The 105,367-nt window shown below is 37.4% G+C and overlaps 2 protein-coding genes across 23 annotated transcripts; one reads left to right on the top strand and one right to left on the bottom strand.

Moving 5' to 3' along the window:
* Window positions 1-5,869: 5,869 nt before the first annotated feature.
* CUL2 (cullin 2) lies at window positions 5,870-58,792 on the bottom strand. Of its 8 annotated transcripts, none has more exons than XM_074867710.1 (22): window positions 58,627-58,792; window positions 55,075-55,213; window positions 48,558-48,660; window positions 46,406-46,500; window positions 39,044-39,149; window positions 34,171-34,253; window positions 31,347-31,433; window positions 28,305-28,401; window positions 28,102-28,212; window positions 27,002-27,164; window positions 25,742-25,866; window positions 24,020-24,127; window positions 21,705-21,764; window positions 21,180-21,308; window positions 20,988-21,074; window positions 20,327-20,479; window positions 19,863-19,940; window positions 16,288-16,354; window positions 14,907-15,109; window positions 12,252-12,353; window positions 11,398-11,514; window positions 5,870-6,680 (listed from the first exon to the last, which is right to left on the bottom strand). In XM_074867710.1, exons 2-22 carry the CDS (start codon window positions 55,191-55,193, stop codon window positions 6,549-6,551), a joined length of 2,325 nt encoding a protein of 774 aa, XP_074723811.1. In that variant the 5' UTR covers window positions 55,194-55,213; window positions 58,627-58,792; the 3' UTR covers window positions 5,870-6,548. The 8 variants fall into 8 exon arrangements, with proteins under 8 accessions (XP_074723811.1, XP_074723821.1, XP_074723802.1 ...); XM_074867720.1 differs by having other exon boundaries at window positions 58,623-58,792; XM_074867701.1 differs by lacking the exon at window positions 58,627-58,792 and adding an exon at window positions 58,400-58,544.
* Window positions 58,793-72,555: 13,763 nt separating this feature from the next.
* Window positions 72,556-104,389, top strand: CREM (cAMP responsive element modulator). 15 transcript variants are annotated; one of them, XM_074867825.1, is made up of 8 exons: window positions 72,556-72,698; window positions 78,459-78,582; window positions 85,621-85,767; window positions 89,577-89,668; window positions 89,813-89,958; window positions 94,069-94,257; window positions 101,416-101,572; window positions 103,672-104,389. In XM_074867825.1, the coding sequence occupies exons 2-8, from the start codon at window positions 78,463-78,465 to the stop codon at window positions 103,814-103,816; spliced, it is 996 nt and encodes a 331-aa protein (XP_074723926.1). In that variant the 5' UTR covers window positions 72,556-72,698; window positions 78,459-78,462; the 3' UTR covers window positions 103,817-104,389. The 15 variants fall into 15 exon arrangements, with proteins under 15 accessions (XP_074723926.1, XP_074723937.1, XP_074723902.1 ...); XM_074867836.1 differs by having other exon boundaries at window positions 101,645-103,892; XM_074867801.1 differs by having other exon boundaries at window positions 103,271-103,892.
* Window positions 104,390-105,367: the final 978 nt, after the last annotated feature.

Raw genomic sequence — 105,367 nt, forward strand, 5'->3', positions numbered from 1 at the left:
TGATTGGTATTAATTTGTGGGGTCTCCTCTATTGATAGAGGCTTCTTAAGGCTACAGTCTTTTTTCACACGGATGGAAGGTTTCCTTAGTCCCAAAATAAGACTACTGTTGTTCTCAACAGGAATGTTACATCTTTCCAAATCTCCTTCACCAGCTGCAACGGGCACATCTCTGATTCACAGCCGTGACTCAGACTTTAAGCAGTGCACACTTTCTGGGTGTAGATCTATTCCCTTCAATTTGTGGCTACAGTAAGGCTTAGATACAACATTACCAGTACACTAAAACATGTGGCAGCAGACACCCACTTGGGGAAAGGGAGAGAGAATTTCACCTGGAATCACTAAGGCCAGGCTACAGGTGAGATTCACATGATTCATTTTCATGGCTTCAGATGGCAGTTAGGCAGAACATATGTGCAAATCCAAAAAGGTAGTTCTGAAAGCCTAATTTCCAAGTCTTTCTGAGTCCCCAGATGGTGAGATGGTCTCTAAACTTTCACATACTCATTCATCACTGGTAATTAGATTACTAGCTATCACTTAAGTCTTGTATGGACATCAACAAACACAGAGAATGAAGTTTGCATACAGAATTCTGGCCCCTGCTGCTTTCCTTCTGCACTGAGAAGCAGATGGCTCATCTTTAGCATACCAACCCACTGACTGGAACCCATACGCACACCCCACAGCCCCAGCTCCCACAGGAATACCTTCATGACTAAGCTACAGATCCCTTGTCCCAATTATTGGGTTTTCGTCCCTTGAATACTGCTATGAAAAATACACAAAAAGCCTTGGGAAGCAGGTAAGAGTTCACCTCTTTTGACTGCTTTACCTTCAAGCCAATTTAAGTTTGTACACATGCAAGAGAGGTAATAGGCCTTTCTTGCCTTACTGGTTAAGACTGAGGCACTCTCCTGGTAAAGGAAAGAATGAAAGACAGACTCATCAAAAAGGTCGGGGCTCCTGTTTCTTGAATGCCCACTGGCATCAAGTGCTTATGCCCTCTCTTTAAAACAGAAGAAAACCCTGAAGAGAATGAGTGATGTGCTAGATCCTGTGCACAGCGACACACTAGATCAACTTCCAAAGCACAAGAGTCAGCACACTGTTCATACCCTTCCACTGACAGATTCCTCTTGATTAATTCCAGGCAGCAGCACCTCACACCATGTATCTCACCACTCTGAAGGAGTCAAATGCCTGGCATCGCTTAAAACAAATCCCATAAAACATTCTGAACTGGCTTCAAATATTCAGATGAATACATAATATCATGAGTTTCAGATATATTTTTTTATTCTCTCAAACTCAAGTTTTGATGACCATGAATTCTATTAAGCTGGTGGCTGGAAAGAAGGAAGGAAAATGGACCCATGAGTAGAATTTTTAAGGAAATAGCCCAAGTACATCTTATGAAATGGAACTGAAACTGTTCAACATGATATGAAAAACTATCTGAGAAGTGTCACACTTTTTATTATATATTCCTAGTAAGTTATAGATGACATAACCAACACTAAAAGACAGGCAACAGTGACCTGCCACATTTCAAAACTGTCCTCAAACCATTCCTCTTTAATAACTGCTGGCAACTACACTGCTACTGTTCACAGCTGCTGGAAAAAGGTAGTTTGATACACATCAGAACCACCAGCTTCCACCAAAAGGTGATAATTAGTGTTTACCATTCAATGATTATGCTAAGAACAAGGCCTCTTTCAGATGAAAACACACCTAACAATCTCCTTATGTATCCACTGCTCCTGTAAACACTAATATGTCAAACATTTGGTTGGGTGTCAAAGAACTGGTGCGTTGGCTATACAGACATTGGCAAGTGTTTCATCCATCCTACTTTTACTTTCTGTAGTCCCAAAATACATGATTTTCTGTTCCTGGTATATCACACTATATCAGAGAAGATTAGCAGAGCAATATTTACAGAAACAGCAGTGTATGATTTTGTTTGCCTCAGTGGAAGAGGGGAAGGAAGGATACACAAAGTTAGTACAGCCCTCCTCAGTATAAAATACCAGAGGAGACTTCTGGCTCGTCCAGAAGCTCTAGAAAGGGTTCATATACAGCAAGGTCACCAGCTGGCACCAGATTTAACTTAATATTGTTAATAGACTAGTAACGCACGCACCCATTACTTTCCCCAGCTGAGCAGGAGGAACTTACTACAGTGTTAACGCAAGCCGTTTGTTACTCCAGTCAAAGCAACCAGGCAAGTGAGCATTTCGGTTTTAAGTCACCATTGATAGCTTTCAGTCACAAGGGTCATACAGAGGGTGTGGACATGAATGGTGGAAGTAATTCCCTAAGCTAATAGAACTGTTTCAGAAGTAACTGGCAATACCTTTTGACTCACTTCATCCTACTGCTCAGGCTTGGAAGAGTCCTTTACTTCTCAGATGCATATGCAAGACTGGACTTACTGGGGAGACTGAGGAAGCTTTCAAGTCTTGTGCTGTGTGCCCCTGGGACAGCTGATGGGAGCAGCACCAACACACAGCTATGTCACGCATTGCTTCTTTGAATATTCTAGCACACTTCTTCCTCAAACGTGTGACAAGTAATCATCAATACTGAACTAAATAGTAATCTTGTTAATTAACATGTGCATGTTTAAACTATTCAAAGATAAAGAACACAAAAATACAACTGCAGTACTTCTCAAAGGGAGGCGAACTGGCCAGCCTCTTCATCTACCTCTTTACTTTTGCTGGCTGTTATTTTCTTCCCTTATTGATGCAATTGCAAATTCAACAGAATGGAGACAGTAGGAAACGCACATCCAAGCTACACGTGTCTGGTTACTTTTACCAGACACATTTGTTCACCCTCCCTCTTTAAAACCACACACACACTTCCGTTTACTAAAGCCTTGCATTGTTTTAAAATTATTATACCCAAGCAATTTTTTGATCCTTCCTCTTCTTTTGCCTGACAACTTGCAAAAACTTGGTTTTGTTATCACCTAGGAAGTGCAGTACAACTTACCATAAGCAAGTAAGGATAACTTCAGATTTGTAGTAAGAGAAAATACTCAGTGCGAGAACAATTCCTTCTGGAGAATATGTTTTCATAGATTGTAATACCTTAATTAACTCTAGGTACTTACCATCTTTGTAAAGAATGGACAGTCCTAACATATTTGCCCTAGGGTACAAAGAATTTATTCTGTTCAAGAATCAATACTATGTTGTAAGACTTGCTTTTAAAATAACTTTTTCAATGATAAGAAATGGCTTTCTAAGCACAGCTGAAATACCAGCTTATATAAAATGTATTTCTCCTTTGACCAGTTTCTGTACTCGGCTCCTTATTTGGGAAAGTGATGTACTCATTAAAAGGTTCCTTAAAAAGTAACAATACTCTCTGCTTTGAAAACTGTTTCTCATGTTATGGTGATTTAAATACCTTTCATAGCTCCAGTATCCCTGTATGTATGAACACACTGAAATACAGGTACACGTTTTTCTTTCCTATACTAAGATAATCAATCTGAAGGCAAATTAAAACATCACAGAAATACATTTTCAGAAAGCATAAGAATTATCAATAACACTCAATATTAGAGGTAAAATGCATTTTGATATTAGAAATGTATGAGATATATGAAATCATTATGTTTCCAGACTCAGCTGTGTGGCTCCAAATAAACTAGCTGGTCATACATGTTAATAGGCTTACAACAAATTTAAAAAATCTGTACAACTATACCAGTTTCTTCTAGTGAAAACTTAAAAATGCATGGCATTTTTGTATGTCTTCGCTTTTTATGATTTGCCCCTCCTGTTAATACCCATTAGTACTTTGTATTTTGAAGGTACACTTGCCAGATGTATGGAGTTGCCAGGCTGTAGCACTACACTGTAAGCTGCACCACTGTGCCAGCAATGACTTCAGTGAGAGGGCTGAATCTTTGTGCTGCTTTTTTCCTTAGGGGGAACATGTGAGTTACAGAGCAGAATTCAAAATGTTTCCCAGCTCTAGCCATGTTTACCAAGACACACCAAAAAGACTGAGTTTGTGTGTAATTATGAAAGACATTGTCTGGGGATGCCAACTGCGCTGAAATATATGAATGTTTTAACTCACTAAACATGTCTCAACTCAGCAGCATGCTTATCTGAAAAACAAAATGCTACTTTTGATGGTTTAGGTATGCAAAAATTCAGAGATAAGGTAATGCTAAAACCTTACACGTTTGGGCTAGAGCAGTAAAGTTTTTGTTTTGCCTCTGAAGTGATTCTGAAAATAAATTTGTTAAGGCTTTTTCAAACTCAGTCTTAAAATTTTGCTACTGCAATCTATATTTAAATAAAGCTTTTATTAACCCTTTTATGAAGAAACAAGAGTAAAATCTGTTGACTCATACACAAGTTACAAGATAAAACACATTTGTTTCCAGAAGCTTTGGTGTCACCATTAGTTTGTTTTCTGGAGAAAGGATCCTATGATTCAATGGTCAGGCAATATTTTTTCTATTTTTTCAATTGAGTCATAGAATATTCCCTCTATTCAATTTTTTGTCATAAGAATTATTGAATTACTTTTTATAAAGCACAGAAAAATTTCACACTGGAAGAGATTAAAAGTCACTCCAGTCAAAATCTATGCTAATGTGTCTCCTGTTTCTACCCTTAGTGACACTATAAGCACCTTTGCTGTCTCCCAACACACACATACAACTCTGAACTACCACTTTAGACAATGACTTACTGCACCACATTCAGATCAGTTAAAAAACTCACTTCTTTAAGACATAAATCCATTTAAAAAATCTAAAGCTTAGTGTAGTGGGATAAAATACCATAAATACAGAAGAAATGTTTAGTGCCCTTCATTGTTTATTGCCCTTTATTTGCTCTCAGCAAAATCCACATAAGGAAAACATATTACCACTTCTTGATGCACTTCCTAGTTAACTATAGAAAGTTTACTATACCCTCCAGATAAAATCTGAATGCAATGCCACTTAAGAAATAAGAGACAGCAACAATCTGAGAGTCAGAGAGAAAACTTTCATACAGAAAGAACTAGAAAAAGAAAAAGGAAGGAAAAAGCTTCCCCCAAAGGGTTTTTCCTTTAAAATTAATTATTGATCTGTGGACTTTTAGTAGGTAATGAAATATCACACAATCTAAAAAAATATTGCAAATAATATACATCTACATATATATTTTTATATGCACACACGTAAAATTTGGCAAAAATAGAACATTTAAAGTTAACTTAATATTTATCCCGTCAATGATAATTGCAGGCATAGCCATGAGGAAGTTCTTTTCTGCAGCTGGCATTCAGTGTGTTCACACTCTTCATGCTCTTAAACTCCAAATGCTTCCAGTGGTAGAGTTAGTACCTTTTAAAACTATACTTTGCTTATGTGAGAGTGAAGATTCACCATGCTACCCCTGATGAATAACGCAGGACATGAAATAGCCTATGGATTTCTTGTCCTGACCAAATAGCTAGAAATCTAATTGGGGCAGAAGAAAATATGAGTCAGGAGGGAAAACAAGAAAAAAAACCAGTATGGGCTTATGTGAAAACAAACATAGATACCTACTCGTGTAGTGTTTCTACCCAATACATTAGTGAAACAACATTTTTCAATTACCAGTCTACTATATTCTTTCCCATTAACAGGGTGGTTTCACAAGCCACTGAACTATATCTCTGATGTTCATGATAACCATTCCTAACTCTTTGTGAACTACACTACTCAAATCCCCTCAAACGTCTGTTTATTTTCTCTTGTAACATATTCCTACAGTGTGAGATTAACAGACACAGAGTAGGTCTTCAGGCACTAAGAATGTAAATGAGCCTAATCTCAAGAAAACAAGGTGTGCACATAACCATAAATATTTTTTTATAATCACATCAAACATAACATACCTGCTATTCAGTTTTATATAAATTAGTTGTTACATCAGATCTACTTCTGAGGTTATCCAAAGCCCAAACACATAACATTATTTTTACTCTTTCAGGTCTGAATAATATTTACAGACTTTCGAGACACATTATATAACTTTATTTTTTTATTTGACAAGCAGCAGTATCATGTCTGTCATTTTTTTTACATTTTAATGTAGATACAATTATTAGGTTATCTGTCATATTACAATATTTAGGTTGGTTTTTTTTGTTTTTTGGTCTTTTTTTATTTTTTGTTGGTTTTTTTTTTTTTTAACTTTGTCTTAAGATACATTAAAAAACATCAACTGCAAACGTGAAAGGGGAAGAAAAAAAAAAAGCATGGTACCCAACCAATTTTCCACATTTCAGCAATACTTCACTCGTTCTTTTAGTAAAGTTTTAAGAAATGTCATAATGACATGAGCTTGAAATATCTATAGGCATTTTCATTGACGCTCATGACATGGCACTGGTGATGTTGTAAACAGCAGAAAAACAGGGGCTGCCAAGTGACCAATTATGGAGGCACAGGCCTGCCTCTTCCCACAGGAACACACCAAACAGTGACAGCAATGATCTCCTTACAATCATACCTGCAGGATAGCAACATCATGCTACATAACTGTATTCATCTGCAGAGGCCTGGCTTCGCTCTATGTACTGTTTGTCTATCAGAACTTCAATACACTTCTTAATCATGCTGATACTTGGATTAAATCTAGCTCTTGATTGGCTAATTACCTGCAAAAGACAGACATGGGTTTTGTGTTATGTTTATTTACAACAGTTATAAATGCTATACAAATATTCACTAAGTGTTTTAAGACAAACCTAGGACATTTTTCTTTTTAAAGACAGGATTAAATAAACTTGGAATAGTTCATTTATAACAACCAACAAAGCATCTCCATACATTAGTGCCAGGATACTTAAACTGACTGCTCAGGCTCAATGGTTCAGTTCGCCTTGAATGCTAACCAGATCTTTTCAGTCCTCTTGCTTGCTTAATTTGTCATGGTACAAATGAAGAGAAATATTCAGGTTAAATATTAATCTAATATTAACACATTTCTTCACCATTATCACAGTTTAAGCAAAGTGAAAATTTAGTAAAACCACGTGCCTTTCCATGCTGGCTTTGCTAACTGACTTCTCTTCCTAAACTAGGTCCCTTTTACTTCTGTTTATATAATTTCATTGTTCTGAAATATTTAATTTATGGACTCGCAAATTTTGTTTGAGTTATGGCAGTCTTACTCAGAAATTAAATGCCCGAAGAATGTGTTAATCTTATTTTTGTTAATAGCTTATGCAATTTTGAATGCTTAAATTTCATTCGAGTGTATTTTTCAAAACTACCTCTAAAGTTGAACTCAATTTTCTTTTCATCCATCACCACTTTGGTTATCATAAAAAGATAGAGAAGACATTTTCATTTAATAAAGATTTGTGAAACCTGTATTTTCTTTATAGCATTAAAAAGACATGTTGCAAATTACCAAAAAATCTGACTATAATGCTGTAAGACCTTATTCATTCTTGAATAGCACAGTTTAAATATATTAAAAATGCAGCCTACCCTCAGAGATTGTACTGCACTAGACAATCAAATTTGTAAGAAAAAAATAACACTTCTTTTTTGGGAAATTTGCTGAAAAGCCCTAGATGACATTTTCCATCACAAAAGACACAGCCCAACTAGTCATCATCTTGTAAGGTTACACTACTTTATTGCTGTTGCAGCTGCCAGGATATGAGATGTGAGCTGGTTTTGTCGTGTTTTGTCTAAGTTCCAGCCCATGTAGTGCTGTATACCCAGTCCTGGAAGGCACTCCAACTGCTCAGCTGCCTGGAAGGTGTAAGTGGAGTCCCCCTACCGCTGACCTCCTTTCCTATACAATTTGAGACAATCAGGATTAACCTCTCTTTCTTCAGTCACTGCATAGACCTACAATTTGGCAAGTTCCATCTGGCTACAATGAAACTTCGTAATACATACAATACAAAATTATTTATTGTAAAAACAAATCTATATATGCATTGTGGAAGAAACTGCCACTGCAGGAAAAACTTCAGATGTCTCTTAGCAGTTCTCAGTTTTGCCCATTCTCTTGTAGAGAAGAGGAGGAAATGGTGTGTAGTAACAGAATATGCATACCTATTAACTTGGAAAATTTTTCAAACAAAAGATCTTCCTACTCAAGTGTCACAATACATTTTGCCTGCAGTTGCTCATTTGTTCTGTAAAGAAAGTGATTTTTATTTCAGCTGGATTTCCTGTTTTCTTTACAACTTTTCATGGCTGGCTCTGTCCCAGCTCTAGAGCTTGCTGGAGCCCTTTGTGAGCCAACAGAACTCACCAGGTAGAACTCACCCAGCAAAGCAAACAAAAAGCTCAAAAGAGTGAGTTTTGTTGGGCTAGCAGCCAAGGGTCTGGTATGTTCCACAGCAGTACAAATGAGAAGAAACTTGGTGCTAACAAGCTAATATATCTGCTCAGATTTCACCTAACTTCACAGCCCTACACTCAAACTGATGGTTATCATCATACTTCATGTATTTACTTAGACAGAGAGAAGAAAAAATAGAATTTTGTATTGCTAAGGTTTTTTTGGTTTTGGTTTTGTTTTATCAAAGATAATACAATCAAGAAGGATGGATAAGAATACTTGATAGAATAAAAAATTTTCTGCTAATGACTGCATTGACCTTTCCCTTCCACTACTCCCACTGACTTTTACTCATTTTAAGGGAAAAGCTACCTCATTCTGCAAGCAACTGCAGTGTGGAGCTGAAAGTAAAACTATCAGGGCATATCTAACACAATTAACAATTCAGCAAAGACTACACTCTGACATATACAGGTCTACCAAGAGTATTGAGTATTTTCTTGGACACCTCACCGTAAATGAAATGTGTGGTGCTGCAGTCTGTTAGAATCAGACCTAACTATGTTAAGACTAGGAGTCTTTCAATCATATCTCTAATAACAGCATAATCCTACCCTTATATCTCAGAAAAAAATATTAATGAGGTGAGAAAATATTAACCATTCATAGTAAACAGACTTCCTTTCAAAAGATTCATTCTTAATCCTCAAGAAGTCAGACTAGAAATTTTAAGTGAATACATTACATATAAGTATATAAACATCATGATAAAAGTAACATTAGTAAATATCATAAACTCATGTTTTAAGAAATAAAAAGGCTTTTGACAGTAAATCAAATCTTACTACAAGGTTAACAGAGAAAAAAAGAAGTCAGACAGACAAGAAGTTAGTTATGCATACTCTAAAAGTTTAATAGAAGTGATGGTTATTAATTTTATAATAAATGTCAGTCTAGTGAGAAAGCTGAGCGTGTTCAACTTAGAACCACCTGGCAGTTTGGCCTTATTCATACAACATGAAGCAAAACAAGTTACTGAGCTCAATGCAGACATAACTAGGTAAAATTTCCACTTAACACGAGATTTTCATCTTCATGTTTATTAACTATACAAAAACATGTCTCCTCACAATTTGCTCTAAGACCTGGCAATAATTTCTCAAGTGCCTAAGGGTACATCTATAGCACAGACTGTAGAGAAGACACCCAACATTTTAAAGAATAAAGCTCAGGTCCCAGTAACAGCTCAACTGAGGCAGCATGGAGATTGGCACAAATTAATTCAGAGTGCAAAAGAAGGAAAAATTAACCCTAGTGGAGTTTTGTACTGCTTCACCTTATTGTTTGAGGTTTCACAGCTGCTCATCTAAGGCTACATCAGGTCCCCACACTATACTGCAGCAAAGGTATCAATTATTTAGAAGCCTAGCCTTTTAAGTGCTCTAATCCATCTGGGATTTAAATAGTATTCAAAATTGAGAACTAAAGACTAGATGATAAAGGATATGATTTTCAAAAGTGTCATAAACTTAGTTAAAAGCTGAGGTGAAAAAACAATACAGGGTGGATGTGGCTGGTGATAGATGAATGGAGCACCATCTTTGCTCTCTATTTAGTTTGTAACTGAGTAACAATCAAAATAGCCACCTTTCTTGCAAAGCATGAAAAAGCTTGTGATGTTAATAGACCATACTCTTCTGCAAGAGTACTGCAAGAGCAAAACGCAGCAGAGGCACATTGTACAGTGCTCCCTGAGTTAAATACAGGAAGAAGCCATCAGAAAGGATTTTTTGTTTCCAAAAGATGAACATTTGTAATCTATTCCACTTTATAAACTGGTCTCAAGCAAAGTACACTTCGAAAACTTTTTCTAGGAAATTGAGTAGGGAGAAAGAAGTATTTTTAAAGATGAAACAGGGTTTGCCTACCATTTTCTAGTTTTAGCTGTAAATTCTTACAGGATTTCATCATAACTGCATGGATGATTTAAGTAACCAAATAACCGAAGCTTTAGAGAATAATCAGGACCTACACTGCTGCATCTTTTAGATATTCAAAATCAGATTTCTTAAATTAAGCTTGTTTTCAGAGAGTAGTTGTGTACAAGCACTACTTCAACATCCAAAACCTTTAAGATGTCTCACATCGCCAGTTCTAGGCTTACAAGCCCTCTGTAGCTGCTTATTAATTTTAGGAAATAAAAATTGAGTGGTGGATGTGGTAAACTTTCCTCCATCACCACAAGACAGAAAGCACACAGCATATCTCAAATGACTGAATGCTTCTCCACCTCCATGCTCAAAATGGTTGAATAAAGCAGGAATCTTTATTTCCTCTCCCACCAGTCCACTCTGAGGCTATCCAGCAAGACTTAGGAGACACAAGAATGAATTAGACTGAAGAATACTTTGGAAGGCTGAAAAAATTTGAACTGGGAACTGGTTGGTAGGAGGAAAGGCTAGGCTGGAATAAGAAATACAATTAGGCAGGCAACTAGCACAAATGGGAAAGTGGGAGAAAACCAAAAGAAACAGCACTTCCTTCCCAGCCAGTCTGTGATAGTTCACAGATCATTAATGCAGAACCTAAAAAATCTAGACAACTGTACCGTTTCATGGGAAAGGGAGATTAAGAAATACATGTCTACATACTCAGACAACTTTAATAATTTAAGTCATGAATTAGAATAAAATCACCATTAGAGCTCAAAATTGGTTAGGTGCTTCTGTGGAAATTCCATACCTAGAATATCCTTACTCAGGTTTTCAACTGAACCTATAGGTCTGGCAATGATTCTTACAGGATACAACATCTGTCGGCATAGAACCAACCAACAGGAAAAAGCAAGCACAGAGGCACTTAATGCTTTAGTGCTAAGACACATTTACAAGATTGAGAGATCACAGCTAGTGCTCCAGTACTGCAGTTCAAAGTAGACTCCAGTGAAATTCTCACTAATTTCACTGAGGTATTAGTTCTGACATGGGAGAGTTTTGTGGTCAGATGTTTTACCCAACTATGCTGAAGATTTTCATCAAATCATGCTTAAGAAGAGGATTTTATCTTACCTCCTGAATAAGAGCATTATGTCGCAACACTTTACGTGCTTTCATGATACGGACTATAGCAGCTTGAAGATACATTTTTCTGTCTTCATCTACAGCACTTCTGGTCTGCTCCATCTCCTGCAATACAGGAAGAACAGTAATGCTTAAAATATATTAAGATCAATAAAGACTTCATAAAAGTATCTTGAATCTATATTTTTACTTTATTAGAAGTGGTCAATTAATACAAAAATCTAGGTGAAGTTCAACTCCAGGCAAAGTACTTCCATAAATGAAGAATACCAGGTTTCATGAAAGTCAGCAGGAAGGTAGGGAAGAGACGTCCAAACCAGCATTTTTGCTAGGGAGAAAGGCAGGCAGAATTTACTATAATGTATTGAGTTTGGCAGCACATACGTCTCTTGTACAAAATCCTGTGTTTTAGGAGATACAGAGGAAACACAGATTATCAACACTGGAGTTAATTTTAGTTGCCAAAGGACACAAAATCATAGGAAAGTAGAGTTGATTGGTTCTGCTGTTCCTGGAATAAGTTGCTTTTACAAACACCACCAACAAAAAAGTCTCATTAGATAAGACAAGTTAAATGCCAATCACACTTGGTACAAGAGGAATAGCTCTTGTTTATCTTTTTCTTCTACTTTCTTATTCCCTATTCCATCTTCTTCTGCCTATATTTTAAGTACAAAAAAATTTGCAGTGCTTAAGCTTTAAACTTAAATAATTTCTTTACGGTGTTGTAATCTTACACAGGGACTCTTACATCTGCTTACATCAAACTAATACAATAAATTTGGTTTTAGAAAAATAAGCTTCTGAAGCTGTTCAAGCTAGAAGCACCGAAGAATACTTGCCTGTGGCGTGTCTTTCTGCATTGACGTAGTAATTTTAAATTTTGTTCGTTTACTGCTGAAGTTCATATTTAATGAAAATGTAGACTCTACCTCTATATCTTCCTGCAATAAAGAAACTTTTTAAAAAATCAGAAATGGAACCAGAAAATAATAACAATTTACTTCGAAAAAATCACAGTTAGGGGCTTGCATACATACAAAAAAGTTAAGATTTGTAGCTGGAAATTCTAAAATGCCACTTGAACGAGGTCAACCTTTTAAGCTACAGTTTAACTAACCTAGAAATCAAGTCTATTTTAGAAAACACTATAAAGAATTCTGAAATACATGAATTTTGTTAACAAATCAATATGATTAAAGTAATTTCTGTTTTAATACTTCAACAGCTCATCTTAGTTGCAAGCACTCTCCATTTAAACTGATTTTATCCCTACGAAGAAAGTAGGATTTGCATTTATATATGTCAGAACCTCAAAGAGAGCGAGCTGCTGCTTTCACAACTATTACTAATGTTGCCTTCCAGAACTTAAAGAAAACCATCTAAGCATTTTTTCTTATGTTACAGCAGAAACTGTTGACAAGCTGCAACTTCTACAGTTCCATATCTATCTGTACATTTCTAATTTTTTCCTGTCAGAATCTCAATTCTTTTCCACATGTAAAAGTCCATTTCTTTCAATAAATGGTAACTAGTCCCTGCAGTCCAAACATCTTTATATTCAACTAAAAGGATGACCTGACCAATCTTTGCAGTTTCCAGGCAAGACTCTGTACAAATATTACCAATTTCCAGCAGAATGAAGTTACTGGACTTCTTAGACTTTGAAATCTTGCCAAATTATGGTTGCCTCAAGCGCAAATACTTTAGTAAACACAGTCAATATTTATTTAAATATATACTCAAAACAGTATTAATTCTATTTTTTTTTCTGCAACAACTATACTTTATTATAACATTTTATAATATCCAGGCATAGTATAGAAAATTTAACATGAAAGGGCAAAGACTGACAGCTTTAAAAAATATAAGCTAACATTAAATTTTAGCATTATTCTGCTTACATGGTTGAGTATAAACCAAAATAAATTGTGTTGTGCATGAACTCAAAAGGCATTATTCCAATAAACCAATAAAGATTTTGCCAAAAGATTTTATTTTCCCTCTTTCAAAAAAACCCAAACAAACAAAAGTAAACTACAACATTTAATACGATGTACTTTTCTGTGTAGCTCAGATACAGGTTAAGAGAAGTTACTGTATTTAATTTCATTGCTTAAGTCACAAAAGTTCACTGGCTTATTCAGTAAGTAAGCTGATAGACTGTCTACAGATCTGCTTTCACACTGCTGGATGGAGTGCAAAGAAAACAGAATTAGCAGAGATGTTTCAATACATAGCCTGGAAGTTAAAGAACCAGAAATGCAGTGGTAAACATTAAAAGGTAAAAGGGTTGGAAAGCTATCATTCACTCTTCAATGACATATGCTTAAAGAAACTGGGAAACCTTATACAGCAGACACAAATAAATCTAAATCCTTTAAATAATGGGCAACTTTCTATGATTATGAAAAACTTCACTGCTTTCTGTAATAGCTCCCAGGGTTATATTTCACCCGTGGCTTAACAGACATCTTCCCAGCCACTGTTCCAACCTGAGCTCATTTCTAGATATGGGAAGCAAGTCCTATGCTTCAGTCAACATCAGACTCTCCTTGTGATCTCACTTACCATTTTCTAATATTTTCCTGGTTAAAAAAAAAAAAAAGCAGCTATCAGAGCAGCTTTGGATTTCATCTCATAAATGAAGCGAACAGCCTATCTCAAGTTTCTTCTACCTGATACTGTCTGAATAACAGGCTTTTTGGGCTAGCTGGAAGCACATGCTAAAGTTTGTATGGTACACACAGGCACTTCTGTAGTGTTTCTTACACAGCAGATATCTGTGCCCTTCGCTGTACAGGGAAAAATGGTAACTGGTTTCATATAGGTTGTACAGAAGCATGAGGCAGAGTCAGGAACAGAACCTGTATCAACCATTGCCTTAACCACAAACAAAGCTCAGGTATCACTGGAATTCCATGAAACTCATGGAAGGATAGTTTGGCAAATCGCAGCAAAAATCCTCTCACACAAGCCCTCCTTGCTCTCTTTCCTCCTCCTCCCTTCTCCTGCAATCCATTAGCAAGGAAGAACATGGTTGCTGTTGCTTTCAGTCTCTTAATTCCACAGTTGTTTTTTTTAGGATCTCTGTAAACTCTTTGGTTTACTACTCAGGCTCCTTCCCATGATTCAGTACAACTTTTAAAGTGGTGTATTTAAAGAACATTCCCCTCCAAAGGCAGTGAATCTAAAGCCATGTCGATGAAATGCAACAGAAACAATAAACAGTCCTAGCATTATTACCTTCTCAACATACCATGCTGTAACAGGCATGGAGAGCCTATATGACACAGATAGTCTACTTCCTCCCATCTCTTCCCTCATAAATACAGGTTTATAACTGTTCACAAGGGTCAATAATACAGTTTAGAAAAAAAAAAGTGGATTCTATTATATTAAAAAAGCCCTATTGTAGTATATTAAAAAAAGCCCTCAACAAATATTAGAATCACAAGACTGACAACATGAAACAGTTTAATATCATTACTGCATACCTTGTCTGAATCATGGTTGATCATTTTGACATCAAGTAAGGATTTGATGGTTTTTGTCAGTTCCTTCTCATTCATTTGTGTACTATCCTGAAGCTCCTTGTAACTGACAGTTTCACTGTTGTTGAAGGCAAGCAAGACTGCCATTTGGTATGTTGTGACCATGGCTACATAAGGTTTGCACAAATAATTCATTTTTACTTCACCTGTAATGATAGAAGCAGTATTTTATAAACTGATGGAATGTGCTGAAAAGTCATCTGAAGCCTAACTACTAGAGCTCCTCGTACATTTCCAGACATTCAACTCACACCTAAGTATGCATTTAACACTTGGAATAGGAAGATGAAAACTGGTGGTGTGAATTTACACATATAGAATGAGGTGTGCAACAAAACTCCCTCTGATTAACTATGAATACTACAACAATACTGTTTTCAATAAAAAAGGAAACCTAGAGTGTCGAATTTAAATAAAAAAAGGAAATTCCAAATAGCCTCAATGCATTGCAATGCATAAACTTCAAATAGTAATAGCTTACACAGAATCACAGAATAGTGATTACAGGAAAGTGTTTCCAAGGAAGGACTTAAAAACAAAATAAAAGACTTGTCCACTAAAAATTTTTCACAATATTTTTATATTCTTTAAATTCCCCTGAAATTTAAAAAAAAAAAAAAAAGCACTGAAGAAATCTGCCCGAAAGCAAATTTAGATTTTCTGTGTGAAGGTGAGAATGAGTTAATGGCAACCTTCTACTACCAGAACTAAATTTTCATCATATTATACCGTATGCTAGTCTGGTTTTCACCTCCATGTAATACGTTGTGGTGCTCAGTCATTAAAGCCTGATACTGAAAGCACTTGAAATAAAATACGATTGACTGCTACGTACTAAACTAAGTTACAATTTTATCTCTTCTAAGATGTTTTTTAACGTATATTTCTATATAGTAAATACAAACATAAGTAAATATATATATGTATTTACAGAGATACTTACATATCCGAGTAAAATAATTTTAGGAATGCATATTATACTATTTCATATTCAGCTAGGGGGTATCTGATACTGCAGAAACAATTCCAGGCAATTGTTAGTAACTTCAGCAGTTCTGCAGTGCTGTTTTGTAGTTAAGAATGTACAACTCTAGTTTTACTTGGATTTAAATAAATCACAGATAACACATGCAAATTTACAAAACATGAATTTTTTAAACACTAAGCAGCAAATATTAAATTAATTTAAAATGCAAAGTAAGTCAGCTGACTTTCAATGCAACATAATGTTCCAACTCCAAAGTCTGTTGCCATTTGAAAAGGACTTTTCACAAGTAATTGTCAGTTGTATAAAGCATAAGTTTAGCAAAGCACTTATTTTTACCTGTACAAAGATAATGTAACCAAGTAAGCTTCCTTCCACTAAAATGCTGACTGTAAAATAATTCAAACTGCAAAACAAAATGAACTTCAATTAGTCACACATATAACTACTCACAATAGTTTATTATCACACTACCACCCCAGTGAAGAAATACTGGTTTTAGATTCACCATACTGGACACAAACATTGCAGACCAATTCATGACTGCATTTTCCTTTAGAAGATGGGTGATGACTGAACATCAGTCATTTACTGAACTACTTGAACATATTAACATATCACTTGATGACTAAGCCAAAAAGACCGTTGACACATTCATACTCTCAAAGCATAAAATACTGTAGTTAAAGAGTGTTCCGAACAAGTATCAACTCTACTGAATTTAAAAGAATTTCTAGGAGGTTTTAGCTATCAATCTTGTTAGGTTTTACTATTTTGTTCCTTCCAATTCCATATAAAAACATGTCTATTTTTATTTTTTCACCTTGATGAAACCATTCTATATTCTATGGCTTTGATGTCCTATTTAAAATCAATTCAGAAAATCCATTTTACTGATTGTTTTTTAACAACATCCTTCAAAAAACATAAACTTTTACTTAACAGGTATTTCACACATTGATTTTCATGACAAATCTCATCTTACATTCCTGAACATATTTCTAGGAGCAATCCCAAACCAGCATGCTTGAAAATGGGCACAGTTTTTACCACCTTCCAGTATGGGTTTCATGCTAGACACAACTACACAGTTTGCAAACATCTCAGAATCAAGAAGTGAGTACAGATCCTCGAATTTCTGTTGAAACCTTCCAAAACCTATTTTCACAAAGAATTATGATTTAGTTTGATTTTTACATTAATTTCTTGTCATTATGAGAAGTGCTACATCAATCATTCTGGAAAAGTATTTTTTCCTGATATTTAAATTATACAAAGACACAAATATATAGCAGAACAGGAATACAAAAAAAACCCCCAAAACCTCTAAACAAGAAAAGGCCTTAAAAGCAACTTAAAAATTCCTCTCTTCTTTTGGTTTTGTGCAAGTGAAAATTAGCTATGCAGTTTGAAATCAGGCACTAAATTGCACAAGTCTGGCTACTGTAAATGAGACCACTTTCCAGAGGACTCTAGGAATGCAATTCCTAGAAGATTCTTTCAAAGCTATATTTATGTACATTTAAATGTTAATTTCACCAACAGAGAATAAGAGAAGGAAGAGCATAAATGACCTGTGGACTGTGATAAGAAAAATCAAATTTACAGAGAAGCAGCAAAATCATCTTATTTTCATATTATATATGAAAATATATCATCAATCCTGCCATTCCTGGAAACTTGCAAGCAATGGAAAGAGAATAAGAAAAAGCCCTAGGAAACAAAAGGAAGCACTGGATTTTGAAGAACAATTAAAAGTATTCCAGAATATTTAAAAAACCTTTTGAAGACATGGCTTCTAGCTTGCTTATTCTGTGGGCTAAACTGATACAGAAAAGTTAATCTGACAGGAAGGAAAAGAAGAATTTCTGCAAAGACTAAAGTGAAGTTTATGGCAAGGCTTGTAAAAATCAATATTTTATTTTAACATATGTAATATCAGACTATGATCATTGTGCTTGTAAGGAGGACTACAAAAATGGGGATTTTTAGTAGAATTTTAGTAGCTACAGCATCCTCTTGGATGTCCTCTGAAAATAACTGAAATTTGGCTGAAAAGCCAACAGAAAAATTAAAATATAAATCTGACCTTAATCCCCTATAGCCAAGAGGAACAAATCAGACTGCACGTACTGGCAAGTGCCTGCTAAACCTTCATTACCTTAGTTTTAGTATTTAAGCTTCTTTTTGAAAAAAAAAAGAAAAAAATCAGAAATTTTGCTCTCATACTTCTTATCTGGAATAATCACGAAAGCGTGACTTGCAGACCAATCCTAATTTGAGGTCTAACTACTTTCTGGGAATGAGAAAAACTTAAGCAAATTCAAAAAACCTTTCCTTAAAATGGGATCAAACCTCCCTAAACCCCACGTAGCCACACTGTGTACACATCAATCTGGCTTACTCTGATTTGGTCTGGCAACTCTGATTAACATCAAAGGAAAATACAAAAAGGGGGACTTTTGACCTCTTTAAGAATCAGGTGTTTCTCCACCCACAAGATTACATAGTATGAAAACCAGTATTTGTATTCCATTCAAATAAATACACATTTATAGGAAGCTCCATCAGTCTTTGAGCCTGAAAAGCTGCTAAACAGCTTGCCCAGTTACAGAGGTATTCCCATACTTTGGAGTGCAACTGCAAAATGCTTTTTTTCCTTCTAAATCCCAGCCAGAATCCTGAGAGAACTCTCTCTTCATGGGTCAAATGATCAAACTTGATAGTAGAGACAGACATTGCCAATTTTTCAAAGACTCCCCAAGGTCATGTTCTGTTTCCTCAGGGAATTATGAGTATAATTTAGAGCATTAATTCTAGCTAGGTGACACATGAATAAGTTTGCTCCTTGAAACTGGCAAAACAGTGAGGTTAGGCAAGCAACCCAGACTCTGAGCTGCTTCTGATACACAACTCCATAACAATTTTCCAATGAGGCACAATTGACAATACTCCTATTTTAAGCCCATAAAACCCAGCAAAATGTCAACAATCACCTTCTGTGGTTCCACAGGATGGGTTGGAAACTATTACATTGTTAAAATCAAGTGCCACTTAATACAGTGGAAATAAAAGCAGAGTAAATTGTTCTAATATTTAGTAGTAATACATGAAAATTCTTCCTTCACTGCAGGAACAGACATTTGCCATTGTAATTTACATCAGATAGCAATTTAAGGTATAAGCCTGCTTAAAAAAAATCTGTTGTGTCCAGTAATATGAAATTTTTATTGCCTAAAATGTACTTCACCATTAAATACACTTTAGCAGAGATCGACACATATATTCTGTATTTTAACACAAACATTGTACAGGTAATATTTAGAACACAGTAATATAATCAAATATAGTAATATAGTCAATATTATAGTCAATATAATCAAAAGTAATAAAATATTCCACCTCTACAAAGCAGAAATAATAACATAATTTACTCGCCAAAGTAAAACCTTTACTGCTTTGAGAATTCATAAAAAGAAGTTTCCACAAAGCCTGATTTTGAATGGCTCCTATGAAACATGGGACAAGAAACCTGTGTCTGCATTCTAATCTGCTATTAAATCTGTTCAGATCTAGTCTTAGAAACAAAATCTTCTTTTCTCTAAATATCAGGAATTGGTTTTAAAGCTAAGAATCAATGCAGTTCATCTGATTGTATTTATTAGTATCTCCCTCATTAATCACGAAGTGTGGAAGAGAGATGTGAAAAATAAAGAAAAGCTATGCAATACATACATAAATTCAGTATGTCATTTGGGTGACCCTTCCAAATCTCATATGGACTGGAAACAAGATAGCCATGATTTACAAGCAAAATGAAGCAGCTCAGGTTTTTCTCTGTTAGAGTGATGATCTTTTATTTGGAGTTATTTTACATTTTCCACATGTTTACAAGAAGCCCCCTACTAACCTACCATCTGTACACTTTTTTCCAGTTCCTGAGGAATTGCAAATGTAGAAGAAGGAGCCTGAGTTAGAGGCCATGCACCAGCCTAAAGGTATTGGGAAAAATAAAAGCATTAACATTTTCATTACATTAAGAAAAAATAACACTATTAAACAGATCTATAGTGTATATTATGTTGTAAGACATTCAATTTATACCAGAAGTTTTACTGCTCAGTTTTTACTGCTCGTTATGCACGCCCCACTAAAGTATTAATTCAAGACAAGAACAAGGCATTTTACATCACTGTTGTTTAGTGTGCTAGCAGGTTAATTTTAACAAGAAATGCTAGGAAAATAAATTATTTCACAATGATCACAAGGTGTCCGTTTCCATATGAGAAGTATTCATAGTCAGAAAAATTGTTCACTTGTTATTGAAACATAAAAATTAAGTACAAATAACTCAATAGTAATAAACATACATTAGTACCTGTAGAACATATATCTGAAAGCTAATTCCCAAATCTATAATCGTGTCCTGGTTTTTGATAAAGTTGTTGAATTTATTGTTGAGATCAGCACTAACACTCATGTCTGTATACATTCGATGGAGCTTGCTGGTAAATTCATAACCACAGGCTTGCTGTGAAGAAATATTGTAACAGGTTTCACAGTGAAAACAGTACTTATAAATCATGCATATTCACTACTAAAATATGAAAATGTAGTCAGAATATGTGTTATAACATTTACGGAGAACACTAGCTACAATAGAAAACAAACATTACAAAAGAAAATTATGATTTTTATCTTAGTTTCACTTTCTATACATTGATTTATATGAACAGTGCTGTTTTATAAAATTGAAAGATAGAGCTAGTTTTTGAAAGTCCTTGGTACTTTTATAATGTAATTATGAATTATTTGAACACACTTAATAAAACTACCAAAAACCTCATAAAAATCTCAAATGCCTAGGTGATGCTTGGCCATATGTCTTTCACAGACTACCAAGAAATTAGTTTTTCCCTTCAGCTATTAGAAACAAGATCTACTGACTGCTAAGTTATCTCTGACACCCTCTGCTGCTCCCTCTCAACATTACATACTCCTATGTTTGTTTATTCCGCATCAGAAGAATATTACATTACCTTTAGTTTATTAATCATGGCCTCTTCAGAATCCATAGACATAGACAAACCATGAATTAATCTTTTTGCCAACATTCTGGCATAGAACTGCATTAAAAAAAATCAGATATGAGGATTTTTAAAAGCATAAGCACATTCTTCAAGTATACTTTAAATGTAACATTTTAACATTTATTGAATATCAAAAGTTACCTTTTGGAACACATCTTTGTCATCAATGTATTTGAAAACAGTAATGAAACTTGTAAGTTTGTCTTCTACTTCATTCTCTGTCATTCCTTTTGCTGATTTCTTCAACAAGTTGTCACAGTACTTGGCCAGCTCAAGTTAAAAAAAGAAAAAACAAGCCCAAACCTACTCGTCAAGCTTGAGAACAAATGTATGCCAAGGTATTCCAAACTTCTACACAAAAGTTAAAGCATGAAATAAGTCACAGCCTACACTCTCACGTTCTATTACAAGGGCTGCATTCACAGGTGAACAATACATACTACATCCACAGAAAATATAAATTCTGCATCAAAAGTTACAACTGCACCAATTTTGCACAACCACAAAATGCGTGTGCAGGTTACGTTATTTACTACTACTGAAATACACACCTGAGGCTGACTCAGTGTGAGAAATGGATAGTCATGTGATGAACCCTATGCCAATTCATTTGACAATTATAAAAAAGTATTACTACTTTCTACAGTAATAAAATATATCACTTACCAACTCAGGTGCTTTGCAGATTGACTTGGGCTCCCTATAGTTAACTACTGATGTCAAAGCCTACATAAGAACACAGAGCAAAGAGAAAAAATGTAAATGACTTAAAACTTTTTCTTTCATGAAATTTGAAGAAATAAAAAACACGTTCAGGGCAAAGACCATCCGAGACCCTGTAAAACTGAACTACACAAAAAGGGATCAAAAAAGAAACAATGAGTAAAAGAGTTTGAATTACTGCTTTGTGAGAACTTGTGTGTTGAACATTTTTGTTGAGATTTAAGTAAAAGTAGAAAGGGTAGAGGAACAGAAGTTAACTGCAGAAAGAAGGAGAAAAATAAAGTTCTAATTAGAAACTTAAATGTAAAAGTATGAAGATTTTGGTATACAGCAATATGTATGGTCCAAAAGTATGGATGGAAAGAAACTGATGAATAATTGCAGATAAAGTAGATTTGAGCAGCAGCACATCAACAGCATGTATCTTGAGCTGAAAAACATACATGGTGTGCTCACAACAGTAAGAAAGGAAAGATCTTTTCACTGTTGGATTTTTTGATAAAGAGGAAAAAAAATATTGTTGAAAGTGGAAATTCGAAGCAGAGCTGTACAGAAAACATAGAGCAGCCAAAGAAAACCTGAACATGATGAAAAAGAAAAGGAAAGAGATAACGCCAGTTTAGAATTGGAAATAAAAGTAAATTTTAAAAAACATTAAAAGTAAATTTAAAGTAAAAAGTGAATTTAAAAAAAGGTAAATTGTCAACAAACATATCAGAATCGTCAAGATTAGTTTCTAAACTACATACCACATTCAAATGAACAATTTAAACTAATACTGAACCACAAATATTGCATGACTGTAGTTCCTAGGAATTATATTTCCTTCTACGGAAGGAAAACATTATTATTGTTATTATCATAAAGAAAAACTGACAAGAAACTCTTTTGTACAATGCTTCAACATTCCAATATTTGATAATAGGTCCCTAGAATCCCTGTAAGAAAGGAATGCATGACTACAAAACTCTTTGAAGCTTAGAACACTCTTTTGCAATAATACTGGAGGCAACAATAGTAATTTTAATATCCACCATGAAAAACTGACAGCAGATTAAGATTCTAAATATTTATTATAATAAAGATCATTGAAGTGAAGAATTGATGTATTTAAGGAAAAAGTACATTGCCTATGTGCCAGCAAATGTAGTTGTCAATCTCATATTACTCCACCTTCTGGTACATGACATTAATTGCAATTGAGACAGAAATGTATTAGGGTACTGAAATAAGTATTTGTTTTAAAATACTAAGTAATTATTTTCTCAATATCACAAATACAGATGGATAACTACAATTGATATTATCACTGGTATCTTCATCACTATGTCTTACCAGATTAACCTTGGCTAAAAATTATCAAGTCTTAGACTATGACCCTAACAACAAACTGCGATTACTGTAAACACCACAAAAGAGCAATGAAATGTATACATGCATCCTGTGACAGGAAATTATGGATAGGAAAGTAGTAAGTGCACTCCCTAGGAAAAAGATACAAGGAGATACGGGAAAGAGTGGGAAATTAACAGACTAGATAAAATGTACTTCTTTTTTGAGGAGAAGCCACTCAATCCCTCAAGAGCCCAAGCATGTTTTACACAATTTAATAATAATAACAACAAGAACAATAAGGTTAGTCACTAACAATAATAAAAATTATAACAATTAGAACTGTTATACCTTCATGGCTATGCATTTCAGAGAAAAGAACAGCAAGCCTCTTTCCCTGAACAGGCTTATTTAAGTGCAGTTTTCTCCTGGAAAAAGTTAGCTATTGTGACAGTGATTGAAGTATATGTAAGTTTTCAGATATTCTTTGTAGTCAACTTGAAAAATCTAAGCAAAGCTTCTGTGTAAGTAATACTATCAGCATGCAGAATTTAAACATTATGACAGCAAGCACATTCAAGTTCAAATGCATGTAAGAGTTAACAAACTTCCCAAAACCCACAATTTTTCTAGTTATTATCTGCACTTAAATTTACATTAAATGGGTCAGCTCTATTTTTGTCTTTTGAATTCTGATGAAAAGGTCTTTTTTTCCAAAAACAGTTAAGTATTAAAGTTGTTTCCTTTGTACATATATTTTCCCCTAACACTGAATTGCCTTTTGTTCCATTGCATTCCTAAACTAGAAAAACTGCATAAGAACTCTATCTTTGAACATATGTTGATGTCCTGAAGAATTCTGGTGAGCCTGAAACAGGGTCCCACATTTTGTTTTCCAATGCTTTTTTCACTTAAGTAAAAGTTACCTTGTCAAGTGCACTCATAAAGTGTTGATCACCATTCAAAACAGTGTTGATGAGTTGAACGAATTTACTATGTACTTCCAAAACTGACTCCACAAACTGAGTTGGCATCTAAAAAAGGCAGATAAAACAGAAAGCAAGTTAAGGAGGAAAGTAGTATTATCTACACAAAAACATATCTCCATTAGTTGTGCTTGTTTTCCTAATTATTCTGTTTGATAAAAGTCAAAATCATAGTGATTAAGTCTTTGAAAGTATGGATTCTGCAGTGTTGTACTCTTACACTACTGTGCTTGAGCACGTTTCAGAAATAAAAAGTCTACGGCTACATATACAGTCCTGCTACCAAACACAGATTTGAGTCTATACTGCTCTCATGCTGTCTAACGTTTTTCCATCACACCCTAAAATCCTTTACTAGTCCTTTCAAAAATCATTAATGCTAACACGTAAATACAGCAATCAAGCTGAAAAGCTACTGAAATAAGTAAACTGCTGCTTTTCCTACACAATGACTTCACAGACAGAAAACCTTATTGAACCATTTGAATTTTCCTACACAGGACAGTTACCGATCAAATTAAGTGTGCCACATTTCAGCAGAACATTTTGTATAGAAATGACTGATATGAATTACAGGAGTCCCTATGCAGACAAGCTGGCAGGCAGCAATGCAACAGTGTGAAATGCACTGGCTGCATCATGGGACTCCCCAAGTGCATTCTCAGGTCACACATTAAAAATGTTTTGATGACGAAGTACTTAATCTACACAGCGGAGCAAGTATTTCACATTTTGAATTTATCTACATAAGGTTGTGAATTTTCAGCACCCTCATGGCTCTGCATTCATTTCCCTGTGTAGACACTATTAGTTTGAAAGAACAAGCTCAATAAACCTAAAAATATTTTGAAAGCAAACTATACTACTAAAGACTTCAACCCATTTTCAGTATGCACACAGGAGTTACGGAAGAGTAAGCGCTCCCATGCAGTCAATAAAAGAGTGAATGTACAACAGTTTGTATCTATGTATTGTTCTAGACAGATACACTGGGTGGCTAAAGTCACCATCCTGAAGTGAGCACAGATCTAGACAGCAAGATGTATACATGTACAAATATAATGCCAAACAAAAGTTTGTTTGTTTCTGAACAGCAATGCTCTTAGAGGAACAAAAATGGAATTGAGTCATTTCAATACGTATGAACTGAAAAAAGTTTAACACACTTTAGTAAAATAATTAAGCTACACTATTTTCAGAAATTACATGAAAATATGAGACTACAAAGCTATTAGTGAAAAACACCACAATGAAATCAGGACAGAATGTCAGGCCTTTACAAATAACACTTAATTAAACTAAAAGGAACCACTAGTTCCTAACGTACCAGAATGGCAAATGCCACTGACTTAGAGAAATTCAGAAAAAAAGATACATACATGGAACAAAAGGACCTACTTGCCATGACAGCATTAAACAAACAACAATGAGAAATATCTAGCTGTAGTTGTTTCTGGTTAGATCACAACAATCAACTCTCAGGATAGATATGTGTTGCACAGCTAAGCGTGCTGATTAGAAGTTACAATTTATCCATAATGTTCCAAACCAATTTCATATAGACAAAATTAAAAAAAACAGAATAGACTAAAAAGAAAAGGGTAAACATTTAATCAGGAATGTTAATCAAATAGGTAATTTCAGCTGCCTGAGGAAACTCACATTTTCCTGAGAAAGATTGCTGGTTGCTCTAAGGCCCTCATCATGGATATGGTTTTGTAGTTCCTGAATCATATGAGGTAAACCACTTGACACAGCACGAAGTAGAGTATACATATTTGCCATGTCTGAAACAGAGATACATTTTTATAGAATATGCTTAGAAACACTAAGAAATCAACACTTAATATAGTATCATAATCTCACACAGAACTTTTCAAAGACTGAAACAAGACCAACTGTTTTGAAAAAAAAAAAATTAACATACACTGGATCACTGACAAAAGAAAAAAAAGGAAAGAATAGGGCTAATATCAGTATTTACTGAGTACTGCCATTGTGACTACCTCGCTCTTCCAATACTGCTTATTTAGGAGAGATTCCAAGAGTAGAAGTGGCCTAGAATGGAAAAGTGTTGTGCCAGTTTATTTTAATCCTTGGCCTCCCTAAATCTCCCTTAGCTGCAACCGACTAAAATCAGTTTAGATATCTTCTTGACTTTTTATTTTCCTCCAGCGGTGGCTTAAAATTTTTCTCAGGTTAGAAAAGCTGTAAATAAGCAACTGATATTTTTATGACTTTTTTTTCAAAAAAAGGATCCAAGCTGATCAAATTTGCAAAACTCTGGAAACCGAATTAGAAACAATTTGACTGTGAAAAATAATTTGTTTCACATAATAAATACCATCTTCCATGCAAGAACAAGCATTTTTTCAAGAGCCATGTAGTCATCAGGAAGCATAATTTTTTTAGTCAGGCAGGGAATATAACTATAAGAGCATCTGCTTCTGTAAAAAGGATTTCAGAAGAGAGGTCACAAAAGATTCAGGACAATAAAAAGTGGCTATGAAAAGAAGCCAAAATATTTTATAATCCTGACCTGTCAAATGATGATGAAGTCTGTAATGACAGAACCATTGGTTTACAAATGAAAACACAAGCATAAAATATGATCAATTCTACAGGACACAGGACTTCAGTGTGTTTTTAAGCTAAGACAAAGAAAGAGAAAGAGTACTGGCCGAAAGAAGGGTTGTTAACAGTAAAAAGAAGGTTTTGACTATATATTTGGAAGAATGAATATGAATTACATGGTAAAAGAAAAAAGTCATTCAGGGTTTAATTGAGCTTCCTAGATAAGTAACATGTATTAGTTGAAAATGCTTAAGCGCATAGAAGGTCACTGAATAAAGATAATAAGTTGCAATGCTGAATGAATAAACCAAAAACCACTTCACGCTTTTTGTGACCATTGAGACTTACCACTTCTTTTCTCTTGTCTGATAATATTGTGACATTCTGCATGTAGAAACTGCAAGTGATCAGCTACCATTCTCTGCTGGCATTCATGAATCACTTTGCCATATGAGCTGGGATGCAAGTATTTCCGACACCGCATTTCTTCATCTTTTAATCTACCTAAAACCTACAGACAAGTTGTCAGCTGATTGCTAATGAAATACTAACAACCAATATAAAACCATGAATATACAACAGTGTACGTATGTAGAATGAGAGACACAAATAAGTAACACACTTAAAAAATAACTTGTCTGGGATGCTGAAAAACTGAATTTGCTCTTCTGAATCAGGCTATTGCTGAATTAATACAATCTTCTACTCTGAGTACTGACTAAGCTCAATCACTACTAGATGTTTAACAGCACTCAGCAGTTCTCAAAACTTCATCTTCCCTTCAACTTTGTGTCCAGTCTTCCCCAACTTCTCATACCACATTTCTTATTCCTTCTAAGTTTTACCACAATACCTAATTATGTAAGAATCACTTTACTGTTCCAAACTCATCGGCTCGTACGCAAACATCTGTTCAAAAGGTACAGGAGTACATCTGAGCTATTAATAAAAACTCTCTTTATAACTTCAATGAAGGAAATAAGCATTATCATAAAATAAGTCATATGAATACTGACATAAAAGTACTTCTATCCAGTGAACATGAGGGGAGCCTAGGGAGGGTAGTGCAGCTACAGCCTGCTAATGGTAGACAAAACAAACCTGCATTTCTTTTGGTTTAATTGAAGCCTTAGCCTGTTCCTGAATTTCACCTCAGGTGTGTGACCATTTGCTTATGCTTCTTATGGTTAAAAGCAATCTCACAGCCTTCTCCTCAACTCCTCTATCTTGTTAGTGCAAACAGTATAGCATCAAGGACTGACTCCCAGTCTTGTATAGGCAAGGTTTGTAGTTTATGTTCAGACTACCCATGCCACTAAAAAGTACAATCTAAACTGCATGAAAGCATACAAGAAAGAATAACTATGGGAACTGTACAGGAAAACATGTATCATCAGTAAATTAAAATTAGATTTTAGTTATTGCAGGTGTACAGAAGAATCTCTTACCTTCTCCATGTATTGTGAGCAATTTGACTCTTGCAATAAATTTGAAGCTTCTTGTTTATAATACTCCCCTGTTTCATTCAGAAAAGGACACTCAAAAATTTCCTGATAAAACTAAAAGGGAGAATTTTTTTTAAAAGGACAAATAATGCATATACCAAATTAACATTCAAAATTAAAAACATAAATCAGAAATGTGTATCTACCTTTAGGGGGAATTTTTTCTTATACTGTTCAACATGAACAAAGGAGTTAATAACCCCATGGATTACTTTCTGGTTTGGGTCTTCTCCACAGCGATCACTGAAATAGGCAAAGCAAACATTCATGAGAATGTAGGTATCTAGTGTAACTCATCTGATAACTGAATGAAATAAAATTGGATGAAAACATTTTCCAGTAAATTCCTTCGCTTAAATTGGCAAAATTGAAGGACATTAATCTCAAAATAAAAAATGTACTCTTCTTTCTCTCCTATACATTTAAATTGTTGAGATAGCAATTCATAAACTGTTCAAAAGCATTTGCAGGTCATGAAATTTCCAAGCGTTTGCTAAGGATCTATGTATTCCAAATTACATACTCTAAGTAAGTACATTAAAGGTTACATAAGTTCCATCTTGTATTTGTAGCCTTTATTAAATAGAATACCTTCATACTCCTGCCTCTGCCAAAAAAAAATTTTTGCCAGTGTTACGCTAAGAAGCATGCTATTTTATTTTCTGAATATCTACTGTTCAAAATGTAGATGTCACGTGGAACAAATAACATACTTGATGCATCATCACAACTTTTAATCATACACTGGAAAAGGAAAACCTTATGTTTTCCATTCGAATCTTAGCTTCAAATGAGCGAGTTCAAGTAAAGAAAATACTACCTTTAGTCCCATTCAGTTGAAAACAAAAGTAATTAAAACAAGTGTTTTGCATGCTAAAAACATTAGTGTTCACTCCTTTGCAAAGACTGGAAATAACAGACCCACACTCAGAGCAGCAGAGACTTTCTTAAAACATGAGTTGTACTAAAACAGACCACCTTTCACATACGCTTTACAAAGTAGTAAACAATACTCCTTAACTCCTAAGGTGTTAAATAGGACTAAAATATTATTTTTAAAAGGTATATTTACACTTAAGCATCAGCCATTGCAATTTCAAAGGTCTTCCTTTTTTAAATACATATGTACACATATATGTATGTATATAGAATAAAAACTCTTACTTTACCCAGACTTCACTAAAAAAATAAAGCCAGCAAAAATACTTCAAACTCAAACATTACCACATACTCATCTAGGGTGGGGTGGAATGGGGAAGAAATAATTTTGCTGATTTCATTCATTTTGGTTTTGATAAAAACTACAGAGGATGCCCATGAGCTCGGAAGGTTTACCAGGACAGCCACACGAGAAGTCGTTGTATTACATACACCAGGCAATAGTTATATGTTCACAACACTGTTGATTATGTTTGGGTTTTTTTTAAATACTACTGTGTCCTAAGATTTGAAAACTTAAGCTCATGATGGATGGAAAAAACTAGCTTTCTAACAGCTTACGAGCAGTCACTGTATGGTTTATGCTTGGTCACCCGTTACAAATGAGCTGACCTAACTGGTAACTGCTCCAGCAGCGATGGTCTGATTTTTTTTCCCCCTAGCAGACAGGAAGGTTTCCCCTGGCTCCAGTAGTTGAACCAACAGACTAAATCTGGGTTTGGGTACATCTAATTACACCCTGCATTCCTGCCAACACCCCTCTGCTGGGTCTGGTTATAGGACAGCAGAGGCAGCAGCATGTCCCAGAAGGGAAGAAGTGTAACACCAGCCCAGGGCCTGGACCCAGCTCTACCCCAGAGGGGCCCACGGGCAGGGTAAGCTGCAGGATGCATGCAGCCTGGGAACACAGCACCATGTCAGTGAATGCAGGAAGATGTGTAACTACAAGTTAAGCATATTACAAGGCAGGGCTCTGTCAAGTGACAGTCCAGTCTGCCTCTAGCATGCTGGGTTCTGGACCTGCAAAGATACTGGTGACACAAACACGGGAAGCATTACTGCAATAACAGATGAAGATCCAGCTCCCCTCTGCTCTGGGCACAGGCCACTTCACAAACCTCAACCCAGGCAGATGCGGGAGGAGAGGGAGCTGCAAAGGTCAGGCCCAGGGGATTTGAAGGTCAATGTATCATTAGGTAAAAGCTGTAAAAGTAGAGGAGGCAGACGCTCCATGGAAGAGCTGCAAGGGAGGATATAGGCTTTCGAAGCACAGCTCGGACGGCATGAAGGCGACAGACGAAAAGGAACACAGCATGTAACGGGCCCTGCCTGCTTTGGAAGTATCTTCAGGTTTTTATATACACCAATGGCACTCTGCTCCCACGAATTTTTAACGCAAATGGCTAGTTTCAAGAAAATTTGACGGCAGTTCCAAGGCTGATTTTTGTGAAAGTTGTAGTAACGAGAACATCAGCCAAACTAAAATGAGAGAAATTGGTGACCCCACCAAGGTGAAAGTCTATTAAGTGTATATTTTTCTTCTTGGCAGTAGTCAGGAAGCAATATGGATGCATACAGCTACAGAGCAGCTGCCACACAGTTTGAAGCAGGGATGTCACAGGACATCTTGGGAGGGTAGAAGGGAATGATGATGTTTGGTGGGGAATCTGGACAAAAAAATAAAGCACTAGAAACCCAAGTCCCACTAATTCAGATGATGATGAGTTTCTTCTTTCAAAAAAATTGGAGAAAGTTACAAAACACAAGCTCAAGGAAGTTGGGTTGTTTTATATTCACTCTATCTTGTTCCTATCTTAAGACAAAAGCTAACAGTGGAAGTTTAACATGTATTGTACAGTGTATTACTATAACCCCTTAGAATAAAACTTTAAGGTACAATAGTAAATACTGTATTTATTTTTAAAAAATTCCATCATTCAAAAGAGGTGTTCTGCCATGTCAGACCAATAGCCTATTGAGACCAAGTAACTACAGAATTCACTGTGAACTAGAAGAGCTTGTTTCGAATACTTTTTAAATAACAACTCCCAATAGCTCTCCTTTCAAAACAAATGGTATAATGTATCAGCTTAGACAGGAATAGGTTCAGTTAGTTAGAAAGTGTTAGTTATCTTTAGTAGAGAAGCCTCTCCTGGTTAGTCTGTACTAATCACACTGTCATTTGAGATAGCACCTGAAAAATTTCCAAATTATTTCTGTTTAAGAATTTCATAGATGAATTTTCTCACAATTCGAGATCTTGTCGGCTTCCTGTTGTGTTGAAACAAAAATGCGTAAGTTGATATTCAGCTTGCCTTGTAGGAGGAGTGCTTGGGCTAGAGGGAGGGGGAAGAAAGTGTGTTATATTCAGAACTCTATATAAAGAGGAGTGCAGTCAGACAAGACAGGCTTAAGTGATTTAACAATTCTCCGCAGCTCAAGGTGACTAATCCTGCTCCCTTTTGCTCAGTCACAGGCCTCTATCTCTCTTGCACTGCTTTGGCACTCATCTAATTCTTTGCTGAACTGACTCATCATGCCAATCTGGAGAAACATTAGCCAAGATGGTTTGCTGTCATTTTAGCAGTTGAGCTGGTTCACTAAGGGACTAGATGAGCACCAAATTCAGCACAAGAAAGGTCACAGAGCACAGCCTGCTCCTTTCTGGCATCAGCAAACTCCTAGATCAGTTTAGCCATCTTGTTCAGCTGAATCACAAGTCACTACTTGTACTTCTTTATTTTCATGTACCAAAAAAGTTTATTGTTAATGTACAGTGTATTGCAGAAGTTTATAGCTTCTAAAAAGTTGATGTGCTTGAGATTTTAGTCAGAAGTATTTTTAAAATTCCAGTTAAATACACTGATAAAATCTGAAAGCAAAATTTGTGGCTCTGCTCCCCCTACCTTTTCCATTACAGCAATAAACATACTTTTATATGCAAGCAGTTGACTACAATGTTGATTATCAACTCCGCATATCATTGTATACTATGCAAAATCTTCTCGTTATAAGAAGTTCCCCTGTCCCATCTATTTAATTTTTTTTGTAAAACATTTTAATAAATTGAACCATGCAGACACCTAAGTACTACACTTAAGAAGGCATCCAACTGAGAAGTTTCTAAGTATATACATGTATTAGTAAGTTTATTAAATTTTTAGGTAATAATCTTCCCATGCATACTCTTGCACCTCTGATAAATGTAACTTATTGATACCAATTTCCTCAAAAACCTTGTTTAATCTCTGAATAGCTGAACTCAATGCTAAAAGACTTCAACAGTCGTTTGCAGCAATGTCTCTAAAATTGCTTCTTATAAACTGTACTGACCACTGGAAACATATCAAAGAGCAACAAGTCTATAGTTACATGCGAAGGCCATCCTCAGAATATCCATAGGAAGCCCTACATTTCATGATACCAGGAAGAACAGTTATAGTAAGAAGTTCTCTCATATAGTTCATTACATGATTTGCATATCACAAAGTGGCTATAACAAACTTAATACAAATTATTAGATGTATATTTTGAGAAACAGAGTTGAATTAACTTGAGATCACACAGAAAAATCCTTAATAATGGGGTGGTGGGGTGGTAAATCCAGACCCAACCATTAGAGACAATGATTCAAGTTTTATTTAAAACTTTCCAAATAATTTAATAACAAATAACGTCAACTTATTACAGTCTCAAGATCTAACGCCCCACAGAGTCAGTAACAGACTCTAAATACCCTTGCAAGGTCTGCAGTCAGTCTCAAAAGTAATGGTATGTATTTACCTGAAGAGGCATCAGACAAAAAATGTTTTAACACAGATTTCTACTCCCACCCACCAGTGGCATATACAGATTGACTAAAATGAGTCTTCAGTGTTACTGTGCTTGAAGTAACAAAGCAGAATTTTCTTCATCATGAATTAGGGAATCTTCATTTAGTAAAAATAAATTGTTATAGTAAACATACAGATAAAGCAGTATTAGCACTTGTTACAAAGGAAACATGGTTCAACAGCTGAAAGCAAATAAACACTTCCTGGCTTCAGAAATACCATCCGAGAGAGACATCATGTTAGTTAGTCATCAAAAATTCAATTCCAGAAGGAAAAATAAAATATAATATTAATTTTTGTCTTTATTACCTTATAAATACAGCTTTTTTCTCACCAACTGCACATCCAAGGAACCTCAATCAGCCAATTCACTTCATTCTCTCAGTTTACCTACACTAGCCTGGTCACCTGAGTCAGGCACGCAATCACTTAAAAAAACCCCAGGCATTAGGCAACTCCAGAGCTACCCTAAACAGTAGTAAAAGTGTAGAAACTGATGGAACTTACAACTACACACAAGGTCTCTAGTATATTTCAAAATTTCTGTTTATTCATAAATAAAAAGATCCTTTAGGAGTTAAATAGTATAAAGGTTTTAAATCAAAACCTAAAAAGCTCCAAGCCCTGTAACTACCAGGGTCTTTGTTTAAAAGTAACAAAAGTACTCAGAAATAAAATAGTAAATTCCCTCAAAGCACAAAACGGTAATTATTTCTATTTCATTCAAGTAAAGTACCAAGAATGTTAAGTGAAGTCACTCATCTGAACAACAGAAACCCAGATGCTTAGTCTTCCTGGCAGATAAGCAAGAATTGTTCTGGGTCCCATGCAAAGCAACATAGCTTTTCTGGCTTCAGCAAATCTTTGCATAAGTCCTGGTCCTTAAGTTTACTGACAGCACAGAAGCCATAAACAGTCAGCATCAGGTGGAGAAAAAGGCAAAAGGCACCCTATGAGACCTGGAGAATTATTCCAACTACTCCCCGGTCCCACTGGTAAGAAGGGTTGCTGAAACAGGAAAGATCACTACCCTCAGGTTACAGTGAATTAACTAATTTATTTTCAGAGTTTTTCTACACATGCAAACCACAAATATGTAGCTACAATGACAAAAACTGATAGAACATCATTAGGTAAGAAGCTATTTAAAAAAAAAAATTTGGTCAAGTCCCCAGACATTTCAAAGTAAAAGTGCAATACCCCCACATTGTGTAAAAGCAAAAAATAATCAAGCACTCACTTCTTTATTTCTCGGAGGAGCATACGAATAAGGATGGTCTGCAGTGGCTCAATCATTAATTTTCTCCACATATCAAGAGCTAGCTGTCAGGACATAACACAAGTTTACAGCAATTAAAAAAAAAAATACAAAAAACACCGCCAAAACAATACCAAAGATGATGCAATTCCCCACTCAGGATTTTAAAAATTAAATTGCTAGATACCCTCTTCTTTCTCCTTTTAAACTGTTTACCTCCCAGACACACACAATTTGTCAATATGTTAACATATTATCTTAGCATTTTTCTTCTAGAACATCTGACTGCATTTGGACGAAGATCATACAGGTCTGTACACTAGCAGTGTCACACACAGAATTTCTAGTCAGGCAGTTTCTGAGTGCGTGCTTCCCAGTCTGCATTCTTCCTACACATCTAATAGGACTGATTTATTCCTTGGTTCCACACTATCAAGGATTCTCAAATGCATCTAAGGGCCCTAAATAAGTTGGTTATGAGAGCAGGTTTTGAGTGTACATATAACAAAACATCTGCACAGTAATACGTAAGTAACATGCCTTTCTACCTGAAGTGTTTGAATGTATACAGACACAGGTATTTCTAAAAATGATAGCAAAATAACCCTCAGCTGACAAGCAGAATGTCTCTTGGCCAATTTGTCAGAGGTCAGAGTCAAAGATAGAGAACCCTTATACCCAACACACAGAGAGCATCTCCAAACCAAGATTCACATAGCTTAAGCAAAGTCACTAGCAAGCTAATATTTGCCTTAAATGGAATTCAAATCACCTTCCTATTAGGGATAGGTCACCCTGTTCCTAATATATCATTAGGAGGATCAGTCAAAGGGACTCAAATATCTCAAATTCTTGTGGGTGAAGTAATTGCTCCCAAACCATACCATTTTTAAAAACACAACTGCAATCATTCAGAGGAGTTTTTACACTTAAGTCAAAATCAGATTTAAAGCCCAGAGGGTATGTGATCCCGCATATGGGCAAATACCCCCACACATCCGAGATGTCTAAAAACACCTACCAGTGAGCAGTAGACTGGGGAAGTGAAATTACCAAAATCAGTGAGGACAGAGGGAATATTGCTGCTAAGAAAGCTTTCACATAGTTAACAGGTCCTCAGCTGTAAAAATTAAATACTGATCAGGTATGTCTTAACTGAAAGCAGGCATCTAGCTATCAACTAGGTATCCAATCTGACCCACTTTGTGAAATAAATCTTCCTTTTAAAGAGCAGACAAAGGAATTTGCTCTATCACAGCTATCCAGCACCCACTGTGTTATACAGGGTACAGAAGTCTGAGGGGCAAAGCTGACCCTGCTGCATCATAAGCAGGTTCAAAGATGAGGTAATGGTTTGCTTATAAATCAAAAGACAGATAACGTTTTGAAATCAAAGTTGTATTAGGAGTGATTTTCACTGTCTTGCCTTGTGAAGAGTAGTAGCAGAACAGTTAGAGGAGAAGTTTCCCTAAGACATCAGGAACTCATCCAGCACAGAATGCTGAAAGAAGCTAGTTCTGGAGAAAAAGGCAAGACTAACATGTTTTGTGACTAAAAAGTGAAGGGGACAACCTCAAGTAACTATTCTGCAGTGTGGTCTCTAGCATGGTCCTTCTCACATCTGATTTAACAATTTGAAACAGCTTCAACTTGCCTATTGGAATTTTCTTGTCAAGTAAACTAGATGCAGGTCAATCTAGCAATTTCATGTATTGGTTCAAGAGACTTTCTTCTCTTTGAAGAGAGGGACTGATCTCACTTCTCCACCTAAACAGACAATACAGAACATGGCAGTTTCCTCTGTTTCCCAGAATCTGTTGCCCCATGATGGGGTAAAAAAAAAAATAGAAGGCACATCTTAATTACCTTCTAGCTCAGGGCTCCCATCGAGTCATTGAAAACTCAGATGTCTGAAATTGGTGTTGGAGCTCAACTCCCAAAAGCAGTATCCTTCACCATGCATTCATAACATACGGACAGAAAAAATCTCTTGCAAGCACTAACAAACTATTTTCAACAACTGATCTCATCCTGTATTTTTCCTAGTACAACAATTACTAATGTCTGGAACATTTATCAGGATGATAAACTGTTTGAAGCCATGCCCATAAACATTACATATGCACCTCCAGTATCTTGTACTGTTACACACTCCAGAAGAGCTAAGCAAGCATGTACTCGTTTAAGATTACTGAAAAGCTCCCAAAGTTTCATTAGCACACTGAGACAGAAACTTCAGTACATAAAGAGTACAGTTCTGCTTCCACAAATACTTGGTATTATTTCTGTAACTTCATGCTGCAACTGAGGAGAACTATATATAAAATAAGCATGTTTGCTCTTGGGTAGATAAAGGACAGATCATCTCAGTCATCTAGCAAGGGATAAATGATAATTCCTTCCATTCTAAAGCAATGAACAACTGAAATAAAGACTTTTGTCAAAGCCTCTAGTACAATCCAAAGAATAAAAGAGAATCCTAAACAGGAAGTATAATGAAAGAGAAAATGCTTTCAGAACAAAGACTTGATAAACTTCACGAGTGTCTTAGGTCAAGAAATGCGAACTACTTTTATTTCTGGGGCAATGAATTCACCAAAAACAGTGCTGCAATTTAATGCATTAAACTACTTGACTCAAGTCTCCATTTCTTTTCAGGGCAAAGGAGCAACTGCCATAAACCTAATTCTACAGCAGTAATGAACTTTACTGCCTCAAGATCCAAGATTTACCTCCCACTACGACAGATTGCAAAGACAGTATTTGATAAAGAGAAATGGAAGGAGTCTTGGGGAGTGAGATGATGAAAAACTCATTAGTAGAATTCCAGACATCATCATCTGAACATCTTCATCAAAAACCAAAGGCTGCCAGCTACAGTTTAAGAATCTCAACCCTCCCCCTAATCTGCCCAAATGCTGAGCTAGGGGTGTACCATCCTAGGAACAACTGCTGAGAAGACTGAAGAAAAGTGTGCGTCATTGTCCTTCTGCCTTGCTTATGATTCCACAAACACAAGGAAAATGGAATACTCAAAAAAAGCTGAATTATCAGGTCTGCTGTTTGCTCTAGTTTGGTAAACACATCCTAGGGCAGAAAGTTATGGACAGAAGTTGCCACTATCCTTTGGATGATATCTCAGAATGGAGTAGCACACTGAAATGGAGGGAGAATTCATTAATACATCAGCAACACCCAGCCCCAAGAACAAGCCCAGACCTATTCCCAGCCCCATTCCCAGCCCCCAAAGCAGCTGAACTCACAGTCATTCACACAGAGCTAAGGACTACCTCCAACAATCATGGGAACAGAGTCAGCTACATCTCAGTCTGAGGAAATAAGGAATAACACTTATGCCATTTTGAAGATACCACAAACAGTGCAGCAATATGCACTTCCAAGCTCTGATAATCCTTTACAGATGTCACCGATTAGCAAGCCTTGGTGACAGCAGAGGCAGACAAGAGAAGAATTTCCTTCTCTAAATTGCCTTGACTTAAAGTATATAATGCTTCTGGTGGTTTTTTCAGCCCACACCCAACCTGTCAGAGGATTAGCAATTTCAACTGGCAGTACAGTCTTCATCAGCTGGGTAGCTGGGTCAGAAGCACAAAGGATGCTTCTTCATGCATCACAATCTCTCCTTACTCTTAACTAAAGGCAGCAGAGATCTCCTACTTAAAACAATGAAATCAAAGGGCTAGAACAGTAATCATTGACAGGTCAAGTTCTGATCAAGAGAAAAAAAAAAAGCATTTTCTCTAGCTTTCCAAACCAGAAGAGACGTGTTCTCTTCTCTTTTAGAGAAAAAGGCAAATGTAGAGGAAAGGAAAAAAATCAATACGCCCCTACAGATGATGACAGAATAAATTTCATTCTACAGCTAGCAGACAGAAAGCAAACAGATACACAGACAAGCATTCAAAAGAAAAGTTTATACCCAACTGTATTCAAAATTTCAGTTCTGATTCAGACTGAAAAGGTGTTTTCAAAAATCTTTAAAAGACATACTGAAAGTTTGTTTCAAAAAAATGTAAAGATTTTTTAATGGTAAATGTAAATGTAAATTTTTTTTAATGGTAAAATTGTCTTTTTGTTTTATTTTCTTGTATTTCATGGTAAGAGTAGCCATGAAGTGACAGAAATTATATATACTTCACTTCTGCATAGCTGAAGTGCACAGGGTGGTATTTCAGAAGGTAGTCCTACTGATGACAATTTTTTTCATTTTATAGGCATTTAAAAATTACTCTCAGCCTCTCCAACTTACATTAGTAACTGTGTCAAAACCCTTGTGCTTGTCCTGAATTACCTTTTCTTTAAAGATAAGCCCTTCCTACATCATATTTTTGTGTACAGAATGGTTACTTTTTCTTTCAAAATGCCTATCCAAGCTGCTACAGTAGAAGTAGGAAACAGCTTGCATTAGAAAACAAGATGTACAGAAGACTACTCTCAAAAAAAGCTATTACACTTTGTGACATTAAGAAATAGAAGCCTAAAAGTAATATTTCAAGTGTTTTGAAAACCAAATTTTCATTCTTCAAAATATTTTCTAGATAGTAGTGTCACTTAATAAAGCAAGGTTGTTTTACAAAGCAGTATCTATTATCGCATTTTAAACTGAAGTTCTCCAATAGTTTTCATATTTGCTTTTTTCCCCCCTAGGTCACTATACTTTTCTACATCAAAACTGTAATCTCATTTTACAAGGGATTCAGTGCTCACATCTTCTACCATATTTAACTGCTCAGATTCTGTGACACCAAAATGTCAAAATTTTAAAAGGACAAAGCTGAACTTGCAGCACTTCTGAATATAGTTTATATCCACTCTTACTTTCAGAGATACCTACCTCTCCTATTTCCATCAATGGTTCATTCATATCCACCCCTCCATAACCATACTGAAGATCAGCTTCGGTCAATTTGTTCTTCTTAATAAACTGTGTGTTGAGGTACCTATAGAAATAAAGATATTCTAATCAAAACAGGCAAAAGTTAAGCTTTTTTTTTTAAAATAAATTTGGAATTGTGGAATGTCTTCCACATCACAAAACCTCTTTTAACCAATGCCATTGCTATCTGTAGGAAATTATTAAAATATAAATGACTGCAATTTAAAAGACTTTACATCCTATTAAAACAGTAGTGTTAGTAACCAAGATATTAAACAGCAGCCTGATATACTGTCAGTATTTTCTTGGTGTGCAATATACTTGTGTAAGAATCCAACCTTTCAACAAACACTGCCCTATTACTCATAAATGTAGATGCAAAATAACTGCCTAAATTCTGAGCAGTTGACTAGCATTAGAGTGATAGTTTATTTCTAATGACCTAAAAACATTCCTGAGTATCAGATATTTTTTAAGTAAAATGTACTTTCCTCTATCTGTACTGTTTATTATTTTGCATTTCTCTCAAACCAAAACACAAAAACAGTGTCAACTTTTATGGGGCCAATTTTTGTCAGTTATGATCCCTTACTCAGGTCATGATAACTAGCAAACAGCTGTATTACAAATTTCAAAGATAAGAAGAATTTGCAGAAATTATTTTAATTAACACTTATGAAGAAGAAATGTCATATATACTTTTTTTAGTATTTACTATTTTATGCATAGTTTTTATAAAGAACAGAAAATGGTTTCTGCACAAGACCTGATAATTCTCTTAATTCTCAGTATTCCCTTTAAAGAATGCAATAACATTTTTAAACTGAACCATTCTCCTTCTCTTTCCCAGATAACTGGGAAAAAAACCTAATATCTTTCATAACTACACTTATTTGTTAGTGCTTAAATGAGGTAACCAAGTTTGGGGGTTTTTTAAAAAATTCTGATCCAACTAGCAGTTTTGAGACGCCCAGTTTCAGACACTGAAGAGAGACAGATTACTGAAGCACTTAAAGAGACTCAAGCTTCTGGGGCTGCACCAGACAAATGATGTCTGAAGACTTTGTGCAAGAAGGCAAATGACAAGCAAAGAAGAGAAACACACTATGGAAACCTGTGAACTTGAAAGATTTAGGACAACACAGAGTCCAAAGAAGGAAGGCTTGTGGTAGTGCAGTGGTGACAAACTGGAATACTGGCCTAAACTACTTTCATACTCCAGGGTCTTATACAGTACTGTAAACTGCTCTGCTACCATCAATAATCATCATAAATTGCAAATGCAAGTCTGTGTAGAAGGCTACAGGCCCGCCATTTCATATAAAACTTGTGTAGACATCCAGAATAGTTGGAACCCAAGCCTTAAGCAGGCATGCTCCTTGATGATATTTCCCACCCCCTGTCATGTGAACAAAGCCAGCAGCTGTCATTCTGCTTTTTCCTGTTAAGCTTGCTAAAAAGGAAAGCCCTATGCTCTCCTCATTCACACCCTCTCTCTTCCATCAGTACATGCCTTCTCAACAAACCCAGACTGGGTAACTGATCCATCTTAAAACTAATGGAGTCACAAGTAAATAAACAAGTTTAACCTAGATCAGGTACCAGTGCAAAGACCTACCTGACTCAAGCAAAAAGGAGGTGGCAAGAAGCGGGCAGGCAGAACCACTCATGGCAAGAGTGTCACCACACTCTGCCTCAAAACCAAAGCCAAATTTGCACGCATTTCCTCTCCCCTTCACCTACTTCTACCATCAACTTCCAGAATCAAGCAGAAGCAAATAACTGCAAAGTATGTGCAAATAGTATAATCTCAAATCAACTTCTCCACTGATGTCATAAACCATTTTTCACCTTAAGTGCTTCGTCTCTATTTCTTACTTTTAGAAGACAGTCCATAAGGTTCACCTGTAACTTACTGTGGAGATAAGGTCTGGGCATGAATTGATAATACCAGAAATTACCCATAGACTCTTGCTACTGTTGAGATAAAACTTACAGGTGAAAATTTGAAATACCTGATCACACAGCTCAGGCCCAATTACTTGAGAGTGCGCCTGTGCAGGCTCACGCTTTACTATCTGATGAGGAAAATGGCAAACAAGATGAGAAAATTGAGGTTTGTTTCCTTTCATGGTATTAGTAAAGCAATATACCTTTTGGTACCCAAACCTCAAAAACACACCTATCAAGCTTCTACTCCATAAAGAAATTTAGAAGTTTGGAATTTAGAGGAATGTTACAAGGATTACTCAAAAGAAATATCTGCTTTAGAGTGGAATACTGAAAGACAGTGTCCCATCTAAATTAACAGTATCAGGAAAATGTCTGGTACATGAATATTTTGGTGGGTAATTTTTTTCAGATATAAAGGATTTGTTAATTCAGCAAAATAAAAGGATAAGTTCTTTTACAAGGAATTTAGCAAAAAAACCCCAAACCTGCAATAACTAATTTAACAATTAGATGAGTAGATAATTACTGGGAGAGGTTACCTGGTAACTTTCATGTTATTTGGTACTTTTAGATCAACCAAGGACAATACTCTAACCACAGATTACTATTCTAGACACAGTGACCATATTCCCAAAGCAATCTCAGTGTCCTTGAGGACAAACTTTGCAATGCTTTGTCATATTAGATGTATGTTTTTTTCTCTTAAAGTTTTATTTGGTTTTAGTAGTTTGAATTACGTACTTCTGGATAAGAAACAAATATTAGCATTGGCAAAATAGACATTGTGAAATTTAGCTTGAATGTAATAAACCTAAGAGCATACCTGTCTCAAGTCAGCTCTCAGTTATTTTCTTATGTCCTCCATGATAAACCCAAAAGAATTTACCTTCTTTAAGTCTTTGTCGATTCACAATGAGACCACAAAATACCACATCGGATTATATGCATTTCTGAAAGTACCATACTTTATTAAGCAAAATGGGTAGACACCTTCTATTCAGATGTTTTTCCTCCTCTAAAAGGTCTCCAAACTAAGAAACTTCCGAGTAACCACTCTTTCTCCACCGCCCTCAAAATGGCATCCAAGTCTAGCAGAATAGTATACAGGAATAAACCTGACCACGTGCTGAGGAAATTGTTTTCAGAAGTTTGCACCAAGAGAACCCTGTGAATGATTTTTACAGGCCACTGCAAGTGCTCATGGGCAGAGAAATGGATAAAGACCCTATGCGGCAATACCATTCACTGTTCTGATGTATAGGAGGCAATTAAAAAAAAATAACTAATTAGCTAGGACTAATTATTACAGTTAGTTTTCAGAAGCATTTAGCTTGTTTTTCAAGATTTTCTTCAACCTAACACTCGCACAATTAAATTGCTTTGCAAGCAACAATGCATACGCAACCACATGACAAAGTTATAAATGGGTACATTACTGTATAACAGGAATTAGCAATTGTATTAATGTTTTCAGTGATTTCCATGTGCATTCATATGGTTAGCAGTGTTAAATCTGTACAGGGACCAGTTATGAACAGAGTTCCTCATGGGTGCATACTAAGTCAGCAGTTGTCTTGTGGAGCTGACAGTGAACCAACCACCTCCTTGGCTGCATTAGTGAGAGTGTACCAGCAAGTGGAGGGAGGTGATTGTTCCCTCAGCACTTGTGAGGACATACCTGAAATATTATGACCACTTTTGAGTACCCAAATACAACAAATCTGAGCAAATGTGTACAAAAAGAGTACAGAGAAAGCTCACTGAAATAGCTAGGGTGCAGAGCATGAGACATGTAAGATCAACTCTTCTCAGAGGAGCACAGAGAAAAGACAAGAAGCAATAGGACACAAGTTGTAGCATGACAAATTCCAAAAAGACATACAGGAAAATTTTTTAGAATGAGTAATCAAGCACTAAAATAGGTTGCTCATAAAGGCAGCAAAATCTCTGTCCTTGAAGGAGCTCAGAATGTGACTCAAAAAAAGTCTTAAGCAAGCTGGTTTAACCTTGAAGCTAGCCTCTACTCTGAGCATAAGGTTGAAATGGATCACCTTCAGAAGTTAGTTCACACCTACTTTTTTTTTTTTTTAAATGTTTTAATGAAAACATGACTTCTCAAGAGCTATACTAAAAGCAGTAGAACCACTGTGCTTTACACAAGCATAATGCTCTAATGTGTCTAGTACTGTACACATAAAAGTGCTCAGCACTGGAAATTTTCATAATCCAGTATCTGTTCTGATTCACTTTTAAGCACAGATGAAGTACTCACTGGTTCACAGATCTGTAAAATAGGGTTAAAGTCATCTACCACAATTTGAGAATTAGCTAATAAATAAAAGCCATTTCATTATGACAAAGCACTGCAGATGCTAAAATATGAATCCAACAGCCATATCAAAATGATAAGACCAATAATAAATATCTGATGCAGAAGTAAACCTTCCAGGTCTACCAAATTCTATGGACTAAAATGAAGGCAGTTCCTTCAGTGGAAGAAGTTTCAATAGAAAAATATTATTAATGTTAGGTTTCAAATGTTGATGGGACTTATTTGTTTAAATCTTCCCCATATTACGTTACATAATGATTAAGCAAGATTAAGAACAACAGCTTCTTAATTCTGAAAAAAATTAGAAGGGGACTGGGACTAATATCAGTTTGAACTGTGTTATAGGTTACTATGATATTATGCTTAGAATCAGAATACAAATTATTCCTATCGTGACAAAACTGGCTGAAATTTAATCCTGGAAGGGATGGAAGATGTCTCACAAAAGTACAAAGAGAACTAAGATTAGCCTAAAGAACTAAAAATTACTATAGATTAATAAACTGGTATTATTACAAGCGTTTAAAAAAGAAAAGACAAAACAGAACAAAGCAAAAGCTGTACTACGTGTGTTTAGTTTTCAGGATTTTATTAAGAGCAGATTTTAAAACTCTAGCTGTGTTTGAAATTAATTGAAATTACTAATTTTTTTCATTTGCTGGATAAGTAAACCCTCGTTACCTGAAATAAAGGTACACAAAACAGATATACTTTTTTTTTTTACAAGTACAATTACCTATGAAAAGTTACAGCACCAAGACACTGATAAGCCCCAATGTCCTGCATCGTTTTTGTTTTCATCTATTATGTTTATCACTAGAACTAACAAAAACAACTGAAGAAATTTATTTAACATGAATTGTTCCTTATTCCATCAGTTTTATCAGCTTGGTTTAGTCAAGCATGTATGGGATTTTAGTTTTCAAACTGAATCCAAATTTATTTTCCTAGCAAAATGCACCCAGGGGGTTGGGTGAAAAAAACAAAATAAAACCAACATTAAAGAAAGAAAACATTTGACTACGTTGCCAGTCACATGATTGGTCTCGCATTTTATGAATTTTGCTCAAAAGTCAAGGGTCTCACATTTTAGTAGTATTTCAAGAAGCAGAGGTGCGAACCTATTGAAATTTTAAAGGAATCCATTTTAAAATAACATTTCCAGCTGCAAAGATTAATTGGTTTTCATTGCTGGAAGAATTATACAAATTAGATCATGGGATACAACAGAGTCAACTAATTTATAATACTACTTTTGAGACCAGGTGTGCAAGTAAGAAAAGAACTCCAACTGCTTTATAAAAACCAGAGTATCTTCTTATGGACTTCATAAGTACTTCCACCCAAAATGTTCTCTTAAAAAACCAAAACAGTAACATAACACTTAATGAAGTATTTCTAGTGCATAAAAGTCATGACTCTACTAATCAAGCACTGAATTATTTCTTGCCTTCATGCGAGAGGGTCTTTTAGTTCCCATTACAATGTATGTTTTATTATTGAAGAGAAATCATACTTTCATAAAGTCATACCCTTTAGAGACTTTTACAAGACAGTATATGACAAAATTCAGAATTTCTACACAGAGTAGATAACTTTGAGGTAAAATTGTTTCCAACAGAACATCTAAAAAGTACATTTTCTGGACCAAAACACCATATGCAAAGCAGGAAGAAGAGTTAGAATGGGCAGAGCTGGCGTGAAATAAATAACTTCATAGTTTAAGAACTTGCCTTCACCGATACATGAATACCACTCTACTGAGCTTATATATATGACAGGTTGGTTCCTGTGCATAACAACTGTCTGGAAAGAAAATGCCCTAGCTTGTTTAAAAGTAAAACAGAAAAATCACGTTCAGACCGCTAAAGAAGTATTTTTTTGTTGGTTTAGGACCAGAAGCACTCCAGCATTCAGAAAAACTGTTACACAAAGCAGAATCAGTGAGATTCATACACATTAAATAGGATTCCCACCCCCCCATATCAACTCTCCAGTTAAGTCAGTAACACGTTCTGGAACTAAAGTTTGCAAGCCCAAGATAGACTCCATCACATTTGTTCCCAGTCTGCTAGAGGTAATTTATTAGATTCTACAAGATCACATGTACATCTCCTAACATAATAGCAAAGGTCTTGAAATGCTTTGTAAATCCTCATATCATACCATCAAGTAAGTATAATATTAACAATGCCTCATAACTTATATTTATCTGCATAATGGACACTAGAACGTTCAACCTACAGTCAGAGTGGAATGAAAATCCAAATCCTCGTAAATCCAAAGCCATCTCAATACAATTGTAATTCTAGCAACTCATGAATGCGTGAGTTTTAATGCTTAAGCTATCACTAGTAGCAACAAAACACACTTGCAATTCAGGAAACAGTAGAAGTACAAAAATATCAGGGGTTAGTTGCGTTTTTATTTGTAGACTTGGCTGTAATCTACTGAAAAAAAAAGGTAAAATTGGTTGCCTGTCTACAGTCTATTAGTTTCTGAAGTTCTCAGAAAAGAAACAAGGCAGAATTTTCACTCTCTCCAATCCCTGCAGCTCAAGCATTCACCTGAAAAGAAAAGACACAAAGAGTACACAGCCTTGTCTGAAAAGCTATTCTAGAAGAGACAGCTGTGTTTTTGCCAAGGTATGTGACTAAGCTCTGAAATAAGCCATTCTGCTTCAAACCATACACTTCAGTACAATGCCATTCTTGTAGAAGAACACCTAAAATCATGAGCTATGTCACTGCAGGGTTCATTAGCACCAACATATTTGGCACTGCAACATCAGAAACAACAGAGGTAGAATATATTACTATGAAAGAGTAGTAGGAATCATCTTAGGCAACTACTTCAGTGGCAACCTGTTGAAGCATTATTCCTTTTTTCTCACGTTCTGCTACCATAACTATATTCTCTCCAAAACTGACCTGGAGCATATTCAGCAACGGGTCTCCTTAAGCAACATTCTTGGACTTAAACTGCAGATCACTGTAATAATTTCAAAAGTTTAACAACTCATTTGCAAAGCTTACCTGTATAAACAGTCCATATAGTCTGCCCCTTTGCTATACTCTTCCCAGTATCTGTGATACATAACCAGTACTTGTTCTTCAGCTTCCAGAACTCTCTGTGAAGGAAGACACCCCCCCACCCCACCCCCCCAGCTAAAATCAGTATGAAAAGAGAACACATAGAAAGTTGTAACAGGCTTCTAATTTTGGAACAACAATCACAGATTCAAAATTAAGACCACACCTAAAACTTTAACCAGTCTAAAAATAACATTGTTGCAATGACCAGAAAACTAACAAATATTCATTCCAGGAAGTTTTGGTAAACCAGCTACAACACTTGAAGTTGTTTTATTTTGCATTTAAAAAGAACAGTCTCTATGATGTATTCTTTTCTATTCATCTTTACAGAAGTATTTGCTTGAATAAGCATGGTTCATATTCTGACATCATACTGGTGGGATAACTCACATAACTATTCCCCCACTGACACAGATCAATTTTAAGTTCATGCAGCCACACGTACACTGGAGGAGTTGCCTAACTGTAACTGTTTAAAATCAGTATGCCTTACTGGTTAGACAAGCCCTTATACTTACCAAGAATCCTGGAATAAAACAAGCTTAACAAAGCGTAGATATGTGCAAACTTAAACACGTCTTAAATTTTGTAAATCTAGACAATCTAGATGCAAATCTTTTGAATTTAAGCAAATTATCATCCAAGAAGTTGCTGATGTACTGAATTGTGCAAACTTAAACATGTCTTAAGTTTTGTAAATCTAGACGCAAATCTTTTGGAATTTAAGCAAACTATCATCTAAGAAGTTGCTGATGAACTGAATTTCTCAAAATATATTCAATACTTCAAAGGAGTAAGTTCAACAATTTAAACAAATTAGTATGATTTGTGAAGGAGGATGAGATCCTAGGAATTCAACTATAATTCTCTCTACAGTATGTAATTCTAAACTTTGGCTCAAGCAGCAAAGAAGCCTATGCAAAAATAATGTAAAAGAGGAAAGCTAGCAGACAAAACAGAATTGAAAGTGCTTTCCTCTGCAGTATGAATTTTGTGAAGGTTTTCCAACATTATTTCAAAGACAAATGGTGGATAGCCTATTTAAAAAAACGGATGTACGCTTTCTGCTACTTCCCACAGCTTCTACTGTGCTGGCACCTGCCTGATTATCTTAAGTGAGCTCATTCAGCTCACTAAATAAATGAGGAAGAACTTTTTTGGCTGAGTTGTCTGCCAGTTTAGCAAACTGATTTAGTCTACCAAAGTGTCAGAGGTACCCTCTCTGCAACCAGTGGAACTACCCATTAAGATACCCCATCTATCTTGTCAAATACACAGGTATCTCAGCTCAAAAAAATAGCATCAAGCTATTTAGCAGTACTATCCAGAATTTGCAATTCTTCATTTCCTATGCAGACACCAAAGGCAGGCGGACATCTTTAAATCTACTTCTCTTTTTACTGAAATACAAGGAGACGCTGTTCACTATCTTATATATTGGACATGATCAATCATGATTCTGTTGAAATAAGGCATCTTAGCTGATAAGACAGAAGTTAATTCACAGCTATATAGGTATACAAGTATTGTTATTTGTCATAATAAATAATGTAATTACTTCCTCCCCTCCCAAGCATTTATGTAATTTTATTTCCCACATATTTTCAAAGTTTTTAGTAGGGTATATAAAATCAGTTTCCAAAACAGTAATAGACAAAAACTAGGCAAAAAGTAGGCAAAAAGTGGACACTTCTATGCTGTGACAGAAGACTAATAACAAACTATAGCACATTTGGAAAATGAAGACATTTCTGTAACTTGATTATAAGCATTCAACAGAAAAGAGCTTACTTTTCAAGCCAACAATTAATATTTTATATAAACCATAGTTGTTGGCTTAAAAAGAAAGTTCTTTCTTTTGTGTTGCATATAGACAGATATCTATACAGCTGTCCACACTGTGCTGCGTGATATACATGTTACCTAGATACATATATATATATATATATGTTCTGTCTCTGGAACTCTGTCCTCTGTGATTCAGCCTCACAAAATCTGCATACCTTCATACACACAAACCAACAAAACCCCTCCTTAAAGTAAAAAAAGGATAAACAACACCTACATGTATATCAGTAACTGTATAGGTTACCTTGTGCAAATGGCGTACATGATTTTCCAAAAAAATTTTAGTCTCAGTATAAAGTCTCTCTCCAAGAGGTTCAGGATAGGCCACACACAAAGCGTAAATGTCTCTGGACTCAGAGTCAAGGTTTGTATCTGATTAAAGGGTGAAAGCGTATCAACAAAATTTAAGATTTACAGAACCTTTTTTTCTCCCACACATGCATTTTAGATTGATTTTTTGTTTTGGTTTTTACAGTTGAGCACAAAAGATAAAATAGATCATTTTTTGAAATTAGTGTAAAGGTTTGTGAAGAATCTGTTTTCTATGTCAATAATAAACTTAAAGTGGTGGAAGGTGAGGGAATGTTAAAACTGAGATCCTGGAATTTCTGGTAGCCCCATGTTGACATGGCTTCTACCACTTAGTTGACTTCTATGAATAATCTCAAAGTGAAAAATCAGCTTTCATCCAAAATTCTTCCTCCAGTATCTGCAGACAGTGTGAAATTGAGACTCTTTTCTAGTAACAGAAAGAAACACTAATTCGGTTAAGAATGTGATTAACCAAGTATAGAGCAGAGCAAAGATGAGGTGAAGCCGACTTCAAGTTTTCCTCCCCAAGATCCAAAACAATTTACTGCCCCTGCATATTCCCCCCAACTCCACAGGTAAAACAATTTTGTGGAACACTGGAAATTAAGTCATCACAATGGTGGTGTGGATCCAAAAACCTTTGTTTTATTTTTAACCATTATATCATTTCAGTAATCCTGTTTAGATCACAGTCACACACAAGCTCACTTAAATGGGCAGCAGCACACAATTAAACCCCTTAAGGTGGTTTTGTCCCTGAAGTATCTTGCACAGCTACACCTTTGGTTTGTAAGGTTTGTATCAAGTTTAAAAAAAGTCACTTCATACTTTGTCAGGAAAAGAATTTATGATTAAGAACTTTGCTTTCAGAAAAGTCAAGTGAGGATTAAGTCAAGCTTCAGGTGAACAACTGTGGGAAATAAACTAGTTCTGCAAAAATTATTTAAGAACATCGTGCTTCTCCACTAAGTCTAGGCATTTTATAAAACCAGCCATGGTAGAAATAATGATTCAGTATAGGTTACTTTTTAAGATAAACTCTTTAAGAGAAGACAAGAGATCCGCTTTCCTCTAGTCTACACATTCCTGTGTAAGGGGAGGTAGAAGATGTAAGGACAACTGACAGGTCACCTGCTTAGTCTACAGAACAGCATCAAGCTTTCATCACACAGTTTTTCCCAAAAGCATGTTTCGTTTTTTGTATAGAAGTAGTCCTCAAAACAGAGAAGTTACTGATGTAGGACAATTAAATGGAAAAAGCCTTTAGTTGGCAACTGGAAACTCTGAGAGCTTAATCAGAGTCTAATCTCAAGTACAGCTATTTCAATCATATAGATCATCTTTACCAGAATTCTCCTTGGAATGGCAAGAAGCATTAATGGAAAGACCAACAAACAAAACAGGCAATATTCACTCACTGCTTTGTAACAGTAGCTAGCATTACATTACACCAACTTACAAAGTTATCCCCTACAAAATACCAAAACAAAGTATTAAATTAGTAGTAAAGAATGAAAGATTTTCTTAAACAGATTGTAAAGAGCAATTGTGGGGTTTTTTTTAGAGATTTCCACCCCCAAACAAGTTTTGTCAGTCTAAGGATGGTCCGTAGTCGAACACATCCTCAATTTCATTCAGACCACAGGTCTCTTCACTACGCAAATAAAACATTTCTGAGAGAGTAAATTCCAGAATTAGCAGTCTTTGCAAGCTACTCACAAGCAAAGGGGACTTTTTTTTTTCTTTAGATCCACAACTACACTATCTGCATCACCAAAACTATTATGGATCTCTGCTACAAGAGCAACTTACTTCAAAGTTAGAGGAAATAGGCAGTCTTACCACAAAAGCACAAGAAAATAATAATGACAGCTTATCTGACAAAAGCAGCAAACACCTCTGAATTTATCTAGCCTCTATGCCAGGGGGTCCAGATGACTGTTGTAAACAAGTTTCTTAGTTGTACCAAACCTATTTAAGAACAAAAATAGTATCTGTAGTCCTTCAGGAAAATGCACTTTCCTTATTGCAGGTAACAGTCAAATTTTCTTGCAAATGAAGAAAGCTGAATATAGTATTCTTCATTGAAATATGACACTCAGTTTAATTTCAGCAGGTATGCAAACTAGCAACTTAATCATAGAAGCACTTCCACAGGCACCTCACGCGTTTTCCTGTATCAACCGAATGATAAAAATCAGCATCAAATTCTACTCAGTGGATACTAAGTTTCTCTGAGATTTCTACAAAAAAGAGCTACCATGAGTCTCAAAAACACCTTACAGAGCAGCTTTGCTACAGAAAGTTCACATTCTTGCTCGATTTGTATTAGTTCATTCATCTAACTGTATCTTTCAGTCCAAAATACAAATTTAAGTGTAGTGTTCAAAACGTTATGAATCTCTAAAAAAAAAAAAAAAAACAAACCACCTTTGAGGGGAGAAGAAATCATTAATCATGACTGGTATTTTACTCCATAAGCTTGAAGCACGTCTTCTGTGTTGCTCTCCCTTAGTAGATCAGGAAGACGCCTTTACTGTTCAATAATTTAACTTTAATGGTGAAAGCCATCTGTCCTTCCAGTTCACCACGTAGTTTGCAGGGTGAGAAAGGTCAAACAAAGCTGAAGCCAAACTGCTGCTTAGGGGCCTTCACTCTGTGTTGAGAACAAGAACATCAAAAGCCTTGTGCGATTTAAGTGCTCCGGTAGTTGCTATTTGAGGGGCATTACCCAGCAACGGGAAACTGAAGCAATTCCAAACTGAGGAAAAAAAAATAAATTACCATCAACAAGAAAATACTGTATCCAAAGCCATAAAAAGCTCACAAACATTGTCCTCAGGGTTAAAAAAGCATCTACTTAAGACCATATATTTATTAACAGAAGGTTTAGAATACATCTTCTCTACAAGACCAAAGTTGAGCTTTTGGAAAATTTCTGTGATTGTCTGTCTTCCTCTGTTACACAATCAAAATTCACAGAGCACTTCAGGACTCACAGTCAGAAAAAATCATGATCATATGAACTTCATTTACTCCTTCTTCTCTTTGGGCTAGTTCTTATATTAAAATACATGTTTAAGTTTCTGGTTCATCATAGGATCCTTGTAATATGGGGGATTCGAGAAGGGAGAACAAACATGCAGAAAAATGGAAAAAAGCAGGTGACAATGTTGCATATTTTTAAAATAATTCTGTTTGCAGTATGGCTACCTTCCTCCCTGGGTACTGTTCATCCTATTTATTTGGTTGGTGGAAAACTCAAGAGAACAACAGGAAGATCCTGATCTACTCGTTCAAAAAAGCTCTACTGCTAAAAGGTAGTTTATCAAAGTACAGATGAACTAGCAGTCTCTAGTCAAGCTTAAACAGCCTCTTAACTTGAAGAGCACTCCCTAGCCTGCTGAACAGTTAGAAGCAAAGTCTTGAAAGTTATACAAAGCATTCATAATAATCAAATTATTGTAAATAATATCTCAAATAGAGAGACATAACTGTCACTCATTCATCAGACAATGAAACAACTCCAGAAACATTTCTTTCTGCAGAGAACCTTAAAGGAAATATGAAGGTCAAAGGTGGCTTGAGATGACTCACAGTTTAAATAAAGTGACATAAGGTCTTTCAAGTGATCTTTCCCAGAAGATTTTAACTCTCACACTCTCTTGTGGTTCCCAGCTCATTGCCATTCTAGCATTTCAAGTTTGAGATATAAGCTATGTTTAAAGATAAGCTATGTTTAACAAAATTACCATCAGCGTTAAAAAGAAAACACTATATTCAAGACAAACAAGTTCTGGGGAAGTAGTGAGGCAAAAATTAGCTCTAGAAGTGGAGTATGCACAGTACAAAGCTCTCATCCCTAAAATACTACTAGTCTGTATACACCATTTGATCTCAGCTGTCTTAAGCAGCACAAGAGAAAGCAAACTTCTTAGAATACACTGCTGCAGTCTGAAATCATGATTCTTTGCTGCATTTTATCCTATGTTTCCACATCATTGTTTCGACTACAGAGAGACTACAAAGATCAAGTAGCACTATAATCAATTAAATAACCTGTATGAATTTCATTTATACACAGTTCAAATCATGTCACCTTTTTATTGTGTTTATTAAGCAGCAAGAAAAACAGAGTTAATATGACATTTCCTTTAAAATCCCTATAGCTGTTTAGAAACAGATTACTCAAACTGAATTTAACAGAGAACAAAAAGCTAACAAAAGAACAAGATGACGTAATTTTTAAATGCCACATCTTCCTAAAAATGTATCATTAATACTTTAGTTTTCTTTATATAGAACAAGGGGTAATGGCTTTAAATTGAAAGAGGGTAGATTTAGATCAGATGTAAGGAAGAAGTTCTTCACTGCGAGGGTGGTGAGGCACTGGAACAGGTTGCCCAGAGAGGTTGTGGCTGCCCCCTCCTTGGCAGTGTTCAAGGCCAGGTTGGACGGGGCTTTGAGCAACCTGGTCTAGTGGAAGGTGTCCCTGCCCATGGCAGGGGGGTTGGAACTAGATGGTCTTTAAGGTCCCTTCCAACCCAAACCATTCCGTGATTCTATTCTATATATTTAAAACCCGGAAAAATGTTTCACACCAGCTACGTAGAACTATCAGTTTCACCAAGTTGTTGACTACTTAGTGAGCAGTTTGTGTTAATACACAGAGTTTGGTTAAAGGCAGCAGAAGTACTAATTAATATTTAATCTGGAAGTTACAAGTCACACAAGCTCCTCAGGCCATTCAGTCATAAAGAATAGGCCAAAAGGCTCTTGTCTGTGCCAAATTAGAGACTAATAGTGTCACTATCCAAAATTAAGAGATGATAGTAAGTAAGGTCTTAAGAATTACATGCCAAATGATTCTTCCAAGACTGCTTCCTGAGTCTGCTATTCACAAGTGTTGCCTTTCTGATGTTCAATCAACTGGAATAAATCCCAAAAGCGGATCAACAGCAGACTTGTGTACAAGGCCTCCACATAAGAAGTTCTAAGTGAAATAGTGTGACAAGAGGCATCAATTCATCTCATTCAATTATTATTTTAGATTTAAATCTATTTTAGGTGCCCTTGTTTAAATGTTTAGAGCTTTAAGCTACAGAAGTTAACCTCTTGTTGAAGATTGAAATATATAATTCCCAAGAACTGCTTAGAAAGAGTGACTACAGTACAATTTGTCAGCACATAAGTGCACAACTAATTAATTTGAAAAGTCTGTAAATTTTGGAGTAATTTGAACTTGACTCTAAGACAAGGTGAAGAGTCATGCCCCCAGAAATTAATTTCAAAGTTTGAAAACGGAAGAGCTCCTTAAAGATTATTGTACCATAGAACAAGGCTCCACAAGGACTAAATTTTTCTTTTATGTATTTATACACACACACACACTCAAAACACAGGCACATAGGAAAGCAATTCTGAGAAATGGTAACACATTCAAAAAGAGAAGAGACTTTTAGTCTAGCTCCTGCATACAGAATAAGCTTATGTTGTAAAACTCTGCGTACAAGAATCTTCTCAGGAGCTTCTTTTTTCATCCAGAAGAATTAACAAATCAATAAATAAGTCTAAACCATTCCTCCCCCCTATAATTACACCAAATTCAGTCAAACTGCTGCAGAACAGCTGCAAAGCCTCCTAAAATTCTCTCATTACTCACCACACTGTAATGGCTAATGAATGCATAGACACAGGGTACAATATAACTGGTTAGAATAGTTACACTTCTTTTAAGAGAAGTTCACTGAAACTTAAATCTTGTGAAAAATTACAAGTCCATTTCATATGTAAAATACAAACCTTTCACTACAACAATATATGTACAGCTGTGACTTGAACAGCAAGACCATACAATCACAGCTAGAAGGTGTAATTATTTTTAAACATAGCTTAACTGTCAGGAATAGAGAGACAACAACAGTGGAGGGACAGGAAGAAGGCTTTTTTATAAACCCTTGCTATAGAAATGTCCAATATGGTAGTCATCAGTACACTTAGAAGTGCAAAGAAGAGAGAGACATCTTTAAACAGAACAACCTCCCCACACCCCCAGATTTAAAGATGTGCATTCTGTGTCTTAGGTGTTTCCCCTGACACACACACTCTTAAGCATACAGGAAAAATTCATTATCAGAATAGGGGAAATTCCATGCATGTATTCTTGTGAACAGCTATAGCCTAAGGTAAGTGTTAAAACTACTAAAAGTGAGTAAAACTCAGACCAGTTTACTTTTCATTACTGTGGTGATTTTCACATAGATTACTTCCCAAGTATGCAGAATTTCTCATCTCTTTCAACATATCCACTGACCCACCAGCTTAATAACAGATACAACCTTACAACAAGCTTCTGATCAAGACCACTGAAACTGTTACATAACACAGGCCTACTCCATGCTAAACACATCATACAAACACATTAAGTCAGATTTTCACTTAAAGGATACGAGAAGCGATCATTCCACGTTGCTCTTTCAACATAATCCAACATAACAACAGCTTTAATAGTTGTTAGAAGTTTGTTCCATGTTTCATCAAAGTCAACTACTCGTGGTTTCAAGGACATTGTGGGGCTTTAGTGTTAATCTGTAGAAAAATTAAACATGTCAGACAACATTGCACAATCATTTAAAAAAAATAACATTTCCTTTCAATTTTTCAATTTAAACTTTGTACACTGTTGCACCACCATGGTACAGCAACATGAAGAAAACCCACCTCGCTTCCCTACCCTCCAAAATCAAGCTCACTAGGCCCTTATTTTACCATTATGGAATGGAACATTAATGTTGCATGAATAGCCTGTAACGTAACATCAATTAATCTAACATGAAGTTCATCCCCTTACCAAGCTGCCCACTAACAGTGCCATATGAAGAAAATAACTGTCCTGTAAATTTTTGTTTGTTCACTTTTATGCAAAGACTGTTTCAGCTGTATCTGAGAGAATTTTGGGCAGGAACACAGTGGACATATTACCAGAGTACTTAAAATTACTATCGTCAGTTTGTAGCCTATGTTCACCTCAAGCTTTCATGAGACATTTTTGGTGTTACATTTAAAAAGCCACAAAACCCAAAAGCTTTGATCAGGATGACAAAAAGAAAACACATATAAACACAGAGCATTATCCAGAGCTTGTGCAGCTTATTGCACTGCGCAGCAGGACAAATACTGAATTCTTTCAAATAACACATGGCTTGAAAATACAGAAGCTGTGTTAGTAATTTCGTATCAAAAACATTCAAGAGAGATTTATTGAAAGAAAAACATTAAATTACTGAAATAAAACTAGGGAAAAAGAAAGGTAATGTAAAAAAAGAGATCCCGAGAGACACAACTGTGAAGGCCTCGTCTTTGTTTCTATTTGTCTCTGTCCTATGCATCTAATCTAGAAAGGACCTGATGTGTGACATTCCATGCACAAAGCAAGTCTAGTTCCTGCCCAGAAACACGACATTGTAAGACTAAAACAAAAAGTGGAAAGAATACTTCTATTTCCATTTTAAATAGTTGGACAAGTGACTCTTAACTTGTCTTCCCAAATTTTCAAGGTCAGAAAGGAAAAAAGAAAGCTAGTGACACACTTTTAGCACAAAAAGCACACCTCTATAAGGGAAAGAATCAAATGTCATGCTAAAAAACTATTTAGCAACCAGCTTACTACTTTAACCATTACTGGCTCTTAATTTTTCTCAGGGAGATTAGTTCTCTCAAACTGCAGGATATATAGCTTCTCAGTGTAAGAAAAAAAAAAAATTAGATACAACTTTCACACCGTATGCATGCAAAATGCCTCCCTGACTAACTAGCCAAGCTCCTTAACTGCTGTGAATCCAGGAACCACAGAGTTGTTTTCCTCTACCTGCATCACAATAGTTTCTGTTTAAAATATAATCAATATATTACCCAACCCACATTTGCTTTGATTTCATAAAGAAACTGAGTAGGAACTAAGTAATATCGAGGAAGTGGTATTATCCTAGGTTTTATGAACAGAAAACTTCTTTAAGAAGAACTAAAGCTCAGTAAGCAGTGCATAAGTATTTTCAGTTCAGTAGAAACATTTAAGTTGTTCTATTTGCAACATGGCTATTCCACTTCTGGAAATACAAAAAAATCTTCAATCCATGTCTGTCGATAGCAGCTTACTACACAGAGAATCAGAGAGAACTAACAAATATATATATCCATCAAAGAAAATAGGTTGAAAAACACAAACTGATGTATGTTTCAAGGAAACATGAACCTCAGTAGAAGTAAACAACAGCAGAGCTCACTTCCAGGAGGGGGAGAAAAAAAAAAAAAAAAAGCAGCAGTCTTCTAAAAGCTTTAGTATTCTTTTTCCAGAAGACACAAGAGTATTTTCAGCTGACCCCAAGAAAAAATAATCATGGTCCACAAAAGCTTTAAGACTCCTAAGAAATTCTTCTGGTAACAAAGTCATACTTAGTTAAGTGTTACCTTATAGGCTGTTCTCTCTGAAACACACTTGGTACCTCCAAAGTAAAAGAACCATTCTTTCACAGATAAGCAAAACTGAGGGTAGGAAGGAAGGGTAAAGAAAAAGTCCTCCCCACAATACACGACACAATGAGTAACGCTGTGTTCAGTATCATCAAAACCTAGTAATATGTAAAGCACTATGCATCCACATACTCACAAAGGTATTCTGCAGTTAGTTTAAGAGAGAGCTGACTTATTTGGCATTCTCTTACAGCTTTCACATCAATATGAATTTAAACTTGTTTTATAGACATGTTAACAAATGCAGTGTAACTTTTTCTGTAAGACCCCGGGGTTTTGGGAGTTTACTGTGCTTCAGTGTCTGCAGTGCACAAGCTCACCACCTCAGAACATTAAACTGATGCAAGGAACTTCCGCAGGAAAAATTATAGCAGAGCAGAATATCTACCCTAGGGTTTATGCTGTTCAGGGGGTGGGAAACCATACCTGTTTGACAAGCCCTAAGGTAAGCAGATACTGTTAAAACATATTTACGTTTAAGAATAATGAAAGGATGTTGCTTCAGTGGCCTCACTCTTCAAAACATACCGCTGTCATACTGAATGTATTTGTTCACACAAATAAATGCAGTTTTTTCGGCCAGCGTCGAAACATACCCCAAATTCCCAACCTATTTAACCATCTTAAGAAACAGTACTACAAGTTAGCGGTGGATGAACAGCCAAGGCCGGGAGCACCCGCGCCAAGCATGTAAACAGCGGGGCCGGGCACCCCCCCCGCAGCGCCGGTAACCCTGCCCGGCAGCAGCGGGGGGGCCCCGCGCCCCACGGCCCCTCCGGCAGGCCGCGGGCAGGGGACGTGCGCTCCCCACCCTCCCTCACCACCAAAACAAAAGCGAAACTGGCCGAGGACCCAGCGAGGAGAGATGACCGGCCCCGCCGGAGAACCGCACCACACCCTCCCCGCCAGGCAACGGCGGGACCCGGCTGGCGCCCCCCCGGCGGCGCCCGGCGAGAGGGGGAGGGCGCTACCACACAAGCCCCGCCGAGGGACAGGCGCTCGGGGCGGGCCCGGCGGAGCAACAGACACCGGCCGGGACGACCCCGCGGGGCGGCGGGCGGGGGCCGGCGGTCGCTCCCGCCGGGGCAGGGGCGCGGCCCCTCCGCGCCCCTACACGCACCCGGCCCAGCCGGGCCGCCCGCAGCGCGCGGAGACGGGGTCCGCCGCCTCCCCTTCGCGCGCGGGGCTCCCTCCCCTCCACCCGGCGGCGCTCCCGGCCGGGCCGGGGCGGGCGAGGGGGGTTACCTGGCGGCAACGGGCTCGAGTCAGCGACGCCCGCCCGCCGGCCGGCCTCCCTCGCTCCCTGCCCTGCGGCCGCGGTCCCTGCCCCGCTCCGTCCTCACAGCGCTGCCATTACCCAAGCCACTCGCCCCTCGCGCCCCGCCCCTCCACCGGCGCCGCCACTACCGGGGACGGGGTGCAGCGCGGCCCCCCGCCCTCCGCACTGCCGCCCGCGCCCCTTCCTCACCCACCGCGCTGCGCGCCGTGCGCCTCCACCCCCAGGCTCTCCCCGTCGGTGACAGGATAGGCGGGGGCCGACGGGCCCCAGCGCACCGTCACTTTCTGACCCCTACCCCCCCGCCTGAGGAGAGGGGCTTGGTACAGCCCACTCTACGGCAAGCACGGGCGGCCGTAATTCCCCGCAGCGGGCCGGCCCACGGCTGCAGAGCGCATGTGCCGCCGGGCCCCCGCGCACGCGTTGCTCCTCCATTGGGGACGGTTCCCCTTCCGCGCACGCGCGCTCCCCGCCCGCGTGGGGCTGTGCGGTCGGGACGCTGCGCGGCCCGAAATGGAGTCGCAGCCGGCAGGACACGACTGCGCAGGACTTTCCTCCGCCCCCCTGCGCGGCTCCGCGGGCGCTGGGCAGGCCAAGCCCTGTGCCGGGTTCCTCCCCCGGGTGCGGGGCGCCTCGGCCCCCAGGGGCTCGTTTGAGGAGGTTTCCGTTTCCCCAGAAGATGGAGGCGTCCCCGTCCCGCCGTGGAGAGCGCGGTCGGGCGGCCGCCTGCCCCTGGCTCCCAGCAGGGATTTCCGACTCCGACCACGAATAAACCACTTCTAACACCTGTTCAAGTGAAAGAGGCTCCGCGCAGCGGCGGGGCTGGGCAGGGCTGCCCCGGCCCCGGCCGCCCGCCTGCTCTAGTTGCCTCGGCGGGGCGGCCGCCGCTGGCGTTGCCGTCCCCTTGGCGGAAAACAGCGACAAAGATTTTAACTCGAAGCAACTAAGTAAAATCATTGTGCAGACGAAGTAGTTTAACGTCTTCACGTGTTCTGTGTCGGAGATGGTCTGCACCTGGTTACGATGACGCCTTCGGGGTTTGCACTGAGTCAGGACTAAGCAGCAAGCTGCCGCTCAGAGCGCTCGCGGCTCCCTCTCTTCCCGCTTCTTATTCTCAGTAACTAAAGTCTACTTTCTTCCATTTTGCAGACAGGAAAATGGGAGCCTGCTTCCTGAGCCTTGTGCTAGAGACAAAAACAGCTTATGTTTTGTAGCTGTTTCCAGGCTGGCAGATGAAAGAATGGCTCCAAAGTATGTGAGAAAACATGTATTACAACCATAAAAAGTTAGTTGCAGAAGTCTTTCTCATCGATTTACTATGGCTCTGCAAGTTGTTTGTCAGAGGGATACTTGTAATTCCTAAGAGCAGGAGAAAGACATATGATTCCTCAAGCCTGTTTCTCCTTCCCTTCTCCAAACGAAGTGTGGGTTAATTTGACATGCAATGCAACAGAAACTCGGGCTTGTCTTTTCTTGTGGCAGTTTCTTTCATCTTCCCTCTGGAAATCTTTTTTCCATTTGCTAATGATCCTGAACCCATCCATTCTTACACATTTGAACAACTTAAAGTATTATCTTTTTAGCAACTATCTCTTCTGTGGCTCTTAAGAGATCTTTTAACAGACAATTGCTAGATTGCAAAGTAATATGTAGTATCTCTTTAGGCTATTCTATAATCTTACTATTTTCCCCCTATGTGTATGTGTATCATTATATCATACAAAATACTTCTAAGTACATGTTTTTTATTTCCTTTCTAAAATCTTAAAAATAGCTCACTATACCTTTAGCTATTTAAATTTTTCTTTTTTCAGAGGAAGTTCAAGTATGTCAGGGATTGGATGACAATATGAAAATTAATTGTCACTCAGAAAAATACCAAATTAAGCATAGTAATTACTAATATAATTGCTGCATCACTCAAAATAAATCTATAATTCTAATTTGTTTTATCTGTTATTTGGAGTATGTTTCCTGCCAGAGGGAAATCTGTGTTTGATTTCAGCCCACGTGTTTGTTTGTTTAATTATGGAAATGCCACACAGCTGCTCTTATTATGCAACAGGGTTTTCATACCTGTATCCTCTTTTTTTTCCTTTCCAACTGCAAATAGCAACACTGGAAATATACAGCCGGTACAGTGAGGTTGTGTTCTGAAAAGTGTCTCAAAATTCTTCTACAGTTCTTGTAACTTTCAGAACAAACTTCTTCAGGCCTGGATGATAGCCAGAGATCTGTTTCTACATGTGCATGTTTAAAACCACTGACTTCAAATTCTTAAATATCTGCATTTCTTTGGTTGTGGAAAAATATTGCTTACGCTGGTTTTTTATTGAAAGTCAAGTCCAGTTCCTCACTTCAGCAGAAGCAAGCTTAAATATGTCTTGAATAAAGAGGCGCTTCATTAGAAAACAGAAAATCAATCTAAAGATATATGAGTGCTAACTCTGTAGTCTACACTGAATAAGAAATTGTCATAGTGCATATTTCTGTATCTTTGTAAAACTGTATGAACATATCAGATTTACCAAAATAGCTTAATTCTCTGTATATTCAAAAAATATCACATGTAGTTGACCTTAAATTTAAAAAAATACGAGTAATTTAGGTTCTGAGTTTGGCAGTGGTCTTCACATGGACAACTGTAAAAAAAAAAATTGTCCCAAATGATGTAATAATCAGGCAATTACATCAGCAGGTACTCCAGCTGATCAATTGTTAATGTTCACAGGATCAAAAGTCTGAAGTAAAACCTCTGAAAATCATATAGTGTGGATCTCAAGTCCTCAGCAACAACAGATGTGTTGTATCACATTAGTGAGTGTAGATACAGCCAAAGAACATCAAAATACAAAAATGTTTGTATTCTGGGCGTTTTCTGGAAATCTTTTCATCCATTCATCACAGAGTTTATTCAGTACACTTGCCTTCAAGTAGTGAGCAATATTATGGTGACATTATTTGTTTTTTAAGATGCAGTAAGAAGATTCTAAAACAGGCTAATTCTGCATCTACAAAGTAGATTTCTAAAGCTGCGCTAGCCATTTTAGATCCCTCTTTTATATTGAGAGAAGCAGGCAAGTCATTTACCGCATTTTAGATTTCTACATTAGGATGGGATAAATAGCATCTAAGGCTCCATTATAAAGGAAACCTAGCTGAAACTGGTTCAGAAAAACTGCACCTTAAGTGTCTTGTTTTAAAACGTGTAGTATCAACATTAAATATGACTACAGATTGCTGCTGTGAATATATTTCTTAATATTGGTCAGACTTTAGGACCCTCCAGTACCTGCTGCTAAATATAGCTGATCCACCTTTGGTCCTGTCAAAGCGGAATAGAATCTGTGTTTCATCTTTGCAAATTTGAATTTCAAATTTAAAAAGTATTGGGGGCAGGTTTTCTGGAAGTGCCTAAATGACATAAAAAAAATTACCAGGGCTAATAGAATGTCAGGGATACACATGCTTCCACAGAATTTCACTGAAAACTTCAAAGCATGTTAATGTGAAAGGTGTTACATAAAACCCATGCATGTTAAGGAGGGTCTCCAGAAATGTGCCTGCATCAATATTTATGTTTTATTAAAGCTAAAAGGAATCCATTTAGAGTATACAGTATAAGTATCTACAGAGACATAGTTTTCTGGAAAACAGACATTTATTTCTGAAAGCTCTCCATTGTTCAAATTACTCAAAACTCATATCAGAATTGCTTTTCCTGTTTTTAAATCAAGCCTTTGCCCATTTCATTTCCAGTGCTTACAACTTTTTCATTAATTATTAGTATTTTGCTCTGTTTTTTAATTATCTTTTAACTGCTTCTAGGCATTTTAAACACCATTTCAATTTTCTCTATTTTCAACCTAAAAACGTTTTTCTGTTTTGATGTTTTAACTCTCTCCTGTTTGCTGGAGGGAGGGGGTTGTAACTTTCAGCTTTTGATTGCTTGTTATTTTCTGCAAGTGTTAGATTGTATCTGGGGCACTTTCTCCTTTTTGTCGCACTGAAGGCTCTTTAGTGGTAGCATTAGCAACAAGTTTGTAAAATTAAACTCTTAAAGGTTAAGATATATGCTGGCACAATTAAATTATGCTATTTAATCATGTTGTGTGAATGAATCAATTGTACAAGATCATATTAGATATCACAAATTAGATGGCAGTTAATGAAAAGCATCTCTATGTGTACACCACCCACACTTTACACAACGTTTTCTAAATTTCTGCTATATGAGGAAGTATCGTCCTGAGTTAACTGTTGTGAACTGGAAACATAGATATGGGAAGGAAGTTATTTTCAGATCTAATAATTTTGGGTGTTTAGCATGGGAGAATCATCTGCTGATTTTCTGAGATGGTGAATATTCACAATTTCCACAGACTTTATGTTAGGCACCAAATCCTTACCTCTTCTGCAGGTTCTGTTCTGAAAGACTGCAGTTGAGGAAATACGATTATGGAAACACAATTAGGAGGAAGAACATGAACATTCATTATTGCTTTTTATGTAAGGTATTTAAAAATTGTTCTTGATTTTAAATGTATTCAGGAAATAACAATTTCTAAGTCACAAAACTTTGTAAAAGCTCGATACCCTTTTCATCAAGTTTCTTTGTCAAGGTTGGCCAGAGAATTACTGCCTGAAAATACACAGCAGGGTACAGCAGGACTCTGAGATGAGCCAAGCTGTGAGCTCTGCTGTGTGTGCCATCCCATCACTCCCACAGCACTGCCAGCATATCCAAAAGAACAGAGAGGTTCTCCTAGAGTCCATTAAGAAATGGTTCTAATGTATCCACTCAGAACAAGACTAAAATTTGTGTGTATGCACCAATGCTTTACGTGAGTGGATACATGATTTATGCATCAATGAGTTTAAATCAGTGTTAACTCTGCAGAGGGGCTGCTCCTACCTGCTGAAACCCAGACGCTGACCCAGTGAGTTAAGCCTGCTGTGTAGCCATGCCCCAGAATATCAGCTAAGAAGGTTGACATTTGACAAAGCTTAACCCATTAATGGAGTGTTCAGCAACCTCAGCCATGTCTTGCCACATTTCTTGATGACAGCAAATGTCTGGACCTACTTTAAATCCTGCTTAGCCTGGGCTCAGTGTTATCTTTTGGCAGCTGTAGCTAGTGGAGTCAGATGAGTGACACAGATGAAACTCTGGAAGTTTTTGAAGGATGGACCTATGGCGAAGTCAACTTCTTCTCAGTAAATTCCTATCAATTGTTGATTACAGTAGTGAGCTACACAGGTTAATTTGTAGTACATGCAGATTCCACCTTAAAACTTTGCCACCACATATACAAATTTAACGTTTCTATGATTACATCTACTATCAAGTCTGTTCATCATTCTAACCAATACTGAAATATTTCCTGAAATCCCTGTTGTTTATATGCATTTATTTTCTCTTATCTGATGCTCCTGTTACTCTGTTTATATTAACTTGTTTTATTTTCTCTTACAAAATAAATTCTTTTGGCAGAAGCTGTCTGTTTTGTTTATGTTTATGCTACATCTAACACTGTATTATTCTGGTCCAAAATTAGGAATTCTACAGGCCTATGAAAATGTAAACACTATACGAAATACACCACTATATGACCTACTACTTTATTTAAAAGCTGTTTTACAGACTGCAATCTGAACTGACAGTAAATAGTCCACATTCCCCACCACCATCATTTCGTTTGCAGATGCCTTCCATGTTACTATCTGCTCTTTTTGCCTCTGATTTCAAATCCCATTTTTACAATAATAGATCATTTAGCCTTTTTCATGTAGAAAAAGAGGGTATTTGCTAAATTCTGAGCAAGTTCCCTGTCTCTCCTTCACTTGCAACCACAAGGCTTATGCACTATTTGTGTTATATTAAATTTTCACTAAATTAATTAGTCTGCATTATTGGTGCAGATAATATTAAAATAATTTTAGAATTTAAAAAAAAAATATAAATGAAAGCAGGAATGAACCTTTATTTCATTACAGCTATTTTTAATCTAGACTTTTATTATGGCTGTCTTGCATGTGGTGATGTAAAAAATGTGAGTATAAATTGAGCATAACTTTTTTTGTTCGAAAAATACACAGTATTGAAGCATGATTTTTGTATCTTTCTTTTTAGGTTTATGAGCAATTTTAAATGTGTAATTATTTTATCTGCTTAAACCCCTTTAATTCTTGATAAGAAATGGAAGCTCACTGCAGTCACGTCCGCTAGATGGCAGTGCTGAATATATAAAAAATAGCCATTTAAGATTGCGCAACCTGCACTCAGACTGACAAAATCTACATCTTTTTGTTCATGAAATAGGAAAATAAACAGAAGTCGAGCTCTCCCAAACAACATATATTAGTTAGACATCAACTGCTTAGTTAACTCCCAGATTTGTTCTGTCCTTCCCCAGGGCCTGAGATTGCTTGAAAAAAATTCACAGTTGTAATTTTTTCCTTCATTGTTAAAACAGGGCACCAACTTATTTTTGTGTCGTTGTAGCTAAGCAGTTAAATTATCTGTATGTATGAGCAACCCTAGATAATTTTCCTTTCCTATATTTTTTGCCAAAAAAAAATATTGCTAAAAAGATTGTTCTGTAACATTATTGACAAGTAAAATTGCTTGTTTAAAACCTGTATTTAAAGATTGATGAGTTGTAAAACTTTTATAATGCAGTAACTCTGAATCTAAATGATTCTACTTAGAGGACTTTTCAGATATAAAATAGCCTTATATGTGAGGTATCAAAATAGTAAAAGCTTTTGGAGCTTTCATTTGTTCCATTATAAGGTTGTATATCCTTCCTGTTCAGTGAGTGTATCAAATGCAGTCAGCTCAGGTACTTGTTATGGGCTGGGTGGAATTAGATATAATAATTTGCTAACAAACAAGTAATCTGGCATTTAAGAGGTTTCAGTGTTCCTATTTATCACATTGCTAATCTAAGCAAATTTAGAAAGAGTTTATAATGAAGCTCTTATGTGACTTTTTTTCTGACTTGCTGAAAATGGAGCAGTCCTGGCTGGGTCATTACCTGGCTGGGTTTGAATTAATCATTGGGATTTCGCTTTCAGGGTTTTAATTTGAACATGAAACTACCCCTGAAGCTTACTATAGTAAATAAGCTATTCTTTGTAGTTTTCACGCTTTAACTTTATGCATAAAATCCAAAAGGTATTATGTGTCACAAAAGTGTGGTAAGAGTTGAATACACAGAACTGTTAAAACATAGATCATCTCTGTCCGCAGCATTAGGAAAATGAAAATGTGTGGGCACTGTATGCAATGGAAGGAAAGCTGGCAAGTTCCAGAGAAAGTTATTTTACCTCTCCCCATTCATGATTGAGAAATACATTTGTTTACGCTATCAGCAGTGAACCAAACAAAACACTACAACAGGCCATAATTATTCTAAACTTCTCTCCTTCCCCTTTAATTCAGAAATGGTGTCATTGCCTTCAGAAAGTGATTCAACCCCCTTTTTTAGCAGTATGACCACTTTTTATAAAAAATGCATAGATCATGTGCACCATAGTAAAATAATACTAAAATTCATATTAAAATAATCTTCACAAGGAGATGCTTGTAACACAATGAAAAAGTATTGCTCAACAGATACTGTGAGAGGAAGAAGTCTGCATCTTTTATGTTTTGGAGAAAATAGTCGTGTAAATCTTGAGTGGTTCTACCACTGCACTAAAAATGTAAACCCCAGCATACTGCTCTTTGACATCTGAGTGGGGTATGTACACACAGATGGAAGAAAAACATTTGAACTCGGTGATTGTGCAACCCTTAGTGATGGTGAATCTTAGACAATACAACTTAGCTTTGAGACAAGGTTGAATTTGCAGACCTGTTGTTTCCAGGAAGAAAAAGGGAAAAAGCACAAGTAATATCCTTCTTCACTAAAATATGATAAATAGGAAACTTCTAGTGCCCATTTCTAAAAAACATAATTTTTCAAATTAAACTAGACATCATTCCGCTGACAGTTTCCTCAGGTTTTTTTGAGAAATGATTTTATAAATATATGTATTTGTCTCTCAAATAGTTCAGTAAAACACATTTTTCATATTTAATGGAGACTGAAACCTCCTGTAATGTGCAGAAGTGGTGGATAAATAGAATGAGGAAAAAACAGTTCATAAGCAAGCCAGCTGGCAAAACAGCATCATCATGGAGATAGATTAGTTGAGCTAGCAGTTGATAAAAGATATTCCTTCTTCAGGAAAAATATGTTGCTTTAGCCATTTGTGTGTATTGCTGGTGGATTAAGAACTAACAGCTCTTGACCTGAAAGAAATACAAAAGCTTTGTCACATAAACTACGCTGTGAATAACCTGATAATCTCCTGTTATACTGAATACTACTCCATTTAATTATCTTTCAGTTGTATCTCTTCCTTCTCTTTATAGCTCTCAGATATCTTTACTTTGGGTCTAGTGAGCTCCATTTATTCAGTTAGTTTTGCTTTTCATATTTTATTCCTCCTTCTTTCTCTTCACTGTCATTTACAACCATCTACCACCAACAAAAAAATCTGCTCCCCCATCAAAAACCTACAGGTGCTAGAAAATCTAGTCTACAGTCAGACTGTTAACCAAACGCAAATTCTCCTTACTATTTTTTTCATATTTTCATTGCATATTTTTGAATGAATATGAGACCTTTATATGTGTTTGTCTGTTACTGCATTATCTGAACGGTTGCTGTCATTCACCTTTGTGTGAGGTAGTTCCTCAGTGTCTTATTAGTGCCTGCCAAATTATTGCATTGGCTTACGTTGCTTTACAGGATAAATCTTTTGCAAAGCATGGTTGTACAACAGCAAATAGTTTGTGGTATGCACATTCCTCTGGTACAGTACATTCACATTAAGCTACCTGAGCCTTTTTAAACCTTTCAGGAAGATTTTCAAACTCTGTTTTCTGTGTAATTCTTTTAACACAGCCTGTTCAGAAAACTTTCAATAATAAAGTTTTATGTATTTCAATTTTAAATAGAACTCAAGCAGTTGTTTGGAAAGTGACATCTGTTAATATTCATGTTATAAGTACAAAATAATGTTTTATACAAACCTTATACTTTTCACCAAAGAAGTTCAAAGATTGCTCTTTACAAACAGTAATAAATTGTAAATGGTTAAGAATACTGTGAAGTATATATTATGTTCATGTTATGAGGAAACCATTATATAAGGAAAGTTCATTACTCAGCAGAGGAAATGAGAACATTTCATGTAACAGATCTCAGTCGCCATTTTTTTTTTTTTTGCTGCAGCAGAATAGATATCATCACACATATATTTTGAACTCAGCAGTCAATCCTTGAAACATTTCAGCCACCTTACACTGTTACCTAGTCAGAATATTATTTTTCCACTATAATAATTTCTCTCACGAAATAAGTAAGCGACAAATGAGTACACAGCAATTCACAGAATATCAAGTTATTTGTCTAACTAGGGGTTTCCCCATTTTTTATTTCATTCTGGCTCCAGTGTGCAGGGAGACAACAGTGCTGGAGACCTGACTAGGAATGGTAGAGGAGAGAACACACACTGTGATTTGTGTCAATTCTCCTTCTCATAAAGCTTTTCTTACAAACTCGACACCAAGTATCTAACTACACATTCACAAATCATTTGTTTGTGTTGTTTTTCAAGCAGTGATTAATAATGTGACCACAGTTTAGCTGGTAGTGTACACTGGTTTACTTTGGCATGTTTTGGTGCAACAGTAAGTGCCCCTCCTTTCAAAATACAGGATATACCAGGTAGTAGCATATCATTTGTGATTCCTGTTTAGTATTTATAAAATCAGATTTCTGATTATAAATCCTAAAAAAGTTTAAAAAAAACCACCAAAACAAATTTTCATATGCATATTTTTCTTGCATTGCTAGCAGTTTATAAAAAAAGGATACATAAAATAAATGATTAGTCATATTTTATATACATTACAGTATTTTATACTCATTACAGTGTACTTCTTGCCTAATCTCTGTTTCAGACGGATCAGGATTCTGTTGCAGCATGAAGGTATTGGTTACTTCTAACTTTCATCACACTTACAAAATAAGTTGTGAAAACAGTGGCTATGTGTTGACTGCACTTTCCTGTGACTACAAGTTCTGCACTTGTCCTTCTATTCCTTTAGAAGCAACGAAAGAGTAGAGGTAGGGTTATTTAATGACCAGCTAAAACTTGAGTGGTCTGCAAAGAGATCTGTGGTGCAATTATTTTATGGTAATTCAGTCTCTTCTAGGTTCATATACCCAACAAGGAATAATTTATGACCTATGACAATAATTATAAACGTGCCATCTTTAAGGAGACAAAGATGGAGATGTCAAATATCAGATTATATAAGTGAAGAAGGACAGAACGCTGTTAGAAAAGCCTCTTTAAGTGTTATGTGAGAATACATTTACTGGACATCTTTTAGCTAAGCATTCAGTGGGAATTACTTCTGGCATAATAAACTACCTATAAGTTATCTTTTTCTTTATATAAATAACATTTAGGGCATTTCAGACATAATCTGAATAAAGGTTTCTCTTTAACCTAAAAATTATATTTCATCATTTCTAAATGTTTAGGATGTGTAGGTGTGGAATGGGCTGAAAAGAGATATATGTAACACACCAAATGGCTCTAGGATGAAAAAAGATCACAGAACAGACATTTAAATATCAGTCAAGATGGCAATACTGGGATCATTTCTATAATGCATAATCAAAGAAGAATTATTAAATATCAGTAATATTTCAAATAGGATGCCAGTCTATTATTCTGTCAGTCTAACCTATATTATCTTCAAATGTCTGAATTTGAATTAAAAAGAAATTTACAAACAATATAAGCAGCATATCCCTTTTTCTGTCTTTACTTATGCTATGACAATCTATGCACTTTTTTAAAAGAAAACTACATAGTGTTTCATAAGATTATAACTGAAATGCACAAAGTCCTTTTAACCCTATTCCTTAAAAAGTCTATTTAAAAGATAGGTGTGAAGACCCAATATGTAAAATCAGTTGTCTGAAGATTACAGAGATGGCATTCACATTGACGTAATATGCATTGGTGAAGTATTTATGTTCTCTGCAAAGAGCATCATGTTTCTTTTGGTGTCAGTGCCAGCTGAAGTTGCTCCAACTCCCTGCCCATGTATTACCCACCCCCCCTCGGCTGATGTAGTGCTCCTCTCTGCTGATCTGATCCAGACTTAAGAATTGATCCAGGTTGAAAGAAACTTTCTTTCTTGATATATTGTATCTAATTCGAATTACTTCCCCACACAGGGTTCTGGTTGCCCAAGCAGTTGTATCAACATAACTGAGCTGGGGGGGGGGCGGGGGGGGGGGGGGGGGGTGGGGCAGGGGGCGGGAACGAGATGCCAGAGGCAACTGGGGCTGCTTAAATTGACATTGCTCTTTCAGTTACACTTTCAACTTCTCTTTACAGAACTCCGACTTTGCCCACCAAAGCCAAAAAACAATTTAAAAGTAACTGCTACTGAATCATTGACACTTCCTTGAATCTGCAGGACATAGTATGAGTTTGGACATTTCAGGTTAGAGAGAAAAGATGACCCAGGTAGTCATTCTGATGGCAGCAAAGTGCCTGAATTTCAAATTCATGTTCAGAACCATCTTATGTAAATTATGACAATCATAAAGAATCCTGACCTGTGCAAACTTCTTATGGATTGCTTTTGGTCTTTGCATTTGAAACTAAATTGGTTCATATCAGGGATTGATACCAATTTAATTAGAACTATTTTAGTTACAGTGACGCACTTCTGTGGCAAAGGTCGTTTTGGCCTCGGCTAACACATACAGTACCCCAAACCTGTCACAGTAAGAACGCAACATTTCCTCTTCATTGCCCTTTTCTTCCAGCCCACCAGCTTCAGTAAGCCATACCAAGAGCTGAAGCTGGTTAGTTGTCTTTATATCACCAAGGACTAAACCCCTTGGGCAGTTCGCTCACTCCTCTGATACACTTCATTAAGTCATCAAAGAGGTATAAAGAGTAATAAATTCTTGGTTAAACATACCAAAGCTGCTTATGACTTACTTGAAAACTAACAGAAAGTAACTGCTTTTCTAAACCCACACTGTAAGAGTTCCATGGAAATTCTCAGCTTGTTTATAAATAAGTCACTCCAGTGGTTTCTGCTGCTTAACACACTCATTCAAAATTTCTTCCTGTTTTTAATCAGACTTGTACCTTCAAAAATATTTTTGAGGTGCTACCAGTATCACAACAGCTACTTTTGGCTTTTTGAACATACTAAGCAAAGACAGAATTTCTTCCAAAGGCTTCAGTGGAGTTGTTCTCAGAAGTTTTACACTTGCGTGCTCATTTGATTATCTTATTATTCTACGGAATATTTTTAGTTGACCAGAGGTTTTCTAGCAAAGCACATCTTTTGATGAATGGGCATAACAATATTGTACCTAAGGGATTAGCTGTCAAACCAGAAGGTTATTAATCGAGGGAAGATAAACTCCTATTTAAAACCCTGAACAGACACATAAAATATATGCAACAAACAACAGGAGGGAAACAGAACTCAAAACAGGAAGGGGGTGTTGTTCAGTATTTCAACAAAGGAAATGTAGGATGAAAACTTGCACAAGCAATAAGGACATTAAAAAATTTGTACTGTTGGCACTAGATTGTGGTTTTGATAGTTGTGTTAAATAACTTCTGTGAGGCAAATTAACAAACTTAAATGTTTAAAGGCAAAGACCTTTGCAAATAAATCTAATTAATCTTTCACAAAGTCAAAGTTATTTGGCTTTTTTTAAACACAGGAAATCAATACCTAGGTTCTCTTCTTTCCATGAATAAGACTGAATATTTGACTTGTACAGACATATTACCAATCCTGACACACACATCCTCCAATTCTTCAATCACAATGAGTCATGTGAAATTAACTTTGGTTTTTCATTCTCATTTAGCACACTATTGAATAACTTCTCAACAGAAAAAAAAACCCAAACACCAACATAAAAATCGCTAAATACATTACATAACTTCAGAATAAGTGATGTATAGACATGCAACTCAAAATATGCTGCAGTATAATCCCTTTTGACACTACTTTGTAAAATACTTAACACCAGTAAGACTTACAATGTTAAAACACCACTAGTAAGAGTTTGGGACCCAAGCATTTATGGCATTTTAATATTATTAGAACTGAGAATATGGGCCTTATACTTCCTGGAACAAGAAATGCTCATACAGTACAAAACCAAACATGACTCATGACATTTGAACGTATCCTGTGGCAGCAAGCAGAGAAACACACATGTAGCACCGGTTCGTTATCCCTTGGCAATTTCTGATTTATTTAGCTGAATACAAAATACGATGTCCTACTTCAAAAATACGCAGTATTAGGAACAACTGGTGTAAGGGATGTGGTTGCAGCAAACAGAAGAATTTAAAACCAAGCTGTGGGCACTTAGGTCCGCGAGGCGGCCTTGCTGTGGCTGTCCCACCGGCCGGCTGCTTGCCGGTCCCTCAGCAAGCTTCCTTGTACCTCACTACTCCGGCACCGCCAAGGGGACAATCACCGGTTTGTGCGGCGCCCCCTTCACCGGGGACAGCTCGGGGAAAGCGCCAGCCTCGTCTCGGCTGTGCTCTGCGGGGAGGCCGCTCCGCCGAGGGCCAGCACGGCCCAGTCACCTGCCCTTATCGGCGGCGGGCGGCCGGCCGGCACGGAGAGCGCCCGGCACCGCGCCCCTGCTATCGCACACCTCGAGTGCAAACCCCGTCCGGGAAGCGGGGCCATCGCCCCCACCACTGCTGAGGGCGCCCAGACGGAGCAGCCCAGCAGCCCGGCCGCTGCCCGGCTCCACACGACCTGCGAGAGGCGCCCGCCGTCCCGCCACCCTCTCCCGACGGCGGCGGGGCCCGCCCCTCTCCCCAGCAGACGGCTCTCCCCGCCAATGAGAGGCGCTGCCTTGCATCCCCGCGGCGGCCGTTGGCCAGCGTGGCGGCGATTGGCCAGCGCGCCAGCCGTTGGGCGCCCTGTAGCCAATCGGCGAAGCCGCCTGAATCCTGGCTCCTCCTCCTTCCGCGGCCGCTGGGGCAGGGAGTTGCCGCAGACGCCATTTCCTCGGCGCCCCCGCGGCGGCGCGGCTGCATCAGCGCTGACGTGAGATCGACGTGCGGCCCCGCCCGGCCCAATCCCCCCCACCCCCTGTGACGGGGGCAGCACGTACGGGGCGGCGGGTGAGTGCGGGAGGGGGCGGGGATACGTGTGCGCGCAGCCCGACCCCCTGCGGGCCACGAGCGGGGCAGCGCAGAGGGCAGCGGCCGGCCCTGGCAGCGCGGCGGCCAGGGGACGGGGCGGCAGGGCAGGAGGGGGGGAGGGCAGGGCAGGGCAGGGCAGGGCAGGGGGGCGCTGTGCCGCTCAGCTCAACTCGGCTCGGCATCTGCCGCCGGGAGCGCGCAGGAGGGAGCGGAGGCGCGTCCCCGCCAGCGGCCGGGAGCGCGCCCCGCTCAGGGCCCGCCCGCCTCCCTCGCCCGACACGGCTCTGTCGGGCAACCCCGGTACATCTCCGGCAAGGGGGGCGTGCGGAGCACTTACTCCGCTCCGTTACCGCCCGGTGGCCGGGGTGCCCGCCGGGCCCCGGCAGGCTGCGGCTCGAACCCTTCGTCCGGAGCGCGGCTCGGGAGGGAGACCGGCTCGGCTGGGCTGTCGGCGGTCCGCCGAGGGAGGGGACGGGGCAGCGTGCCTTCCCGCTGCGGTCAGAGGGCCCCGGGACGGCAGGTCCTTGGGGCCTCCGGGTGCGGCCTCGGCTGCCGGTGGGGTTCCCTGGCGGCGGGGAGAGCGCGGCCGGGGGCGGGTGCCGGGTGGGTTTTTCCCCGAAGGTCGGTAGGCCTGATTATGCCCTTGCCCATAGGGATTTCCAAGCTGGGACAAGGAGAGCTGGTGGGAGAGGATCACAGTGGGCTTCTCGAGCCCTAGGTCTTGCTTAAAGTTTGAGGGTTTTGTCTGCATCCACCACTGCCGTGTCAACATCTTGCTTGGTGCAGTTAAACGGTTCCACAGGTATTGACGCTTAAATGGTCCTCTGACATATGGAGGGGCTGGTTGGACATCTCTTCTAAACGGGAACTGTGTGTCTTCACAGCAGACAGCACTGTCTTGTCCGATTTACCTAGGTCGCAGGTGCATAGTGACGGGTAGCATGCTTGTGCTTACAGTAATGGCAGGTTGGGTTTTTACATTTTTTTTTTTTTAGGGTTTTGTTAAGATATTCTAAGAAGAAAAGGATGAGGAAGAAAGTGAGGAAACACATTAGAGTTTAGGAGACATGAGAAACTTAGTATTCTGCTGATAATGAAAACTTAACAGAAGGATTGTACTTTCAGATTCTGGTCTGTTACTCTGTTGCTCATTTTACCTGACTGCTGTGACCACCTTGCCAGCTGGTGTGCTTTACAAAGCAGGGTAGTAAAACAGATTATAGACTTCATACTTGAAAACACAATGCTCTTCTGAAACTAGTGCATTCTGAGAGTTTCCATGCTCACCGTGGGGTCATCGATAAATACAGAATAGGTGTTTGCAAATTCACATCCTTGCTTACTAGTAATTTCCCTGTGAATGAAAGCTGCCAAAGATATTTGGAGCAAGGGCTGAAACATTTCTTAGCCCCTTTCAATTTCCTTTGTAATAAGCCACCTCTGTAAACAGTCTCTGATGTATAAAGTATTGTTGAAATAAAGAAGTTGTCTTTAAAATGTCTCTGGGTATTTAATTAGACAGTCAGAGGTTTCCAGTTATGCACAGTACTGTACCGATTTGCCTATGCGGTTTAATTTCACCAACAGACAAATATTAATAGTCAATGATGTAATTGTAAAACAACAGTATTGTGGAGGAGTGAAAGGATTTTTTGTGCTATTTGTTACACGAGGACACGTCTTGATAGGGATGCTATCCTTCACCTTTTACCTATGGACAAAAATATAAAAGGTTCACACTTTCAGCTGTAAATAATTTCCAATTTTCTAGGTCACCAGGGCAGAGTTTTCTGTTAGCTGCTACTGTCAGTATTGTCCCATCAGGGATGCTGCTGCTATCAGTTCAAGAAGCTTTTGATGTGCACTGTATACATCTTAATCAGTGTTTACCTGCTACTGACCTACTGTACATTAGTCTCAGTGATTATAGTAAACGCATACTAATATATATTGAAATGCTACTAGCTAGTTAACAGTTAAACCTCCTGCCAGATCCTGAAGATATCTTTGCTGTTTTGTAGGAAGAACCAGTATCTTTGCCTGTGTTATAGAAAGCCAATGTTTATTAATTTAAAAATCTAGACTAATATTTAAAATTACTCTTCAGTGATAGTAAGCAACAAGGTGGAAAAAGTAAGAAATGAATGTATTAATACTGAATATAAGACTAAAGCTTGTATATAATTAATCATACAATGAAGAAAAACATTATATAATTTTAAACAGGACCTAAGACCATGTACTTTAAAACTGTTTGCTTGGGTTTCCTTTAAAATAGGAGGAAGGTAATGTAAACTTCAAAGTGTGATGTGTACTACTATTGATACACTTTTATGAAGGATTTTAAGTGCTTGGTAAAAGATTTTTCTTCTTTCTTACTTTGAAACTTAAAAGCAATAAATATGTTAGACTTTGCTTGTGGTTTAGACTGATTTAGTGTAATATATGTGAAAAATTTATGTTGGTAGTTTATGGATTGGATTAATAACTTTCTTACTACAGACCTTATTACTGATGTTTTAGAAGGAAAAAAAAAAGTAGTTAGGATCTTGCTCTGTGGTTTTTTTGTATGCTTATTAAAAACAGTTTGATTTATTCATGGTAAAATGATATATAATACAGGAAATACAAAACCTGTACAGCTAAGGTTATAGGAATCTGACAGTTTCAGAGTATACTAAAGATGGTGATAACCTGGACTGGACTGTGAAATTCGGGAGTTCCTTAGCATGAGTGGTCTTGAGCTGTGCACAAGCCCAGGTGAAGTGACGTGGCCCTGTGTAGCTATCACATTTCTAACCCTGTGGGCTCAAATGACTACAACTGACCTTCACCTGTAAATTTAGTAATCCCCTATGGTTATGTCTACTGAAGACTTACAGTCTTGTAACATGTCTGAATGATGATACTAATGTGCTACGTGTTGTCTTTAGTCACCTTTCTCCTTGAAGTTTTATGCCAAGGTACCTAGTGTATCTTTTAAAGTTACTTATGCCCTTTGTTACTTTTGTTTCAGTTTTGTAGGCTATAGTTAGGTCTTTATATTTGGACAGCATTTTTAGTCAAGTCTGTTTAAAAACATACTAGAATTACCAGGTTATCAAAAAAGGTGGATTTTAGCTTATCTAGAGTATTTTGCTGTGTTCTAGGGTGACAACTGCATTTTATGGCAGTCAAAAAAAGCAAATTAAAAACAGTATACAAATTTTCAGATTTTACTCCACTGCTAAAGATTTAAAATAGAAAATCATTTGTGCTAAGAGTCACATATACACTATTATACACAATTATAGATGGAAAATCTATTTAAATTCTTGAGTTTATGTATGTCAAGTCTTAATTATATTTGTCATTTCACTGGCATGTATAATGCTTACTGTTGTTCTTATTTAACATAGATAATTAAAAAATACAGTCCTTTCTACTATATTTTGTAAAATACTAGGAATAACTTTTTGTTAGATTTTCTGTAGCGCTGATGCTCTTTTCATAGCTATTTGCTATCTCAGTTCCTGGAGTACAGCAGATGAAAAGACTTTGGGGAGAAAAATCCTGATAATCAAAGTAGTAAAAATAAATAATTTTATACTGTTCTGCAATCAGTGAGAAATTAAGCTAAAGTTTAGAAAGTAAATTATTTTTTCACAACATGAAAAGTGGCTTTTTCCAGGTAAAACTTCTATGGAATGCATTCAGTGGGAGTAAAAGTACTTGTGGTTTTTTTCCAGCAGTAGGTTGTCTGTGACAGATGGCTTTGGATAAGAAAATACTTCAGGGCCTGTATAAAGTGAATTAATTCTGACTATATTCCCATCTTTAGGAAGAGGGTGCAATGAATATGTTGCCAGTACCTATCTGTTATTTCATCTTCCTTGGTGTGTGAGCTATTCTGAAGCTTATGGAGGCATTCTTACATGAATCAGATAGAGCTTTCATGTTGGAGACTCTATGGATGGTCCTAGTTTACTAAGGAGGAACATTTTTCCCCTACTTTATTATTATTATGATGATGAATGCATATATAAAAGTGAAGTGGTTTAATAAGATGAAAGTTATGGTGGAAAGCTTGGTGAAAACATTCTCCCTGGAGTTGCTCAATTTTGGTGAATTTCAGTAGATCCTTAATTAGGTTGTGTCTAGAGAAAACAGTAATTATTGGTAACTAATAAGACTGGAAAGTAGAAAGATTTTACATGTAAAACGTCTCCTTATGAATCTAATATGAATTGATACTGGCATGGAGTATGTAACTTCTGTTGTCAGAAATACTAATGTTAACCCATAAAATCTTGAGTTGTGTACAGCTTGGCTACCACTAGCTGTAGTACTGTTAAGTCTGGTCAGTAGAATACCCTTGGAGGAATAGAAACTAGAAATATGCTTCTCCGCATCATTTGACTGGATTTCTTTTCATGTTTTTATGCCTTTATTCTAGGCAAAAAGGATGATTTGGGGTTTTTTAATTATTTATTCCCCTCAAATACTGTGGAATATTCTGTAAAGTAGTGCTGCAGAAGGAGTTGGGTTTACATTTAATTTGATTTAATGTAGTTAACTTTTAACATGTGGGACTAAATTCAGAAGCCTCAGAGTCAGACATGTAGCAGACTTCCTTCCCTGTCTCTTCCATCTCTAAGTGTGAGACCTGAGAGGAAACTGCAGTAACTATCAACCAGTTGAAATAGTTGAACTTTGAGTTCAGACAGGCTTGCCATCCCCTAGTTACAGTAACTGAACCCAAGGAAGTGAGATTTGCTGCCTCTTAAATCCCACAACTGTATCATGTCTTCCTTTTGCAGCCTCAATTTCTTGTGTAAGTAAGGTGCGGGGGGGGGGGGGGGGGGGGGGGTACTCGTAGGGCATCCTGCCTGCCTCTGCATGACCCTATCCTGTCTCTGTTCTGTTTGTAAACTGTCCTTTTGCCGTGGCAATGTTTGTGACCACCTGTTCAATGTTGCACCTTCAGTGCAGGGTTTGGTAGGAGAGAAAGGGAGCCAAAGAGAACGGAGCTCTTATTTTAAAATGTGCACCTTCCATTATGACTAAGCATGGCAAGAGATACAGAAAAGCAGCTGTCAGGTAATTGCATTTTTATATAGTAGATATATTTGGAAGTTTTCTCTATGGAGTTTAAACTCATAGTTTAAATTGAGGATCAGGGAGTTGCTTACTCTTCTATGAAATTTACAGTACTTTTAAACCTGCAAAACGAGAAGAATCGTTGTGGGTCTCGAGCTGCGAGTAGTTTACAGACAATTCAAGTGCAGATCCCAGCCGGGGGTCAGTATCTCAGGAAGTTCAAGAGGGCTGTAGCAGCACACGGCTGCTGGCCAACTTGAGCCTTGTCCGGTGGGAGACGTGAGGCACGAGAGACCTGCGGCCGGGCAGTGCTGGCGGGTCGCTCTGGAGGGCTGCACTCCCAGCCCCGCTGTCAACACTGCACGGGACCCCAGGACTCTGTGCTTGTCCCTCCCCTGAGAACCATTTCCAGAACTGCCCCTCTTTGCAGTTTTTCAAAGTACTTGTTTTAGAGCTCCTGGATATATGAATGAATATTTTAATATGGGGAAATGGGAAGAAAGGACTTCAGTTCACCTGATAGTTTTGAGAGAAATCTGTTTATTTTCTGTTAGTTGTCTGCTCCAAATATAAAATAGTGTGGAACTGCTCTTTTGTCCCTAGGTGCCTGATATACCTCCCTGTACTGCATTATTTAGACGTGTATGTACTTACTTTTAGACAGATGACCATGGAAATGGTTGTATCACAACAGGATGACGGTGCAGTGGATTCTGTGCCAGAGAGAGATGCTGGTCTCCTTCAGAATCAGCCAGGCCGAAGTCAGATTTCCCCAGGATCTGAGGTAAGTTGAAATGTGGAAAGATTAGAAGAATCAATGGAGTGATATTCAGAACTGTTATGATTTTTAAATTATCGACTTGTATGGAGTTCTCATGTTCTGTAAGTCTTGTCATTAAATAGGAAAAATATAGCAAAGGTATACTGAAAACTATGCTTGTGGTATTTAACAAAGGGCTAGTATAACATCAGGACTGTTAAAAGCTAACACTTTCGGGAGACTGGGGTTTTCAAAGTGATCAGAAGGCACATTTTTTTTTTTCCACTTATCCAAGATTATGTTATGGAGATGGGAATAGGGTCTTAAAGAGTGGAGGTGGCTGCAAAATCAAATGTAGCTAAAACGTGTCTGTATCCTGAAGATGCTTTGTACAATAAAAATTAAAAATTAATAAAAATATCCGTGGTTCTTTCGTAGTTCAAATCTTTGTACAGAATGTGTTTCGTCTTCTTGCAAGTACACTTTTAATGTATGCTTGTTTTGTTTCATCCCTGTGCATCCAGTGACAGCGTCTGGAGTTCTAAAAATACACTTTACAAGTTGTGTATGGTAGTTGTACATCAATTCTTCTTTGTTAGTTAACAAAGATGACATAGTAATAATTCTCAAACATTAAAAATATGCACTGAAACATTCAGCGTTTGAGAGAAATAGTGTTCTTGCCAGTACTAAGATTTACAGCTTCAGGAAGCTGTATAGACCCCTTAGAAGGATCTTCAAAAACCCTTTGTGAAATAAAGGAACTGATTTTAAAAAACATCTTACAGAATTTCTTCTTCATCGGAAGTTAGAAGTTACTTGGTAAGATTTGATGCTGTGTATTTGGTATGTTAGATACTTGACTTACATTATAGGAATATTTTCAAGACAATGCAGCTGCTTTTTGTCAGGCCTTCAGACACAAAGTAGACTGCAAAGTATTTATGCATGCTTATTTGTTGGTTTTGTTACCTATGTGATTTGTTGTGGTTTTGATACCTGCAGCATTGGGAACAGTTTGTTTTTTCTTTAAGAATGGAGCATGAAACCAAGAATTTGATTTGGTTTGCTCCATTGATGTCATCCTGTTATTTCTTCTTTCTTTGATAGTTCAGTTCAAATTTTGTGTTTTAACTTCATAGGATGATTTACATGTAAAATTGTACAATAGTCTCTGAAGAAAATACCTGCGAATTCTGTCACTTGGGATTTTTGATGTTGATCTAGAGACAAAGCTGTCACTAATGCTGTAGGAGGGCTTCTGCTGGGTCCCCAGGGAAAACACTTTTTATGTTTCTCTATGTTTAATGCTTGAGTACTGTATGTGAAGGTTCAGCCATACCGGGCACGGGGTCTCAAGTCTTTCCACATATCTCTAAAGTACTGATGGATCTCGGTCAATTAGCACTAAAATGAAACACATGCATGTCAGTTTGAAGGCTTAGGATAACAGTCTGGAGTTCACATCTGGGAGTCCCTCTTTTAGGTCAGATAGCTGGCCTAGAGAGCCGGCCTGGGAGTCAATGTCCCTCTTCTGGGCCGTTCAGAAAAGTGGGGTTGATGCAGCTGTGCCACTCTGGGAAAAATAGTGAAGCTGAGAGGCCCCCAGCAGACAGGCCTGTCACCTCAGCTGCCAGGCAGGGCTGCAGCCTGGCTGGCTGCTCCTGCGCTGCTGCAGCCCGGGGCCTGCAGGCCGTGCCACCACCCTCCTTGCCTGTGGCAGCAGGGGGTCTGTGCCCGCCCCCTTGGCACCTTGAGGCTCAACTGCCACAGCATGTTTCTTGGTTAAACAGACCCTGACTGAAAGCTTACTGCTGAAAGGCCTTGTTGTGACAATTCTTTGGCTTAAGATGAGGACCTCTTTATCTTCTATTCCTACCTGGAAGGCTCAGAAGGTGAGACCTTTGTCATGGTGAGGGTTAGAGGTGGATGTTGAGAAGTCAGCGTGTGGCAGGGGCCTTGTGTGGGATATGTCTGCTTTTGCTGGTATGGGATGGGAAACTTGGGTTGTTTCTGAGGAATTCGTGACCGTGCTGGTGGTCTAGCTTCTCTGTATTTTGGCTGTTACAGAAGGGCACAGATAGCTCCTTCTACCTCTTTGGCCTCTGGAGGAGTGCCGTTAAGAGAAGACAACCACTTAAAGGGACTGAAAGTGACAACTTCCAATCATCTTTCCTACTATTTTTTTTTTTTGCAAATCTGCAGAAATATGAGAAAAGAATGACTTGGTTCTTATGGAGAGGTGAAATACCTAGTCACTGAAACTGAGGGCTGCTTTTCAGACATCTGTGTGGGTTTTTGTTTGGGTTTTTTTAACCAAATATTTGTCCAACCTTGGTTTTGTACAGTCAGAAGTAAAGCATTTTAATATACTGTCTTTCAATATGCAATTTGTAGTTTTCTCTGTATTATCAAAGAATTGTAGAATGGTTGAGGTTGGCAAGGACCTCTTGAGATCATCTAGTCCAACCCCCTGCACAAACAGGGTCAGCCAGAGCAGGTTGCCCAGGACCATGTCTAGTTGGGTTGTGATTATCTCCAAGAATGGAGTCTCTACAACCTCTCTGGGCACCTGTGCCAGCATTTCACTGCCCTTACAGTAAAAAAGGTTCAGTTTTTTATGTTCAGATGGAATGTCATGGGTTTTAATTTGCTTGGTTTTTTGTGTAATTATGACTTTGGACAGAGAATGACTAGCAAAATGCTGAGGGATACAACTGTTTTGTGGCTTTTTGTGGGTTTTTCCCTCCTCTGGAGTTTAGGCTTTTTAAAGAAATACCTGCCATTTAGTTATGAAAAGGCGGACAAGGTATTCAATAAAATGATAATCTCTAGAGGGCAGACTCTTGTTTTGTGCTGAAGCATTCTTAATGTCTCCCATGTTGGCAGGCAGGGGAGACATTAAGAATCTCTGAGCTGGAGCATGATGGTGTGATCAGATAACCTCCAGTGCTAAGGAGGACCAATTGTACGTTATCAGTAGAGAAAAGATAGCGTTGGGTTTTTTTTTTTCCTCTAGCTTGTGTAATAGATATTGCTATATACTGCTGCAGTTTTTCGGTGATGAAAGTAAAATTACTTTTTCTGCAAAAGCAAATGCTAGAAAATTAGAAACTAGCAAAAATGAGATGCATCTTTCATGTATTGAGGCAAAATTGACAATTTCTGTTTTTAAATAGTTATTTTAAAAATAAAATTAATGTAGAATAAGATTGCATTTATAGTTTAATTTCTTGCATCCCTCAGTTTTAGCCAGTTAATGAATTGACACAGTATTGTTTTGATGATCCAGACACCAAAAAAATTAGGAAAATACTAATTTGTAAAAATTTTGGCGGTTGTCTTCAGAAGCTATTGGAAGTGTACGTAACACCTGTACAGAAGCTTGATGCCTTTTCTTCAGGGAAGAACAAAGGTGCAAGGTGGAAAATTTCTCAACCTGTTTTGAAATGGGCTCCACATATTCTGTCTCACATACACAGATCATATATAGGGGTGTTCTTAAAAGGAAGTTAATTTGGATTGAAATATTCTGATAATGTTAATGATAGTCAAACTTGTATCTTGGAACAGTTACATCTGTATTGGTATTCAAAGAGAAATTAGAGGTATTATTTGCAGGATTTCTAGAGGCTGTATTGTATTTTGTGTTGCCCTGTGCTCAGCTACACTAAATATAACTACAAAAATGTAAGAGGAACGTGTGCTTTTTTGGCATTGGCTTTGGAATTGGCCAAAACTTCTCTGTCTTCAGCTTTTCCTTATAGAGGCTGCTCGGTGCCTAAGTGTGGTGAGTCCTTTGCTCTTTTATTAGGTGAACACAGGAAGGGTTTGCCTTTTTTTAGTTCCTTTTCCAGAAGTACTTTTCACTTCTGGAGTCCTTGCAGCATTTAGATTCTACAGCAAGGACAGAAATCAGATGGAGCTGTGCACTGCGTACTTCATATCAGCAATGTTTGAGGTATGGGGGGTTGAATGTGAATGTAATCTTTGTAGGGAAAAGTTCTCTGACCTTGGGTGACAAGAGTATGTACATCCACAGTATAACTGTACAGATGGACACTATATCTTGAAGTCAGATAATTGATGAGTAACCTCTTTCTCTGAAAGCATGCGTGCCTCAGTATGAAGATAGTTCGTGGTCTTTTTTGCTGTCTACTTTTCGCTGTTGAAAGAGGAAGCAGCTGTATTTCCAAACATATGAAGTATGGGACCATAGTGCTATGACAGAATGCATGGTTGATGTTTGTTGAAGCTATTGCACTTGACTGTTGCATGCCTAAGAGAACAGAACCCAAAAGGGCATTACAACATCTGAAGTCTCTTTGCCATTGCCAGGGACATAACCCTTACACTGTTTAACCAAGTGCTTAATGTGTTAAGGTTCCCTTTATCCTCCATGTTCCTGAGTTGCTTCTGTGGTTTGTTTTCAGTCGTCGTGCCAGACAGCCTTTGCAGATGCTAAAGGTAGCATTGCTCATCACTTGTGTCAAAAAGTAATTTTTTTGCCATGTCTGTTTCAGTCAGCGTTTATGCATGATAACATCAAAAGGTTCTAGTATTTCAGTTAACACAGGAATATTCAGTTTGAAAACAATGCAAAGGGAAATGTGAATTGAAATTGTTTTAATAATTCCTGATATTTATTAAAGAGATGCAGAATATGAAGTTGGAAAGTTTTTTTTTTTTCAGCCTTAGTTCTTGAAAACAAACCTAATATCAAAGAACCAAAGACATTTTTAAAGTTCATAGGTTACACATTGTGTAACCTTTGGATATTTGTGGAAACTCAGCAAACAGGGATCAAATCAAATTGATCTGTTTAAAATAGATATAAACAAACAAACAAATCACTTTTGGTTTGATCCAATTTTAAAATACTACCATCTCCTCTTCCCTCTACCCTACCCCTCCATTTAATCTCTTACCTGAACTAATGGGAACCAAACAATTTCTCTTGTGATATTGTAAATTTTAGTCTAAAAGTGTTAGCTGAGTGTTCTTTTCTTTTTTTCTGTGTGGTTATATAAGAAGCTTTTAAATGAATGTAGTGTTTCTTAATCTTGAGTACTGGATTACTTCCTGGTTGTATGTGCCTGACCCATTGTGTACTGAAAACAAACTCATGAACTGTTCACCTTGTACTGTTTTGTGTGCGTTGTACTCAGAAAGTTCTTCTGATACAGAGAGTATTGTGTCAGATTGCAGCTCTCACAAAGATGGTAGTAGATCCAAAGGTTTGGTGAAATTGCCTTTGTAATGTTTTGAAAAGTTAGCAGGCTTTGTAAACGTTTAGACTACTTCATGCTGTTTCCTTGAAGCTTGGGGTTTAGGATGATGTCAGCTTTGACGCAAAATAGATCATACTCTTCAGATCTTCGAGACTTTCTAGATCTCAATCTCAAATATCTGTTTCTGATAATAATATTTGTTTTATAGATTGGGAGGAAGGTTTGTATGTCCTATTTACATATTGCCATTTAATGTCTTTTTAAGGAATGATTGTTTCCACCTTGGGGTTAGAAATGCCCTCAATTGTTCCATTTCCTGAAAAGCAGTTCAGTTTCCTATAACAATTGAACAATTACATTGTGAATGTTGACAGGATCCTGCCTCTGTTCCCTAGAAACATTGTTTCTTCAAGATAACTTGAGCCAACATCTGGTCTTTCTGATAGTCGTACATCTTAAAGAGTAGTTAAAATTTTTCTCTTTCCTCAAGAAAGGAATGTTTCCCAGACAAGCAATGCTTATGGATTAGGAATGAAAGCTTCTTTAATATTTGGAATTAAAAAAACCTTCAGTGTAAATACAGAAAAATACATACATTACCTTTTTTTTTTAATATATATTCAGCATTCATCATGTTTTTCTTTTCATTGTCATCTCTTTCTACTGTTTGTACCAGATACCTTTTGGGGCTGAGAACCAAGCTAGGAATAGAATAATACCAGAATTTTAAATATGAGTCTGGGATTATTCTTGTACATGCAGAATATAGAAATAAGGTTTTTCAATTAAGTTTACTTTGAAAAACACAGTATCTCTTTTTATTGTATGATTTACATTTGTCATTCTCTTCCTTTGAGTTTAGAGATGTTTTATCACACAGAACTGGAGATCAATCATAGTGTTTTCCCTTTGCTTCGGTATATCTGTTAGTAGACTTTACAGTTATAGCATAAATATTGAACTGTTTCTTAGCCCATAGGTGTTTAACTCTTTCTTCCTCAGTGATGGTTGAGAGCCAAGGGCTGGGGAAAGCTGGGTGTGCTCTAAAATGTCATCAGAAAAAGGGCTCAAGATTATTCCTAAACAGAACACTTTCTTCAGCTGTGCTAGGCTTAAAGAAGGTACAGCTGTTCTTTATTTTTTTTTGTTCTATTGAAGCACTGATACACTCCAACTCTGTTTTTCTTGATATATCACTATATATATATAAAAGTGGTTTTATTAAACTAAAACAATTTACAAATCCATCTATTGCTTTATTTAACTTTTTTTTTCCATCTGAAAAGTTCTTGCATCTCCTGATGTATCTATCTGAAAAGCATAGGTTCAAACTAAACTCGCCTAACAAACAAAGCAAAACCAAAGCAGTTCTGTTTGGGTTTTTTTTTTTTAGAATTTTTTTCCTGACTGAGAACATTCTGCCCTGTATGTTGTTGCAGCAACATACCACTTCAGTGAATACTGGATTTTTTTTGGTTACGTTTCTTGAGGTTCTTCCTAACTTCATGCTAGCAACAGCAGATTTCATGTGTGTGATAGCTTAGGGTTGTTTTTAATTGAAAAGAAAACATGAAGTCTCTGGAGGAAAAAAAAAAAAAGAGGAAATATTTGCAATTTGATTGGGGACAGTTTTAAGCTTTCCATACCATTTGGAAAGATACAGACCAAACTTTTATTAGTAAAACTATTTTTTTTCTGTGTGTGATAATTACACACATCTAAGCTATTTTAGATACAGAATCAAACCCAGGTTTTTTTAGTATCACTTCTAAAAGCATTTGCTGACATCTTAAGGCATGTTACTTAAACATGATGATTGTAATTTTTGCAGGTTTCTGTAGCTGCATCAAGTGCTGGAAGAGGATCTCCAGCTGTATCTCTAGTGCAGTTGCCTTCTGGTCAAACTGTTCATGTCCAGGGTGTCATTCAAGCCATACAGCCCTCAGTCATTCAGTCACCACACATGCAAGCTGTTCAGGTTAGCTCTTTTATTGTTGTGTTTTCATGAATATTTGGTGCCCCGTAACTCTTCCCTCAACCCCATCTTCAGTTTCTCTTCAGTCCTACCGGTGCTGCAAGATTTACTCATATGGTGCGGGAAATGGGGAGGGGGGAAGGTGGCAAACTGCCAACCAGTAGCAGCTCTACAAGCATTGTGTAGTGATTCCTTAATGCTTCCTGTTTATCTTCTAAGAAATTATGTCTTGGAACCATGAACTTACGCAACAGCAAGTTTGTTAATAACATGGCCTTACTTTAGTGTATATTGCAGTTTGTCTGTGTTGTTAAATTCTATGAACATCATGTTCATAATGAGACTACAAGCTCATTAATTTGCAAGTAACTTGTACTGTATTTTTGGAGAGCATTTGGATGTAATGGAAGTAAGCATATAATAGTTGAATGATTCCTTGTTGTTTTTAGCAGGCCCTGTTATAGAGCATCTGGTCTTGCTTTTTGTGGGCGTGGATATGTAAAGACCAAAATAAATTATTATTTTGCAAATCTTGACATGTTTAAAGTTGCTGATTTTAGAAGATGGGGACCGGTGCAAAATGCTTGAGTTTTCAGAGCTTTTAAACAGTGAAAAAGACTAGAGAGAATGAGCTTGCAGTGTTTTGAAAATTACTTGGCCTCCCACTGGTGTTTTTCTTGTAGCTAGGCATGCCTTTGCTCTAGTTTTCTTAAAATCTGATTGTGAAATGTCAGCTGAATTGCTTTTTGCAAATAGAATTGATACCTCTGGTAAGAGGGGCTATACACCTGTTACGTGGGAACTATTTTACCTGCAGTCATTGCAACATGCTAAGGAAAAGTCATGTGTTGTCAGTCTTCATGAGAAGCCACCTTCAGTGTTTGGGACTTCTTAGTAGCTTTCAGATATAATAAATAAAAATGCATATGTATGATTTATCTTAGAGATAAGAGAAAAAGAATAAAACCTTGGCCAGATATTGAATATTTTATTTGTAAGCGGTAGGTGTAGATGATGGGACGTGGTAAGGTTTTGAAATTCTAGATCACTATTGAAACAGGCTCAGTAGATGGCAGGAGGCTTGGGTTTGGTCAAACTTGAAGTCAAATCAGAGTATTCAAAATAAATACTTTTTATTATAGAATTCTTTCTAATTGTAATCTACCAGAGTTAACTTTATCAGATAAGCATATTACAGTCATTCCCAGTTTCTGTCACTGCTTTTTTTCAAGTCAGTATAGTCAGGACATACATGCAAAAATAGAGGACTTGTTCCAAAGCTCAGAAGGAGGAATTTCTCTGGAATCTCTTGCCAGCTGCTGCTGTGTCATCTTAGGGGAGTGGAAGTCGATTAAGCATTGTATTGAGTGAACTCTGGCTGTCTTCCCTTTCCCAAAGGAGCAGTGAGAAGAGAGCTGTGTTCCGATTAATACTGGCTAGTTAGTTCCAGGGTTTTGCTTTAGTTTCATTTGAGCATGCTAATGGCAAATAAGGTGTCTCTACAAGAAGGGCTTGAAGATGCTGTTAAAGACTCCATTACAGAGGTTGTTTAGCCCTTCTTTGATCCTCTTAAGTACTTTCTCCTGCCACCTGGCATTTCCTCCAGATCATTTGGCTTTAACTTGATATCCTGTCTCTGCCAGAGAATGGGGACCTTGGGAAATGATATCAGTTTAATTAAAAAAAAAAGTATGCTGAAGGTTGATGTTAAAGTTTGCATGACCTCTCCCTCAGACACCTGCAGCTTTAAATCAGAAGGTGTTCAAAATTTTTTCTTGTAATGCTGTTGCTTTTTGGGTGAAAAAAAATGTTTATCTATATCATGTTTCATGCTGTTTTGTTAATGTAGTTTTACTTGTAGGAAGGTTTGAAGTTCAGATTGTTATTTGACTTTTCTACTTGCTCCCACCTGTAATGTATCAGGTAATGGCAGACTAACATGAGCTTGAAGTTAATTTGTTCAAACACAGAGCGGTGTGGTAAAGTTGAAGTTTGAATGATGTCCAGGAAAAAATGACAGTGGTTTCCATTGGTTAGCACTGTGAATGTGGTTGCTTGCTCTCAGAGCAAGCTGAAACATTAAATGAAAATTGGAACTTCTGAAATTTCTTGCAGAAAACTTCCTCTTCCACACTAAAATGCTTAAATTATCTTGTGATTTCCTTACCTTCTTCCCAAAGTACGACTGCTCCTGACTTCTTCAGCCATTGTCACAAACTAGGGGTGACTCTTGGTAACCCTTAGTGGAATGGGAAGGTTTAAAAGCACTAAGGTCTTGTTTTCCTGCTGTTTGTCCTGGGACAAATAGATATTTTTTTTTTTCCCCCCTGCAGAATGAGACTCCTGTTTTGAGGTGGGATGCCCAGGCTCTTGTTTGTGTAATCCTGTCTTAGTTTTGAAGGTTTACGCCAGAGGCTTGAAGTTGGTTCCATGAGCATTTTGCTTTAGGGCACTGGAGAGAAATGCCTTTCAGGAGATCTTGCTGGTCAGCATGGGTCCATCCTGCAAAAGGATGAATACAAACTTCTTGAAGCTCTTGTATCTCTGCCAGTCATCTCTGAAGTCTGGTTTGGAGCTATACATGTGTAGACATGCAAAACTCTCCTTATTTCTCTGTGGTCTTTTTTTTAGTTAGGCAGGCGTAGAGTTTTAATGATGTTTCCTATGTATTACCCAGCAAAATGAGGCTACATTAAATACTTTTACACAGAATTGGAATGTAATAAAATAAGCAAGTGAAGAGACAATTTCATTCTGCAATAACCTGTAGTTCTTTCAAGGTGTAGTTTTGTAAGTGTGAGTTGGGGTGACCCAGGCTGATAACTTTACAGAACCTTCCAGCAGTGTTTTTCTGTTGGAGTCATACAGGTTTGGTTTCTAGCACTGAGCACTCAGGCCTGGCAGCCTCATTAGTTCTGGAGCTCTTCCTTGTCTTCCCCAAGCTGCAGGGAGGCCTCCACTGCACCCAGGTCAAACACTTGAGCCTTCTAGTCACTTAACTCATGTTTGTTCAGTGTTAGCTTACGCAGCACTTAGTCTGAAACTGCAGTTGGGTCTGGCTTTATGTGAAAAGGTAGTTTTCCACACCAACGTCACTGCACTGTTTCAGTTTGGAAATCTTACACACCAGTAGTTCTGTATAAGAAGATAGTTGCTGGTAAAGAGTGTGATTCAGCTCCAGGCCTTAACGTTGTCTTGGGTAATTTTAAGAGAAAAAGAACCTGTGAAAATACTACTAATAAAGGTCTGAGAAAATGAGACATTGTGGACTTATCAGGGCTTTCTAAAGTCACACAGTATTGCTAAGCAATGTATTTGTATTTATGAATATGTGTTGGTAAGTGTAATAAATGTGTATATTTAAATAAACTTATTTTCTAAATAGCTTTGGTGTGGTTGTGAAGAGGCTTTTGTATTGTACACTGTTATTTAAGGTGCATTAGTGCAATATTCTGTATTTTAAATGTTTAATTTTACTTTAAAAGCTAATTAAATTTTGTAATATTTCTATGTTTAAAGAAATCACGTCTTCAGTACTTTCCCTAGGTGTCATTCACAAAAAAGTAATCTGGAATATTTTGATTTTTTTCTTTTTCAAATGGAAGATGTCATCGAAGTGGCTATGTGTTGCTAACCTCATAATTTGTGATTTGCTTTAGAAAAAGAAGTCCAGGATCACATGATTAGTGATAAATAAGTGCACAAATTTCCTGTGTGCAAACATGGAAGGAATTTTAAAGAATAGTCTTACTCTGTTGCTATCTTCTTTTTTTTTAATGAAGTTATGAATTTTAGAAACTTTGCTATTACAGGTAGCATCGATTGCAGATGAATCTGCAGAATCAGAAGGGATAATTGATTCTCAGAAACGTAGGGAAATACTTTCAAGAAGGCCTTCATACCGGTAAGGACTTTTCCTTTTGGTTTTGCTGGTTTTTAAAGGCAGCTTATATGCTACAGCAAAACTGTCTGATAAAAGCCAGTGACTTAATTTTCTCATGGATACGGAATTTCAAATATATATAAAATTATTTACATTCTCTTTTAGAAAAATTTTGAATGAACTCTCATCAGATGCTGCTGCAGTACCAAAGATTGAAGAAGAAGAAAAGTCAGAAGATGAAGGAGTGCCTTTGGGAATTTCTGCAATGGCCATGCCAACCAGCCTGTATCATACTAACGCAGGGCAATACTGTATGTTTGCAAAGATACTATGTAGTGTTGCACAACATATATAGGAACAACTTTGTTTCTGAGAGTTCCATAACGGAGTAGAGATGTCAGATTTTGGTGAAGAATGAGAGCTGCTGTATTTCTAAATAATTACAGTTTTTATATTTAATTTTTCCTAACGTGGTCATTATAGACTTTTTGGCTGTTTCTTGTAATGTCTGTTGGTTGATAGATTTAGTCCTCCTAGAACTCCTGTGCATTAAAAATGTGGAGGTGAGGCTCAGGTGAAATGAAAAATGTTGAGACTTCAATGTGAATGTTTAGTGTTATGAATTATTGCCGTTTCAAATTGCTGTGCTTTTCTATGCATTAGTGCTATTCATTACATGAAATGCCAGTGAGTTAGACTTTTTTGAAGTGTATGGTTGGAGTATGAAATTATTTAACTTTGAATTTTCTTTCTTAAAAGAACTGTGTCTCTTCCTCTCCAATTGTCAAGTATGAACACTAACTGCAAAATTAACCTAAGTCATGGTCTCCAACATTTGATACTTCATCCAAATGCAAGTTGAAAGTTAGATTCACAGTTCTGTTCTATAGTTTTAAATTTTTTTTTTCATTCCTGCATTTATGTTAAAAATGTGGCCTACCTTGCTCCCCATAGTTTCTTTGGCCTTAATCATAATCATGTAAGGGATAACTCTTATAATGACTGTTTTTTTCAATTATGTATTGGATAAAGCTTCACTCCTACAGTTATTTTTTTTCATGTCTTTTCATGTGTAGACACACTGAAATGCAGGTATTTTTCCTTTGATATAATGACAGGAAAACTGCAAAAGAAATGTGGGGTTTTTTTCCTGAAACAAGAGTACAGAGGAAGTCTATGAAAACTTTGCAATGGCATATAAAAGAGGATAGAATGGCACTCTAGTTGTATTCTAGCCACCCTTAGAATTTTTCAGTTATTTTTAATTTATGCAACTAATGTAATTATTAACTCTGAGAAAGCAGAATTTGCCTATAATATTATCTACCCTTTCAGCATAGAAGGTAATTTTGCTTGGACTCCTCAGGTGCCACTTTTACCCTTTCTGTAAGGTCTGTACCTTACATAAATAAATGTCTGCTTCATGATGCCCAGCATCTGAAGTGCTCTTTTCTGTGGACTTATGGTCATGCTAAATTACAGTTATCTGGTATAGAATCTGGCAGATATTCTTGACCAAATTAAATTATTTTCTTCAATTTTTTAATTACAGTTTTCGTTTGGTTTAGGTTTAGTTAAAAAAAAAATCTCTGCAGTTTCAAGGCTTAAAAAGAAGTGCTGTAGTGTCTGTACTATGTTGCAGTGAGCCTTCAAACCTTTAGGATTTCTAAGAAATCAGGAGTTTAGGTTTCTTAATTGTAGATTCCGCTAGGAAACCAGAGTTGTACCTTTACTAGCAGTGTTTTTCAGGAGGTGATTCTTAATTGAGGATGTTTTAATTTGAACATAGCTATAGATCATAGTGATAGGGAAGTATATAAAAGAATAATGAAATTCATAGTTTTTTCTTTCTTGTTCAGTTAAACATTTATTTCTGAAAAATCAAGGAACAGAGAGCATCACCAACGACATGCTTGAATTAAGAGTCCACAAAAATTAAATCTCATCTTAACTTAGCTTTGGCTTTCTCATGAGCCAAGCATAGATGATTTCTGGTTTATGCTACTTTTTCTTTGAATAAATTATAGTCATAGCCTAAAACATATTGAAGGTAATTTAATCTGTTAAATAGTTTCTCAGCCATAATGAAGCATTGCTTCAGGATGTAGTGTCAGCCTTCATGGACTCTACTGATTCTGGCTCAAAAACTTTGTTTTGAGAGATTTGTCTGGCAACAGTTTTTCTTACCTAATTTATTAGTTCCTTAATTTGTTGGTGGTTGGGGTTTTTCTAAGTTCAACTTTGTAAGTTAAAGTATCACACATCTTTTGCTTCAGTGAAGTCTGAGTGTTCTCTCTAATTCTGGTTAGGAAAAATTGGTACTGAGTGGTAGCAAGGATTGTCATCTCCTTGTAGTAGAGGGGGTCTTAATTTGGAATTTATTGAAGAAGGCTTGACTGTTGACTTCTAGTCCTGCATGTGGAAGGCACAGGTCTGCAGCATTTCTGAGCAGCTGCCCTGTTGGCTGCCTGTGATCCTCAGGAACTGCTGTTAGCTAAAACTGGGAACACTGTGTGGGGAATGCAGCATCTCTTGTGTTAATTTCAGTCTGGATATGGTGCAAAAGGTCACTACGTGTATCTATTTTATCGTTATGTCTCCTCTCAATAGCTCTTTACTTCTGCTTATCGTTATTGTATTCCTGTCATTCCATTATTGTACTCTTCTCTTCTTGGCCAGCATTGGTTGAGTGGCTTCTGTTGTGCAGGCATCCAGCAGTTTATGCACTGAGCTTGTACAGTGTCCATGGCAATGAAGAACTGGTCTTGCAGTGTCACTACAACCATCTGTACTGTGCCCTGGTTTAAAACAGATATCATATGTTACTAGATTTGTTGATTCCTTATTTTCTTTACAGTTCTCTATTCCTGCATAGGAAAGGCAGTTGAGTTGAAAAGATAATTTTGACTATATGTTGGTGTCTCAATGTCTTGGGATGATTTTTGGAAAAACTCAAGTAAATTTTTCTGAAAAACAAATATATTTTTTCTGTTAGTAGCAGTGATGGCTGTTCTTTGCTTACTTTTTACCAGCTGAAACAGTATGTTGCCATGGCTTCCAAATACCTTTTTTCTCAGAGCTTCTTGGCTTTGTCTTATGGAAGCAGACTGACAGGCATGACTAGCTAGATAAAATGTCTTTCCCAGTTACCTCCAGCAACACGTGTTGTCTTTCTGTAAGGGGAATGGATAGTTTTGCTTAAGTGGTGTCTTGTATATGAGCCTTGTAGCCTGATCTGACTATAAACCTACTCTGCTGGATGTAGATCTATCATGTTGGTTATGGAATACTGAAAAAAATTGGTTTGTCTCACCTGTGATAGTAGTCTAATGGTGCAAGAGTTGTGTGCTCAGTTGGAGTGTGTGAATTGACGCACCCCCACCTTTGCCTACTTGTGCATATCATGATGTTCTGTCTGAAATGATGCAGAGGAAACAAAAATTACAAGTTCTTTTGCCATCTGGAGGACTTCTTACAAGGGCATGTACTGATAGGAGGAAGGGTAATAGCTTTAAACCGAAAGAGTAGATGTACATTAGATGTAAGGAAGAGGTTGTTCAGCCTTGAGAAGAGAAGGTTCTGGGGACACCTTATAGCATCCTTTCAGTACCTAAAGGGGGCCTATAGGAAAGGTGGGGAGGGACTCTTTGTCGGGGAGTGTAGGGATAGGACAAAGGGGAATGGCTTTAAACTGAAAGAGGGTAGATTTAGATCAGATGTAAGGAAGAAGTTCTTCACTGTGAGGGTGGTGAGGCACTGGAACAGGTTGCCCAGAGAGGTTGTGGCTGCCCCCTCCCTGGCAGTGTTCAAGGCCAGGTTGGACGGGGCTTTGAGCAACCTGGTCTAGTGGAAGGTGTCCCTGCCCATGGCAGGGGGGTTGGAACTAGATGATGTTTAAGGTCCCTTCCAACCCAAACCGTTCCATGATATTTCTGTTCTTAACAAAGACAATGCTAAATTCAAAAGGAGTATCTAGGGAATTTGATTTTTGTCTAAATATTTAATTATGATGAGCAACACAATATTTTTTTTTAATGCGGAAAGTATATTTCTATTTTTCATATTGCTGATTATTGGGGGGGGAACCCTTTGTTTTGTTTCTCTTTTTACATAAGTATTGGACTCTTTACAGCTCTGTACAACTTGGAAAAACGTTGTTGGGCTAGACTCTCACCCTAGGGAAAGGATTGTGAGTGTCAGAAAACTTGCTCTTCCTTTGTCTAGATGTCCTAGATTTTTTGTGGGAGTTGATAAACACAGTGCTTTTTTTTTTTAAAATAACCTTTTTACATTAGTGTTTAAAACAACAATTCTGTATGGCTAGGAGCTACTATTTTTTATTTTTAAAAGGGAGATGTGCTTTTTAACATGTGCTATATCTCTTTCTATTGCCTAACTTCTATTTTTCTTTTTGTGTTTAGTTACTATAACTCAGGGTGGTACAATCCAGATTTCTAATCCAGCCTCTGATGGTGTCCATGGACTACAGACATTAACAATGACAAATTCAGGAGCTCCTCAGCCAGGTGCTACCATTGTGCAATATGCAGGACAATCACCTGATGGCACACAACAGTTTTTTGTTCCCAGAAGCCAAGTTGTTGTTCAAGGTATATTTTATTAGTCTACTGCACTTTAGTTTTTTCATATAGAACATTTTTTCTTAAAAGGAATTTTATTTTGTGTTGACATTATTGCACTATTAAATAAAATATTTATGCATAACAAGATGAAAGACAGGAGGAGATAGTTTCTCTGCTCAGTAAAGCAGCTACTTCTTTTGATTAAAAAAGTTATGAGGAAGAAATAAAGATATAAAATCACTTTCTGCTTTGAATTCTCTTGTCCAGACTTTGAGAGAGATTTGACTTTGAAAGTGGGGAAGAGATTTCTGTATGGAGACACTAAATTAATGCCTGACATGGAGGATATAGGGAATTTATTTTCCCTTTTTTTTTTTTTTAATTGGTACAGAGAAGTAGGGAGGGAGGGCCATATGAATGCTTTAAGCCAAAACAGTTATCTGAATTGAACCATGAGAAGAGCTAGGAAAACTTTAAATATGTATTCATGGAATAGGTGAGAGTTGTTGACTAAATGTAGACACAGATGTCTGAGGTAGTTGGTGAAGTCCAGGTTGAGTGTTTTTTTTTTAATTTTTTTTTTCCCCCTAATATGGATGTTCAAAGTAAGTTCTGTCTTTAAGTGGCTATTTCTCTCCCTTTGATGTAAAGGAAGACCAGGATGTGAATAAAGCTAATAGCTGTAGATAACTGAACTTGTTGAGACAATGGTAAATAATGATACCAAATTTTAATTCTTCCAGTGCCTCTGGTTAATTCTTTGCTGAAATACATTGTCTTCCCAAGACTTTTCAGAAGCATTTCAAGGAAGCTCTAAGACTATAATATGAAAAACTCTTACCCAAAATGTTAGTTTTCATCATGCAGAGAGTACTTCCCTAAATATTGTTATGAATACATTTTTAGCAAAGCCTTAGACCCAAATTTGGCTGTCCCCCCAAACAAGTCTCCCACTCTGGTAGTGTGTGTTTTCTGAGTATAGAGTTTAATATGTTTTCTATACATGTGCATACACATCCCTTAAATTAGAGGACTTCTCTGTCTCTCCAGTTGACTGTAGTATTTTGTATGTAATGCATTGATTCTTCAGAGCTTTGGGGGCAGAGATGGCAGTGGGACAGAGTAACTCCTCAGTTGTTTCCTAAAACTTCCCTAGTCTGTGAAGAAGCACAGAATTTGAGGATTGTATCAAATGTCAGTCCTAGAGCAGAAAGGATCCATTTAAGAATCTTGCAAATGGCATATGTATTTATATTTTTTTAAGTATTTGTTGATGAATCTCATGTAATAGTGGATAGCATCACATAAACCTTATGCTTGATATTTGCTGATAATCTGTGATGAGGGAAAAAGGATTAGGATCAACACCTTTGGCACTTTTATAGAGCTGGGTGATATTTCATTTGCTACAAGTTTACATTCATAGGCAAAATAAGGGATGGTTCTGATATCTTGACAGTTTCCTAATACAAGTTAAGGGATTTTTGCTAGCTGAAGCAAAAGGAAGTGAAAATGAGTGTAAAAAAGTTGTATCAGAAATCATTCTGTTGGGATCAATGTGTGCTTTCATAATACTGTCAGTGATATGAACTTGAGATACTTGAGATCTGTGGCTTGAATTTCTTGCATGTTTTGATTCTGATCTTCTGTTCATATGATCCTGAAGTGGTCCTGTAATCACAGGGCGCTCCTTTTTTGCATTGATGCTTCCATTACTGCTGTCCTTGGCATAGTTTCACAGCTGATGAATTACCAGTCTGAATTTGTTTATTGCAGACAAAGGCCTTAGAAGTTTGTTATGCCCTACATACAGACCAGTGCCTGAACTGTTGGTCTGAAACTAATTTTGTTTAAATTGATGTAAATAACGATGTAAATAAGTGTTAGAGATGAGATTTGTTTGTTTGTTTTTTGAACTAAGTCAACCAGATCTCTTGGACTTAGTTTGAAAAAGGAGGGAACGGGGTAGAGGTAGCCCTTAACCAGAGTTACTGTTCTGACTGTTACAGCATCTGAAATAACTAGCTTTAGGTTGGTTTACTTTGGAACTTTCTTCAATCTTGAGCTTTTAACTGAAATTGAGTGGGTTGTGGGTTGTTCCCCCTGCCCCCCCCCCCCCCCCCCCCCCCAAGCAAGGGGCTTTAGCTTTTCATTTACCTATTTGTTATAGCTTATTAAGCTTTCCTGTCTTGCATGTCTGTCTGACAGAGTTCTCTGCGTTTTAATGGAACTGCTCCAATCAAAACAATTGCACATCTTTTAAAAATTTCCCTATTTTCTATCATGACTTTATCATTTGGATTCATTCATGAATTCTGAAGCCACATTTTAACTTCTGTCAGTGCTGTGAACTTTCAGGTCTTGCTTTACAGCCAGCTTTGTGGTGAGTGCTTTCTGTCGCTTTATGAATAAATCAGGGGAAAAGAACAAAGCTAGGCTTATAGAAATATGGAAGAGGAAGAAAAAGAAAAGGTTTACTGGAAAAGGATTTTTTTGGGCTGCAGTTTCAGTGAGCTGTTCCAGTGACAGAGCATATTAATGACAGTGGTAAGCAAGTGACGTCACTGTGATGTCAGTGCTCTTGCATGTAATCCTGCACATGCTTGCTAGTTTGGAACAGTTCATGCTGAGCTCTGGTAGAGGAACAGCAGAATCGTGTGTGCAGAAGCTGATCATGGCTGTAACAGGAGATGAAACAGGTAAAAATTTTGTTAGTCTTTTACATATTTTTGCATGTCTAAGCAGTGCTTAGTTGGTATTTGTGACATTCTCTTTTGAACCTGTTGCTGTAACTCTTTCATCTTTCAGAACTGGTACATATAGCTTCTAGTTTTATCTAGTCAGTGTAGGATTTCAGGGCAATTTTACCAGTTTCATTTTGGGGAAAAAAAAATCACTGGTAGTGCATGAGTTCTTGCACAGATTGATTCAGGTAACTAATCTTTACTATTTGCTGCAGAATTTTGCTGCAAAATCCATCACTCTGCTGTTAAATTCTTCTTTATTGTTATTATATGTTACTATGCTTATAATCGTTTTTTATTTTGTAAAAATGACACTGCTTTTTTGCTTAGCAATAAACACTTCAGATATTATAGCTAAAATAGGCTTAAGCATAGCTGTAAGATAAACGTGTGCATTGTTTCAGTAGTGTAAGTAAAACCAGTGCTTTCATTATTAAAGAAAATACCGAACACAAACAAATTTAAAAGCAATAATTTTAAGTACTGTAACGTCTGCTTGTTTTCTCCTCCACTGTTAAAATGGTCTGTTCCTCAGCTAATTGAGTTCAAAGGGCTGACGTCATTAGATTTCCTGGAATCGTGTTGCAGTAGGGAACTGGAAAAGTTAAACTCCAAACAAGATACGTCAGCTCCAAGTCATGCTGCGATTTAGTCAGTTCCTTTCTGCTTCGTCAATCGCCTCCGGCAGATCTGTAAATGTTAACCAGTTCGCAGCCGGTACCTACGTGCTGCTGCTCATTGCTGGTACATATTGTTTCATTAATCCAAAGATAAGTATCTTCTCCAAGTCGATGTTTCGGGGTTTTTTTTATGCTCAAAGGGATAATGATTCATGCCTTGTTTAGCCAGTTTAGTGGTGAAGTTAAAAACCCTTTGATAATCTAGTCCCATCATTATGACTCAGAAGGGGAGAACAGACCTACTAATACATAGCGTGCATCAGGCTTTTTTTCTCCTGGATAGTCACTGAAAGAACTCAAGTGCAGGGATGCTCTCTAGTGTTCAGCAAGTTACTTTGCCTAAGAACCTGCTGATACAAGGCGATTGGGGTTTTTTTTAATTAAAAAAAAAAAAATTCTCAAAGCTTAATTTACAAGGTTAGTTGTACTCTTCCAAATGTGGGTTGGTTTTTGTTGTTGTTGTGTGTTTGTTTGTCTTCCTGGTAATTTGCTTTATGTAAGTCCCAACTCAAAGCTTCAGGTTTTCAGTGACTTTTTACTCCCTTTCAAAAAAAAAAAGAAAAAAAAAATTACCTGGCGAAATGTGTTAGGGAAATAGAGCATCTTCAGGTTTGTGGCTCTGTTAATAGTGGCAGTCCTACCTCTAATACGTTAGGAATTACTTTAAACCTCTGTGGAGTTTCATTAGAAATGGCCACAGAGGCTTGTCAGTCTGGATCAAGGTGTGTGGGATTTTTGTCTCAGATGCTGAAATGGAAGGTACCCTTCTCTGTAATATGTAGATACATTACTAGACTTAAACTGTGCATTTTTTTCAAGGGTATTTTATCAGCCCTGCTTAAAGCCTGTTTCATCTTTCTCAGTGTCTTTTTTGGGGAAAACTATTTTATTGTAACTTCTTGAGATATTATACAAGAAATTTGCAGACTTCTCAATAATTGGTTTGCAATAATGTATCATACAGCACATACTACTGCACAACTACAAGATACTTTGTCAATGCTGTGCTTTTTTTTTTTTTTTTTAACTGCCATGTCTGGGTTTGGAAGGTCTGTACCAACAAAATGGCTATCTTTGTTACAGCGCTGGTAGGTTTATAAGGAGCCAACTGTTAGGCAGGGACAGACACTGCTGGAACCTGGTCAAACTGTTCATGCAACATGTTGTTACTTACAGTGGTGTTTGCTGATCCCAGCTGAGATAGGAACTTGCTTTTGTTTAGCCATGTTGCCGGTACATTATCACACTGAGTCCTCTTAACAGCAGCAGTAAGTCCTGTTAGCTAACATCTGAGTGTTAATCAAGGACAGACAACAAAGTAGTTGGTCTTGCCAGGCTGAGGTGACCTGGGTTATGGGTCTTTCCCCATGACTTGATTTACACAAAGGTTCACTTGGATTTCTAATTCATTGTAGCTAATGCAAACTGAGATAACATCTCTTTTTTACCTAGTGATGAGAGGTAGAAAAAAGGTAGTTCTTACCATAGAGTCTATAAAATGTGTGCAATGTGGCCAGCATAAAGGTGAGCCTGAAGAGTTTCTAAAATTCTAATTTTATAAATAGTGAGCTGAAGTATTGTCCCATTGACATAACTGGGACTGCGAAGAGATGTGGAGAATTTAAAGAAAGGGTTAAATAATTCTTTTGTAGATGTACAAGACAATCAAGCCCGGTGCTCATGGCGGCTGCCTGTTAGTACTCACAGGGCTGTCCTGGGCTGATTTCTCCCTCCCCCATCCCAAGGGGATTATCCAACCCAGGTCAGTTCACTGGTCCAGTTCATCTTGTAATTCCACAAACACTTTTACCCGCAGGATCGAGAGAGGGGGGAGGTGCAGAGTGTTTAAGCTCATAATGATTTCAGGACATGGCTGTGGAACTGTAGTCTAAATACAGCTTGATCCTGTTTTTTGTATTTAATTAGTGAAGCACCTGCATTAACTGAATAAGAACAGTAGTAATTTTTTTATTAAGTTTAGGTTTTGTTTTTTCCCCCTGTAGTTGACTGATGTCTCTTTACTACTTTTTACCTGTTAGCATCCCCAAAGTGTTTTAGTCTACAATTTTTTTTTTCCAGGTTGTCCTGGTTTTGGCTGGGATGGGGTTAATTTTTTCCTAGTAACGTAGTATTGTGTTTTGGATTTAGGATGGAAATAATATTAATAACACATGTTTTTGTTGCTGAGCAGTGCTTACTCTAAGTCAAGGGCTTTTTGGCTTCTCATGCTACCCTGCCAGTGAGGAGGTTGCGGGTGCACAATAAGCTGTGAGGGGTCGGCTGACCCCAACTGACCAAAGGGGTATTCCATCCCATACGGCATCATGCTCAGTGTATAAACTAGGGGGAAAGCTGGCCAGGGCCTGCTGCTCGGGAATAGGCTGGGCATTGGTCGGTTGGTGGTGACCAGTTGATTTTCATTTGCATTGCTTGTTTTTCTTGGGTTTTATTTAACTTTTTATTATTTTCTTTTTCATTACCATTATTATTATCTTATTTCAATTATTAAACTGTTCTCATCCCAGCCCATGAGTTTTCTTACTTCTAACCTTCCAATTCTCTCCCCATCCGACCGGGATGGGGGAGTGAGCAAGCAGCTGTGTGGTGCTTAGTTGCCAGCAGGGATTAAACCACAATACAAGTTAGGTTTTTCCATTATTTCAGTATTGCTTTAAAGAATTAAAGTATAAATCAAGTATAACATAACAGCCCCTGAAATTTAATCTTTTATATTCAGTTGCTTTAATGACAAAATCTGGTTTTGTTCTGTGATAATAGTGGAAAAATCAAACTAAAAAAAAAAGTATCTATCTCCAAATTATAAGCAAGTATTTACCTACTCCTTTCCAGAAATATTTTATATGTCAGACAAGACACAAGTACGTAGGACTTTCACAGTGTTTTAAAGTTGGGGTATATCATGTAGGAACAAAGTACCTCAGAAATACGGAAATGAGGTGAGACTGTCAGAAAGGTATTGGTTTCAAATAACATGTCAGATTTCAGAGCTGCGTTTACTTGGGAAGAGCTCAAAACTGGTAGGCTCAGGAGCTGAATCTGAACTTCTGCACTCTGACTTACTGTGTAGCTACACCCCTTCCTGTGCAACCGCCACTACCTCCTCTTGCCTGCTACTGCTGCAGCGTACTATTTGTGGCCCTCTTGCTCAAGGAACATACTCCTCCTTCACCGTGAGCACTTGTCTGTTCCTTTTCATTTTGGCAACAGCAGCTCTCGCTGGTTTTCCAAGGGTTGCCAAGCTGTTGCTGTGAAGGGAGCAGAGGCAGTAAGGCTGGTACTGTTGCTATCACAGGGAACGAGGAGGAAGTTGACTTCTGAAGCAAGTTGACTCCTGAAGCTTCTGTTAGTAGACGGGGGTGGCATACAAACCTCGGTGTCTGCAACAGCAGGACCATCTTTTTGTGGGATTTTGCAAACAGGAAATAAGTGTGGATGCTGGGACAGTGTTTCTCAAAGAGCTTTTTCTATGTTGTCTGAAAAGAGCCATGTGGAAGCTTTCACAGGCTTCAGTCTGGCTGGCTAGTGGGCCTGCATGCTAGAGCAATTTAGATAATTTATTTTACAGTGTGGAAATAAATGCTAGTAAGATAGTAAATACAGTTGTGACATTACAGGCCTGTGAAATATTTTACGTAGCAGGGATCCTGGATAATTCATCAACAGAAATCTCTTTATGTCCAGAGAGACTTTTGCATCGTTCTTTTTTGCCATAAAGTTTAAAATATGATTCTTTTATACAGCTGCCACTGGAGACATGCCAGCTTACCAGATTCGAACCCCCACTACTACCTTACCTCAGGGAGTGGTAATGGCAGCCTCACCAGGGACTTTGCATAGTCCTCAGCAATTGACAGAAGAGGCAACACGCAAGAGAGAGCTGAGACTTATGAAAAATAGGTAAGGCTATATAACAACTAATAGTGTTGCAAAAAGCCCCCTAAAATATTCTAATGAAGTTTTCTTCTTAAGGTCATGAACGCTGCCTGTGGTTGATGAAGTGAAGGCAAGAAATTCTGTCAGTCATCCCAAATCCTTATAGTATTGAGTATTGGCTGTTAACTATGGAAAGTTAGAGTTGACCTTATCACTATGGATTTTAAATTCTAAAATGTTATGGTAATTCAGAAATCGGTATCAGCATTGTCCCTTTCTGATAGTTTTTGTGACCATCTGGAGGTATACTTATTGTTGAATTTTTTTTATCCCCGCCTCCTCCCCCTGCCTACTGACAGCAGAATGACCAGTATGGGTTTGTTCGTTTTGAAACATTCCAGCCAAGAATTGGTTAGGAACGTATCTGAGGATCTCATTAGCAGTTGTCCATTAATGATGCTGTGAAGAGCACTTATTCTAGGATGGAATGATAATTACAGACTTTCCTAAATACTTGGCCACTGGGATAAGTTATTGTGTAGTGCCCCTGTCATTTTGTGAGGCATATTGTGTGAGATGGCTGTATATTTTTTAATTAGTTGGCATGGACTTGACTGTATGCTCTAAATGACAGTCTTTCTCTGTGCATTCTTCTTGTTATTCTTACAGGACTCTTTCTTTTTTTAAATGCATAGCCACCACTATCAGTGGCAGTTAGATTAATGGAAGAAATAGTCTGCTATGCAGATCTCTAATACATTTAATAGCCACTTGCCTTATGATTGAATTCATGGTATTGCTTTGCTCTCATGCCTGTCCTTTATTTTAATTTATGAGGATTGCTCCACTGTTGTGCCTCCTTTTGTTTCTCCTCTCTTCAGTTTTAAAATTGGTGTCTATGCTGCCTCTCATGTAAGTTGCTGGAAAGTTACAATTTGACAATTTATCACTTTCCAAGATGTTAAAGGAGTGGATTCCCAGTACTTCTAAAATTTCTTCTGGAATTGGATGCTTGATCAGTCACATGCTTCTGAAAATACCACCCAATGTGTTTAGCTTCAATATAACAGAATTCTGAGCAGAGCTATGAGAATGGGTCCTGACTGCCATTTGCCAGCAACAGAAAAAACCCAGATGCATGTGGCTGAAATGTGCCTAGCTGGACAGTTCTAAAATGCTAATAAAATGTATTTGTTTGGACTTAAATTTTACTGTAGGTAGTTAGATTAAGGTAAAAAAAATTATAGCAGGTTGTAAGCTTGGCACCTGGCTTTTCATCTGAGGAGAGTAGTGTTATGCTTGTGTTTTCTGAAAGTAAATTTTTTGGGTTTGGTTTTAAGATTCTGATTGCAGAAGATAATACTCCTGATAAACACACAAAATGGAATGTGACTGGAAGAAGAAATGCTGCTTTCGGTCTTAATGTTTAGTGCAAGTCAATATGTTATCATTTATTCACTGTTTTTCTCAGATCCTCTGTGTATTAATTCCAGCTCTGTATTTGTTGATGCTGAATTTGTTTGAATTTCTCATTGTTTTGAATTGTATTTTAACCATGTTATTGCTTATGGCTGTTACTTGCTGTTCTGTTGTGCAATCTTACAGTTGGTGGTGGTTGTTGTTGTTATTGTGGAACCACAGGGATTGCAGGTAATTTCATTTATCCAAGTCTTTGCCATATTGTGGCTGTTCCTGTAGTCATTTGCCTTGTATTGGTTCCAGGGAAGCTGCCAGAGAATGTCGCAGAAAGAAGAAGGAATATGTCAAATGTCTTGAAAATCGTGTGGCTGTGCTTGAAAACCAAAACAAGACTCTCATTGAGGAACTCAAGGCCCTCAAAGATCTTTATTGTCATAAAGCAGAATAACTGTCTTTCATTTGGACCTCGTTTATTATGAACTTTAATCAAGGCATGAGAGGAAGCAATTCTACAGATTGCCATATGAACTTGAGCAAGAGACACTTGAGGCCCTTGTGGAACCCAGTTTTGCTTAGTGTTTTCAGACTGATTTGGGAGATATTCCAAAATTTGGAATTCTGTCATAGTCTCCATACTCTGCTGAGCTTTCTAATGGCATGCAAATGGCTTTTTTGTTTGCACTTTTTACTTCTGCTTTTTGCAGGGAAGCTGCTAAAGAATGTCGACGTCGGAAGAAAGAGTACATAAAATGTCTGGAGAGTCGTGTTGCAGTGCTAGAAGTTCAGAACAAGAAACTTATAGAGGAGCTTGAAACCCTAAAAGACATTTCCTCTTCCAAAACAGATTAGTAAAAATATTTATTATACTGTGAACTGACTAAAATATGTCCAGTTGCTTTATAAAGCAATACATAGCCAACATGAATTATGACTTTCTGTTTGTGTCATTTATATTCCAACTCCTAACATTCCTGAAATGCTTTCCTGCTTTTTGTCAATTCATAGCTCTAATTTCAGGTTTTTCATGCTCCTCCCTTCCATCTCCCAAGGAGCCAAACATTAAAAAAAATATAACAAAGTAAAAAAAAATGCATAATTTCTACGAGCTGTTTCTTTGCCATATATTTACATACTACTTTTTACACGTTCCTGAGTGTCCTGCACATGCAAAATATTTTGCAGTTGTTTTAGATGAATCATAAAGGTAGTGCATCCAGTAATACCTTGGGTTGTTTGATTTTCTTGTATCTCAGGAAAGAGTTTATAAAAGAATGCTATGATTACATGTATGTACTAGCATACTAGTCTACAGATGATTTTATGGCATATTTTTATATTAGTTGCTTTGTGGAAAAAAGTATTGTATTGCTGTAACTGAGTGCCATGGTTAAAGATAGTTTTTAATAGAACCATGTTATTTAACCTGTGTAGCGTCTGATTTCCTTTAAACATTTGGTTATTTGAGATGCTTGAAAACCCCTGAGTTGTCCTCTGGAAAAGGACAAAGGAAAAAAGCATACCTAAACTCGTGACATGATGCGAAGTATATTGTAAATACCTGAAAGAAGCTGTCTGCTACATGGCTGCTATTTATTTAAATTTTCTTTAGTCTGTAGAATATTTAATTTATTAGAGGTCTATATATCAAAGTTTAATTCTGCATCCTGAATGCTTCATGTTCTAGATTCTGGACAGTTGTAGACAGTTGCCTATAGTGAAGGCTGATGGTGTAGTTCTTTTCACACTTCTTGCAAATTACAGAGAGGAAGTAAAGGTGGCTTAAAGAAGGAAGCTTTCCAATAAACAGTAACTATCTGCTGATTCACAGCATTCCAGAACAGCCTATAGGTGAGAGCTGAAGATTTTTTAAAATAAACCCATGCTTAAAGCAGATCACAATCCTGGTAAATGCAGTATGTGCCAACTTTCCATTGTGCTTTGAAAGAAAATATTGCTTATGCAAAATTGCTTATGGGTATTTCTTTAATTCAGGAATGATCTAATTGTTTGTTGGCCAGTACAGTCTACGAGCAGAGTATTCGGGAGCTTTGCTGGAACTAGCAGCACCATTGCCTTACTGATGTGGTAGGAAGGAAGGCTTAGTTCCTGCTTAATTGGCTTTACTGGGGGAAATGTGTGTGTGGAGTGGGGGACGGATGGAATCATAACATTACTAAAGTCACTGAAACTTCTTCATTTAATTTAAACTGAATTCACATTTAACCAGTCTTCACTCTGACACTGTTGGGTGTGTGTATATATATATTTTTTTAATCTTGTTTTCTTCTGGCTTTCCTAAATTACTTGAAATACACAGGATAACTTGCTTGAATCTTTTGAAAATCCCACTAAGTGAGATTTTTGTAAGAAGATCTGTCACTTCCCACAGCCATTTTAAAA

This window comes from Strix uralensis, chromosome 1 (assembly GCF_047716275.1).
Source record: "Strix uralensis isolate ZFMK-TIS-50842 chromosome 1, bStrUra1, whole genome shotgun sequence".
NCBI lineage: Eukaryota > Metazoa > Chordata > Aves > Strigiformes > Strigidae > Strix > Strix uralensis.

Bases quoted from the DNA above. Each gene is read 5' to 3' on its own strand.
- CUL2 (XM_074867710.1), bottom strand. From the start codon at position 55,193: ATGTCCTTGAAACCACGAGTAGTTGACTTTGATGAAACATGGAACAAA. The intron at 20,480-20,987 runs GTAATGTAATAT...ATTTCTTCACAG, and splicing joins CCATGATTAATAAACTAAAG to CAAGCCTGTGGTTATGAATT. The intron at 16,355-19,862 runs GTAGGTTAGTAG...TTTGTTTTGCAG, and splicing joins TGGAAAAAAGTGTACAGATG to TTTGAATTATTTTACAGTCA.
- CREM (XM_074867825.1), top strand. From the start codon at position 78,463: ATGACCATGGAAATGGTTGTATCACAACAGGATGACGGTGCAGTGGAT. The intron at 78,583-85,620 runs GTAAGTTGAAAT...TAATTTTTGCAG, and splicing joins AGATTTCCCCAGGATCTGAG to GTTTCTGTAGCTGCATCAAG. The intron at 89,669-89,812 runs GTAAGGACTTTT...ATTCTCTTTTAG, and splicing joins TCAAGAAGGCCTTCATACCG to AAAAATTTTGAATGAACTCT.